Raw genomic sequence first — 101,785 nt, 5'->3', positions numbered from 1 at the left:
CCCTCTGAGCCCCCTGCCCTGTCCCTGCCCCACTGTCTATTTGGACGGCCTGTCAAGTCTGCTCTTCCGGAGTCCCGGCACCCAGCCACTGAACCCCCCAACTCACCCTGAAGGACAATTTGAAATCACACAAGAACTCAGTGAGCGCTCTGAAGCCAATGTTTCTGATTCTGTCTTGGTTCAATAATTTAACCAGAACTGCAGACACGTCTACTTCTACATTTTCCCAGAAAACCCTTCCTGAGAGTTAGAGAACCATGCGAAACCCTTTTGCATGTTAAGAAACATCATTAAAACTTAAAAAGAAGGGGTCATAAAGGTGGGAACAATGTCTTCCAATGTCACAGGGCACTACGTAACTGGCAGACCCAAGAATCATATTTCTAAGAGAATATACCTGTGTTTGATGATTCTTTACTATTTGATTAGAGCCCAGGAAGGAAGCTACACATCAAGGTGTAGATTTCTGTCAAGCAGAAAAGAGAACCCCAAAGGTTTGGGTTTATTGCCCTGTAGGACATTAACCAATTTTGTATCTAATCTAGCAATTTTATTCCAACATTTTTTAAAAATGCCTTTCTCCATGGACGACATAAACCCTGTTTCTCAAATGTTCTTGGAACCACTTTTATTTTTTTATAGGTTCCCTCATTCATTTACGAGTTGAATAAAATCTTCACGTGTTCGTTCTATATTTGTGCATGAGTTATGTTCCTAATTTTTAAAAAATTATACTTTGACTCTTGTTATAGGAAAAAATCAACCATGCCTGAGTGAGATGAGTTGAAGGTTTTCAACCAACACCCAAGCAGGTGACAGTAAACGATTGCCCCTGTAGCGGAGGGAGAGAGGAGCAACCCAACATCCAGGATCCAGGAAGGGGATTAATCTTCTGCACAAACCCCAGCGTGTGCGTACATGCAGTGCGTACGCCACCAGCTCGTTCGTTCCAGCTGGAGTTTGAAATGTGTGACCGTTTGAAACAGGGGCTGCTCTGGAGTCCCCCTTTGTTCGGACCTGCCACAAGCACAGGGTGTGTGAGCAGGGAGTGCAGCGGGGAGAGTTTCACCAAGGGGGGAAAGGCTGTCAGCAAGGGAGCAGCCCAATTGCCAGCACACAATGGACATGCTAATTGCAGATGGGCCCATCCAGTCATTAAAGCAGACCTGGCCAGCTCCCAATGACAGGTTTATTAGCCATTAGTTTAGGTGGTGTTATTTACTTAGAAATAATAACCCTCAATTTCTTTTCCCCAAATTACTTAATCCCCACTTTCAACTAATTCTGACTGGCCCTCCTCTAATTGCCTGGCTGAAGATCTAATCTGGATTTGTCCAGCAGGGAAGACAACTCTGAGAATTCATTCATCAGGGCTCTGTTTACTTTGCAGCCTCAACCCTTCCCATTACTTCATCCCAACAGACTTCATCTACTCCCCTGGAATCTCGGGGAACTTCCAGACTCCAGCAACTGTTTCAATTTCGAGAGAATGTTTGAATTTCATCTGCCTGGCATTTTAGAGCAGACACTGGGGCTCCATCAATATTTCCATGTACATTTACGACATGATCTTACTCAACTAGCAACTGTTGATCCAACGTAATAAACCGACAAAGGCAGGGTTCTAATGAGCAAGGCTGCAAAGTGGCTCCGCCAGGCTCATGGCTCCGGGTGCCGCTTCAGGGACAGACAGAAACCAGTGTTCACAGCAAGAGGACAGCGAGGGCCACCCTGGGCGAGCTCAGGTCTTCACTCATTCATTTGTTCACTCATTCATTCACGCATTATCTTTTTTTTTTAACATACAATAAACTGCATATATTTAGAGTGTACAATTTGGTATTTTTTTTTCTTATTAGAAATGTATATGTGGCAGTCCTAATCTCCCAATTCATTCCTCCCCAACTCTCCCCTCTTTCCCCGCTTGGTGTCCATATGTTTGTTCTCTACATCTGTGTCTCTATTTCTGCCTTGCAAACCGGGTGATCTGTACCATTTTTCTACAGTCCGCATATATGTGTTAATATACGATATTTGTTTTCCTCTTTCTGACTCACTTCACTCTGTATGACAGTCTCTAGGTCCATCCATGTCTCTACAAATGTCCCAGTTTCACTCCTTTTTTACAGCTGAGTAATATTCCATTGTACATATGTACCACATCTTCTTTATCCATTCATCTGTTGATGGACATTTAGGTTGCTTCCATGTCCTGGCTTTTGTAAATAGTGCTGCAATGAACATTGGAGTGCATGTGTCTTTTTGAATTATGGTGTTCTCTGGGTATATGCCCAGCAGTTGGATTGCTGGGTCATATGGTAACTCTATTTTTAGTTTTGCAAGGAACCTCCATACTGTTCTCCGTAGTGGCTGTATCAATTTACATTCCCACCAACAGTGCAAGAGCGTTCCCTTTCCTCCACACCCTCTCCAGCATTTACTGTGTGTAGATTTTCTGATGGTGCCCATTCTGACCAGTGTGAGGTGATACCTCATTGTAGTTTTGATTTGCATTTCTCTAATAATTAGTGATGTTGAGCAGCTTTTCATGTGCCTCTTGGCCATCTGTGTGTCTTCTTTGGAGAAATGCCTATTTAGGTCTTCTGCCCATTTTTTGATTGGGTTGTTTGTTTTTTGGATATTGAGCTGCATGAACTGTTTATATCATTCATGCATTATCTGATCCCTACTGCGTTCTAGCACCAGAGGACCTGGAGATGATAATAATAGTAATAATAATAATAATACCCACAAAAATAACAATGATCGTTCATTCACCTCTTACCACGTGCCAGGCACCATTCGAGGTGCTGGTATGTATTATCTCATTGAAGAGTCACAGCTGCTCCGGGAGATATAAAGCTTTAAGTTCCCAGTTGGTAGATAAGACGATGGCGGTGGAGGCAAACGGAGGCCATCTGATGCCAGAGTCCGTGCCTTTACTACCCCCACCCCCACACTATTCTGCTTCAATAGGTGAATTGCAAAAAACAAAACACACCTCCTTTTTGACCTGCAATTCTACTTCTAGGACTTTACCTATGGAAATATACAGAAAAGTCCACCAAGATACACATATAATGGTAAGGAAGGAGGGAAGGTGGGGAGGGAGGGAGACAGTCGAAGTGTCTACCATAACAGCTGGATTAAATAAATTAGGAGACTTCCCTGCGATGGAATATTAAATACTTTTGGAAAACAACGAGGCAGATTTGAGTATGGGGACTGTGGAAAGAGCCCCAGGACACATTACTGGGTGAATAAAGCAAAGTGCAGAAGAGGACTGTGTACAGTGTGAGTTTATTTTTGCTAGTAAAAAGTGGATAAATCTATCTGCTGATAGATGCATTAAAATGTTACCAAGAGTATACACAAGACATGGTTAACTTTGGGGAGAGGGATGACGGATGGGAGGGCTGAGGTTGGGGAAAGGAGAACTATTTTTCATTTTATATTTTTCGTACGGTTTGAATATTTAACCACATGCATGTATTAGTTTTTATTCAAAATTAGCTTTCTGATTTGAAATTAACTTTTTCTTAAGAGCCAGACACTGTCTGCGCCCCAAGGGGCTCGATGACAGTCTTGAAGGGGAGGTAATAATGAATCTAAGATGCACGAAGCGCACACGGCGCCCCTCCCCCCCCGCCCGCCCCCACCCCGCTCCCACCTCAGCAGCTCCTGGGCCAGAGCTGTCACAGCAGGAATTCCTTGCTTCCAAGGACAACATCGTGATGCCAGGAGCACCTTGGGCAAGTCACACATCCACAGCTTATGATCCTACCAGGCCTCCCCCAAGCCAGCGCCCAGCCCTGCACGGACAGAAAATGCAGGGATGTCCCACCCACCTGAAATGTGCCATCAGGCAACCTCAGTCCTGACCATCGGGCTGTGAGTAGCCAAAAGGTGGGCACAAAGCCTGTCCCTAGAGCCCCCTGGGCACCAGCTCTGGCAGACCGTGTCCTCACCTGCACACCGTTCCAATGAGCTCAATGGCTTGGTTTCCCAACTGCCAGAAGATTGAAAACAGCAAAATAAGAAGGGGGAGAGAGACTTCTAGAGCTAGGCAAAAGGATGTTAGGAGAAGTGACAGGTGACAGGTGAGCAGCAAGGATGGAGATGGGAAAACAATCCAATCCAGCATGAGAAGCCCGAACCTCAGCAGTCTGGGGTGGTTGGCGGAGGGCAAGCCGCCTGCTTACAGACCTCCAGGGCCTTCGCCGCTACGTGAGCGAGGTTCAGTGATGCTGGTTCACTGAGATGAATCTGGTGCGGTCATTGGAGGAGGGTGAACTTCTGTTCTCCAGCAGGATTAGGGGCATCTCTTATTTGAGAAACTGATATGACAAACCAGTATTCCGAAAGTTGGCTTGGGACCTATATAATCATAAGTAGCAGATGGAGAAAAGCCCAATTGTCCATCTCAGTCCAGGATGGGTCCTTGGAGAACCCTTGTACGGTGCATGGCAACAGAAAAGACCGCCTGGAGATTGGATTTCTGATGGAAACCCGCCACGCCTCCACTCCTGGTTACCCTACGCGTCCACCCAAGCTGGCTGGAGGGTATTGCAAATGTATTCTTGCCTCCCATTGTTTCAGAAACGTGGAGTCCCATCCCCCACCCCACCCCTGAACAGGGCTGACAGCATTCTCATCACATTTACCCACTGCCAAGCTGCCAATGCAGAACACACTTCCCAAATCTAATGGTTGGGAAAGTCTTCCTTCCTAAGAATTGGTTTATACGTAAACTAGATGATTGCTAAATGGAAAGTAGAAGGAATAAATGAATACACAGAAAGCATCAAGTTCCCTTGAGGTGACCTTCCAGATTGGGGGACATTAAATCTTTGTAAAAGGACACAGTATAGCAGGGTAGTTAGGGACAAAGGCCACCACATGGCAGTCTCAATTCAGATCCTGGGTCCACCCTTGCCGGCTGTGTGATCTTGAGAAGTTGCTTAGCCTCTCTGTGTCTGTTTTCTCATCTATACATGAAGATCTGCCTCATCAAGCTGCTGTGTGGATGAAGTGAACACATGCACATAAAGCCCTGAGCACAGGGCCCGGCACAGAGCAAACACTCAATAACGCCTCCGTAGCTCCAGAGCTCACCCGAGAGTGCAGCCAGATCAGTCTTGGACAGTGTGGCTCTGCTCTCCTCAAGCCACTGTCAGAACCTGCGATGGCGCCCCACTGCTGACCCAGCAAAGACCACACTGAAAGCTAAAAGCACAAGCCCACCCGGGGCCCAAATCCCAGCCCTGACTCCTACCCACTGTGTGACCTTGGGCCAGTGACCCAGCCTCCCTTTCCTCGCATGTTTAAGGAAGCAGGAAGGCTCCGCAACCGCTTCTCCCTGGTGGGGTGACTGTGAGTGAGGCAAGCGCCTGGCTCGAGCCCCCTCCCTGCCTACCCCCTACGCAAGCACACTGCCCTTTTGGGCCACCTGTGCCCCTACCTGTCTTCCTTTGTGCACCACAAATCACTTGAAGGGCGAAATGTGCAAGATGGAAAGTGAAGAAGGAAGCCATACTCTATATGAAGGTGCAAAGTCTCAGAACGCTTACCCACCTACCGCTGGGTGTACCCGCTGTGCAACTGAATTCATGTACGATGGTTGGAGCTCTGTTGAGCTCTATTTGCCAAGCATTCTTCTATGTGCTCTATGCACCTTGTCTCATTTAATCATCAAAACAATCCTACAAGGTAGACGTTATTATTATTGTTGCTGATATTGAGAGGATATTGAGCCTAATGGTTAAGCACACAGGTTCTGGGAGCAGACCACCGGATTCAAATCCCAGCTCTGCGCCTTCCTGGTTGTTTTGCAACCTTGGGCAAGCGTCAACCTCAGTTTCCTCATCTATAAAATGGGGCTAATGATAACACCACCTCCTTAGACTGTCTGAAAGGATTAAAGCGTCAGTACAGGTAAGGCCCTTAGAAAGGTGCTTGGCCCGAGAGTGTCCTAGCTATGCCTGTCATTCCCTGCAATAGTTAGAGGAGGCCACTGAAGCTGAGAGAGGTTAAGTAACTTGCCCGAGGTTGCACAGGCAGAGAATGGGCCGGGCGGGGCTGTGGGGGCAGGATTAGGAACCGGGCAGCCTGTGCTCTTAACCACCAAGTTCCAGGTCTAGGATGGGTTTGAAATGAAGTCAAGCATGGTGGGAGGCACCCACTGGACCTTTCTAGCTACAGGGTGAGGTCAGGGCTGGAGGACCACCTAACGTGAAGGTCCTGGACTGGGAGTCAGAACGCCCTGCACTTCCTACTGGGCCTTCGGGCAGGTCCTCACGTCTCTGAACATTCTCACCTGTGAACCCAGAGTCCCGATTCCAGGCCACCCACCTGGGAGGAGATTAGACAACGGAAGAGACGTGAGGAATGTGTATTATCGGGCTCTCTGCCTCCTTCCGTGTCTGGCTGACAGCCCATTTATTTTAAGAAATAGTCAGTAGGTACATGTAGAAGCCAAAAACCCCTCAGATCAGCTTCTGGTCTCTTGTAAAGGGAACAAGGCCCACCACGAATCCTAAACTAGTGCCTCAGCACATCCACTTCTGGTCCAGAGGGTAACAGGCTGGTGAAAGTCATGAGATCTGGGCCCAGAACCAACAGGGCCGAACCAGATGACACCCCCTCCCTCCAATTGTTTCCCCAAACCACACAGCGAGGCTGAGATTGGAAACCGCCACCGAGGGGGCCCACACAAGAGGCGGGCTGGGCAGGTGCGCTGCTTGCCAAGGAAAACCAAGCCCACCCCGCAGAGACACCTCCCAGGGTGCACGGCAAATGAATGTGCTGCAGAGAACACACATTAAATCGCGCTGCTGGCCTGCGCTGCGGGCTGCTGAAGCGCCAGCCCAGCCCTCCCCGGCCCTCCCCTCCCAGAAGCCAAGTCAGGTGCCGGGGCTTCCGAGAAGCCCAGTGCAGCTCGCGCTCTTGTTTGCAAGCCGCTGCCCGTTCTGGGATCCCGGATGCCCTGCCTCCCTCCTGGGCCATCAGGAGCCCCAGATGGGATCACAGAAGGGAGAGTGCTTCATGCAACACAGGAGGGGCCCGACTGAGCAGAGGCATCACGTGGGGACACGTGCACGCGTCAGTCGAGCCTGGGTTCAGTTTGCCAGGTATTCACCATCTCCGTGCCCACCGCTGGGGAAACTGAGGCTCAGAGGGGCTCAAAGTCCTGCCCAAGGTCCTACATGCAGCAAAGCGCAGACCTGAGATTCAATTCCCGCAGTCAGGCTGTAGGCTTCCAGGAGGCGGCAGCACTAGAACCGAGCCTCAGTGGGTAGGGCTCCTCCGGGGGATCGGGAGCAGGGCTCAGGCTGAGTCAGGGCAGGGTGGGCAGTCCTGCTGGGTCCCGTCACGCCATTGACTAAGCCTCGAGGGGCAGCGTGCTTGGGACCGGTCTGAGTTTTCTCAGGCACAGGCAGAAGTTAGGGTAAGGTAGGCAGGCAGCTGGGGTGTAAGGTAGGAGGACCAGGGTCCCAGAGGTGGTTCTGAGAGCCAGGCTGAGGAGAGAACACACATGTTGTGTGAGTAGCCTTCACACTGTCTCGAAAGCCACTTTGGAATTGGGGAGCACCAGAGCCCAAAGGACGTGAAAGGTGGACCAGGCAGGGGTTCTAGCTGTGTTCCTTGGGGCCTCCTGGGGCACTTCGGGCGCCTCTGGGATGGCCGCCCCCTCAAACACTGAACCTTGATTCTGACCATTTACATAAAGGCTTCCCAGGAAGATTTCATTTGAACAAAAGTTTTCTTGACAAAAACTAAAAAGAAAAAGCAAAAAAAAATCAGCAACAAAAACCTTAACAATTGGAAAATCGCTAATTGCCTATACTGAAGGTGAATGAAGAAGCCCCTCTGAGGGCAAGGCCTTGCCCAGAGTGCCATGCACTGTCAGGCCTGGGACCTACAACCCCCACAGCCCCCTGATCCAAACAGGGGCAGGCACTGAAGAACAAGCCAGGTTCCTGACCATTTGTATCTAAACTTGCCTCGTGAGTGTGTGTGTGTGTGTGTGTGTGTGTGTGTGTGATTTTTGTCACATCTTTGTATTTATTAAACCTGCTGGATAGGATCAGGTAGGGGAATACACACAAGAGTCAGACTTCCCAGCATTTGCCACTGGCTTCTCCCCTCTGTGCTACCAACAAATGACTGCACCTCCAGGAGCCTCGCTTTCCAAATCTGCAGAATGGGGATATACCCTTTGCCCTGCCTCCCAGGGTTCCTGGGCTTTGGAAATGGAGGAAAGAGAGACAGAGGAAATGAGAATGAGAGGGAGGAAGAAGCCAGAGCCTTCTGGTGAAAAAATGGAAATATTCAACATGCAACCCAATGTGGCACCAGCTTGAGTTTTAAAGTCCGGCGGGCCGGTGCTCGCCAACCCCGCCAACCAAGTACTATTTATGTGGTCTCAGCACGTTCCCTAATTTCTGCCACTCAGTTTCCTTGTCTACAAAATGGGATCTAATACCCATTTCACGGGGTTATTTGAGATCTGAACCAGGTCATCATGGAGCCTAGACTCCCGGCCAGTAGGCGGTCAAAGGCCTCTCCCCTCCCCTCCTGCCCAGGCCCCAGGTGCCCAGGGTCCCCCCGGTACGAGCTCCTTCTGCTCCAGCTGTCCCCACCGAAATGAACCTCACTGGGCAGGAGGAATCGGAGAATTAAAACACGCAATCAAACAGCTTCTTGACGGGAAATGCTTTAGAAATTTTCGGCTCCATTTACTTCTCAATCTAATTTTGTCCTCGGATGCACATTACGCGCGAGATGGGATCTCATGTGGTTTGCTCGCGCTCCGCACACCAGCAGGAGGCAGCCCCCGTCTCGACCGCTGCTCGAGTCTCTCCACCACCGTGAGTGGCATAATGAGGGCACCCCTGAGCAAGAAGGCCCGTCCTGGACGCCCTGGCGCCCACAGGCCGGCTTCTCCCACCAGTGTCCCTGGGTGGGCGTTGGGGGAGGTGTCACTAAGTCGCAGCCCCTCCGCATCCACAGCCAACTCGGGCCCCAGTGCAGACCCCTGTCACCACCCACACCTCATCTGTCTCCCTGCCTGGCTCCAACCTCCTCCAGGACCCCAGCCCCTCTGCAGACGGACCCTGCACACCTCACTCCCACCACCTCAGGACCAAGTCCAGACTCCTCGCTGCCCTCCACTCCAGCTCCCCACTCCCACGCCAGCCTCAAATGGCTGGCTTTCCCCCAGCCACCTCGAAACCTCAGCAAATGTTGCTGCTATGCCTTGGCAGCTCTGGGCAAACTCCACCAATGTCACCTCCTGTGGAAAACCTTCCCAGATGCCCCACCCTGCCCTGCTCAGAGCCCCTGTGCCTCTCATCAGTCCTCTCAGAGCCCCTGTGCCTGCTCTGCCTCACAGCGCTGGTCAGGCTGCCCAGGATGGATGTCCGTAGAAGACACAAGACTGAACCCTGCCAGGGCAGGAATGGTGTCCCATGCATTCATCTGTTTTCCTGTGGAGGTGGCGCGGTGCTCAGCTGGGGCCAAAGAAATGCTTACTGGTTCATTCAGTTTCATTCATTCACTCAGAAAACCTTTCCAAGCCTTGCTTCTAGGCCTGTGTCAGGTGCTGGGGATTTTGTGCCCTTAAGAACAGGAGACTTTCTCTTTGAGACCAACGGGTGATAACTTTCCATCATCCCCACAGGAGAAAAGCCACCAGCCAAAGCTCAGAGCTACCCAAGTTCTAGCAAAGGGAGGTGACTCCAGCCATCCCCGGGTCTCCTGAGGGTTGGTATTGGGCCACTGGGTCCTTGCTTCTTCCCTCTCCCTTACTTTTTAGTCCAGCTACTCAGCAAACTCATCAAATCCTGAAGAAACAGCCCCCGCCCCCATCCCCAGGCTCCTGGTCCTGCTGCCGCTTCTCACTGGGGCTTTCCTGGACTCCAGCACAGTCATTTCCCCCTCTCCTTGGGTGGTTTCTGGCCTGTGTGCAGACGTCTCTGGGTCTGAATTTAATGGAGCCTCAAGTCCTATGGAAGGGGTTGACTGTAGTTGATAAATGACTCAAAGAACAAGACCCTCCTCACTGCCAAAGCCACGGTGCTTTTCAGCCCTGCTGGCTTGGATCTCTTTGCTCGCTCCCTAATCCTTCAAATATCTTTGGCCACCTGACACCATTGAACACGATTCTTTTGTTTTGGGAATTTTCCATCTTAGGAGTTTAGGCTCCTCACGACAGAGGTCAGAAGCTTGATCTCCCAGCCTCCCTTGCAGCTCGAGCACAGGTGCCATCCTGGCTTCATCAAGTAGACACGTGTGTGTGAATCATTAATTCAGAGGCAAGTGACATGAAGAAGTAGGTGCCTGTCGAGATAGAGGTTCTACTGATGACGTCTGGTGTCCAGTGATAGCAGCGTGAGCTGAAGGCTCTGTGCCCAGAGGCCAAGGTGTGGCGTTTCCACAGGACCAGTTCTGTGGTGTTTCAGGTGTGATTCAGGTGCTCAGGTGTGGTTCAGGTGTGGTTCCTGGCTGTGAAGCCTCCAAGCCTGGTTCTGTGGGCCTCTTGAGAGTCCTAATATCTTTTCTACTTAAGCAGTCAGAGAGAATTCTGTTGTTCCCACCTCAGAGTTGTGACTGCTCTAGGCTTCAAGATGAAGTGAGTTCGTGGTCTGCTTTGTGCTTCACCAATCACCTCTTCCCAGACTTCTCATGGCTTCTCCAGCCCTTCTTGTTCTCTAGTTTCTTCCTGGAGCTCTGTTGCTCTCAAGCCTTTCTGCCTCTGCATCTCCACTAGGTGATCCATCTCCTCTGTGCCCATGAATTCCAAATCGGTATCCCCAGCCCTGACCGCTCCCCCATCACCCTCTGGGTGTTTCCACCTGGGCATCCCTGGAGCACCACTAAATATCCAAACCAACTCTTCTTCCTGTTGTCTTTGTCTCAGCTGGTGGCTCCATCACCCACCCAGTCCCCCAGACTCCAACCAGGGAAGCCATCCTTGGCTTCCGTGGCTCACCTATCCCCAGCATCTGACTATTGCCAGTTCTACCCCTCAAAATTTTTCCTCCATACTCATCTCCACTGCCTGGGTCCAGGTCCTCATCCTTTCTCTCCTGGACTTTTACAACCACCTTCGATGAGTTCAGTCTTCCGCATTATGTTCACCCTCTGTCAAGACCCCAGAGAGATTTCCTGGAAGATGCCACTCCCTACTTAAAACCCCTCAAGGCTCTCCAGCATCTGGAGGGTATGATCTCAAGTCCTCGGGAGCCTCTGTGGTCTGACCCTTCCTCATCTCCAGCTGCACAACTCACCACTCCTGGGGCTGCTGGCTCTTTCTCATCCACCCTGTGCTGTTTCTATCTCTCTCACGTGTTCCCTCTGCCTGGTATGCTCTTCCTCACCCGCCCTCCCCAGCCTGGCTAATTCCTACTCATTCCAATAAACTCTACGGTCACCTCCTGCAGGAAGCCTTCCTTGGCCACCTCTCCACACAACCTCAGGAAGGCCCAGGTGGCCCTCCTCTGCTCCTGTGACATCTACCACATCCTTCTCTCATTGTGGTTCCACCTTTTCAAAACATTATTTGACTGCTTTTGATGAGGCAGGAACCTTGCTAAGACTCTTCCGTGCGTTATCTCATTGAATTCTCATAACAGCCTTATGAGAAGAGCATTATTCTCATTTCCAGGTGAGGAAATTGAGGGTAAGAAAATTGAAGTGACCATCCCATGACCAGCAGCCAGACAGTGGTGTCTAGGATTGGAACCCAGGGCTGCCTGACGCAATGCCCCAAATTCCTAACGGTGATGCTCTGTTGCTTCATCCAGGGAGTTGCCCTCTGCATCTGCCTGATGTGGCATAACCTTGGCTGAGTTGCTTCATCACCTTGCTGAGCCTCAGTTTCCTCTTCTGCGAAATGAGACTCAAGTCTCTCCCCACTATACCCCCACCCCAAGAATGGAAGGAATATCTGAAAAATAACAGCTGTTAAAATCAGTCCATGAACCATAAAGGGTGGTGTACAGGAAAGAAGATATTAGCATACTTTTAGGATTTGGTTTTACTGAACAATTTCTCTGCTCAACTTAGAATCAAAGGCCCGCCATTTCCCCTTCTTTTAGAGGGGGGAGGCCTCCCACTTTCTTCCCTGGACCAGGTTGCCCCTGAGATTTTTAAAGTCACCATTCAGCGGTTCCCATCCCCCCTCCCAAAACACAGTTGTGACAGTCAAGCAAAGAAAGGCAAAAGGGAAAAAAATCCATAAAGGCTCGGCAACGCTGCGGCCGGTGGAATTCTCCAGCTCCTGACCACCAGTTAGTGACGTCAGGATTTATAACTGTATTAAATGGTGTGACAGGCAGCCTTGATATATCAGTTCCCCCTTCTTCCCAAATCACAGACAATAAAAGCTTTGGCAGTGAAAGTCATTCATCATCATAAAGACCTGAGACATCCCGGTCATCAATTTCACTCACATCCTTAATACACTGGAGGGAGCGCAGGAGTTGAGCACCTCGAAAAGGGGGAGGAAAAAACACGAAGGAAGATTGAACAGGAATAATTACAAAGGTCAAAGGAGGGATTCCTCTGGGGGCGGGGGGCATGGGCAGGGCCGGTCCCTGCTGGAGGTGTGATCAGCCCACAGAGAAGCTGGGCAGTCGCTGGGCGAGCTCCAGGCAGCCCAGAGACCCGGCCCTTAGACCAGGCCCTGGGAGCCTTACAGTAGAAGCCAGCTGTCATGGGCTGCAGGACCAGAGGAGGGAGGACAGGGAGCCCTACTCTGGCCTCCGTGGCTCCAGGCTGAGTTCTATGGGAGTCTTTTACTCCATCAGCCTCATTATACAAAAGAGATTTAAAGATAATAATAAAACCACAGGTATCTTTTGTAATCTATCCCCATATTGGCAGATGGCTATTCGTGACAGCTGGGGTCTTCTTTTGGGCAGCACCTTTTGAATAATTATCCAGGACTGACACTACTTGTTGTGAAAGACACCACAACACTGCCGGGCCAGCTGGGAGAGAGACACTGCTCAGAGACCCTCAGGGCACCCTCTGCCACCCCGCCCCTCCCCTGGACCCTCTGCACACCCCAAATCCAGCCACCTTGACCATGACACTTCCATCCCCGGGATCCAAGAGAGGATATACACCCCAAGGCCCTTGCCAATTTGGCGAGCCCTCCTGTCCCAGCCTGCTCTCAGGGTGAGGACCAGGCCAGCAGAGCCGGAGCACCCACCCCAGCGTCCTCCCTGCCACCCTGTAGTGGGTCCCTGCTGGCCTTGCCAAGCACCTCGGCCGAGGCTCCCAACCCCTAACTTTCCTCTCAGATGGGCAGGGCAACAGAGGATGAGAAAGCAGGAAGCTGTATTGGGTGTGGTGTGAGGAGCTGGGGGCTTTAACTGACTCGCCCTGAAGAGGACCAGGACCGAAGTGCCACACCCTCCCTATGAGCGCTTGACCAGGGGAAGAGCAAGAAAGTCTTTAAGGAGAGCAGTGAGTATTACTTTTCTTTTGCTTTCTTTCTTGAAAACAAAACAACAAAAGAGTGCTTGGGTCCAGGTTGGGAGTTACTGGACGTGCCAGGACCCCTACACTTGACAAAGAGAAGTCTGGGGAGGGGGCTGCAGGGCTTAGCGCTTTGGGGTTGCCAGGGAGTCTCCAGGTGGCCTGGCCCAGGAAGAGACATGCCAGAAGGTACGTACAGAGCACAAGTTTCCCAGAAAGAAGGAATGATAGTACCTGCTGTTGTCTGCCTGTCCATTCAGCAGCCCTTCCCTGAAGGCCTACTGTGTGCTGAGGCTGCTGAGGTCTGCCTGGGTGCAGGCTGCCCTACAGGGTGCCAGTTGTTGGAGGGTGAGTCAGCCCGATGCCCTTCAACCAGACAGCAGCCGGGATCAAGACAAGTCACATCAGACACGACCCCCATGCGTGGCCCTGATCTACGCATCAGCCTTGTTTGTGGTTTGTTCTCTAAATTGGGCTCAGCCTCACTTGGACCTCCTCTGGTCAGATCTCCTGCTTGCCCCTGACACAGCAGGTTGGTGAGAAGCAGGGTGGCACGATGGTGAGGTGTGTGGCTTCTGGAATCTGACAGTTTGTGTCTGAAACCTGTTCCACTTCTCAGAAGGTATGTGACCTTGAACAAGTTTCTGTGCCTCAGTTTTTGCATCAGTTAAGTGGGGATAATAAAACTAACTTTTTCACAGGGTCGTTTTGCAGACTAGACAAGTTAACATAGGTAAAGTGCTTAGAAGAATGCCTGTTGCCTAGTGAGTGGGAGGCAAGTGCTAGTTATCACCTCTGCTGGTGATTCTTAGCTTATTGGATCTTATGCAGGATTGAGATCAGCTCTGGGGAAAGAGGCCTCACCTTAGTTCCCACTCCAGATGCCAATCCCCCAAATAGGCTATTTGACCATTCTATCCTTGAGGTGGACATGTGCACCATCCCGGACCTGGGTTAATGGGGGCTTACAAAGGAGCTGCAGGTCCACAAAGGCAAACATTCCTCTAGGAGGGCAAGTCTGGACGGGCAGCAGGTGACCCTAAGGATTTGTGCCAAAACCAGCCTTACCAAACATTTATAGAAGACCTAGGCATGGGAGTAGAAGTTCTATAGCCTCTTGGGTAATGAAAATAAAAGCTAATAGAGATAAATTAGAGAGAGACCTTTTCTGGGCTGTGAACATTGGCAGAAAAAGAAAAGGCTGCAAACCAGTAGAAGCTAATGCGTTTGGAGAGAAATAATAATTGTGATAATATCTTGCATTCATATGTCCCTTTTGCTCATCAAAGATGTTTATGTGAGTGTGTGAAGCATGTCAATGACCTTGATAATAATAACTAACAATAGGTGGGTAGGGTTTGGGGTGATTAGTAACAACCCATCATATTAGCTTGTTCATTCATCCACCCATCCATCCACCCATCCATCCATCCATCCATCCACCCATCCATCCATCCATCCACCCATCCATCCATCCATCCACCCATCCACCCATCCATCCATCCATCCATTCAACAAATACTTCCCGAGTACCTAAAATGTTCCATGCCCCATGCTAGGCAGAAGACTTTCAGAACTTCATAGTCTAAGGATAAAGTTAGGCCAGACACAAAGAATCGTAAGTCAAGGCACAATGGGATAATAAATGGGCTGATCCAGGGTCCAGAGAGGGGATATCACTCTGACTGTGGGGTAATTGGGGAGGGCTTCCTGAAGGAGGTGGCACTTGAAAACTTGCTCCCTGGAGACATGCTCTGAAGGCACATGGACAGAGACTGGCAGGCCTACTGGTTCCTCAGTCCATCGGCAGGTGTTATGAGAGCACTTCACAGGCAAAGCTGTGCACCAGCTCACACTCACCCCCTGCTGGGGACATAGGACATGAGCACCTGGTGCAGTCAGGTCAAAAGAAAGGCTACAGCTCCTTACAGCTCATGTGCATTTCAATGAAGTCCTGCAAGGAAAGGATAGCCAGGACTATAATTCCCATTGGGCAGATGTGAAAACCGAGGTTCAGAGAGAGAAAGAGGTCCCAAAGTCACCAGGGAGTTATGGCAGAGCTGGAATGAAGATCTGTGATCCTGATCCAAGTCAGCCCATTGCTCTTCCTTTTACAGCAGACTACCGCCACTTCTGGCAAATGACAGGAGCATCCTAAGCAGAGGAACCAGCAGAAGGAAAGGCTTGGGGTCAGGACCAGGCATGGTAGAGTTGGAAGGTGATAAAAAGACAGGCCTGGATAAAGGGTTCCATCGGGCATAGGTGAGGCAGATAGATGGCAGTAGACCAGTTAGTCAAAGAAATGAGGATAGGAGAGGGGGAAGGTTCTGTTCTGGAAGGCTGAGTCTCGCACAGAGGGAGGAGCCAAGGGACGTGGGTTTCCAAGCTGTCTCACGTGGGGAGAATCTGAGTTCTTAGTCCTCCGTGTCTCCATCTACTCAATGAGGGAGTTGTGCTAATGATCTCCAAGGACCCAACAGCACCAATATTCCAGTCTCTTGACCCGAGGTACTTGGGGAGGGCACAATTGTTACAATTCTGGGGCAGATGGAGGAGACACAGTGAGGACCAGCCAGTGCTCACAGTGCTCACAGAGGTGGTATGGAGAAGTCAGGCAGAAACAGCAAAAGAGATGCTGATCCCCTCCCAGATGATGGTTCTCCCAGGGTATAAAGGGATGCGGAGCCTTCAAGGAGACCTCTACAGTGGGCACTGGGGAGGTGTGGCAGACAGAATCATGGCCCCCAAAGCCTGTGACTATGTCACCTTGCAAAGCAAAAGGGACTTTGCAGATGTAATTAAATCAAGGATTTTGAGACGTGAAGATGATCCTGGATTATCCAGGTGAGCTCAATATAATCACCAAGAGTCCTTATAAGGGGAGACAGGAGGGTCAGAGCCACAGGGAGAAGGTGTGACAACAGAAGCAGAGGTCAAAGAGGACAAAAGACAATACCCTGATTGCTCCGAAGACAGAGGAAGGGGCCAAGAGCCAGGGATCCCGGGCAGCCTCAAGAAGGTGGAAAAGGCAAGGAAATGGATTCTCCCCTAGAGACTTCAGAAGGAATGCAGCCCAGTCGACACCTTGATTTTAGGACTTCTGACCTCTAGGACTGTAAGATAATACCTCTGTGTTGTTTTAAGCCATGAAGTTCATGGTAATTTGTTACAGCAGCAACTGGAAACTAATACAGGAGGCCAGTGGAACGTCCAGAACAGGGAGTCATCAGGCCTGCTCTGCGCTGGACAGATTCCACCCCGGCGAGCTCCTTCTCCATCCTCTTGCTGTAGAGGACCCCTAAACCTGGCTTTCTGGCTCAGGCTGCTTTCCTGAGCTCCAGATGTTTAAAACAACCCTAATTTAGCACTTACCATGTTCCAGGCAGAGTTTTGAGTGCTTCTGAAATAGTAACTCATTTAATCCATGTAACAAGTTTCTATTCTCATTTTATAGATCAAACTGAGGCACATACACACACTTGCAACTGAGGTCACCTATTCATAAGTGCGATAAGAGGTGAGATCCAAAGATAGGCAGTCTGGCTCTAGAGTCTATACAAGAGATTCTGCAGTTTGATCAGCTTCCACAGACCCCAGGGGCCACCAGTCTAACTGTTCTGCAGGTGAATGTGAGAGAGCTCTGCTTGGATACCTCTGATGATGTGGAGCTTATTACCAATAGAGGCAGAGGCAGTACAGTATAGGGGTTAGGAGAAAACCAGTTCTGCTACTTACTGCTGTGTGAACTCAGGCAATTTCTTTTTAACTGTGAGTTGGAACAAAAATAGTACCTAGTTTCACAGAGTAAGGGATGAAATGCACCAAAGTACATAACAAATGCTCAATAAGCATTAGCTATCACTGTTATTATCTCCAGAGGCAGCCTATTCCAGCTCCAGAGAGCTCAAACTCTTAAAAAAGCCTTCTTTGCACTCAACTAAAGCTTGCCTCCCTGTGGCTTCCCCCAGTGAGCTCAAGCAGCCACACCTCCTCCTCCCACAGCCCTGAGCACGTGGGAGGCCGCAGCAAGATCCCCAGTGTGCTGTCTCTAAGCTGACAGCCCTGGATGCCAAGGTTCCCTGCCCGCTTCCCTTCCTGGATGCTGTCCTTCTCGGTCTGCAGCCCAGGTATCAAATACTGAGAGGGATTCACCCCTCAGCCCTGAGGTAGGCATTCTCTAGCTCATATTGCTAGAGAAGAGTTCATGATGGTTCATCCGGAACATTAGAAAGGATGAAAGTTCTGGACCTACTGAGATGTTGGGTGTCCATAAAACATGAAATAAAAATTTTTTAAAAACTGATCAACAGTATGAAGAGTAAAAACCCATTTGTAGGAAATAAGCCACATGTGTATAACCTGATATCATTCTTTGTGCATAGAAAAGGTTTTGGAAGGGCATATACCAAACCATCAACTCTGCTGATAGCAGAACAGGCTAGGAACAGGGTGAAGGGATACAGTCACATGTTTACATATATTTCCGTACCATTCGAATTTATTTTACAATGAACATGTATTACTTTGTGACCTAAAAAGGGTTAGTAAAGCTTGGGGTGTTGCAAGAGATTAGACCAAGCTTCAGAGCAGAGAAACCGAGAGTTCGTGGCTCTCCAGAGCAGCTTCCACGTGGTCTCCTCCACAAAATGTTCCCAAACTCCACAGTCAAAGAGAAGCAATAGCTCCCTCCTCCATGCCTTCAAAAGCACTTGGCTTCTCCCTGGTATTTCTCTTTCTGTTTCTCATTTGTTTTGTTTTGTTTTGCCTCGTACGTGTATTCACGTTTATCTCCCTCAGCAGATTATGCGTACATTGAGGGCAGAGACACTACAGGTGCAAGACCTGGCCTAGGCTAAGGTCTGACGTGAAGGAGGAGCTGGGTTTTGACAGAGAGGTGAGTGAGTGAATGAGAGAATGAATGAATGAGGAATGGCAACCAGTCTACTAATTGCCAGGAGCTTCAGTTTGGTGTGTTTTCTCCTGCAGATAATGGCAAGGCAGTGGAGATCTCTGACCAGGAGGACTAGCTAATGAAATCGCTATTTTAAGAAGATGGATCACAGCGGGGTTGGTTGGGAAGCTGGAGGCCCAGAGACCTGCTCGAAGGCTATTTGGAAAGGTCGGCTTCCAAGCTGCCCGCAAGTGTAAAAATCTATGAGTGCATTACCAGGACGGCCATCCAGCTTTGTTTATTTTTATCCTACAAAATACAAGGTCAGAAACGACTGGAGTACTTTCCACTGAAATTATTTTTTTTAATTGACACTGCTCTTTACACAAATATTAATTCATTTATTCAACAAATAGTTCTTGGGAACACTGTGCTGACCTGAAAGCAAATCATATTTTCCTTTGATGTGCATTTTAATTACGGAGATGCTTGAATTTCATTTGGGTTTTAAGAGGATCAGAACTCCGGCTTCTCTGAACCTTTGAGTATCATTCCAAACACTTAGATTCCAAAATTCTAGGTTTCTCTGGCATCTGTAACTGTGAGTCTATTTAACAAATACTTTAATCCCCAGCTGGATTTGCCTTGAATCTTTTCTGGAATACAAATAGCCTTGTTTTTCTGGGGAAAGTTCTGATCTTAGGAGCTAAGTTTTCTCTCTGGGTTGTGGTCCCCTGAAGCAGGCTTGGACAGTGTGACACCACTGCACCGGGCTGAAACACTGAGTTGTCACACATTCTGAAGTACCTTGCACTCAGCACTCCAGGCCCTCCCCACTGGATGGCTTAGACACTGAGCTGTTATTCAGGGAAACCTGTTCCAGGCCAGCAGCACAGTGTGAGCAAAGGCCTGGAGTCAGGGACAGGCAAGGCCAGTTGGACAGCTGGTGGTCAGCTCTTCCTGGCCTGACAGGGGGGTTTCTGTTGGGCAGGAATAGGTGTCAGAGGAGACAGGAAGGAGGGGCTGGGGCAGGTCGAAGGCTCACAAGGGCCAGCAGGCAAGGAGAGCAGGCGAAGCTGGCCGGGTGGAGTCTGGGACGACAGGAGAGTGTGGCTCATGTACAGGGATGGCTGCTTCTCAGCTCTACCTGACTGTGGCCACGTGGGAATGTGGACCCTGATGCAGTCTTCCAATTTTTGTAAAGAAGTTAGACATTTTATCCCTAAATCTCCTAGTTTTATAGGCACATTTAAATTTAACTTTTTGATAGTGATATATTAATATATACGTTTCAAACAATTAACAATGTAGATGATATTCAATAAAGTCCTCTTCCTACACCCACTTCATAGTCTCTGCCCAAACATGGTTATCGGGGATTATTCCAGAATTTTTCTGTGCCGGCGTGCACAAATACAAATACACATTCCCACTGCCCCTCCCTTCTGTACACGAAAGGTAGCATTCTGTATATACTATTCTTGCTTCTTTTCATGAATAATGTATCTCCAAGATTTTCCCAATCAGGACATAAAGCACTTCCCGGTTCTTTCCTGCAGCTGCACAGTAGTGTTTCATACAGATGAGCCCTTCTTTATTGAACAGTACCCTACTCAGAGACATTTGTGTTGTTCTCCTCTGATCTTTAAAATGTGAGCTCTGATTTTTTTTTTTTTTTAAGTATAAAAAACACTATTTGGGCTGGACCATGACGACACAGGATGCCACTGCCTGGGTCTGAGTTCACAGCACAGACTCCAGCCTGGACTTTGCCGACAGCTCCGCTCTGGCTGGCCAGTGGAAAAGGAAATCACTTCAGTGGAGAACAGCGTCAGATAAGTCCTGTTTGATGATTCTTTGCCTTTGAGATGGTGAAATCCCCATCACTAGAGGTAACCAAGTCCTAATATAGAATAGATCCCAGGGCTGGGTGATGGGTTGGGCTACCCAACCTTGAAGTTTCCACTAACTTCCAGAGTCCCTGAGACCTGATTATGGGCTGGGCCCAACTGGCAGCAGAGAAAGAACTGAAAAATGGCCTCACCCTCTCAGCATCTCATTCATTCACTCTTTCATATAGTTAAAAGTCATTTCCCAGGGCTGTATCTTCTGTCCAGGTGCCCTTTCCCAAAATCTTCCCAAGGCTTCTCCTGGTTGGGGTCTCAGATCAAATGCCACCTTTTTAGAGGGGCTCTCTTCGTCTCCTACCCCTCTTGTCACCGCCCCTAACCCTAGTTTCTCTCTACTCTCTACTCCGGTGTTCTTCTAAGCACCTGCCAGTATGAAATTACATTGCACATTTTTTTCTGTGCTCGCTGACAATCGTCTGGCTCTCCCCAGCAGGTAAGCTCAGTGAAAGGAGGGACTATCAACCAGGGCCACCGTCGTACTCCCGGCTAAGCCCCGAGAGCCAGCTTGGGACACATTAACTAGCGATGTTATGCTCCCCTTCCAACGCACACAAATTTGACAGCCCAGCATCTTCCATGGGGTTCTTAGGAAAGCTCTACGGCTCAGCGCCTGGTTACGGGGTATCGTGCTGTATCGTGTTGTAGCTTTTATTCTCATTTTTGCAGCACCTTTCAGCAGCCTGGATACGGGAGGCATTCTTCGTATTTTTGCTTTTATTTTTCATCATGATTTCACTTTGAGTGAAGAGGTATTTAGTTGGACCTGATTGAGCCTCAAAAAAGCTCATAAAAAACAGGTCAAAGGAGGTGCTCGCCACGGGGAGATGAACAAATGGTCGTTCAGAGCGGCCTGGCACCTCACCAGGCTTTTTGGTACAAGAGCCCAGGAACACACGAATAGCTACCATTCGTTAAGAGTTTACCATGTGCCAAGCACCGGGCTAAGACTGCACGGACCATGCACAAAATCCCTGCAGAAAGGCTGTGAGGGAGTGTCGTCCTGGGCCTCATTTTACAGATGGGGACTCTGGGCATGGAGGCTAGTGAGGCGCCCAAGGTCACACAGCTAGAATACGGTGAGGCTGGGCTTCCAGGCCAGGCAGTCTGGCTTTGCTGCTGATATTCTGTTATATGCTCAAAGAAGTGCCCTCTGGACATTTAAACTGGGATTTTTTTTGGTCCATCCAACCACATATTGGCAGCAGGCTGTGGAAGCCAGGGCCCTGGATGAGCCCCAGATCCAGCTCTACCTTGCTACCTCCAGACCTGGGTCTCTCCAGCTGCCAAGTGAGCAGCTGCTTGCAGGGCCCTCCCTCCCTGCCTGTCTGTGGTCAGACATTTGTCCCAAAGGAGGCTGGGAAGGGCCAACACTGGATCCCAGACCCTCCAGATCTCCTTTCCTGCCCCCACACACTTAGACGGCCCCTTAGTGGCTCTCAAACCCTCCCCCATCACTGTCTCATTATATCCTTGAAATGGCCAAAGGAGGCAGGCAGGGCAGGAATTGTCATCCCCATTTCATAGCTAGGAAAACTGAAGCTCAGAGAGGACAATCTATTTGCTGAAGGATAGGACAGTTAGGTGGCAACGTCTAGGCTTAAACCTGTTCCTCTCACTCCTGGGTCTAGTGCTCTTTCCTTCAGCCCTCAGCCATTGCTCAGATGAAAAAGGCAGAAGAGGGGAGTTCCCTAGGGGTCTAGCGGTTAGGATTCCTGGCTTTCACTGCCACGACCTGGGTTCAATCCCTGGTCGGGGAACTCAGATCCCCTGTCGTGCGGCCCCCACAAAGAAAAGGGTGGACTTTCTTTCAAGTACCAAATTTGGGGTACTGCAGCTCCAAACATCAAGCTTGGGGGATGCCAGCAAATGAGGGCTGATGGCCTTGGGGACTCATCAACATGTCTGTCTTTGTGCTTATCCACTGGCCCATGGGTGAGCTCTGTTGCTTAGAGGGGACAGTGCCCAGAGGATGCCTCAGACCCCAGGACCTGGGTCACCCACCAGGCAGGCGTTTCCCTACCAGGAGAAGCTTCCCTCAGTCTCCTCCTGCCATTCCAACGGCTGATGCAAAGAGATGGCCCTCAGGCGAAGGGGCCAGCAAGGACACAGGGCTGGGCCTGTTCCTTTGTTCTCCCAGGCAAAGGGTCAGGTGGGCACAGCCAGGGGCAAGACTGCTGGGTATTTTGCTGGCATCCACCCGCTGTCCTCCTTGGCAAGTAGGCACAATGGCTGCCCTATCAGCAGGCCTGTGGCCCAAGGACACACCTGCAGATAATTAGTCCCAATCAGGACAGGCCCGGCCTGCTGACGATGCAGGAATGGGTGGGCCACGTCACTGCTTTGCAAATGGTGAGCAGTGTCTGAACCATGGCCCTGGCTGGTAGAGCAGGGGTTTAACTTAATATTTACTGTGGCATATACGTGACGGAGAGACATCAACTCGTTCTCTAATGAGATCTTCCCTGGGAGGTTGGGGTGGAGCAGAACCGAGCCCAGCCACCTCCAAGACCCCAGGGTGGCAGTCCCGCTGAGTGCCTGCTGCACCCCAGGCCTTGTGAGGAGGGGAGGAAGGGGTGCGGCCAGAAGACTCAGCTCTTCCCTGAAGAGTTCAGAACTGTGTCAACACATCCGCGTGCACAGGTGGAATTAAATCAATGCCACGTGGGGACACGGGGGGATCCCACCCTAACGGCTGTCAGGGGCATTCCTTCAAGGTGTTCCAGCCCCTCTCAGTGGCGTCGTCAACGGCCCCCTAGAAGGTGTTTTGACAATTTGTGGGGGCTTTTATATAGTTGACAGGCATTCTTGGCTTCTGGTGGAACAGTCCCACACAAGGAAGAATCTGCCTTCACCCTCCAGTGCGGTCATGTCCTGCCCAATACTCATATAGGTGAGACATCTGCTTATAATTACTTAAGTCTAGAGTGGAACTTCATTTCCGTAAAAATGTGAACTGGCAGTTTCCATGGTCTTAATATACACTGAATTTTCTAGGAATATAACTACCGGGTAAATCCAGTAAAGCTCATACTTTGTTTTACTTGGAACTTTGCCAAGAGTTCCTCCCCTCTTGGTAAATTTCTGCTCACAGTATGTCAAACATGGTAAGTCTGTGTCCAGGATTGTTGCATTCACCCTGATTCTGTGTATGGGGCGAGCGCTGGGCTACTCCATGAAGTCTTGCAGTTTAGACACGCAGAGTATTTACTTATCAAAGTACATGGCAGTTAGTGATAAACAATTTCACTTTAGTTTCTCCTTTATCTCATAGTTAGGGCACTATTTTGATTTTCTTTGAAGTTACTTGTGGAGATAGGCTATATTTTTTATGAACTTAGTTTTAAGGAGCGTAAAGGGGCACTATAGCTATTTGTTATCCCCAGGGGACACTGGCTGGGCCTGAGCAGAGAACTCTGGCTCCAGCACAGACGACAGGGCCCCATAACGCCGGGGAAGGGGCTGGGGATCTTCTCCTGCCGAAGCCTCTGATCTACGTATGTGTGTCCATGCCTCTGTGACTGTGTCTTTTATATTTTTTTCACAGTAATGGGATCATACAAAACATATTATTCTACAAATTGTTTATTTACTTAAAAGCATATCTCGAGCATTTATTCAGGTCAGCACAGATAGCTCTACTTAATTCTTGTTAATGGTTGCAGAGTAGTTTATTGTGTGAGGGAGCCATAATTCATTTAACCAGCTCCTATTGATAAACACTGAGTTTTTTCTGTTTGTTTTTCATTACAAATAATTCCATCATTATGATACAGATTTAGGTATCACTGTGCATCTGTGTGAATACGTCTGTGAGATAGTCCTTAAAGTGCACATAAAAGTTCTGGATTAGACAGTAGGTATGTCCATTTAAAATTTTGATAGATACTGACAAATTTCTTTCCAAAAACGATTGCACTGATTAATACACCTATAACAGTGTATGGAAATATCCGTTTCTCATAACCTCTCTAACAATGGACCTCAAGAAACATTTCAATCTTTGATAAGTGAATGGATTTTATTAAAGTAGCTCATGATTATTTTAATTTGTAGTTTTAAAATTATGTCAGGTGCATATCTTTTCATATGCCATTGGACATCTGCATTTTTTCCTGTTCATTTGTCTTACCTGTTTTTTCTACTGATTTTTTCTTATTTGTTTTTGTTTGTTTTTTATGTATGTATCTTTTTAAATTTATTTATTTATTTTATTTATTTATTGGCTGCGTTGGATCTTCGTTGCTGCACACGGGCTTTCTCTAGTTGCTGTGAGTGGGGGCTACTCTTCATTGTGGTGCGCAGGTTCCTCATTGTAGTGGCTTCTCTTGTTGTGGAGCATGGACCCTAGGCGTGTGGGCTTCAATAGTTGCGGTACATGGGCTCAGTAGTTGTGGTTCACGGGCTCTAGAGCACAGGCTCAATAGTTGTGGCGCACGGGCTTAGTTGCTCCGTGGCATGTGGAATCTTCCCAGGGCAGAGCACGAACCCATGTCCCCTGCATTGGCAGGTGGATTCTTTACCACTGCACCACCTAGGAAGTCCCTGATTTGTTTTTAAAAAGCTCTTTATATATCAAGGAAATTGGCTTTTTGTCATTTGTGTTCCACTTTTTAAAAAGTTTTATTCTTTGTTTTTTGGGTGCTTTTACATACATATAAAATATTTATATTTTAAGCAGCTGTTTATATAATTTTTTCTTTGTCTTTTGCATTTGGAACAGATTTTAAAATGCTTCCCCACTCTAAGGTTATTAAAAAATTTCCCTTGTGTTGGTTTTTTTTTTTTTCAGTTTTATTATGTTTTCATTCCTCAAATTTAAAGTTCTGATCAACCTGGAATTTATTTTGATACAGCGAATGAGGTATGGATCCAACAGGCCCAGTTGTCCCAATACCATTAACTGAATGATCTGTCTTTTCTCCACTGATTTGAAATGCTATATCTATAAGCACCCACATATATTTGTATCTTTTTCTGGACTCTCTATGCTGTTCCATTTGTCTATTTACTTCACTTTCAGTAACAAATGGTTTTAATTGTTGTAGCTTTATCATAACATTTTAAAATATGCTATTTTACTAATTTCTTTATTTCAGAATTTTTCTAGCTACCCTTGAGTGTTTATTTACCCAGTATTTAGTGTCATTTTGACAAGTTTTAAAGAGTTCTGTTGGCATTTTGATTAAAAATGCTTTGAATTAATAGATTACTTCAGGGGAACTGACATCTTCATGATACTGAGTCTCCCTATCTAAGAACAAGTGGTATCTCTCCATTGATTCTTTTATGTCCCTTAGTGGAGTTTTAAAGTTAAGTTTATTCCTTAGCATTCTCTCTTTTTTTTTTTTTTTGCTGTTATTGTTAATGTCTTCCCCTATTATTTTTCTAGCTAGCTATTGTTTACTTATAAGAAAGCTAGAGGTTATACTTATAATATTATACTATTATATAAGTATCATATATTTATAATTAGAATAATTTTAATATCTCAACATTAGGCATAATTCGGTCTGAGATATTTACATTCTTTTTCTGCTCTACGATGTGACTTTAAAATAGATAGATCAAAACACAAATAAGTCTTTGGTCAAGGGTTGACCCGAAAACACAATCCACACCTAGACATGCCTTGTGCAGACTCTGGACAGCTAAACCACTCAGCTGGCTTTTAGCACCAACTTTCTAGATCAAGGGTATTCAACTCAAATTCCTTTCCAGGTTAGGCTTGTAAGATAATGAGAGAGTAGGTGGGGGGCGGGCTGTCTTGCGGGTCTGCTACCACTGAGCCCCCGCCTACCACAACCATTTGGGAATACGGCCCAGTGTGGCCAGATCTTCTGATTTTTCAAGAGAAGTCAGAGATCCACATTTAAATTTTTTAAACATTGACTCAAATTGATAAAAAGTGCCAACACTTACTGGATTATTTTCCACCTAAATAGGCTTGCGCAGATGGTACAATATGTCTTCTTGTGATCTACCTAAACCCGTGAACCCCAACCCCAATAACAAACCCTACCTCTGCAGAGCAGCCCCCTCGGGAATCTCACATTACCCTCACAAGGGTCCCGAGAGACCAGGACCATTTGGATGCATTCAAGGTGCGTCCAAAGTCACAGCAAGGAAGTGACAGCGCCAGGATTAGCCCCCAGGTTACCTGTGTGGTCGCGTGGCCCACTGTACCAGCCTGGTGTTCAATTTTCCCTCTGTTGCTCACTAGCTGTGATCTCTGGCAAGCCACTTAATTGCCCCGGCCTCACTTTCCTTATTTATGAAGTGGATGTGATATAATAGTACCCACCTCCCAGGGCTCCTCCAAGGGTAAAACCAGGGCTCCTCCGAGGGTAAAATGAGTTCACCTAGCAGCATGTCTGGTACTCCATAACTACTCAGGAAAATGACTTACTGAGTGACTTATTATTAACGAGTCCAGGCTTCTCTCTCCTCTACAACCCCCACCTACCCAATTATTTGTACTTCTTTGAAAAGAATAAAGACCCAGGAGACTGAAGGCCAGCTCCAACTCTCCCTCTTACCCCTTATATTGGGCAAGTCACTGCCCCTTCCTGAGACTTGATTTCTGCATCTGTAAAATGGGGATGCTGTCAGAGGTCTTGTCATGGACCCTCATGACCCCGGGGGGGACTCATGGGACACCTGTGATGTCAGTAAAAGTTCATTTTGAGGTTCCCCTCACCCGATCCCTGCCCCGTTACTGACACCCCCCCCCCGCATTGTAGGCTCAGCTGCCCTCCAGGCTCCTGACCCATCTCAGGTAGACAGAGGACCAAGTCATTCTTGCCTTTTAACTGATCCCCATGCGGTGCCCGGATTTGCAAACAGAGCCCCAGCTGATCCTGTCTGAGCCCCATGAGCTCCAGTCTCAGAGCTGGGCCCTCCCTGCCTCGTCCGGCTCCTTTCTTAAAGTTCTAAACTGAATCCAGCCCTGATGCAGCCACAACCCACTCACATTTCTAAGAACCCCTTGCCTCTGTCACTACTTTCTGTGTCTTGCCTACCAGCTTACAGGGATATCCTGCTACCTCAGGCTGGACTCCAAGGCTCTTGCCCAAGTGCAACACCCCCAGTCTCCCACGGTCTGTCTATTCAGTATCCAAGACTGCCTCCTGCCTGCATGATCAGACAACCTGGTAGCTGAGTCTGTATTATGGTGGCTGAGTCCATATTATCCCAGTGCTGCTGGAGCAGGGCGGGGCATCTGCCTGTCCCGCCCTCCTGGTCCAGCCCCTTCACAGCCGGGAGCCTGACGTGAGCAGCCACCATGAGAGGAGTAATAATCCCGACACTATTGGGTGCCTGTGTGTGCTAGACCAGAGTCTAAGCACCTCATATATTGACAGCATTAATCCTCACAGCAACACCGTGGGCTGGGTGCTATCACCATTTTACAGATTTAAAAACCACAGCCCAGAATTCTTATATAACTTACTCAAGAGTGCACAGCTAGTCAATGGCAAGCTCAAACCCAGCAATGTGCCTCCAGGGCCCTAACGCTTCATCTTTACACTGACAGCTAAAGCAGCTGGTCCCGAGCCTTCCAGAAAGGCAGCCTAAACCTCCTGCCCTTCTTAACTCCACCTCTGCCTGGAAATCTGAAATTCCTGGTGACAATCTGCCAGGAATCCCACTCACCCTCCAGGCTGATGCCAAGCAGGGCTGCCTTTCTCTGGAGAAAGCTAAGTCCCAGTCCTCTGAACACTCAGCCCCACCTGTAGGGGCCCTGAGATCACCCAGCCCCTCTGACACAAGGCTTCCCTGCTCCCCCCCGCCCCCCCGCCGCCCCGAGCCCATCATTCATTTGCCATTTGCTCTCCCCTGGCTTTATCAGAGCGTCTACAGCCGTGTCTCATCGAAGCCACAACTCCTGGCCCCAACAGTCCCCCCCATGACCTGTTCCAGGACCTCATAACCTCATTAAAACAAAGATGGCCAATCAAGTCCAAAAGCACCAAGAAGCCACTTTCTTCATCACACACACGTCCTCTCTCTCTCTCTGCGCCACTCACCCCCCCTGCCCCAGGTGCCCTCACCTGTCACAATGGGGTAGGACTGCGGCCCGGGCACACTGCTCCCGATGTCGGCAGGAGTGGGGCTGGTCAGGTTGGCCTTCATGTCATCCAGCCCTCCAGCCAGCGAGGCCATGGTGGAATAATCGGCAGTCTGAAAGAGAAAACAAGACAGACGTCTCAGCGTCGAGATTCCAAAGCACCCCAACCAAATGCCACCGCTGCATTCTGGGCTCAGCTAGCTAGCCCATGCCAGCGCCAAGGCTCCCAGGGGGCTCACGGACCCCCGGGACTGAGAGGGCAGATTCAGCTCAATGGAGCAAGACAGGTATCCGGAATCAGCAAGCCTCTCCAGGTGAAGAGGTGGACAAGATTCAGTGCAGCGTCACAAGAATTCAAACCTAGCTTCTTCATGCCCTGCAGGTTCTCCCGCCCAGCCCCAGCCCCAGCCCCACCAGAGACAACCATCGTCCTCAGTGCAAGGAGGGAGACATCCATAACCAAAACAAGACAGAAACAAGGCAGTCCTGTAGCCGAGAAGATGGAAAGCTTTCTGATTTCTGTGCTCTTAAACCACAGATGTAGAATCACAGAATCAAGGATTAAAGGGAATTGGACCATCACTCAATCCAAATCCATATCCTCATCTCACAGAGGAGTAAACTGAGGTCCAAGGAGAGGAGGACTTTGCTCAGGGTCAACAGGGGATGGTTCGCCATAAACTCTCACCCAAAAGCCGATATATCAAAACATATGAGTCACGGTTGGCAAGTGTCTTTGAATTCTGGAAGCATGTAAACACTGCATGCTGAAAACCATAGGGTGCATACATCTGCTTTACCAAGTCCACACCAACTATGTGCATTTGGCCCATGAGTCATGCCCCTGTCTTTAAGCCATTTCATGAAATCGGAGCTTGCTATGAGTCATTTCCTTGGCATTCAAACCACTGTCAGAATGATCTCCAGGGAAGGTTTCGAAGATGCCAACCTCAGTCTTCCCACTCAAGGACAGACTACAGCATAAACATGAGTGACAGGCCTCTTCCTCCCACACCACCCCCCAGGCCCATCTTCAGGTAAAGAAAACATTTGCAAACAACTAAGCCAAAGAATTTGGTTGTGCCAAGCTCTGGTGCAGGGCATTTCCTCTACCACCCTGGCACTGCCAATGGAAGACACATTTCTGTCTGTCTAGGGTTATGTGCTTGGCAGACAGGGACAGGGAAGCAAGCAGTCTTCTGAAAGGAGTTTGCAGCCACCCTGGGTAGGATGATGAGGACTGAGCCACTGGGAGGGAAACCAGAGGAGCCACCAGGAAAGTGGCAGGAAGAGGGGACTCAGACTCAGGCACATTCCTGGCACTTTCCTCTGAAAATGAATTAGAAAGTACTTCCAGAGCAGCTCTAATGCCAAGTGGGGTGGATGGCAGCAGTGAGTCCAGGAGGTACTGCAGGCCCAGGCACCCTGAGATGGATTCTTGTCCAGAGTTCTTGGGCTCCCTGCCCATCTCTAGCAGAGCCTGATTCTGAAACATGCAGAGAATAGCACGGACCCAAAGCCAGCCCAGCTGCGACAAGATGGCGGACAGGCCTCCTGACATCAGAAATCACTATAAAGCTGCAGTAATTAAGATAGTATGGGACTGGCACAGTCACAGATGAATAGACCAATGAAACTGAATCGAGTCCAGAAACTGATCCGTGCGTATATGGAAACTTGATATATGAGAGAGGTGATGTACAAATCAGCTGGGAAGGATGAGACTCTAATAAACACTGCAGGGTAAGCAGTTATCCACTCAGAAACAAGGGGAGAAAAAGAAATTGGATCTTTACTTTACACCAGACACAAAAATCAATTCCAGGTGGATTAGAGACCTAAATGTGAAAGACAAAGGCATCTAACATGGTCAGCTCTAGGTCCAGCCAAAAACCCTTGGGAACAAGTCCAGCCAAAAATCCTTGGGAACGAATCGTTGGAAAAGGAAATGAGTGGCCCTGGAATGCTCACACAGAGTTCCTGGTCGCTGTGGGGACAGTAGTGGGTCCTGGTCAACCTATTGCCTTTCTTCAATGGCTCCTCCTCCAGGAAGTCCTTCCTGACTACCACTCCCCAGGAAGCAGGAGTCCCAAGTGGTACCAGGACAATAAGAACCATAACCTTCACAACTGTGCCAAAGCTCACATTTATCGATCACTGACTCTGTGCCAGGAGATTTTACCTGTATTAGCCCATTTAATCTTCACAATTACCCCAATGTGGTAGGTTCTATGTTATTTCTATTTTACAGATGAAGAAACTGAGACTTCTATCATAGAGGGAAAGTGCTTACCTAATGTCACGCGGCTTCTAGGTGCCAGAGCCAGGATGCAAACCTGGGTCCATCTGACTCCAAAATCTTGACAGTTACCCTAATGATTTTCATACTGTGTCCTAACTTTTTTTTTTAATTAATTTATTTGTTTGGTTGCTTTGAGTCTTAATTGCAGCAGGCAGGCTCCTTAGTTGCAGCTCACAGGCTCCTTAGTTGTGGCTTGCTGGCTCCTTAGTTGCAGCATGTGGGCTCCTTAATTGTGGCATGCAAACTTTTAGTTGTGGCAAGCCTGTGGGGTCTAGTTCTCTGACCAGGGATTGAACCCGGGCCCCCTGCATTGGTAACACAGAGTCTTAACCACTGCACCACCAGGGAAGTCCCAGTCCTAACCCTTTAACAGGTAGGAAATCACTTTGCTAGTACCAACCTTTTAAAACAGAAAATTGAGTAGACTAGAACAGAAAATTTCTGAGTCTCACACATAGAAAGAGTAAATCCTGTTTCATTAATCTTTGTTTCCATATAAGTGGATATGTGTGTACTAGGTAGAGATGACAATATATTTCTTGCTATAGGTCACACCCAGCAGAGTCTTCATTCCATGCAGCAGGGAGTTATTGGGAAAAGGCCACTGTCTAGACTTTATCCAACTCAGAATGGGACTTAGTCGTGACATTAGGCTCCTAATTTGCTTAAAAAATTAGGAAGTAAAGCTCCCTGGAAGCTCCTCCTTTGGTGCATTGTCGTGTGCAGAGGTAGGAAGTCAGAACACCCCTGTGAGGGTTTCTGGGGCTGCAGGGTGGGGACAGTGCCTCCCACTTCCCTACGCTCCTGTGACCTAGTGGAGGCCTGAGCATAGTAGATGCTTAGAATTTACTGAACTTCTCTTGTATGCAAGATGGCACGTGAAGACCAAACACGCTCTCTGACCTTTACCCACAGCTCCCAAGAGAAAAGATATGTGGGCCCAAAGCTCTACCCAACAGGGACAAGGGCACAGAGCCATGCATTTACATGGGACAGGAAGTCGTGAGGAAAGGCGTCTTGGGCAGACTATATTTATCCTGGACCTGAGCAATCCCTGACCTGCAGGCTGAGAAGAGCTGAAGGAAGGCTCAGAGGTGAGACAGCAGTGATCCAAAAACAAGGCACATGCCAACAGTAGCAGGAGGAAGAGGTGGAGATGAAAAAGTAGACAAGCTGGGATTCAACTCTGAAGAGCTTGCACAATGAACACTTGGATGAACAAATGAATGAGTGACCCTTATCCTCAGGAGAGCCAGGCAGCATCTCAGCCAAGAGTAGCATTCCTGCAGCCCTCTCCACCCCAGTACCAGGCCTGCCCCCTTCCTAGACTCTAGGCTAGGCAGCTGGGTCTGCGAAGGAAAGCCTCTATTTCCCAAGAAAGCACAGCCAATCTGGGTTTAAGAAAATGGTGGGAAGGTGGCCAATCTTGCCTCTTAACTTATTTAACATCCAGATGGAAGGGCCTTTTTGCTATGTGATTTTGTTTTAGTCAATAAATTCAGTATCAGGGTTTGTCCAGTCACTTCAACAGTTGGGTTTGAATCACCTTTTCAATACATGAAATCTTTAACTGGTGTAGCACATGCAGTGGGAGGTCAAAAATCCAATTGCCCAACCATCAGTTGTAGCCAGGAGGTAAAGAGAACTTTCCTAAAGAGCTGGGACTCAGGGGACAGCTGGATTCATAAATCAGCTCTCACTGCTCTTTGCCATTTGTGTCTCCCACCATCACCACCTCGCAGGGCTAGCCTTGAGCCCAATCTCTTTCTTTGGTGGGATTCCACAGCTCTTGCTCTGCTCCTGTGTGAACCAGAGGATGCTGTCATTTCATTTGCTGTGAAATTATTCCCTAATTTCTCACCACTGTCTGTCCCCCTGAGCTGCCTGTGATGTGTGTATGTGTGTGTGTGTGTGTGTGTGTGTGTGTGTGTGTGTGTGTGTGTGTGTGTGTGTGCACGCACGTGGCTGTGTTGGGTCTTCATTGCTGCATGCAGGCTTTCTCTAGTTGTGGCAAGCGGGGGCTACTCTTCATTGCAGTGTGTGGGCTTCTTATTGCAGTGGCTTCTCTTGTCGTGGAGCATAGGTTCTAGGTGCATGGGCTTCAATAGTTGCAGCACACAGGCTCAGTAGTTGCAGCACATGGGCCATAGAGCCCGTGGGCTTTGGTAATTGCGGCATGTGGGCTCAGTAGTTGTGGCGCACAGGCTTAGTTGCTCCGCGGCATGTGGGATCTTTCCAGACCAGGGTTCAAACCCGTGTCCCCTGCATTGGCAGGCAGATTCTTAACCACTGCACCACCAGGGAAAGTCCACTGCCTGTGATTTTTAAGGCAACAGCATTCTCCCCAATCTCCTGAGATCCCTGGAACCTCGTTCCACCAGCAGCTCCTCAGCCACTCCAGGCACTGTCCTACCTCTACCTGGAAGGCCCATCTCATTCAGCCACTTAAACTCCTACATTGCCCACAAGACCCAGCTCAAGTGTCACTTTCTTGGTGCAGCCATTCCTGGGCCCCACATTCCTACAAATAAATCATGACTCCCTTGTCTATGTTTCCATAATTGGTGTCATTTTGCACAGAACTCTATTATCGTACTTCGCACCATGTGTAATGGCTGTTTGTCTATCTCCCTCGAGGTTGCCTTGAAAGCAAAGAGCATGGAACAGCCCTAGAGCCCCTTAAGTGCTTATTGAATGAATGACTGCATGGTCCAGCAGCAAGACATTCACCACAACATCCAAAAATTAACTGAGGAGTGTTTGAACAAGAGCTCCAAATAACATACTAACCTCCTACCTCTACCCCTCATCAAGTCAGGTGACCAGAAAACAATGTCCTTGTCTACCATGAGGGAAGTGACTTCACTGGTCTGTGACAGAAAATTAGGCATTCAACATTGATTAAGGGCAATAGAAGAAAACAGCCATACAAAGAACTTTAAAAAAAAAAAGAAAAGAAAGGAAAAAAAAAAGCTCTGGAGACATACCCATTAGAATTTTCAAATTCCATGTCAATCTCTCCTATAATTCATTACCAGAAAAAAAGTGTTTTCTCCTGATGAATAGTTAATTTGCCTCTGATTGAAGAGTAGGAACATTGGAAACTACTACATACTCCCCCTTTGCCTTGGCTGCCCGGAAGCTCAATCGAATTCAGTGCTCAATCACCACAACTACATCATTGCTGGCGCCTTGTACAATGATCTTACTCTTTCCTCTGCATAATTTCTGAACTTTCTTCAGCCTTAACTAACGTAGATGTATTTAATTATTTATCTTTCAGGACACTTCAAATCCTTTTCGAAAAATGGAGGCTGGGAGAGGTAGAAAGAATGACAGGGAAAGAAAGATGGGAGGGAAGATCAGGAGAGGGAACGAGAAGAGAGAACACATTATTGGTGCCTCTTTTCTTGGTAACAGTGGCATCTGTTTCCATATCTCATAGTTACTTGGGAAGCCAAGGGCTAAACAGTGGGGTTGTATTGGTGCACCTATGCCCTTGGGAACATAGCCCCCAATCCTCCCTCCATCAGCCCCCCAGCCACCGACAGCCACAGGCAACAGCTACGTTCCACATTGCTACTTCTCCACGCTTTTGGAGTTCTTTCTTTGGATATCATTTTGGGCTTCTGCTCCCAGACCGTCAGGGCTCCCAGGTGTTGTCCTTGACTATAACCCAGAAAGGGAAACGAACTCAGGTCAATAATTCACAGAGTGTCAGCTCCAATGCAACCAATTGGGATAAAACTTCTCTGCCTACTCACATGAAAAGATGTTCGATGTTGCTAATTATTAGAGAAATGCAAATCAAAACTACAATGAGATATTACCTCACACCAGTCAGAATGGCCATCATCAAAAATTCTACAAACAATAAATGCTGGAGAAGGTGTGGAGAGAAGGGAACTCTCCCGCACTGTTGGTGGGAATGTAAATTGATACAGCTACTATAGAGAACAGTATGAAGGTTCCTTAAAAAACTAAAAATAGAACTACCATATGATCCTGCAATCCCACTCCTGGGCATGTATCCAGAGAAAAACATGGTCCGAAAGGATATATGCACCCCAATGTTCATTGCAGCACTGTTTACAATAGCTAGGACATAGAGGAAACCTAAATGTCCATCAACAGATGAATGGATAAAGAAGATGTGGTCGCAATTATACTCCAATAAAGAGCTTAAAAAAAAGATGTGGTGCATATATACAAGGGAATAGTACTCAGCCATTGAAAAGAATGAAATGATTGCTGCCATTTGCAGCAATATGGATGGACCTAGAGATTGTCATACTCAGTGTAGTTGTCAGACAGAGAAAGACAAATACAGGTATATCGCTTATATGCAGAATCTAAAAAAAAAGGATACAAATGAACTTATTTACAAAACAGAAACAGACTCACAAACTTAGAGAATGAATTTATGGTTACCAGGGGAGAAGGGTGGGTGGGAGGGATAGACTGGGAGTTTGGGGTTGACATGTACACACTGCTATATTTAAAATGGATAACCAACGAGGACCTACAGTATAGCACAGGGAACTCTGCTCAATATTATATAACAAGCTAAATGGGAAAAGAATTTGGAAAAGAATAGATACATGTATATGCATAACGGAATCACTTTGCTATACACCTGACACTAATACAACATTGTTAATCAACTATACTCCAATATAAAACAAAAAGTTAAAAAAAAAAAAGATAGGCAATCCTCTGTCAAGCATGGTTTAGATGGGTTGGCTCCACATTTTTAGTGTTTGGATCAATTTGAAAGAAAAAAAAAACTTCTGTGCCTACTGCCATAGACTCCTGAGAGGGCTCCAGTTCAAGCCCTGCCAGGTGTGCACGCCCTCCTCTCAGATGCCATGCTCCAGAGGACAAAACATCTTGCACTCTCAAATGTCTGAGCTAGAAGGATGCTCAAGGTCATCTTTCCCAACCTGGAAAAACTGATTCAGGAGGGCAATGGACTTGCTTAGCTAATTTTTATCTGCATCGTTTACAGCTGTTGATCCCGTGGTAGAAAGAGCAGTGAACTAGAAGAAACAACACGGGGTTCCTGCCCCAGCTCTGCCTCTTTCTCACCTGTGTGACCTCAGGCAAGCCGGGTCAGCTCTCTGAGCCTCATTTTCCCTATTAATAAAATGAGATTGACGTCTAACCCCTCGCTGCCTGCCTGCCTGCCTGCCAGGGCGACTGTGAAGATCGGAAGGCTGAGAGGAATTGCACTTCGGAAACGAAGCTGCATGAAGGGTCAAGGAATTCTAGCAGGGACTCAAGGAGGCGCATGCCCCAGGAACGTGTGTGCTGCGTGTCATTTGGGTCCCTAGGAAATTACCTGGAAAAGGACTGCCTGGGGCTGCACCAAGTATTGTCTCATCAGCACGGGGCACCACTGCCATAGCATGGAGGAGAAAAGAAATACAGACACGTGAGAAGGAGGGCAGCACGAAGCAGGGCAGTGCAGGGGGACAGGCTGCAGGGCTGGCTGCCTCAGCTGGCACTGGGGCCACGAGGCTTCCCCGTCACCTGCTGAGTCCCTCCAGGCTCACCCCTGGGCCTGAGCTGGCCCTCAGGAGCTGGGCCAGAGCCAGGCCCACCACTCCCATCCTGAGGGACCAGACATCTGCCCACCTACACATCTACCCAGAGGAGGACAGAAGCTGGAGTAGGGGAGGTGTGTCCCCAAGGCCTGGCCTGATGACAGGCAGGAGTGTGGCTGAGGAAGCCCACCAGCCATGGGGATAGGAGGACAGGGTTCAAGTCTGACACAGCCAAGTTCGTGCTGTGTGGAAGCAGGCCAAGCACCTCACGTTCTCGGCTCCTTTCCTCATTTGTAACGTGGGGATATATGACCTACCTCACAGTCATGAGAAGGCACACAGGGAGTGATAAGAATGTCAAGTCGTGAGGGCAGGCCTTTTTATTCTCACTTTTTTAATCCTCAGGGCCAATATCCCAGTGAGTTTATCAACACCAATATCCCAGTGTGATTTTGCAAGATGTTACCATTGGGAGAAACTAGATAAGGGTATATAGAATCCCCCTGTATTACTGCTTAGCACTGCATGTGAATATACAATTATCTCAAAAAAAATGTTTAATTTAAAAAAAAGAGTAAAAAAACAAAAAACAACAAGGTTTTAGCATTCCATCTCCACTAAACCAGATAAAGATGAATCAAATTTGAAAAAGAAATGTTTGCTGAAAGGAGGAACTACAAGTGATGCCTGCAAAAGTACTCCAAAATCTACAAAGTGCTCCTGTCAGTATTATCTGAGGGGAAGAACTGCCAAGAATTCTGAACGGCCTCCCTCTTCCAGGAAGCTCTCCCGGATTTCCCCTGCTCTGTGTTCCTAGAACCCCAAAGTGGGCACATCCCTACCACGGCACTTCTGGCTCTGCATTGCATACTTAATTGTTCAAGGCCCTCATTCCCCAACTACAGTGTGAACTTCATGAGGATAGGGCTGTAGCTCTCTCATCTTTGTGACAGCAGCTCCTGGCCCAGTGCCCAGCTCTGAACAGATGTGACATAAACGCCTGTGGAACCAAATGAACTGGGACAGGTACCATGGCCTGGCTCTGCCAACAGCATCAGAGGTGCTTCCCAGGGTCACTGAGAGGGTAAGTGATGGCAAAGTGCTTTTATTCATCAGAAAGTACCCTAGGCATGAATGAGACATGCTCGTTTGCTTCTCTCGAACTGTGCCCCTTCCCTGGGTCAAAATGGTCTGCAGTGGAATCAAGGGGCTTCCAAGAAGAGATGTGCAAGGTTTAACTGACTCATCTCTCCCTTTTCTGTTTACAGCCTACCAGGCGCCCCTCGGCCCACCCCCAGACACACTTCCAGGTGGTGCGGGACAGCAGGGGAAGCCCCAGGGCAGAGACTGAAATCAGACATTGTGGTTTCTGTCTGGGAGAAACTTTTCCAGCAATGACTCATCCGGAGGCCCCCTTCTCTCCCCACCACGCCCCCCCCACCCCGCCCCGCCCTGCCCGGCCACATAGAGCATCTTAGTGAGCCCCAAATCTCAGGGCCCAAAGGAGTTCAAGGGTTATGGAGGCTAATCTTTAGCTGATGCACGAAACTCACTACTTCCTGAGGCGGCCGCTTGGTGGCCACACAGCTCTGGCTACAACAAAGTGCTAAGGCCTCCCCACGTTGGTCTTGAGTGTGCTCTCTGGGGCCCCCATTCCAGCTAATGGCCTCTTGGGGCCTAAGAAGCTTGCTTCCGCTTTTCTCGTCCCCTCGTCACCTGGTTAACTCATGCTGTTCTCACAGTCAATGCAGAGCTCACCACAAGCTCATTTGAAATGGAAAGTGATTTTGTAGATGATTTTTTTTAAAGTATTCATTTTCTCCCACTCCTAACCAGCAGGCTATTTGTAAGTGAATGCTCTGTGCTTGTAAACCCTCCCTGGCTCCTCACTGCCTCCAGGTAATGTTAACCCAAACCCTATAGGCCCCAGTCCAAATCCCAATCTACTTTTCCAGTTTCAACACAGATCTAACTACTTCCAAAACTCCTCGCTCTACTCCAGCCACACCGCACACACTAACTCCCGAGCGCCCCTGTCACTCCACTCCATGCCTTTGCTCGCGCTGTTTTCATCCTCACCCCAGTCCAAATCCTTGTCCTCTAAGGCCCAGTTCCAATGCCATCTCCTCCTGGATGCTTTCCATAAGTCTCTTTGGTAGAACTAAATCATTTCCTCCTCTGTATTCCCTGGGTACCATCCCCACACTTGGTTTAGGACATCTGTCCTCTGTATGTGATCCCAGTCCTTTGGCACTGCACCTGCTCTCCCTCTGAGATGAGGAGGCCCTCTGGGCATCCTGATTTGAACCTGGGTCCTACCAGGAGGCCTGGGCAGGACATATACTGAGTGAAGCTTAGTAAGGAAGAGAAGGAAGGAGCAAAGGAATCTAGGGCCCACCCTGAACCTTAAGAAATCTGCAAGAAGATCAGGGAGAGGAGGCCCTGGGCTCGGAGCATGCTGGCTCTTGTCTTCCCAAAGGCAAGAGAAGAAGTGACAAAGTTTGGAGCACAGAGCTCCACTTCTGCAGGGCCCAGAGCTGGGACTCAGCAGCCAAGGCCTCCTGAATGATAAGAAGATGAAGTGGGGGGAACTTGTGTGGAGGAGGGAGGGAAGACTCCCTGTTCGGAGAGCCTCAAGGTCTCTTCAGACTCTGCCATCCAGAGCCTGATGTAGAGAAGAGGAGGGAGATTTCCAAAAATGAAGTTCTATCTTGGAGCAGCCAGATTCCCCCAGCTTCTTCTAGGCAGTTCAGGGTGGGCCCACAGCCTGCTACAGTGGCCTCCCTGCCCACTACCTCCAAAGGGATGCAAGCCTCTGGGTCTAAAAGGGGGCATGCAAAGGGAGGTCCCCCACCCTAAAGTATGTGGAACAGGAGTGCGGTACATCCCAGGATGCTCATAGCTCACTTTCTTTAGGACTTATTTCCCAACTGCAGAAGGACAGAAAGGCTATCCTGGGGCCATAAAGAAACAAAAAGAGTTCCCGCTGTACTGCAAGATCAATAGGGTATGGGCAGGGAGGTGAGCCTGGCTGGCCCTCCCTACCACCTCTGCCCTGCTGCTACTGAGTGGCGACACGCGTGTGAGTGCACACAGACATGCACGCACTCACATATACACACTCCTCAGGCCAAAGGCCATCTCTCTTCCCCTTCTGCTCCCCATAAGAAAGAACTTTCTAACAGGCAACATTCTGAAAAGGCAAATAGGCAGCCTTGGGAGGGTGTGCCCTCTTTGTCACCAAGGTTTGCTAGAGCCAAACAAATACTGTGCAAGAGAAACACCAGCAAAAGAAGGCTGAGAGGACCAGGCCTCCGTGGCTAATTCGGACTCCAATTCAGATGACTCTACCAGCTCTCACCTAAACCCTCAGACACAGAATAAGTCAGGAGTACTTGCATTTCCTGGGTGCTTATGACATACCAGCTACTGTTCTAGGTGTCAAAATACATTTATTTAATCCTTACAATGACCCTATGGGGTATTATTACTCCCATTTTACAGATGATGAAAATGAGGCACAAGGGGCCAAAATAATGTGTCTGAATCATTCCCCAGCAGTGCGACTCCAAGTCTGAGATCCCGAACACCACCAGACACCACTGTACACCACTGTCATCAACCCCATCCTGGTACAGATAAGAAAACTGAAAATAGGGAGTGGAGTGAGCTGCTCAGGGGGCGTTAGACTCAGGTCCTGCCTGATGCCCAAGTCTGTGTTCTTCACCACAGCTCCACAGCACCTCACGCGGGGCCCAGGAGAGGGAGACCAACTGCTAGGTCAGGAGTATCTTTACAGGCTTCACGACCTCCTCGAACACCTGCCTGCTCCCGACCCTCCACCGATGACAAGGCCATTCTTCCTCCCTGAGTGCCTTTTCCCTTCCTCTCCTCCAAGCTTGTCTCTCTACCCTTTCACGTCCCAGCTCAAGAATGACCTCCAGTATGAAATGTTTCCAGGTGGGTTCAGCCAGCGATGGTATGAACTTCATTCTTTATTCTCCCCACTTAGTCTCAGAGGGCAGCCTAAATGATAAACTCAGAGGACAGCCATGCTCAGATTGATGTCGGCGTTAGCAAGTAATCTTAATATTAATGGGAAACAACAGAAATAAACGAAAACGTGACGTTGCTAGCGCTGTTAAGAGAAAAATCAGGCATCGGACTATTTGCTTTGTTTCAAGCACTGTGTTCTTTACTGGAGGCAACATTCCGGTTTTAGAAAGATGAGAAACTAAAGGAAGGAGACATTAGGCTTAGGTCTGAGCTATTATGTGTAAGCCCAAATTTTAGCTGATATAAATAACAGACAAAACTAGCACAATAACAATAGTGTTTCTGTTTATACGCCTCTTTATCAAGATTAACTTCAGAGGCTTTGTTTTTAATTACTGAAAATATGTTTGCGTTTTGCAATCATGTGTTAAAATCATGAATCTTGAGTTTTGTACCTGGAAAGAAAGCATAATAACCATTCTTTGTGCTAATACTTACAATTTATTTAAACAAGCACACCACTGGCCTTGAGACTGGACATGTAAACAAACACTTCTGAAGGCTTGGTTCAAACTTGATTTTTAACAATTCCTTTCTCTCTCTCTCTCTCTCTCTCACATACACACAGACACACACACACATTAAATTTAGCCTCCTGGTTTTATTTCCTTCACCTCTCAACCACAAATCAAACCTCAAATAATATAAAACTGCTGGCTAGAAAGAGGCTTCCCACAAATAAACAAAAGCTTTCAAGCCAAAGGCAGAGATGTTCACGTCTCCCCATCCAACCATCTCCACCTCCTCTGCCTGCTCCAACATAACAGCCTCTCTCTGCCCAACTGCCCAGGAAAACACTGAAATCTCTCATTTTCATTTTCAGGAGAGGAAGAGGTTTGATCCTCCGCATAAAAAGAAAAGTTCAGTAATAACAGTAAGCTGGGAAAACCCAGGCAGACTTTTCCCTGCCACCCATGTCAAGCTCACAAAGAGAAAAAAATCGTATCATTCGACATGGTTGGGAGAGTTTAATCCAAAGCACTGCTAATTAATATCCCCGGCTTTCCCGAAGCCAGTGCCACATACAGCTGCGAGGGCAACAAGGCTGTTCTCCCTTCAATTTTATGGGAAGAACATTTTCATTACAAAGCCTCCTCCCAGACCCTCCACTCTGGCCAGATTAGCTGAGAAGTGAGCGGGTATGTATCAGAACTCCTCTCCCCATTAAGTTTATTATTTATATCCCATTTTAAAAGTTGATTGGTACAACTCCCTGTGCACCTGGCCAGAGCCTTTCCTGCATCTTCTACTCAAGGGGAGTTTATGAATTGGTCACCAGACTGTGCCAACTTTTTGAAGTTTGCCTTGGAGAAGGAGGTGACTCTAGTGGCATTTCCTGCCTCCACCACTCCTCCCCACCCCATACCATTTTTTAAAACAAATGTTGAAGGTTCTAAATTCACTCATTTGTGAAATGTATGTGTACTTGATGGCTTAGTGTGAGCTCTGGGTGCTCCCCGAGGGACCCCCTAAAACCCTGGGGGATGTCCTCTGTGCCCCCACCCAAACCAAGCATCCCCAGCTGTTCCAGCAGAGTTGACCCATTTTTTTTAACCCCTACTGCCAGACCACGGACAGGCCTGGAGAGGCCACGTGTCTTACCATTTTATTCTGAAACCCCACGTGCTCAAAGCTGTCTCTTTCCAGCCTCCTAAAGGGACCCCAAATCCAATCTAAATGTCTGGAATTTACCTGTTTGTCTTTTATACATATAAATAGCTGCATTTCCATTCTCTCTTTGTTTCTCATTTTCATTTGGTTCTAATATCTGCATGTAAATGTCGGAAAATAGCATCTGTAATTGGAGATTATGAAGTATGGCCAGCTCCTGACAGGCTGCTAAGGAAGATGGATTATCCTCATTTTTCTGTAAATTTTGTCAATTTTGGAATTCATAAGCTATCAACACTGATCAAAATGGGACTTCACAGCTGTGTCAAAAAAAAAAAGAGAGAGAGCAAGAGAGCGCGAGCAAGCTCTGGAAGGCAGGCGGTTGTGCGCAGGGGCCAGGCGGCAGGCAGCCGTGGTGTTAGCGCAGCAGATTGGATGCCTGGTATCCTCGGCGGCCACCCTCCTCCCTGCGCCCTCCCCTCCACGGTGGCAGCTCCCTGCGCACGGGCCGCCCTGGAATTCGGGGTGGGGCTGCCTAGTCCCCTGGCTAAATCAAATAGCTAAATCACGCTACTGGAAGGCCACAAATCCTCCAAGGCACCCACTCAAACCCGAGGCTTAATTTATTGCCGGGCGCAGCCTTCCTTATTTATCCGAGGAGTCTGCAGGCTCCCTCAGCGCAGGCCTCCGAGATGTTCTACTCCTTCCAGACCATCACGGCCCACTTGAGGCAATTGTGTTGGGCTCTCTCTCTCAATTTTCCCATTACTGGGAGTAAGTACTGTTGGGACTCTGTAATAGCCCGACTGCAGCCCATATCAATAACAGATGAGGTTTAATCGTCCAACACAAAAATTATTTAGGCGCAGTAAGGACATTCAATGTCATTTGCATAATGGCATTTCTATCGCACGCACCTAACCCGTCTTGCATAAACAAGGCCTGGGGACCATAAATAATAATAAATCATGACGTCTGCACGCCTCTTGCGGTAATAGGAGCCACTCTTTGTGGAAATTATTTCAGCAGGAAATGGGCACTGTAATTTTAAAGACGTGGCGCAGGGAGGTGCAGTAAATCACGCCTGCGCACGATCTCCAGGAGCAGCCGGGGAACTGCCCTGAGCCGGCAGCGACATCCTAGGGCAACCGGAGGAGGCGAGCGGGAGTTAAAACATCCAGGGGCCTGTAGAACGCACACAGACGGCCCCACTGTCCCAGTAAACTGCAAGAGGGCAGGACACTCAGAGCCCAGCGCAGGGAGAATCGGCTTAGGACCGAAAGAAGCACCGAGGCCTCAGTTCAGAAACCGGCTTTGTTCCAGGAGAATGGAAGCTCCATGAAAGCAGCAGTTTCTGATTTTTGTCAGCTCTGTTCCCTGCTGTACCTGGAGCACTATCTGGCACCCCAGGTGCTCGGGAAATACCCTAAAGATAAGCAATGAGAGAAGATCCTGGGCTCTGGTAGTGAGTGGATGAGAAGAGCCCTGAAACAGGTTAAGGTGAGATAAACGGAGGCACAGACCAGGGGAATTAAGGCAGGAACTGACACTGAAGCTCAGGTACTGCTGATCTGTGAGTGACAAAGTGAAAATGTCCAATAAATTATAAACCGTATTGCAAGGCAGCTGCAGGGCATGAGAAAGGCACAGATGGGGGACGGCGAGCAGAGCGGCAAAGGCTGCAAGTTCAGGAGGCAGACACAGCTGAGTGAGAATCCCAGCTCCACGCATCTCAGGCTGCCTGCCTCTCCCCTCCGCGCCCCAGTTTCCTCATCTGTCCAGCGAGCGTAATAATAGTACAGGCAGCCCTCAATATCTACCAGTTCTGCATCCGTGGATACCGAGGGCCTACCGCAAGGGGCTTGAGCATCCCCCGATTTGGGTATCTGCAGGCAACCTGGAGCCAATCTCCGGAGGATACCGAGGGATGACCGTAGTTAGCTCACAGAGTTGTTCTGAGGGTTAAATGAGGTAATGTATGCAAAGTAATCAGCGCTTGATCAAGCTTTGCCATCATTATTATTGGTACAACTGTTATCATTCTTCAGGAAGCAACAGCAGGGAGTTCGAGTATAGCTCTGCCTCTTACTGGCTGTGGGCCTCAGCTACCTCTGGCCTGTCCAAGAAGAGCATAGTAAGGCGGTCCCTGCCTACCTCCCAGAACTGCTGTGACCCTCCAGTGGGGGGGTGCCGTGAAGCTCCTTGTCGGTATAAAGTGCTGTCTGCATGGGAAGGATGAACATTAACATTGCTCATGAGTGCGTGCAAAGAACGCAGGAGAGAGTTCCCTACACCTGCCCCCCTGTCATCTCCAGCCACCTCTGGCAGCACCCTGAAAAGTTCGTGCTTTCCAGAAAAGTCCTGACAGGATGCACACCAAGGCATCCACAGCGTTGCCTCTGGGAGGAGAAGAAGGGACTGAGATTGAAGCTGTTTGTTTAAGCCTTATCTGTGATGTGTTAATTTTACTGGACGAGAAGTACATACTATTTGTGTCACTGGGATTTTTAAAGCTGATGGGTGGGGTTCCATACCTCTATGCCCAGCACACCCTGGTTCTCTCTGCTGGGATACTGAACGCCACAAACATGCTGATGGAACAGCAAGAAGGGGCCAACCCAGTGATTTAACAAAAACCACATTTCTCACCCAAAGGAACTGAGAGAAACAGCATGACATCATTTCTCCATCGAGTTCGCCTTTCCAGCCCAGAAGGCCTCGGCTGTGGGCTGTGCTGTGACCACAGAATGATGTAAATCATGGGCACCCACCGTCTCTTGGGGGGTGAATGGCTCTGGCACCTGCAGTGCCACCTTCAGCTTATACATTGACTTCACCCTTGCCAAGATGAGAAAACTGCTCAGAGCCAAATAAAGTCCAGAGTTTAGTTTTTAGTATTGTACCAATGTTAGTTTCTTAACTTTGACAGATGGATCCTGGTTATATGACCTTAACAACAGGGGAAACTGGGTGAGAAGTGTGTGAGAACTTTCTGTACTATCTTTGTAACTTTTCTGTGAATTTAAAATTGCTCCACAATTAAAAGTATATGTTAGAAAAAAAAAGGAGAAGCAGCCAAATTTCACTCATAATAAGAGAAAAGCCCATTAAAACCACAATGTATCCTTTTTCTTCTGTCAGATTAGCAGTGATTCAGAGGGGTTGAACCTACACTGGGTGGGCACTTGGGGAAAACAGGTCTTCTCACTTCAGGGAGGAACCTCTTTGGAGAGCAAGGGTTCTATCTTTCAGAATTCACAATGCACACACACTGATCTAGCCATTCCACTTCTGGGAGCGTATTCTGCAGGTATAGTCTCATATGGACAAGAATGCTCACTGCAGCCTTTTTATTTGTTTGTTCGTTTGTTTGTTTGGCTGCACCATGAGTCTCGCGGGATCTTAGTTCCCCAACCACCGCCAGGGAATTCCCACTGCAGACTTTTTTGGAAAAAGAAAAGGTTGGAAGCCACCAACAGGAGGCTTGTTGAATAACTTATGATACCCCATATAATGGAACACTATGTAGCTGTTAAAAGAATGAAGCAGCACTCTATCCATATGGAACAATCACCAATAAATATTTGTTAATGGAAAAGAAAAAACAGAACAATGGGAGGGGAGGGGTGTGTGTGTGTAAACGTACACATATCTACACACATATACCTTACCCTCACCAAAGTATTGTATGTAAATCCCTAAAGAATACAGAAGAAACTGCTAAGGGGGGTTGCCTCCCAGGAGGGGAACTGGGTAGCACGGAGAAAAGGAATCAGGAGGAGCCTTACTTTTCACTGTATACATTTGATATTGTCTGAAATGTTTACCGTTTGCATATATTACCTATTAACATTTTTTGAATAAAAAAGAATGCTGGTCAGGTAAGTGGCAATGAACACATGCTGCCTGGACTTGACCAGGGCCATGGCTGTGCCCATGGGGCCGTCAGGCCCCCCATCTGTCTTAAAGGGTGCCCTGCACTCTTCTGCTTCACCTGGCCTGTCTGGCATAAGTCTCTGGGCAGCGAACTCAGCAGCTGGCGGCCAGATGCATAAATTCCTGTGCCCACCTGTGTGTCTAGAACCCTGCCCCACTCCTCAGCTCAGGGAAGGAATGAGGCTCTCCTGCATCAGACCTGCAGCTACAGACCGCGTCTGAGCTGGAAGGGATGTGGGGTATCCCCATTCATCAGTTTTCAGATGGGAAGTTGAGACCTGGTGTGGGAAAAAAAACTTGCTCCAGGGGACAACCTACTTTCAGGGAAGTAGGCTGGCCCAAATCAGAGCTCAGGTTTCAGGAAAAGCAACACTTGCAGTTGGGAGCGGGAAAGAAACAGACTTCATTTCTCTGGCTCTCAATTGCTTCATTAGCAAGACGGGAATAGGAGTGTCTATCTGCCCTTTGTATCCCAAAAGCATGGACAGGGATCAAATAAGGTCACAGGTAGGAAGGCAGTCAGTAAACTTCTGAGCACCTTACATGGACAGAATCCCCCGCTGGCGTGCTGGGTGGGCCTTGAAGAAGATCCAGGATGGGTACCTATACAAACCCCTGCTAGGCTGCAAGGGTTGTGCTTAGATGTGGACACAGCTTTTATGTTGAGCTTTGCTCCAACTCAATCAGAGAGGTACTGTCATTTTTACTCTTCCTTTGTGCAGATGCAGAAACTGAGGCACAGAAAGATGAAGTGAATTTCCCATGATCACACAATTAATAGACTTGTAACCTAGATCATTCAGCTACAAATGCTGATGTTGGAAGCAGAGCTTTTAGCAGAGACACTGCTAGCAGTAGTGCAAGCTGGCTTTTTTCCCAAGGTGCATGGGCACAGGAGCACCAGTTGCCACGAAAGGCCATGGCCAATGCACAGGGTCTCATGGCCGGTCAGCTACCTTCAGCACAACCAATTCTATCCCAGGAAGGCTGCAAAAAGTGGACCACCCACTGACCCTTCTCTCCCAGCCACCTCCTCTGCACCCAGCCCTCGGTTCCCCCTTCCCAGAGCCTGCTCTGTCTTAGCTTACTCTCCTCTAGGGCTTGCCCCATCTCAGCCAAATCCATGTATTCTTCTCCAGCTCAGACGCACCATCCCCACATCAACTGCTTCACACCCTTATCTCCCCATTCCCTGTCACATGAATAGGATCGGCTTGCCTGGTGGCTCTCCAGTCTGTCTGTAGGACGACCAAATGACAGGGACATTATCTGACATGGGTGCAGTCTGAGAGGGGAGCTCCAGCAGAGAGAGGGGGTGTGAGGTGCCCAGATCCTCCCCAGTGCTCCTAACATCCACAGGCATTAGCTCCAATTCATTTCCCATCCTTTCCTCTCATTTTAAATGGCTATGCCCAGCCTCCAGAACATGAGCCTGGAGTTTTACCACCCAACATGTCCTTTAAAATTCAGAACTTCATGGTAAGATAAAGCCAATCTTCCTCACTTACTTCAACTCTACCAAAGACAACGCTGAGGATTTGTGGATTCGTTCAACCTTCACACACACACCCACACAAAGCCACCTCCTTGCAAGCTATTTAATACCCAAAAGGTGGGGGGGACTCGAGGTGGGGGGAGTCAAGGAAGGGAGGGAATACGGGGATATGTGTATAAAAACAGATGATTGAACCTGGTGTACCCCCCAAAAAATAAAAAAAATTTAAAAAAAACAAAAAAAAACAGATGATTGAACTTGGTGTACCCCCCAAAATAATTAATTAATTAATTAATTTTAAAAAAAAGAAAAAAAAATACCCAAAAGGAAGGCCTAGGGATCTCTGTATAAGGATTCAGGGTAACATAACACTGCAAGAGAATTTTCATAATAAAATCAGAAAAGATACATGAAAGAGAGAAGAATAAACAAGTGTCCAAACAAGTGTGCCTGTTAGCGATTGTTGTATTAACTTTATTTATTTGTTCACTCATTCTTCATATCTCATCATTTTCCAGAAAAGATATAAGGCAGTTCACGATGGGGCAAAAAAATACAAGGAGGCAGGAAAAGGCAGAAAGGCAAGCAAGAGGAGAGTGTAGGATGGAACCAACACTAGTCAGCTGGAGCCACCAGTGAGCACATAAGACCTGCCCGAGTGGGCCCTGCACTGCACAGGGACCCTCGCGTAAACCTCACACAGTCCTATAAGGCAAGCACTTGTTACCCCCATTTTGTAGATGAAGAAACTGAGGCTTAGCAAGGCCAAGAAACCTGCCCAAGACCACGCAGCTAGTAGACAATGGAGTTGGGACCGAACCCAGGCACTTTGGCTCCAGAGCCCACACTCTCAAACACCACACAATTCACACCATCAAAGCCCTCAATCCACCATCAATCCACACCACATCTGGCCCTCCTCACTGCCACCTAGAGAAGAGGAACCTGGTGTGTTACTTCACAGAGTCCATGAGATGCAAACTGTCCATTACTCCCAGGTTCTCACTGCTCTAAGACGAAGAAGGGGTTCTCCCCAGACCCTCCCTAAAGAGCTGGCTGAGAAATCATGAATTCCTCCAGACTCAGGGGTGATGAACACTGGTTGTTTCTTAGGGTGTCCCTCATGCAGGTTCAGGAGTCACCCTCAAAGTGCAACTCAGTAAAAGCAACTCTAAGGGGACCATACAGGTGGTTCAGTTACTCAACTGAATGGCCCAATCTGGGAATCATTGTAGAATAAATGGAAGACTCATCCATTATATGTTCTCCAAGCAATAACCCCTAAATATTTTTTTCTCTGATCCGAACTAATAACAATGGGAAAGTTTTTGATTCTAACAAGCAGCAGGGGGAACGCTTCTCTGTGCCCACACTTCAAGGCAGACCCAGCTGGGAGCTGACACCCTCTTGTGAACACTGAGGGCCCTGGTAGGAACCTGGGGCTGAAGTCTCCGAGGTAAGCAGAGCAGCTACCTGCCGCAGGGACAGGAATCTCTTTAGAAAATTGTTTTGGGTCCACTCCAACACAGAGATAACTAGACGATGGAGACCCCAGAGTTCTCCTCCTCTTAGCACTGTCACAAGGGTTATGTCCCAGAAGATATCTGGGGTAGGTGTAGCCACTCCCATCTCTGTCATTAAAAAACAAAGGAAATAAAACTCCATTTGGACAACTAGCTTTGATCAATGCCACTTCTAATACCTTCTAGGATGAAATCTATTGCAAGATAACCAAAGCAAGTGGTTTGTTAAAAGGGATTGTTATTTACAAATCTGTTCAAACATGGGAAACAGGTCCTAAAAACAGTAACTTGTATTTTAGAATACTTGGCCTACAGCCGTTCTTTCTGGCAAATTGGATTAGCGGGTCCAATTGTTTGGGCAACTCAAGAATGAGAGAGAAGAGGCTGTCTTCAAATCCCAGCACCACTACCCACCAGCTGCGTGGCCTTGGGAAAATTACTTAGTCATTTTGTTCCTGTTTCCTCTTCTATAAAATTAAGATAAAAAAAGTCCCCACCTCACAGGGCTGCTGAAGGGATTAAATGAGTTAACTGGATAACAGAAGGGGAAACCAGGTGTTGGTGATAGGTCACAGACTCACCAGGATCTTTGGAGTTAGAGTCCATTTTAGGATATCAGGAAGTCACTGGTGAGCTGTGAGGCATCCCCAGGAGACACTTGCGACAACTTATTTACCAATAGGCGAGTTCCCAACAGAATCTGAACGCTCCACAGCCCACTTTCTGTTTCTCCGCTCCTAACCTCCCAATCCACAAAGAATAAATGATGTCAACCATTCCCAGAGCCAAAACAGGAGGGAAATGGTTACCTAAGTATCCCTTCCAAAGAGGATCAGAAGCCCAGAAAAAGATTAGTAGCAAGAGAATCTATAATGCGATCCCCAGGGAACAGATAGCACAGGAGTTCTTCCAGATTTATTCCATATGCTATAATTTAACACCCAGATGCTGTTCATAAATTGAATTAGTTGAGAACAATCTGTATAAATTAATACACCTACTCCTAAAAGAGTGTCCCACAGGGGAGCAATGTTCCCCCTCCCCACAGCTCCAGACGCAGCCCCATCAGCCCCACCAGGAATCCTCACACCCCAACATCCAAAAGTGATGAGCACTGAGTTGAAAAGACATAAAAACCACACTGTGTAACCAAACCTACTACATGTGTCATGCCAGCCAAATGTAATGTAAAAAAATTTAAACCTTGTTGTATATCAAGGATCATCCCTTCAGTTTCCTCATCTTTTAAATGAAGACTATAAACACCAAACTGGAAAGGTTTGTTATGAGAATTAAATGAGATAATACAAAGTATCGACCCATATGTACTGTCCAGATATTATATTATTATTTATATGCTATATTATATTATTACATTTTATTATATTGTAGCATCTGTGTGTGTGTGTTTTAAAATGGGCTTTTCAGAGTCATCAAACCCAGCTCTCATGTTCTGGCCACATGAAACTACTCCCCCTTCCCCAGACTATACACACACAGGACTCTGGGCTTTCACTCTTCCTCTTCTCCTCCCAGCACCTCTTACTCATCCTCCTTTCCACCCGCTTCCTGCACAACACCCCACCCCCACCCCGACTATAAGCTCTGTGGGGGTAGGATCCTTGTCTGTATCATTCAGGCATTTTCTAAGGATGTAAATAATAAGGATAAAAAACATCTATTGAGTATTCCATGTGCCAAGAGCTGTCCAAGACCTTACACACACAAGCCTCCCGTTCTGTCCTCACACTCTCTGTTTGGGGCACACCTGCAACCCCATCTACCTCTCGTGGATGGGGAAACCGAGCCTCAGTGAGGTTGGGCAACACAATCAGGATCACACAGCCAGTAGGTACAGGTGCCGGGTTCCAGAACCAGGCGAACGCCAGAGCCCTCACTCTGAACCCCCTTGCCCGTGGCCAGCATGGGTGACCAGTGCAGTGCCGCCCGAGTTCCCAGACAGGCTGGGCATGTGGGGCCGGGCAGGCATCCCCGAGAGCCCGGTCACAGGTGCTGGCAGTTCCAGCCCCTCCTGCCAGGAGGGACATTCACAAGCTCAGAAGTACCAGAGTCTGGGTTGGAATACCCTGTTCTCCCTTCGAGACAGATCTAGGGGACTGGAGAATTCCTGCCCTCTGTTGTACCAAAAGGGAAATATTAATTTGTTTGTTTGCAAGGGAAGATTCTTATAACACAACCCAGAATTAATGATTTATTACGGAGATTTCTTAGCTCCCCAGGCAGAAATTCTAAAAGTGATACAAATTGTTATTTTGATGACTTTAATAGGACTTTCCCCTCAAAGCTGGAGCTTATTTGCCTGTGTAATCCGCAGCCAGGCAAACAGTGAAAACGGGGAACGCCTGGGGAGGAGAAAGTTCCCAGCAACGCCTGAGCACATTCTGCCGCTGCGTCTGGTACGTTTCTGTGCCTCCTCTCGCACTCGCCTCCTGTCCATCCAGCCCTGGCCCCTTTCCCACCACGATGCTGTCTCTCTGCCCTGTGGAACCTCAGCTGTTACAAGCGCTCCTTGATGATGCCGATAACAACAGCAATAGAAGGAACACTGAGCCAGTGTCCATTATGCGCTGGACCCTCTGCTAAGCTCTTTTTACGTGCATCTCATTTAATCTGTACAACCAAAACGACACAAGAACTGTTATTATCCCATTATATGAGAAAACTGAGGTTAAAGTAGTGGTAAAGCCAAGTAGGTTTAAAATCGTAACTTTGGGACTTCCCTGGTGGTCCAGCGGCTAAGACTGCTTGCTCCTTATGCTGGGGGGTGGGGGGGAAGGGGGCGCGTTCGATCCCTGGTCAGGAAACTAGATCCCGCATGCTGCAACTAAAATAGCCCGAACGCAGCAACGAAGATCCCGCATGCTGCAGCTAAGACCTGGCACAACCAAATAAATAAATATTTTAAAATAAAATAGTAACTTTGCACACAAAAGAAGAAAAGCTAATGTCTGGGAAGTGATGATGACCAGTGTGCTCAATGCCAGGAATAAAGAAGAATCACACAGACTCTGGAGGTAAACCTGCAATCACTTATTACCAGAATCTCCCCAGGCTCAAAAGTAACATAACAGGTTGTGAAGTCATCAGTAGCTGCTTCAGAAGCCTGTGTTCTTAACCACAATGCTCTACCGTCTCCAGCAGCCCTGCAGTTGTAGACCCCTGACTTCCACTCCAGTGGAAAGCAAGCCTCTCCCCTCTCCCAGGCACTTTCTAGGCCAGGCAGAGGAGTCTGCACACTCACTGTTCCCCAGCACCAATCCCAGACCACTGCTCCCCCATACCACCCTGCCACACCATCTCCGCCTCAGAACCCCACAAGTCAGCACAAGCCAGTCCCTCCATACTGTTAGGGGACTGCCTGCATCCCCCCGACAGATGCCCCCTTCCTGGGGCCCTCCCATCATCATCTTGACCTGCCCTTGACCTCACTGAGCACACCTCTTTGACTCCACGGGTCTTGATCTCCATCCCCCCACCCAGCCCCCTGGATGGCCACAGGTAGGACCTTATCCTGTCATTTGGAACTGGTCCACCTCCAAGACATCACCACCTAAGTTTCTTCTGAGCACAGCCTCTAATCATCTTCCTTTCACACCCTCATCCTGATGAGCCGGCTCTTGCCAGGAACCTGAAGAAATTACAACAGGGAGATAAAGTTATCTGCCCTTTTGGTGGACTGAAATGGTAATGACATCACCAATTCCCTTACCCCGACCCTAGAATTGTCCATATCCTCTTAAAAGCACTGACACTGAGACTGGTCTATGTGATGGTCTTCAATAAATTCATTCTGTTGTGCTTAAGAGCCAAGACAGAAAAAGATTTTTTTTAAATCCACCTTTTATTCAAAATAGAAGAGAGGAAAGATAACCCCATATGTCACAGAATGCCAAAGCTCCAAGCTGGAAAGGAATCTTGTGGTCATCTCTTCCAAGCCCCTCCCCAGTGCTTGAAGACTTTCCCCAGCCTTCCTCCCAAGAGGTCACACTGCCCCAGCCAGACGCCCCCTGTGACAGGAAACCCACAGCCAATCCACATGTGCGCAGTTCTGCCTGTTTGGAAAGTTTCCTTTGACTAAGTTGAAAGCCGCCTCTCTAATTTCCACTAGGTCCTAGGTCTGCCCACTGGAGACACAAATAAGTCTGCTCTTCCTCCATGGGAACCCCTCTGAGGTTGGATACACTGTTGTGTATCCAGTGAGTTTTCCCTTCTCCAGGAAAGTTCCACTTCCTCCACAAGTGCCTCACAAGACAGGTTTAAGGGGTGGGGAAGCAGGGTGGCATAAGTGGCAGCAGGATAAATGGTGGTTCAAGGCACAGGCCTGAGGCTCTGCCTGGCTTCAGAATCTGGTTCCACATGTTTCTTCCTATGGGTCTTTGGACAAGATGTCCTCTCTCCTCTCAGTTTTCTCATCTGTAAAATGGGAATAATTCCACACCACCCACTTTATAAAGCATGGAGTAAGGAGCTACATAAAGCGTTCAGCACAGTTTCCAGACACATACCAAATGCTTAGCAAATGTTAGAGATGCAGTCCCTTCTCCAACCTGGTCACCTCCTCTGGTCATCTTCCAATTAGTCTACATCCTTCTTAAGGGGAGGCACTCACCTGGAATCCCACATCACAGATGTGGCCCAACCAACACAGAAGAGTTCACATTCACTGGCAGCCACATGACTAAGTTCACAGACAGCTAAAACCACTAGATTTTTCTCACCCGTGCTTCTGTTAATCTTCCTGTCCACCTGCCTCAGTTTTCTGAAATTTTACTTTTCTAACTAGGAAGATATTATTTATGAAACCACTGAACTATTCCTATGCCGAGGTCTATTCACTCCTACAATAGCTACAACTACTCACCCATACAGACAAGTCTAGAAACTCTTCTTTTATTAGTTAGCACTGGCTCCCTGAGACACAAATTGGGCAAGAAGTAGGAAGAGAGTCTTTCATTTCTACTTAGTGTGATTCTGTATTGTTTGAATGTTTTTGCAACACATATGTGTTACTTCTGCTTTACCAAATTGGAATCACTCTGCTGCTCTTTTTTTTCTAACTTCTTGAGTTGATCGCTTAACTCATTATTCTTTTATTCTCTATTTTAAATTAAAGCAGTTAAAGCTATGCATTTCTAAGTACCACTTTAGCTTTATTGCACAAGTTTTTATATGTAGTGCTGGTTTTTTGTTTTTGTTTTTGGTTGTTCAGTTCTAATATTTTGTAATTTCCATTAGGATTTCTTTTTTGACCTATGGATTTTTTTCAGAAAATTGATTTTGTTTTTTAACTTTCAAACATGCAGAAGTTTGAAAACCGTAATTTGCTTTGGACTATTAATTTGTAATTTTAGTACACTGCAATCAAAGAAGACAATCTATGATGTGGATTTTGGGTATTTCTGATATTCGTTTTTACAACCAGCACGTAGTCCATCTCTCTGTGTTCTTCCATGTGTGTTTGAAAAGCACATGTACTCTTGAATTGGCTTTCATTTGTCTATTTGATCAAGCTTGTCAATTTCGTTGTGCAAAACTTACAAATGTCCTTGCCAATTTTTTTGTCAGCTTGACTTATCCATTAATGAGAGGGGTATGTTAAAGTCTCCAAAAAATGTTATGGGATTTTTTTCCCTTTGTTCACTGACAATTTAAATATTTCGAGATTCTGTTGCTTAGTATATACAGGTTCAAGATTGTTATATCTTCCTATGAATTTTCTTCTTATTGAGTAATGATCCTCATTGTCTTTGAGGATACGTTGGGCCTAAATTTCATCTGAGAGTGATATTACTCTATAGTATTTTATTTAGTTTTCCTATCTCCTTACTTGTAATCTTTCAGTACCATTTTGTTTTAGGTTAATTCCTATAAACAGCATATTTCTGAGCTTTGGTTATTTTTCATATCCTCTGAATTATCTAGCAAATTCAATCTATTCATGTTTATTAGAGCTGCTCAAATACTTTTATTTATTTCTACCATCTACTACCTAATTTTGTATTTTTAGCTGGCCATGCTTTTTCCTTGTTTCTTCCTTCCTCTCCCCTGTCTTCTCTTGGACTCACTGAGTACTCTATGTATCTCTTTGCCTCTTCTGGTTTGGAAGTTACACCTTCCATTACTATGCCTTTAATGATGACCCTTAATTTTCTCATCCTCATCCTTGACATAACCAGATCTACAGTTTATCAATATATCTATCCTCCACCTGAGTAATACAAGGATCTTAGAATTTTTCATTCAGAATAGCCCACCCCCAATCTTACACATTATTATCGTCTTTTTTTACTTTGTTTTTAAATCCCCCAAACTAGTCATTATTTTTATAGTTATTTAAATTATCCTTTGTGTATCAATTATTTGGTTACCACTGCTTCTTAAATCCCATTCCTTCCTTCTGTATTTCATAGCATTCTCATAGACAACATATAGTTGGGTCTTGTGGTTTCTGGGTTTTTTCCTTAATGCATTCTGACAGTCCCTTTCTTTTAATGGGTATACTTAGACCATTAACATTGAAAGCAATTATTGTTATAGTTGGATTAATATCTACTATGTTTGTAACTGTTTTCTATTTGTTGAATTTGTTCTTTATTTCTTTTTACCTGCTTTTTTCTTCCTTCTTTGGGTTTAATTAAATATGTCATATGATTCCATTTTATCTGCTTAGCACTACTGAACTGTACACTTAAATATGGTTAAGAGGGTAATTTTTACATTATGTGTTTTTTATCACAGTTTTTAAAACATTTTGAAGTCAAAAAAAAACAGTTTAATGGTTGTCCTAGAGTTTTCAATATACATTTATAACTAATCTAAATTCACCTTCAAATAACATTGTACTACTTCAGCTGTAATACAGGTACGTTCTAACAGAGTATTCCCAATTCCCTCTTCCTGTCCCTTGTGACATTACGGTCATCAATTTCACTTATCCATATGTTATAACCATATGGATACATTATTACATTTTTTACTTTAATCAGTTTCCTTTTAGATCAATTAAAAATAGGAAAAATCAAAGAATTTTTTATCTTCATTTATTCCTTCTCTGGCTCCCCTCCTTTTTATTTTTTGTAGATCTGAGTCTGACCTATATTATTTTCCTTCTCCCTAAAGAATTTTTTTTTTAACATTTCTTGCAAGACAGGTCTATTGGTCATGAATTCACTCCATTTTTGTTTGACAGAAAGTCTTCATTTTTCCTTCAGTTGGGGGTACAATTTCCCAAGATATAGAGTTCTAGGTTGGTGGGTTTTTCCTTTCAGTGCTTTAAATATTTCACTCCACTCTCTTGCTGTTTGCATGGTTTCTGACATGAAATCCACTGTGATTCTTATCCTTGTTCCTCTTAAAGTAAGGTGGTTCCCCCCTCTCTGGCTTCTTTCAAGATTTTTCTCTGTTTTAGGTTTTCTGATATTTGAATACAATGTGTATAGGTTTAGATATTTTGGTATCTACACCTCCTGCTTGGCATTTTCTGAATTTGCCCACATTTGATTATCTGATTTAATTTTGGAGAGTTCTTGGCCATTTCTACTTCAAATATTTCTTCTTAATTCTCTCTTCTCCCTCTGGTATTCCAATTATCCACATGTTCTTCCTCTCAAAATTATCCCATAATTCTTGGATTGTGTTCTGTCCTGGTTTTTAGTTTGTGCCTCTGCTTTTTCGTCCTTTTGTTTTTTGGGGTTTTTTTTGCACTTCAATTTGGGAAGTTTCTATTGTCATGTCTTCAAGTTCACTGACTCTTTATTTGACTGTGCCCAATCTATGAGTGAACCCATCAAAGGCCTTCTTTATTTTTGTCACTGTATTTTTTTTTAATTTCTAGCATTTCTTTTCGATTCTTTCTTAGAGTTTCCATCTCTCTGCTTACATTGCCAATCTGGTCTTTCATGCTGTCTAGTTTTTCCAGTAGAGCCCTTAACATAGCAATCATAGTTATTTTAAATTCCCTACTTAGTAATTCTAAAACCTATGTTATAGTTGAGTCTGGTTTTGATACTTAGTCTCTTCAGAGTGTGTTTTTTTCTTGCCTAACTTTTTGTTGAAAGCTGGACAGGACATACTGGGTACAGAAACTGAGGTAAACAGATCTTTAGTATGAGGTTTTATGTTAATCTGGCAGATCTCAGCTGTAACTCTCTGTATTCTCCTGTCTTTCCAGATTTTGCAGTAGCTCTTTGCTACCTTAATTCTCTGATGGGTCAAGAAAAGTTGTCGTTTTTCAGTTTGCTCAGCTTTATTTCTTTTTGCGAATATGGGAGTGATGACTTCCAAGCTCTTTATATTGGGTTAGCCAAAAAAGGTTCCTTCAGTTTTTAAGTAAAAATAAAAGACACATTTTTCATTTTAACCAAGAACTGTATTGAACAACATATTCACCCTTTTGTTCCACTACCTTCTGCCATTTTTCAGGCAACTTCATAATTCCATCTTCGCAAAACTTTTAATCTTTTTGAGCAAAGACCTTTTCCAGGTGCCTTTTACAGTCTTCCAGGGAATCGAAATTTTTTCCATTAAGAGAATTTTGTAAAGACAGAAATAAATGGAAGTCCAAAGGTGAATAAGGCAGATGAATCAGAACTTCCCAGCCAAGCTGTAACAGTTTTTGCCTGGTCATCAAAGAAACATGTGGTCTTGTGTTATCCTGATGGAAGACTATGTGTTTTCTGTTGACTAATTCCGGATGCTTTTCACTGAGTGCTGCTTTCAGTTGGTCTAATTGTGGGCAGTACTTGTTGGAATTAATCGTTTGGTTTTTCAGAAGGAGCTCATAATACAGGACTCCCTTCCAATCCCACCATATATACAACATCACCTTCTCTGAATAAAGACTGGCCTTTGGTGTGGTTGGTGGTGGTTCATTTCTCTTGCCCCACAATCTCTTCCATTTCACATTATTGTACAATATCCACTTTTCATCTCCCGCCACAATTTGTTTTAAAAATGGAATGTTTTCATTACATTTAAGTAGAGAATTGCATGCAGAAAGTTTTTTTTCTCCGCTTAACTTATGTGGAACCCAAACATCCAAGCGATGAACATAACCAGGCTGGTGCAAATGATTTTCAGTGCTTGATTTGGGTACAGCTGTCTCTCGAGTGGTGTAACATTGATTGTTCTCAATTAACGTGTTGATTTGATCGCTATCAACTTCAAATGGTCTACCTGATCGTGGAGCATCATCCAGCAAGACGGCTCCAGCACAAAACTTCACAAACCACTTTTGACACGTGTGATCAGTCCCAGCACCTTCTCCATACACTGCACATATCATTTTTTGTGTTTCAATTGCATTTTTACCTTTCTGGATATAATAAAGCATGATATGCCCAAAATATTGCTTTTTCCCTTCCATCTTCAATATTAAATGGCTACACAAAAATTCACCAATCTTTATGTTTTTTTTTAATGCACACTGATATGACAGCTGTCACAATACAATCTAACAAAATTTTTGTTTCAAATGAAGTTAAAGACGGCTAAGAGCTACTAGAGCCGTCTTATGGAAAAAACTGAATGAATTTTTGGCCAATGCAATACATCAGTGCCAAAGCTGGAAGTCTCTCATATCTGTTACTGAAGTACATTGTTTAGCAGCTCAACAAGAGTGTGTGAGTGGTAAACTCTCTCATTGTCTGAAAACGTTTTATTCCTTCACTGTTAGATGATCATTTATCTGAAGATAGGTCAATTGTTATTATCTCTTGTCATTTGAAGATATTTTCTATTGTCTTCTGACTTCTACTGACTCTTTAAAAAGTGTCCTGTCAATCTTAAAGTTATAGTTTCTCTCTGGTTGCTTTTAATTTTCTCTTTGTCACTGATGTTCTTCAATTTTACTATAGTTTTGCCTAGATGTGCATTAATTTTTATTTAACTTGCATGGGATTTAGTATGCTTCTTCAATCTAATGACACATCTTGCAACAGTCCTGTTCTATAAATTCCTTAGCTGTTATTTTTTCAAATCATGCCTTACCTCTATTTTCTCTATTTTTCCAGAGTAACTATTAGATGTATATTGGACCTTCTCATGAAATATTGTTTTATCTCTTACCCTCTCTTTCATATTTCCAAACTCTTTAGATTTCTATGCTGCATTCCTGACAATGTCCTCAGCTCTGTCTCCCAAATCACTAATTTTCTATTCAGCTGTGTCTTACCCTGGTATTTAAACCATCAATTGAACTTTTAATTTTGATAACTAAATTTTTTATTTCCAGAAAATTTATTTGGTTCTAATCTGCTTATTCTTTTTTCACGGTGTTTTGTTCTTTTGTAATGTCTCTAGTTCTTTTTTCATCTCTTTAGTCATTTTATTGTCTCTTTCAGATTGCCTGTTATTTTAGGTTCTTGGAGTACTAATTTTCCTGGTTATATCTCCTAACTTGCTCTTCTGTGGTTTGCAACTTTTTAATTGTGCACTCATCTTCAGTAGTTAACATTTACTCTACAGGTACGTTGTATGTAATGGACTGTGGAAGTATCCGGGTGAGAACTTTTCATGTGCTTCTGCTCAGCATCTCAAGAATTTCACTGATATGAGCCCAGTTTTTACATTAATTTCTCTTCTTGGGTTTCTTGTGAATAATATAAAGTGAGATACAACACCTGTATGCGCCACAGTTGGATTTCAACTTCTCATGGGAAACTTTGGTTCTCCCCTGAGTCCCATGCAGAATCAAGATTCCTGGCTGTTTCCCTTATTTCATAGAAAATATGGTCCTTCCAGGTATCAAGTTTTTAGCAAGAGTTTCAGTTCCAGCTCCCATATTACACAGATCTAAGGCTATATCTTCTGTCTTAACACAACCATCAAAACTCCAGCCCCTGTTCACTAGGAACAATATCCAGGACCAGTATGTGTATGTGTGTGTGTATATACACATATATACATTCAATAGTTCAGACCTTGTTATCAGAAGCAGAAATCTATGTTCTGGTTTGGTTTTTTTTTTTTTTTTTTTTTTTTTTTGTAATTTACAAAATAATGTTTGCATTTTTTAAAAGAGCTGGGTGAACAGCCAAATTCCTTAAGCCAAACTTGCAGTGCACTCTCAAGACAAACAAGCAGTAGGACTGGAATTACCTATTCTTTTATCTTTGTTGTCTTTATTGCAAATATTGGTTAGCATTGTTTAGGGGGAAATATCTCTACCCAAGTCATTTTTCACATAGTACCTTTGGCTGCATCTATTGCTATTACTTTATGCCACACAGCACAGCACAGGTGGTCAATGTCACTGACATGGCACATCTGTAAAAATTTCTTGGATGAATGAGTGAATAAATGAATGAAAGAACAACCGAGCAAGGTGCAGGCAGCTCTTTGACAACTCACTTGTAATCTTTAAACCCCACATACACAGAATTTGCCTGTCATCTAAAAGAGACAGGAAGAAAAAACTATAAACAAGTCAAAATAAAAATAAGAGGAGAATTCTCAATTTGTTTTCTCTCTCACAGAATGTTAGAGCTAGAATGGATCTCAAGGATGACCCAGTCTAATCCCCCACCCCAAATGCAGAAACCATGACCCAGAGAGAAGTGACTAGCCCAAGAGTCATTATGAAAACCCAGGGATGCATCCCATGCTTTTACACTATGGCAACTTGCTCAGTGTTCCTGCAAACATTCTCCAGTCTTGCAAAACAGGTGTGATTTTTCTTGGGCAAAAAATTGGGCATCTTCAGGCAATATCCTCAGAGCAGAGACTACCCTGGTAGCTCAGTGGTTGAGAATCCACCTGCCAATGCAGAGGACATGGGTTCGACCCCTGGTCTGGGAAGGTCCCACATGCCAGAGAGCAACTAAGCCCATGCACCACAACTACTGAGCCCGCATGCTGCAACTACTGAAGCCTGTGTGCCTAGAGCCCTTGGTCTGCAACAAGAGAAGCCACTGCAATGAGAAGCCCACGCAACGCAATGAAGAGTAGCCCCTGCTCACCACAACTAGAGAAAGCCTGTGCGCAGCAATGAAGACCCAACACAGCAAAAAAAAAAAGATCCTCAGAGCAAAGCTGAGATCCTACATAGTCCATGTAATTTCACCCTTGGGTCACTTTGAGATGATGGCAGTAGAAGGATAAGGGACAGTATGGTGGTGTAGAGGCACCCAGCCTCTAGAGATCTAGGGAGCAAGAATTCCAGCAAGTTAGTTGTTATTATCTCATTTCAAAGGCAAGAGGATATCAAGTGAAATCTTGCTTAAGCATCTCAGTGTTCCAGGACTCTATCCCCTTTCACGCTGGGGAGAATTGGGTAGAGAATTCTTGCCCTTCTCCTGCTACTACGACTCTCTCCACCCTCCTATAGCTCCTCCCATGGGCACTGCCATGGACTGGAGAGAAGGGCAGCCCCAAACAGGGCAGACAACCACTCCCAGGGATACAGTGACATTGTCTGCAACTTGGCAGTAGCCTACCAACCAACACTCCAAGTCTCCTCACAGCAGCCAGATAATCTTCTAATCCATATTGGATTAGAGCCTGCTATTCCTTGGTTTAAAATCTTGCAGTGGCTTCTCCTTACTTTCACGGTAAAACCCAAGGCCCTGGCCCTGGTCCACAAGTCCCCTCACAGCCGGTCCCCACCACCTCACTACCTGTACCGCATGCTGCTTTCTTCCTCCCATGCTTACCCACAGGATATCTTTTGGTTAATTTCCAGCCTCAGCTCTTCATTCAGGCTGTTCCCTCTGCCTGGGATACTGTTTCCATCATCCTTACCTATCTTGCGCTCAAAGGCACCATCCTCAGATAGACATTCCTGAAATCCCATTTAAATGAGGTCCCAGAAAGAGAAAAACAAATACCGTATGCTAACTCATATATATGGAATTTAAAAAAATGGTACTGATGAACCCAGTGACAGGGCAAGGATAAAGATGCAGATGCAGAGAATGGACTTGAGGACACGGGGTTGACGGCAGGGGGGGTGGAGGGGGCAAAGGGGAAGCTGGAAGGAAGTGAGAGAGTAGCATAGACATATAACACTACCTACTGTAAAATAGATAGCTAGTGGGAAGTTGCTGTATAACAAAGGGAGATCAACTTGATGATGGGTGATGCCTTAGAGGGCCAGGACAGGAAGGGTAGGAGCGAGTTGTGGGAGGGAGGGGATATGGGGATATATGTATAAATACAGCTGATTCACTTTGGTGTATCTCAAAAACTGGTACAAGAGTGTAAAGCAATTATATTCCAATAAAGAGCTTAAAAAAAAATGAGGTCCCACTCTTTACTCTCAGCACACCCTGATCTATCTCTTCACAGCACCCATCATGCTCTGTAATTACTTGTAATGATACACTGTTTTTACTGCACGAATATTTTGTTAAAATCTGTCTCCATTGCTACTGGGTAAATTCTTGAACCACATCCGTCTTCGTTGGTGCTGTGTCCCCAGCACGTTACACAGTACTCAGCACAGAGCAGGTGCTCCATAAATATTTACTGAATAAAATCAATCACTTGAGATATCTACACCTGCAGAGGTCAGGGAGCCGACTCCAGAGGACTGTCTACACCCACAAAAAGCAGGGAGCAGGGGATGCGGCGGTCTTACTCTCCACATCATTTGGGGCATGTCACTTTAATCTCTCTCTGCCTCAGTTTCCTCATCCACCACATGAAGATTATGCTGCATATACTCTGCCTCATAGGGTCGCTGTGAGAAAGAGTGCTATGTGAGAGGTTACTGGGGGCTGCTAATTAGTCACTCCTTTATCTTCAACTGGGCCTCACACTCTGCCAGCCCCTCTGTGGGCAGGGGCACCTGCTGGCAGGACACAGGTCTGTTTCATCCTCCTCTCCACTCCACCCCCTCAGGGTCTGGCCCTGAACTCCCGGGCAGAGGATGCCGGGTACTGTGTGTGGGCAGTGAGGCTGGCAGCAGCCCCTGGTGTCCAGACGTCTGGCCCTGGTGTCTTCACCAGAAACTCCAGCCCTGCTCTAGGCCCTGGAGGAACTGGATTCATCACTGGCCTCCCAAGACCTTGCAGCCTCCAGCCCTGCACCGCTCCGAGCCATGGCCCCTGTGCCCCAGGCCTCTCTGCCTACCCTGGTGAGGATCCCTGGCAGGAAACTGCCCTTCAGTGTCCCCACCGTGTTGCAGCGTAAAAGGTGTTCTGCTTTTGTTGCCTCCCCTATCTTTTCCCCTCTTCCTATCAGGCCTTCTCACTCTGCTTACCGTAGAATCATTCTTTCAGGTTGGAAGGACCTTGACTTTTAGCTAATCAAGCCCTGTGTGGATTCTTTTTTTTTTTCAATTTTTATTGGCCTCTAGTTGATTTACAATGTTGTGTTAGTTTCAGGTGTACAGCGAAGTGATTCAGTTATACATATACTTATATCCACTCTTTTTCAGATTCTTTTCCCATATAGGTCATTACAAAGTATTGAGTAGAGTTCCCTGTGCTATTCAGCAGGTCATTATTAGTTATCTATTTTATACATAGCAGTGTGTATATGTCCACCCCAATCCCCCACCTCTGTGAATTCTTAAAGTTCTAAAACAGCATATGTGAAAAAGGATAGAGGGAAGCTCCAGTGACGGGAAGCTCACTACTTCACAAAGAGTCCCACTCCACTGTGAGAAAGCTTGGGCTATTAGAAAGTTCTCTTATCCTGTCTCCTTTCCTGCTCACACCCCCAAGTCTTCCTTTCTTCAAACCAAACAGCCCCAATATCTCCAGTCATCACTCCTAGGAAAGACTTTTAATCACCTCTTCTGAACAAACTCTATTTTGTCTGCAGTGGAGGAGCCTGGCCCTGAGCACAGCCCCGTGAGGGGAGGGGCAGAGTGAGAGGAGCACAGCCAGCTCCGAGTAGAAGGGGACAGTCACTACCCTGACTTCGGGTCATACCTCCAGAGACCATGCCGGTTTGCAGCCCCAGCACTTCCTAATTCATGCTCAGCTCCGAGGGTGAGTAGACTGGACCCCCAGATTGTGTCTCTAGGACACTGTCCGCCTAGAAGAATCAGTTGGCAGCCTGATTGTGCTACAACTGCGGGTAACCCAGTGGCTACTAGCCTAGACTGGAGCTGGGGACCTGGCTTCCAGCTTGGCTCCACACTTACCATGTCCCTGTGACTAAGTCATTGCACTGATCTCACCAAGTCTCGGCTGTCCCATCTACACAATGGGGATAATGGGAGTTTTGTGACTTTATAATGAGATGGGGCCAGGAGGGTTCTCCTCAGAACAGAGCCAGGCCCATGGTAAGCAATGAATACACAGTCGCTACAACAGTTACTACAGTCATGATTAGAACCTGCTGCATTTATGAGCTCAGGCAAGAGGCAAGTCGGTAGGGGCTAAGTGGGTCAGCGAAGGCCTCCTGGGGCAGGCAGGACTCCTGCCAGGCCTGGACAGCATAGATCGAGAAACAGATTGGAAGAATGTTTCATTAAGGGAAACGGAGCAGAAGTTTGGAGTGAGAACAACAACATCAAGAAAGTAATAATAATAACTGCAGTCCCCACCACCCTGCACATTCAGAGCCACCCCCGGGAGGCCCGTGCTCACACGCACACACGCACACACGCACACACGCACACGCCTGCGCCCGCCCACGTGAGGCAGTGCGGGGTCAGGCCCGTCGGCAGCCAGAGCACCCTGCAAGCAAGCAGAGGGCCGTGGGGGTGGCGAAGGGTCGTGGTGAAGGTGGAGAGCTGGGGTTGAGGCTCTGAGCGGTGGGAAAGCACGAGGAGCTATTGGCTGAGCACGGGCATCAGGAGGAGAAAGCCAACGGTGCGGCAGGGACAGGGCAAGAGGCAGGACTACTGAAGGTTGCTTCCCGGAGAGCAGGCTCGTCCAGGCCACAGGCTCAGGGCTCTTCAGGGCACACTGTCCCCAGTGCAAAGCCAAGCCTCCTCCCAGCCACACTCCAGCCCTCTGGTGTTTGGGGCCCTCCTGCCTCTCCAGCCCGTTGTCCTTGACTTTCACTCAGCCCCTATTCCAACCACCTAGACAGGCCTGCAGTTCCAAAACCTGCACTCCTCCATGCCTTCATCCGCACCGTTTCTTCTGCCTAGAATGCCCTCTCCAACAAGCCTACCTTCTCCATAGAGCTGGATTCTGCCCATCCCTCAAGGCACAGCATGAATGACACCTCCTCCAGGAAGCCTTCCCCCATTTGTAGCCTGGCACACTGTCTCCTCACTCCCTTCTCTCCCTATCCCCTCTCCTGGAGCTCCCTGAAGAAAGAAAGCATGTCCACCACCTCATCTTTTTCCCCACAGTCCCCAATCCTTTTTCTGACTCAGGGAGGGTACAAGCCATCTCTGATGACCACGTTCAGTCATGTTCAGAAACACAAACTAGCCCTTTCCCAGGAGGAGGACACCCACAAGAGTAGACAGTGCTCAGCCCCAGGCCCACCAGCCTGGAGAAATGCCACCGTTCAGAGGGCAAAGCTGCTTATGAGAGCAGGAGGCATTTCTGGTGGCTTCCCTGTTAGACAAGGGACAGGACTTCTCCCGGTTTAACCCCCCATGACCTTTGAACTTCCTGGGAGGTCAGCAGCACGTCCCCCTTCCCCAGCTGTCTTTCTGTCTCTGGCCCGATGGGAGGGAGGGCCCTGGGCCTGTTCCATTTTGCTCCCGTATTGATCTGTTGGCAGCAATGGGCTGGATAATTAGCCAGGAATTAGGGTTTCTATTACAGCCAGGAGGCTGCTCCAGCTGATTTATCACCTGAATAATTTACTGTGATTGAAAGGAAATTAAAATGAACTCCATTTGACAACTGTGAGCTTTTATGGGCTTTAGTGAAGGCTCAAAAGCCAGATTAATAGCCTAGTGTTGGTTAATAGTCTGCCGAGAGTAAATACGGCAGGCTGTGCTCGGTGGCAGCCCTCCTGCCGCGGCCGGAGGAGGGACCAGCTCCCGCCAAGAGCGCAGCACCCACGACAGCATCAATGCGACTTTTACTGAAACAGATTCCACTGTTCGAAACACGCGCACATAGACCACCCGCCGTTGTTTCCTTTTTTTTTTCTCTCTTCTCCTCCAAAGTGATTTTTACCCACTCCACATGGAGGGAAAACAGAATTGCTTTTTCAATAACCATTTTGAAAAGGAAGTGTTTCATTGCCCCAGGAGTGTGTATACATTAACCCCTTCCACCCAGGGACAAAGTTTTACTAAGTTCCCACCCACCCAGAGCAGATCTTGGCAGGCAGGAAAAGCAGTCAGGTGAGGGTGGGCTTTAAGCTCACGGAAGTGACAGGTGGGGCCCCCACTTGGCCCTGAGGGGGAATGTTCTTCCCCTGGACAGTAAGGGAGTGTGATTAAGGAGGATTTGACCACCCAAGCCTATGGCAAGAATCTGAGGGTTCTAGGATGGCCAGCGGACTCTGGCTGCAAAAGGCCAGTTCTGAAAACCAGCCAGTCGGAAAACTGGCTGCTGGAATTGTTCGGGGACACAGAGGCCCATGTAACCGTCTTGCACAAGATAGACAAAAGATCTTGAGGTCAGATTCCAGCTCTGCAGCCTCGACAAGTCCCAGAAGCCCTTTGGGCCTGAAAATGGGGCGAACAGCCTGGAAAAAAAATGTTCCAGTCTGTAAAGTGGGGCTCCCAAATCTTGCTTCACCTGTGTAGTGGCCATTTACGTGGAGAGTCTGATGAAAGGATGGACGTGAAAGATCTTTGAAAACTGCAGAGGACCATGCATAGGTGAGGAAGGTAACTGCCGCTGTTGCTAGGCTGTTGTTGTGCTGTTGGTGTCAAAATCACAATTACTACTGTCCCAGATATGGAAACTGAGGTCCAGAGAAAAGGTGACCTGCCCAGCAGGGCAGAAGCTGGACGCCAGTGGACATGAGGGGCTCAAGGAACCCGTACCCTTGACGCGCATCCCTTCCCAGCCTGTGGCCCCTTGCTTGGCTGACATTTGTCCAAAGTGATTGGGAGTGGGGAGCCAGGGTATGTCATTCATAGTCCAGTGCCTGTGTGTGTACCCGGCAGCCGCGTGGCCTCACCTCCCATCTCTCCTCATTATGGCCCATTACAGGGAGGTGAAGCAGATTAACCAGAAAGCACTGAGCCAGTCCTTATCCTGCCGGCAGGCCCTGCCTTAGAGCCCACACAGACAGAGACAGGCCCGCAGCGTGTCCGCAGCATTCTGAAGGACACTGCACGGCCAGACGGCTAGGAACAGAGTCTATGATTCAGGTCTCCTTTCCCGAGGCCCATTTCTACATGGGCCTATCGACCTCTCCCCCAGCATCGCCTCCTCCATAGCATCTGCCCTGTGCTCCCAGCAGAGGCGACCTCTCCACTCATCAGGGTCCGCAGAGCCTTCTCCCGCGCCTTGCAGGTTCTGAATCCACGTCACATGGCCCCTGTGAAGCTGGGGGCTGAGCTGATGCCTGATTCAGCCCGCCCTCCCTCCCCTGGGTGCCAGCACTATGCCCGGCTCACAGTCAGCATGTAAGAAATACACGGGATAAATAAGCTATGAGTGTCTGAGCAAGGGAGTGGATGGGTACTGGGATGGGTTCCTCTCAAATATGAAGCCCTATAGTCTGCTCAGGCTTCCAGGGCCTTCCACACTGAATGAACTATGATTAGATTCTGAGTTTCCATGAGAATCACATGAAACACAGAAGCACAGTCCTTGACACCTAATGCCTGAATTAAGTAAACAAGGGCTTAATAGAAATGCCAGAGGTTTTGTGCAGAGGTATGGCCCTCACTCGCTGGATAACCTCAGGCAAACCCTATCTTTTCTCTGAGCCTCTAAAAAATGAGGGGGTTGATAGCTTGTTTCTTTAGTCTCTGCTGGCTCTAAAATTCTGTAATATTGTCAAAAGTTAGCAGATAACTTTTTTCCCAGATTCTGGAGGGAAATGTAGGCCTCATCCAAGGAAAGTTCCAGGTTGAGTCCCTTTTCTTTCTCCTCCTGGGTCAGATGGAGTGTGGCTTTGGCCATGTCTCCGAAGGGTTCTGAGTGGGAGAGGCTGCCCATGACGGAAACAGACTCTTCTCCCTGAAGTCCAGGACCTAGAGTGTGTGAGATCAGCTCTGACCAGCACATATGACTATGTCATTCCCAGAGGAGGTGTCACTCGACTTGCAGGAGAAAGACTGAAATCCTGAGCACAGTCTACGAGACCAGGCCCAGCTCCCCAGCATCTCCTCGCACCCTCCCCAGCCCATTCCCTGAAGCCCAGCCACATCTTCTTTCCATTCTTCACTCCTGCCACACTCCCTCCGACCTCAGGGCCTTTGCACTCACTATTCCCTCTGCCAGGCACCTTCTCCCTGCCACATCCCTTCAGGTCTCAGCATAAGCCATTATGGCCTCCAGGCTGGCTCAGCATCTGCTTTATGCCTTTAGAGAACCTCAGACATCCCCTCCTTGGTGCCTAACACATCTGTCATCCATTCCCCTTTGAGTAATCATTCTTTATTGTGATTCTTCCACACATCTGTAGGCTCCCTGAGGGCAGGTCCAAGCCTGTCTTGTTCACTCGTGTATCTAGTGACTGGCTCCATGCCTTGCACATAATAAACACTCATCGGTGTTCATTAAGTGAATACATGACTTGCTGGGTGGCCTTAGGCAAGTTTCTTTGCCTCTCTGGGCCTCAGTTTCCCCACTTGAAAACAAAGTATCTGTGAGAGCCCTCATCGGAACTACACAGAGACAGCCAGACTGTCCATAGGATGGCGGCCCCTGAGGCCTTGCTCACTCCTCCTCATCCAAGGTCCCCTCCGAATCCTATTCTCTCCATGGTAGCCTGTGCAGCCATATAGTTTTGAGTGGCTCTTTGGGAAAACTTCAGAAGCATCATCTGATTAGCCTGTAGAGGAAGCGCGGCAGGCCAGTCCTCCCCACCAGGACCAGCCAGCAAGTGCTGGGGAACGTCACTGCTCACAGGCCTCTGGGACTCACCCACCAAATGGGAGCTCTCAACAGGTAGGAGCCAAGTCGAAGCCCCCCATGCCTGCGAGGTACCCAGCCCAAGGCCTGTTACCGATGGAGCACTGGGAAACAGTCTCCTGAATCAAAGCTGCTACTGGGGGGACCTTATCCAGGCCCCGAGATCCTCTGGGCAGAGCCTTTCTGGTCCCATCTCTGCAGCCACAGGCGGTGACTTCTTCTCGGCCCAGGTTAGAGCAGGGGCTGCTCAGCAAGGGGTCCTCCTGCTTCCTTCCCTCTCTTGCAAATGACCCAGCTGCGAGTTTGTCCAGTAAGACTCTTCCTCATTTACAGACTCTTGGATTCAGTTCTAAAAGCACGACAGGACAATGTGACGAGAGGGCTGACGGTGGGGGACACACCGTTGCCATCATAACCTGGTTTACGGCCACCGGGTGCTTACGTATTTCCACCTGCACCCTGACTGACAGGATAATCACCCAAGACCACCTCAGGTGGCCCAGAAGACCGCTACACCACCCTGTGCGAAGAGCCCTGCGAAAGGACACCACCACCCAGCAATGGCGGAGCAGCCAAACATGGCACACGCCCCGCCAGCTGGAGAGACGAGGCACCAGGGCAAGAAATCGCAGAGCCCCAGACACATCCTCCAGTCCTCGTGGGATGCTACACTGGCCAGGTTTGGCCGAGAACAAAAAGCCTGGCTCTGAATAGAAGCCGGCGCTCTCACCCACACCCCACTGGATGCCTTCGGGCGGGCCACCCAGGCCTGTGTGCGGGTGGCGGGTGCGGGGGGCAGCGAGTCGAGGGCATACCTGCTCGGGCTTGATGGGCTCCGCAGTGGTGAAGATGTCCGAGTAGTGCTGCCTCTCAAACACGCGGTCCAGCACCTCCAGCTGCTGCTGCGTGAACAGGTCTCCCCGCATCTGCTTCCGGAGGAAATCTCTGCCCGGCAGTGAGTGCCCATTCGGCACAGGAGACTCCTGGATACCTTTGATGAGCATAAGAGAGGAGGGATGAGTGCAGGTCGTGCAAGCTGCTGGGGAAGACAGATCAGACCCTGGATTAGGAAGAGGTCCTGAGAGACCCACGAGCCCAGCTCCTTCCCTGACGAGAGAGGAAACAGACAGGGGCTCAGACAGGGGGGTCTTTGGCCAAGGTCGCCCCGCTGCTTAGGCCAGAGCCAGCTTCCCACAGCCAAATGCCAGGCCCTGCATGAAGCACGCGTCGTGGCGTCTAATCCTCACAACGAACCCAGTGAAGATGGTATTATTTCCCCCATTTTGCAGATGAAAACAGAGAGAGATTAACTGATTCGTCTGAGGATTGGAGTTCAGATTGACTCAGAGGCTTAATCACCAGGGACCACTGCCTCTCCTGCACTGAAGATCCCCTTGGAGGTAGAGCTTTGTCCCAGAGCTGATGCCCTTACCCAGGACATTTGCCACCACATGATGTGACCAGCCAACAAAACACTCTGCTAGGAAGGCTGTAGGGAAACAGATGCTCTCATACACTTCTGATGGGAACCTATTGGTCACATACCTGTGATGGACAATTTGATAAAATCTATCAAGATCACAAATGCAAGTTTCCTTTGACAGAGCAATTGCACCTCTGGGAATTTATTTTACAGTCAGACTCACACATATGGGAAGTGCTATATGTACAAGGTTCTAGTAGCAAAAGACTGGAAACAACCCAAGAGTTTATTTTTAGGAGCCGGTTAAGTAAGTTATGGTATGCTCACACAGTAGAATACTGTACGGCAGCAAAAAGGAAAGAGGACTCCCTCTGTGAATTGATATGGAAAGATCTGCAAGATACATTGTTAAATGAAAAATAAATAAACAAGATGCAGCACAGCACATATAATATGCAATCTTTTGTGTAAAAAAGGAAGAAAATAAGACTTTACATGCATCGTGTGTATACATACACACAGACATATGTGTGTGCATATATATATACACATGGAGGCAAAGAGAAGGGAGACTTTTCATAGCATGCTTGTTTTGTTTTGTTATAGAACTTTAAATGTACTGCCTATTCAAAAATGTAAATTACTAAGAAAGTACAGGATTAAATTCTCCATGGGTTCTGTATTATTAGCTCGTCACACTGTAACAGTCCCTGGTGATGATGCCAACATTTCAAAGAAAATATTGCAAGTTATCAACTAAAAATTAAATGGGTTGAAATATCTTTTGTGAGCTTTGGGCTTGAACCATTCAAAATAAGAGAAAACAAGGAGAATGAAAGATTCCAGCGAGGACATGGCCTCCAGGGCCATCATTCCCCAGGGCCCTCCGGGACCGAGTTGCTCTTGCAGGGTTGCCCAGAGACGCTGCTGGAAGCCAGGCCCAGAGGTGAGGCCTCTGCCTTTGCCATTGGGAAGCCCTGGGGGGAACCAGCATGTGTCAGATCTCTCCCTGGCAGGTGCTGTTACACAAAGCCTTAACCGATCCCCCTCCCAACCCCCACCCTGCCAGCCCACTGCTGCCCTAGACTTCCATCATGTAAAAACCCCAGCCGTGGGGCTTCCCTGGTGGCAAAGGGCTTAAAAGTCCACCTGCCAATGCAGAAGACACGGGTTCAATTCCTGGTCCAGGAAGATCCCACATGCCACAGAGAAACTAAGCCCATGTGCTACAACTACTGAGCCTGCGCTCTAGAGCCCATGAGCCACAACTACTGAATTCCACACGCCTAGAGCCCATGCTCCGCAACAAGAGAAGCCACTGCACTGAGAAGCCTGTGCATTGCAAGGAAGAGTAGCCCCTGCTCACTGCAACTAGAGAAAGCCTGTGCACAGCCACGAAGATCCAACACAGCCAATAAATAAATACATTTTTAAAGAACCCACCCACATGAGGAAGGAAGCCAAACCAAGGAGCAAGAAGCAGTGGGATACTGTGTTCCTGAAATACTGCCCCAAGTTGGTGTTTCGCCAGCTGTCCTATCTGGGGGCGACTGCAACACAGGCTCTGACATTTGAATAAAGACACCAGCTTTGGGTGTTCACGTGAGTGCTGGCCTTTCAGAGTCCTCCATGGAAGCTGACAGTTCAGAGCACCCCAACATCCTCTACAGGAAGGGTCTTCAGAGGCGGCTCAGGATGCCCCTGGGAAAATGGATCCCAGATCAGTTTTGACCCAAGAGAATACCTAAGCTGGGCTGTAGACTGAATGACCAGACACCCCAACATGTGGGCCAAGGAGGGAGCAGGTCTCTCTGACTGATGTCCCCCAGCCTAAAGCCTGAGGCTGTCCTCCGGAAGCCTGTGACACTGGCCTTCCACGAGAGAGGTCCCTGCTCCTGCCCACGGGATATCATCCTCAGAGCCCCCTCTTCATCACGGCCTATCCCCATGGGGATCATCCCACAAGGCCACCAAGACTAGCAGGATGTAGGAGACCACGGCCCAGCCTGTGTCTGACCAGCAGTGCTCCCCTATTGGCTGGCATCCGCCAAACGGCCCTTGTGTGCACAGGTGCACGCAGGTGTGTGCGCGGGTGCACACACGCGGGAAGAAGGCTCAGTTGGCTCCTCCTCAGCTATTGCTCTGGCCAGTCATCCTGGCCCCAGTCACTCCTGCCAAAACTTGACTTTGGCCTGCATCCCCAGGGCTCCCACCAAGTTTCTCCTTATCAGAGAGCCCACATCCACTTTTAAGAGACTTCTCCCTGCCCACCAACTTCACTTATGTTCCCCAGCCCCTGTCCTACCAGCCAGGCCTTAATAAAGGTTCCTTCCTGTCTGCCAGCTCCTGCCAAGACCTGGCCCTGCTGAGCCCCGTTGGGCAGCGCCTACCTCCTCCCTCCCACTCGGGCTGCCCTATCAGATATGCCCCGTCTCTGCCTCTGGAGGAGGCCTCTCCCTGGCAGCCAGCCGGTCCTCCCGCAGATGTCCTCTTCCACGGGCTTCACAGGCTGGGCTGTGCACAGCTCAGAGCTCTGGAAAGGCAGAGCTTCACCTCTACTGAGGAAGCTCAGAGAGGGTGGCTCGGCTGGGGGCTCCTGCTGGCAAGGTCACTGTCTGGTCACCAAGTAGGGCCTGGCACAGAGATAAGGCCCAGGGCACACGCTGACTCAAGCACCTGCCCGGGGGGTCCTCGGAGGCCCAGTCGCCCGGGACACCACACGTTCTCCAGCACAGGCAGCCTCGCCAGGGCCTGCGCTGAGCTTTCCAGACAGAAGGCTCGCCTATCCAGCCCTGGCCTTCTGAGTCAGCCACGGCACCATGGGTTAAGCCTGCAGGAGTGTCCAGGCTGTCTTGGTGACACAGACACTCAGAGTGGAGGACTGCAAGCTGGGAAGAGCCACTTCTCCAGGCGTTCAGCCCGATCCTGACCCCCCTGGCTGCTCCCGCCCACCTGCACCTGGCCCTGCTTTCTCTCTTCAGGAGGGAGGTGACATCTACCTGCCACTTTGCACAGATGCTGAAAGTCTGTCATTTCTTTACGAAGGTCTGGGGCACTCCTAAATATACAATCATTTATTCATTCATTTAACAGATATTGATAGAGAGTCTACTCTGCACCAGGTAACATTAAAAAAACAAAAAACAGAGGATACACTGATGACCCTCTTTCTAAGAGAGGAAGGGCAGCCCACTTTAGTCAAGTACTCACACAAACAGATGATTACAAACTGGGATTACTAAGTAGGAAAAGTGCCTTGAAATATAGTCATACGACCACATGTAATGACCGCACGGGGAGGAGCCAAGGAAGCCGTCCACAGGGGGGTCATGCTTGAACTGAGAGTAGAGGACAAGATGTCAGCAGGGAAAAGTGGGGGATGGGATGGGAGGGTGTGCCAGGCAGAGGAGGAGATGAAAGGAACAGAGGGAGTGGGAGGAAGAGACCTCAGGAGACTCTGGAGAGGCAGGCAGGGTCAGGCCCGGCAGCCACGGAGGCCACAGAAGCCACAGAGATCATCTGAGCCTCGCTGGGGGAGGAGTGGGGAGACGTGGAGGGGGGCTGTGGAAGCAATCACCCCCCACCCTCCACATCACCCTCAGTCCCAGAGCCTGAATCACTAGTTCCTGTAGATCAGGCTGTGCTTCCTAAACCCTGCTCCCAAGATTTGGAAAGATTAGGAATGGACAAGATGGATTTTGCATTTGTGCACATTTGAAGGTGATGCGTGGAGTCAGTCTGTTGGCCACAAGTGATCTGCTGAGCCCATATGGAAGGTAAATCACTCCTCATTGGCGTGTGCCCTGTTGCCAGGACACACACTAACCATGCATATGTGTGCTGCCTCCTCCAGGATGTCTTCCTTCATGCCCCAGTCACTTCTCCATCTGACCACTTTCTCCCTCATTTTAGGAGTCAGACCCCTGGCCCCTTCACTCTCACATAGCACTATTAGCTACCTTGGGAAGAAACACCACATTTAATCCACCTCTGTCTCCTCCACAGAGAATATCTGCGGAATAAATGAACAAATTAGTAATACCACCTTCACACCTTCACTTTGCAGGTCTGGTCGGCAAATGTCACAGTCCCTCCATCTGACCTCATTCATTTATTCATTCATGTGTTCATCCCTCCCTCAACCAACCTTAGGGAGAAGGCGCTGGCCTGACGCCGGGCGTCCAGTGGCGAGCGAAAGCTGGCCCAGCCCTGTGCTCAAGGAGTCATAGCCAGCGGGAGAAGAAAGTGTTAACTGGAAAATAATCAGACCAGTAAAGGTGCAAGTGTCAACCAAGACAAATACTCTTGACAAAAAGGCAGGTGGTTCTCAGAGGCCAGGGACACGGCTGAGCCATCTCTGGTCACCACAGCGGGTGAGCATGAGAGAAACAAACAGATTATATGCAAAGAGACGGCTACAGAAGGCAACACCAGCAAAATCACCCCCTGCACGAGGACAGGGCTGAAGCTCCAGGCCTCCAGTGGATGCTTCCCATAGCGTTTCTCATCTGCAAAGATGCTGTCTGACTTCACTGGAGAATGTGGTCTTGGAGGCAGGCTCCAGAAGCACTCGGACCCATTTTATTCCAGGGAGAAAAATCTGAACTCGCAATGTGAATGGTATGCTTAAATATACGGACAGACACGGGTAAAAGTACAAAGGTATACAGGGGGCATGGTATCTTTAAATCTTTTTTTCTATTCCAAATCAAATAATATGTAATAGACCCAGTGCTGGGCTTAGTCAACCATGGCTCGTAGAATTAACATTCTGGAAGCTAGCTTCAGGGGAGCAAGGGGCAGGAAGCCCCGTCTCGGGGAGCAAAGAAATGCTGGCTTTAAATTTCAGGTTAAACCAATGTTATTCACAACCCGGCTTTGAAGCTAAAAGCTTTACACAATCGGGTCTGGTCACGCCAAGAGAGAGGAAGCAAAATAGCCTCAGATTCCCATCTGTCAAGAGAAAGCTGTCTCTTGTGTGTCTTAAAAGATCATAAACCCATTGCGTTTTCTTCAGAGCACAGCAGATTCAGGGGTTTTGCATTTTTCTTGGAGGGTTCTGGTTTGTTTCTTTTAAAATCGTCATGTACTTTATGTCTGCAGATGCTCCCTGGGAGAAAAAAAAAGTAAAAACAAACAGGAATCTCCATAATTCCTCTTGGCATCATGGCCTTTGTGATGCAGCCCCACCGGAGGCCCAGGAGCCCAAGAAAGGAGTCTGGAGCTACTGGGTCAGCCTCTGGCCTCTCTCGGAGTCCCATTTCCCTGCAGAGCCCAGCCCAAGCCAGAGCCTCCTTTATCCTCACAGTTGCTCCTCAGTATGGCAGGGCAGTGGCAGGGCCCAGTGGGAAAAGGGTTGGGAGCCAGCAGACCTGGGTTCTAGCCCCAGCTCTGCCCTTACTTGCTGTGTGAACCCAGACAAGTTCCTCTGCCTCTCTGGGTCTCAGGTGTGCCATCAATAAACTAAGGAGGCTGAGTTAGTCATTTCTAACCATTTTCTCCTCCAAAATCCACCTAGATTTTGTCTCCTAAATGGTATTAAATGAGCAGTTATCTATTTTTCCATTTTGGTTGTTTGTGCAGTCTTTTGGGGACCACCCCCCGCCAAATATTCATTCTACACCTGAACGATGGCCAAACTACCTAGTGGACCCCATTCTCTTTGCTAATATTGAGTTTAAGAATGGACGTGTGGGGGGTGCTCTCTGGAGGGGAGGCTTCTAGGAGGAAGTCAGAGAGGAGAAATCTTTTTTTTCTTCACCAGGCTACGTTTGCCCATAATCTTTTTGAATTTGTGAAAATAACTCTCAGATCCCACCATTACCGCCTTTATGCACTACCGTGTGCCCCACCCTTACCCCAGGCTCTGAGGTCCCCTCCCAGTCTGGTCGGCAGTGCTCCAAGGAGGCTGACTTCCAGCCTGGTTGCTGCTTCTGGACTCTGGCACCCACCATGCTCACAGCTCTGCATCCCCCAAGAGGCAGGGCTCTGCTCTCCTCTCCTCTCCTCTCCTCTCCTCTCCTCTCCTCTCCTCTCCTCTCCTCTCCTCAAGACAGAGCCAGGTCTTGGTGGGTCATCTGCCACGAAAGTCTAGAGCCAGGGTGGCTGGGAACACTGAACTGGTATGACCTGGGGCATTTCCAGCTTGGGTCAAGTGAGTCCAGGGAGTTTGGGGTTGGTTTCCCCAGATGGGGAGATAGCAACTGTGGCTGTCATAGCTAATTCTTAAATTTTTATTTCTTTTTTGTTTATTTATTTATTTTTGCCACACCACGTGGCTTGCAGAACCTTAGTTCCCTGACCAGGGATCGAACCCAGGCCCCAGCAGTGAAAGCGCTGAGTCCTAACCACTGGACTTGGTGGCCAGGGAATTCCCTGTTGTAGTGAATTCTTAAAGCAATCCATAAAGCAGAAACCAACCAAATTCAGACCAGGCTAACTTGCGGCTTTAAGGAATTGTTTCAGGTGTAATGGAAGCTTGCTGAGGGCAGCAGGGGCTCCAGAATCTGTCCATGACTAGGGGGTGCTAGGCATGACTGTAGGTTACAAAAGGGGGGTGAGGGTGCACAGGGCACGTGTTCTGGGGCTCCATCAGCACATGCCCTGCACTCACTGAGGGAACATCATCTGTCTCTAGCTAAGAATGAAGGGGCGCTGACGGAGACGCTGCAGACACAGGCTCTCCAAGCCCCCGATCTCACGCTGGCTGGAGCACTGCTCCGTCCAAGGCACTGAACCCAGTTACTTTTGCATCTTTAAATTTCATTGATCCTCAGAACATCTGAGTGAGGTGCGTATCCTTACCCCATTTTACAGATAAGAAAACTGAGGCTCAGAGAGGTTGAGTAACTGAAGTCACCCAACTGGGATTTGTACCTCAGTCTCTCGTCTGCAGATCCAGTGCTCCCTCCACGTCCCTCCCCAGGTCAGCTACTAGGGCTTTAGTTTCCTCACCTGTAAACTGGGAACTACGGTAAGCAGGACCATCTCTGGGGCTTTTATGAGGATTAAAAGAGATAATCCCTATGACACCCTTAGCATGAGGTTAATGTCCAAACAACATAAGCTATTGTCATCATCACTCTCACCAGGAAAGTCCTTCCAAGCTGCCCTAGGACAAAACCCAAGCCTCCCAGGCCTCCACGAACTGCCCCTCCAGTCACCCCCCAACACCATCCCAGCACACTACGCCTTATTCCCCAACTGTCCCTGATGCCACTCCTTGATGCCACTGTTCATTCTGTTTCCTCTGCTGACTCACCCTTTGCCCCTGCCCATCAAAGGCTCAGCCTAAAGGCCTCCGTCTCTCTGAAGCCCAAAGGCTAAACTAATCTCCCTGTCTTCTGGGTCCCCTCAGCCAGTTGCATGGGCCATCGCTATTATCCCGGATTTCGCCCCTCACAACCCACCCTGTGAGGTCCATCCTCTTGGAATCTCCCTTTGATTGCTGAGGAAAATGGCAGAGAGAGTAACTTGTTCAAGGTCACAGCAAGGTCATATGGCAGAGCACTTGCACACCTTTTAACACATCTCAGAGTGAAGCTGAGCACCGTGATGGATATGGTACAGCACCCTGTGGAGGTCTGAATCCTCACTCTGTCTCTTACAAGCCTCTTACCTGAGAAGCTTCTTTAATCTCTAATCCTCAGTTTTCTCATCCATAAAATGGGACAATATAGAATGATATGTGGGACTGATGAAAGAATTGAATGAGGATATATGTAAAATGCTTAGCATAGTACCTGGCACATAGTAAGTGCTCAATAAATGCGAGCTGTTTCTAGGATTATTCCAGTCATATCTTGTTTTATTGAGCTTTGCAGATAATTTCATTTTTTACAAATTGAAGGTTTCTGGCAACCCTGCATCAAACAAGTCTATTGTTGCCATTTTTTCAATAGCATTTGCTCACTTCGTGTCTCTGTGTCACATTTGGGTAATTCTCGCCATAGTGCAAACCCTCTACCAGCAAAAAAATTATGACTTGCTAAAGGCTTAGATGATGGTTACTATTTTCAGCAATACTCACCATTTTTTTAATTAAAAAATTAAGGTATGTATAACATTTTTTAGACATAGTGCTATTGCAGACGTGTAAACATAACTTTTATATGCACTGGGAAACCAAAAAATGTGTGCAACTCCATTGATTGTGATAGTTGATTTATTGCAGTGGTGTAGAACCAAACCTGAAATTTCTCCAAGGTATGCCTGTATTTATTTCCTTCCCTGCTAAGAGTATAAGCTCTCTGAGGACAGAGACCACGTCCGGCTCACCTCAAGCAAGGGAGATGCTAATCAATGTTTGTTGACATTGAATGAGTGACCTGGTGAGACCTGAGGGGTTGCAGACTTGAATGGTTCAGGGGAACTCAGTAACAGGACAGTGTCCAGCATCATCAGAGAACTCGGGAGAAGATGTTTGGGAATGACCTCCATTATATCAGTGATTCGGAGGAGGAAAGAGTGAACCAACTAAGAGTTTACGTTTTATGTTCTAGGAAAGATCTGAGGCCATTCATAAAATTTTAAACCAGAGGATGATTAACTACCAAAACTCAGTTGAGCTCTAAGGTTCCTGGCGACACACACCAAGAGGAAAACACAGCAAGTCGCATAGTGCTCAGAGTCCAACAACAAAATACCATTAATTCTTCCACTCAAAATAATTCACAGAGCTTCTATTCCTTGCACCGTGTTTTGAACGCATAGGGTGACTCAGAGATGACTAACAACACACAGGTGGGTCCTGGAGAGGGAAAGAGCAGAGCCAGACGTCAGATAAGGTGAGGGGACAAGGCGCTGGGATACGACGAGAGGGTTCCAGGCGCAAACCATAGGCTTCAGTCGGCAACATTTCTAGAGCATCTACTAAGAGCCAGGCCCTGTGCTGGGGATCAGGGTGACAGGGCTGGAAAGGTCCCATGGCAGCCCAGAACCAAAATCAATGTTTTGGGTGATTTTATAAATGCCATCCTAAACCGGAGCTGAACACTGAGAAAAATCAGAGCGGCATGGGGGAAAATTCCATTGGAACGACCATCATTCAGCCATTAGTTTCACTCAATCTTTCTTCTCCGAGAAGGAAAACGCGAAATTGTAAAATTGCCAAATACGTTCAGGTTCAACCAGAGTGAATCTGATTGTGCCGTGTGTTACCCAATGAGTCATAGGCTGTCAGTGCGGGAAGGATCCCAAAGGACTGATGATTCCACACTCAGAAATGGCAAAGGGATTTGTTTGGGGCCAGAAGGCAGGTCCCAGGTGAGCTGAGCCTAGGAAGACATGAGGCCCCGATTCCTGTTCCAAGCCTCACAGATGCATTCATTCCTAAGCAACGTGCACCAAACTCCCGCTGAGTGTCTGGCCCTGCACTTGGCACCTGAGCTACAGAGGTAAGTCCTAACTCCTGCCTTCAAGTGGGGGACACAGACGAGTGAAAAATTCCAATGCAGTAAGGTAAGCCGGGAGCCCTGAGAGCCAAAGGCAGAGGCAAATCTGAGAAGCAGAGGCAGCCCTGGGAGTCAAACAGTAGGTAGCCAATCCTCATACAGAGCTTATTCTGTGCCAGGCACTATTCTAAGCACCTTATGGATTTAATCCTCACAACAACCCAGTGATGTCAAGCCTGTTATTGCCCCCCCCATCTTACAGATGAGAAAACTGAGGCACGGGGAGGTTAAGCACCTTGCCCAAGGTCACACAGCTAGGAGATGGAGGAGCTGGGATCCAAACCCAAGCAGTCTGGCTCAGAATCTGCTCCCAACTCTATAATAAACCACTCCACGTAATCCAGACTGGGAGCAGGGGTGATCCAGAAAGGCCCCCTGGAAAAGATGAAGCCCAAGTTTTAGGGATGAGTAGGAAGGAGTTAGCCAAAGAAAGGGGCAGGGAAAAGAAGTGCATTCCAATCAGAGGGCACAGCACATGCAAAGGCCTGGAGACGTGAAAAAGCCTGATGCACCACGGAATGGCTATAATTCAGCAGGCTTAGAGGGCAGGAACAGGGGGAAGAGGGGAGAGCAAAGAGTGCAAGGCTCTTTCCTCCCCATTTAGCAGCTTGGTACTATTATCCATTATCCAGAGCCTAATATATACTCTGATGTACAAACAGTACAAATACATTATTGAAGCTCTCAAGGTGTTGGTATGAAGAGATGGGATTTCTTTGTGTTTAAATGAATAAAGATGACCTCAAAGAATAGGCAGGAAGGAAGTAATACCTTGTGCATTTCCACAGGATAAGTCTGTTCTCTCTAATCCGTACTGTCCAAGTCCATTACCTTGTACAGTAGTACCTAATTACTCTACCTTACAGAGAGATAGGCACACTAATTAGGAAAGATGTTAACTACCATAGTGAAAATATTCCAAAGCAAATGAAATATTACTAGGAGCAAAAGGGTGATTTGTTTCTGTGAATTGTGCTTTCAGATGAGATCAAAGAACGCTAAAGGCTTCGTTTTAATTATACCTGGAAGGATTTCTCATGCAAGCATCCCTTTTTCGGCTTTCATGCACACAGAGGTCTGTCTCCCATCCCCCACTGTGTAGAAATAAATAAATAAAAGGGTTTAAAAATCATATTTACTCTGATATCTTTGCATTACCCCCGTTTGAGTTTTTAAATTACTGTATTTTTTTCCAAGGACGATATAACTAAAAAGAAGGTTCATATTTTGAAGTGTATCTGTCTGATCATTGCACAAATGTTTTCAGAAGAAATCACTATATTTCTCCAAGATGGGTATGGGTTTTGTCATAGATCAAAGTGAGAGGGAGGAAAAAAAGATAAATCATCAGAGATCCAAAAATACTTTTCATTTGGAGAAGATATCAGGCCATTTCAATGGGGCTGATGGAGTCCCTGTTCTGTCTCCATTACCCGAGGCAGGCAGCCCCAGCCAAGAGCCAACTACCGAGATTATATTCCCCATAAGATGGTCCCCGATATATATATATATGTGTGATCTTCAACCTCTATTGATTGACCAATTTCACAAGCAAAGACTGGTGAAATGAAGCTGAAATGAACATCATGCTTTAACTCATTGAACCTATCAGGCCTGAGTTAATCTCACTGTCCACTGTCTCTGATAGAATTCAATTGATCAATCATGTTTCGGTGATAGTACCATTTCACTGGCTTATTGCTTCTTCATTTCAGAGCTTGACCTGTTAGATATACTTGGACTGGCTCGACTCCTCTTGGATACACAGAGATCAGCCTCTGTCTGCCAATGTGTGTCATCTCCTGTCCCAGCTGAAAAGAACTCGAGAGGCTTTTGTGTAAATCTGTGGTGTGTTTTTCCACCAGACACACACATCACTGGTGGATTTATGATGGCGTGGAACTGAACAAGCACACATTATAGAAGAGGCTCTTCACTCTGCGTGCAAGCACCATCATTCCCTTTTACATAGCTAAACTGATGTGCTTGGGCCTTGTACCCGGTGGGGGCATGTTCTTAGATCGGCCAGTGTGTGCACTCAGACAGAGGAAGGCCAGACAGCAATTCTAATAACAATCGCCACTCCTCAAGTATACATCGATGCTGACCTTTCACATTCATCAGCTTCTCTGATTCTCACCAGAACCTCAGGAGGTGGGCAAGAGATTATCATTCCTATTTACAGGCAAGAAAATGGGCTCAGAGAGGGGGAAGGGGCTTGCCCAAGGCCACACAGCAGAGCTATCAGGCCAGCTGAGCCTGAGAGCCCTGGCGTCTCAGCTCCCGAGTGCCTCTTACCCCACGGAGGCCGACCTCCAGGCAATTTCAGAACTGCCGAGTCACTCTGGGTACAGCACTCTGTCCCTGACTATGTGGACGAAGGAAACATCCTCGAAATTTGATTCAGAAGGGTTTCCCTGGTGGCGCAGTGGTTGGGAGTCCACCTGCCAATGCGGGGGATGTGGGTTCAAGCCCTGGTCCGGGAGGATCCCATGTGCTGCGGAGCAGCTGAGCCCGGGCACCATGGCTGTGGAACCTGTGCTCTAGAGCCCGCGAGCTGCAACTGCTGAGGCCCGCACGCCTGGAGCCCATGCCCCGCAGAGGGAGAGCCCACAGAAACGAGGAGCCTGTGCACCACAGCGAAGAGTGGCCCTCGCTCTCCACAACTAGAGAAAGCCCATGAGCAGCAACAAAGACCCAGTGCAGCCAATAAATAAATAAATAAATTTATTTTTTTAAAAATGAGGTTCAGAGAATTTTAGAGCTTACAGTGGATTCTAAGATCAGCCGCAGCGTCTTCTATAGCTTAGAAACTGAGACCAGAGGCCAGTAAACAGTTTTCCAGAGTCACCAAGACACTCAGCAGCCCAATCAGGACTCAAACCTGGATCCCAAACCCTTGGCCTAGGATTCTTCATGCATTCTCTCAATGCCTCCCCTGATTCACGCCAAGCCAATGAGCTCTTACCAACAGAGAACTTCATTCTCCTCTCTCAACATGGCCCAATGTGCTGCTTTGGTTCCTTTGTGGCATTTAATTTAATTTTCCCAACTGCAAGCCAAGATGTGCTTTGGGAAATCAGGGGACGGGGCTCCACCCGGCTGTCTGCCTGGGGGTGGTGGCTCTTGGAGCCACAAGGCTGAGCCCAGCATGCGGGTCTCTGGAGGAGGCCGGGGCAATGACAGTTTGCAAATAAGCCTTGCATCTGCTTAGAGCTGGCAGAGTCTGCAAACACACTAATGGACTTTCCTCTGCCCACAGGGAGCTGCGGAGAAGCAATCAATAAAGTAGGTGCCTCTGGGGGGAGCCATTGCTGAGGCCAGAGATGGGGCTGAGATGAAGAGCTTGTTGAGGGTGGGGGGAAGGGTTTCTGGGCCTCCAACTGCAGCATGTTGCCCCCTCTGTACACCTTCCAATAACCCCAGTCCCTACATGCCACGTCCCCCAGTCTGTGTTCCAAAGAGTTGGGCCCTTGTCTGATTATATGAATACACTTACAATTCAGTCCAGACACAGAACGGTCATGGGGTGGCAGGGCTCATGTGGCTGCTGTGGCCACAAAGCAGAGACCCCCCTGGAAGGGGATGAGAAGAGGCCCAGAGACCAGATGGAGGCCCTTGCCCAGGAGAGTGTGCATGGCAGGAATGGCTACCCAGATTCAGAGGCAGGTTCAGGAGATGAAGAGGGAAAGCCGGCTAGAGTTAGAGACTCACTGGTAGTGGAGGACAGGACGCACCTCTGAACTCCCCTGTTAGACATTCTGGGCTGCCACCCACGGATGCCCCATCTCACTGAGAGCAAAATCCACAGTGGGTCACGGCTTACAAGGCCTACTGTATCTGGGTACCCTGCCCTGCAGCCCCACCTACCTGACCTGCCCTCCCCCCACTCTGCTCCCACTTACTCTGCTCCGGCCACACCGGCCTCCTTGCTGTCCCTCAGTCATGCCGCCACACCCCTACCTCACTCAGACCTTGGCATGTGCTGTTGCCTCTCTCTGGAACATCCCTCCCCTAATATCTGTTTGGCTCCCTCCTCCCTCCCCTAGGGCAGGGGTCCCCAACCCCAGGGTCGCGGGCTAGTACCCGTCCACGACCTGTCAGGAACCCGGCGGCACAGCAGGAGGTGAGTGGCAGGCAAGCTAGCAAAGCTTCACCTGCTGCTCCCCATTGCTCCCCATCACTCGCATTACCACCTGAACCATCCCCCCACCACGCCCCTGTCTGTGGAAAAACTGTCTTGCATGAAACCAACCCCTGGTGCCAAAAAGGTTGGGGACCGCTGCCCTAGAGTCTCTGCTCAAATGACATCTCATCATTTTGACCACCCTTCACAAACCAGCATATATCCTACCCCCGGCCCCACTTCATTCTCTATCTCCTTACCCAGTTTTGCTGTCCTCCAGAACACGTAACAGCATGTTGTTTATTTTCCTTTTTTTTTTTTTTTTGACCACCCCTTGCGGCTTGAGGAATCTTGGTTCCCCAACCAGGGACTGAACCCGTGCCCTCAGCAGTGAAAACGTGGAGTCCTAACCACTGGATGCCAGAGAATTCCCTATTTTCCTTATCTCTTTATTCTCTCCTCCCTCATTAGAATGTCACTCACGAGGGCAGAGGTTTTTGTTTGTCTTGTTCATTGCTGCGTCCCCACCACCTAGAATAATACCTGGCGCGTAGCAGGCACACAATAAACACTTGTGGAGTGATTAGTTAAAAGTGGACATTTCATTGAAATTCAAAAAAAAAAAAAACACCCACAGGTACAAAGAAGACAGCCACAGCCACTCCTTGATGACCCCCTGTCGTGAAAGAGTGCTCCCTCCCTCCCTGGGGGCATCTGATGAGGCTCCTTTCCATGCTTGCCCTGGGGCTTGGGAGACAGAACTCCCTCAGGGAAAAGAAAGGGGGCCACCAGGCCTTGCCCACCACAGTGCCCAGCTCTGAGTCAGGAGCCAGTAAATGGATGAATGACTCTCTAAGGGGGAGGCCCGGCCTTGGAAGAGTTTAAATGACAAAGATGGTAGCATACCAGGCACCAGCTCTGGCTCTGCCACTTGCCAGCTGTGTGACCTTACACAGCTCATCTCATCTGTGCAATGGGGTCAATAAATTCTGCCAGGCATGCAGCGCTGGGTCAGAGCAAGCAAGCCAGGGGCACCCCAAATGAGACAGTGTCATCTGCATGCAAACATCTCGTGTCAGCTGATGAGGACAGGGAGCAAGGACAGGAAAGGGGGAGCCATTTGCCTAATTAAAAAGGACAAGGTGTGTACAGAGAGGAGCACCTGGCTAAGCTGCATCCCTTGGTTCAAGCATTCACTCATCTTTTGCAGGTGCTCCAACCCCTAGCATAGCCATATAAGGGGAGCCCATTCCCTCGCAGGGGGACAAAGCCTTCACACGGAGTTAGGATTCAAGCATGGGAAAGTACCCTAAGAGGGCCCTGAAGAGCAGGCAGTGGGGACCAAGAGACAGAATCTATCTGGTGTTGGGGGTCAGTGAGAGGGGTCAGGAAAGGAGGAAACAGCCGGCATTTGAGCCAGGATTTGGACTTGTGGCATGAGAGAGGACGCAGAGGGCATCCCAGGCAGAGATAAATGTGGGTGGAGCTCTCACCAACTGTTCCCTGGGAGCCTGGCACCTATGGAGGAGGCCCAGATACACATCGGGCCATGCTTCTCTGTCTCCCCAGCACAGGGTCTTGCACACAAAATGCACGATATATGCAGATTTTCCTTTTTCAAAGAGTCACAGAACTTCCCAAAGGAAGAGACCCCAAAGAGAAACTCATTTGCTGCAGTGGATCTCAACAAGAGTGATCAGATCAGAGGAGATTTTGGAAATCTGTGAGTTACTGTTGTTTGTGGAGCAGTTGTTGCATTTAGTGGTTGGAGCCAGGGTGCTCCCCAGTCCAGTCCAGCCCAGTGAAGGATTACCCTGCATCCCACACTTCTTTGGAATGATACATCATATATTCAAGTTGGTGAAAACTCTCCTTATAAATATCTGAGCCATGAACCTAACTCTATTTTACTTATATACACAAACTTCGTATTTTAATTTACACTGAATTTTCCAGGAATACAACCATCACATACATCGAGGGAAGATTATGCTTTGTTTTGGTTGGAATTTTATCAAGACATGTTCACAATTTCAGAAAATCAGTTTGCTGATGGCAATACCACCAGAGGTATTTGTATTGCCAGAGAACACAGCTGTCCACATTTGTAGCTGCCACATTCATGGTGATTCTACACGTAAGTGCAAGCAACTGACTACTTTATTATGTCTTCTCGTGTAGTCAGGGCTGAGCATTTACATAATGAAATACATCATTTAATTATGATTTTATTTTTCTTTCCCCTTTTTGTTATAATTGGGGCATTATATTGATTTTTAAATTATGTGTTTAGGTAGGTTATATTTTCTCTAATTTCATTTTAGGATAGCAAAGGCAGCACTACAAAATACTTGTTTTAAAGAGGGGAGATTGAGTTGACAGGATTTAAACTCACTGTATACAATTTCCAAGGCTCCTTCAGCTCTGCCAATTAGGACTATCTCCTATTAAGGACTATCTCCTATTAGAGTCTATCATCCTAATCTGTCTTTCTGAAAAAGGGATATCTCCAGGGAGAGAAAGGGTTCTCCAGACCCCTCTGAGGAACAGGAAGACAGGTGCCAAAATTAACTATAAAATAAATGTACTTCCTCAGGCATGACTAGTAAGAGCTTGTTCCTAAAAGACAACACTGGATTCCCTGTCTCCTTTTTAGCAACCTAATTCCAGGTACAATAATCCAGCTAGGACAGAGTCAAGATGGGACCAGGTTTCTGCAGCAGCTTCCCCCTCCTGCCGGGTCTTCTCTTAGCCATCTGCATCAAGGCAGAGAACAAAAAGCCAGGGGAAGAAAAGACATCTTGACAAATCAGTGTTCCTGCTGCCCTTCAAACATGCAGAATGAGCTTTGGAGCTTGGAGAGCAAGGAAGGTGGGACGAAGACCAGGTGAGGTGTAAGAGCAGGGGAGGAGCTGCAGGGGGATTATGTGCTACCTCTGCCATTAACAGTGATTAAGTGCACAGGCTCTGAAACCAGACTGCTGGGGTTTGAATCCCAGCCCTGCAACTTACTAGCTGCATGGCCCTAGACTGATTATTTAACCTCTCATCTTTTCCATCTGCCAAAGGGCAACAGTAATAGTACCTACACTTCTTAAGGCTGGTGTTGCGCATGGTGCCTATCACACAGTGAGTGCTTCAGTCTCAATGTCAGCTGCGCTGGTTACACTGCAAGACTGGGCTGGGAGCTGAGAAGTGGGTCCTGGTTCCCTCTCCCCTGTGGACCACCCACACTCAACTGGTTCTCGGAGACCATCAATTCCAACTCCCCCATTTTACAGACGAGGACACTGAGGCCAAGAGAGGGGATAAAGATGCACAGAGCTCACACAGCAAACTAGTGTTAGATTCCCAACCTAGACTCCTTCCACAACATCGTGCTGCTTCTTTAACACACTAAGCATCAGTTTGTACATTTGTGAATAAGAGTGGCTGTCACAGGGTGGCACCAGGGATCACTGAATGCAATGACGGGTGAAAGTCCTCAGCAAGCCGTTATTAAGCCTGTGCCAACTCAAGGAACTCAGGCCATTACTCAGCACACAGTAGGCGCCTGACACATATTTATCATATGCCTAGCACGTGGCCAGTAAGGTCCCCAAGGTCAAGGGCCTTTCATATCAGAGTACCTGACACATGGTTGATTCTCAGTAAATATTGGTTGAGTGAATGAATGAATGAATGAATGAATGATAGAGTGCCTGAAAAGAGAGAACTAGAAAGGGAGGTGGGGTGGGGGGAGGAAAAGGAACCCTTTGGTTCTCTAACTAGAGGGAAAGCAAGAGATTGAGAAGATGGAAGAAATGCATCCCCTTATCCACTCCTTCCACATCTGTGCTCTGTGCCAGTCCCCAAGCTGAGCACTGAGGGAGCAAATGGGATGAATCGGAAGTGGCCCCTGCCTTGGAACTCATCAGCAGATGCAGGAGGCAGAAGAAGGCTGCAGGGGCTCAGAGGCAGCCGTGTGGCTGGCAACCTTCTCTGTGGGGACAAGGAGGGCTTCTTGTGGGAGAGGCCATGCCACAAAGAATGGGGATGCAGACAGAGGACAAAGATGGAAGGAAGGCCCTCTCTCCAGAGCAGAGGGCACGGAGACAGCATCATCACATGCGGTGGGCCGAAATGCAGCCCTGAATTTGTCAAACCATGCCCCGAGAGGCAGGGACGCCTTTGTGCCTTTTTATACTTTTCCACTGGAGCAAAAGACAAAAACCGATGTCGGGGCATCACTCAGCAAGACCAGAAATCCCTTTACACCCAGAGGCAGAGGGAAGAAGAGGCCGCAGGGACACCAGGAGGACGGGCCAGTCCAACAAGGGAGGCAAGGAATTTATGAACCCCCAGCCCAATTCTGGACTGCGTTCCAGGGGGAGAGCGGTGCGCCTCATCCACCCCAGCACCTCGGTCCAAGGCGGCCCGGCAGCCCGGCCTCTCCTCCGCCGGCTCGGGGCGGGGCGCGGGGGTGGGGTGCGGCGCCCAGCGTCCCTCGAGCTCCTGACACTCGCTGGGCCGGTCCCCCGCCGCCGGGGCCCCTCGCCTCGGCGCGCATCATCTGCTCCGCTGCCCAGCTCCCGGCTGCCGCCGCGCCCGCGCTCCCCGGGGCCCGGAAAGCTGGCATCCGTTGTTACCATAACAAACTCAATTGTTCTCAGCAGGGCCCCAGCAAATAAAGTCATTCATTACGGGCCTCTCCCGGCCGCCGTGGGCTGCGCGGCAGTCAGCGGGCCGCCCGCCGCCCCCTCGCGGGCCGAGACACGCGCCAGCGCGGGTACCTGCCGGGGCCGGGCCCGCGGCCGCCACGCTGGGCCCGCGGCCCCGCCGAGGCCGCGCCGGCGGGGGGAGCGCCGGCCGCGGATTAGTTTTATCTCGGCACGTCAATTGACTTATACTGATTGGCTTCCTGCCGCCAAATGTCAATTAAATTGCAAATGCTTGGCGGAGGCCGGGCGGGCCGCCTCCTGGCCGAGGGCGCCGCGCGCCGCGCTCTGACGCGGTTGGATTTGTTTCTCCTGCCACCCCGCGCAGGCGAAGCGCGAGGCCCTCCTGGAAGAGGCCGGCCTCCCGTTCCAGGCCGCCGGGGCGCCCCGGGAGCCGAGCGGAGGAGCGGGGTCTGGCCTCTCCCTCTCCCCAGGGCCCTCGGCCTCTTTATTCGCTGGGCGGCACGGCGCAATCCCTGAAAATTCCTCAGAGATCCCGGCAGGGGACTCCTGGTGCGACCTTGAGCAAATCTCCTTCCCCGCCCGGCTCGGGCCTGGCTTTCTTCGCCGGCCGAGGGGGCTTGAAGGAGATGGCGGCGCGGGGCCTGCGTTCGGGTGCGCGGAGAGAGCAGGGTCCGCAGAACCACAGGCGTTCACTGGGCGCCGACTCGGTGCCAAGTCCTGCATGGGCACGGGCTAATCTCAACAGCCCTCTGAGGGAGGCATTAGTAGCCTGCTTTCCCAGGCAAGAGAACTGAGGCACAGGTTAGGGAAGTGGCCAGCTGGGTTTCAGAATGGGCAGCCAGACTTCAGAAGCCTGTGGCTTCGTGATTGTGCGCTGTACTCACAGGGGAGGCACCGTGAAGAAATAAGAAAGGGAAAGGGACAGGGCACTAACCTAGACCTGGGCACCTGCCACTGCCAAGAACAGTTGTTCTTACCAGTTGTTTTACCTCCATATGGAATTCCCACAGTAACTGTATGACCTAAGGATTAGAGTCCCCGTTTTGCAGATGGGTAAATCCGTCCTTGGAGAAGTTAAGGAATTTGTCCAAGGTCACATAGCAGGCGCTTGAAATGAACTACAGCGACACTCATACCTGCATAGAGCCTGACAGCTTATAAAGCACTTCCTCACACATTGCTCCTTCCTAAGTTGGTACAAGACTTTGAGGAAGGGATTCTGCTCTCTCTTTGCCAATAAGGAAACCCAGGCCCAGCATGGCTTGCCCAAGATCACCAGCACTCAAATCCAAGGCCCTGTGATTCCCAGTCCTGTGCTCCAAGCCCTACCTCAAAGAGACCTAGAGCAAAAATGACTCAGGCACAGGTCCCGCTCACCCCGTCTCCCCATTCTGTGGGGAGATACAGAGGGGTACACAAGTCATAACTGGAGTCAAGCTGGAAAGTGCTTCGGGTCATGGGAAGAGCCGGAAAGGGGGCTCCCAAGAAAGAAGGCATTTTCAGGAAGGACCATACATTAGGCCCCCAAAGAGATTTGGCAGGTTTTCCTCCACTGTCTCCCATAAAACCTCCCCCTTTGCTGCTTCTGTCTACCTCCTTAAAGCTCTGTCTTGGGAGAGAGGTAATCAGGTTCTTAACTGATAAAATGTGCCAGCGTTTAAAAGATACAAACCTGACCAATCGTTCTTTTCAGAAAAGACATGTTAGTGGAACAAAAGCACCATTCAGAAGTGCTGGGTGGCGTTTGTGTCTCAGACAGAAAGGAAACGCAGAGAGAGAAGATGGAGGAGGAGGGAGGGGGGAACAGCAGGGAGGAAGGAGCAGGCAGGATCTGGAGATGGAAGGGTTGTTCGGGCTCATTGCATCCAAATCGAAGACCCAGAGGGCAGGGTCCTGACTGAGATCATACAGCAAGATAGTGGGAAACTGGAGCCAGGAACCCAGGCCTCTCCACCTTGAGACAGGCTCATCCTGCCTCTGCAAACTGCCCGCAGCTACAACTGAAATTGTTCGTTTCTGAAACAAAGTGGAGCTAAAATTCTGCCAATGTAAATTCTGATGCGTAAATTCTTCTGACCCTAGCCTGAATAATCCTATCATTAGACTTGGCAATATAAATAAAATAATCATTTAAAAAAGAGAGACAGATGGGAATTCCCTGGTGTCCAATAGTTAGGACTCGGCACTTTCACTGTCGTGGCCTGGGTTTGATCCCTGGTTGGGGAACTAAGATCCCACAGACTGCAAGGCACGGAAAAAAAAAAAAAAAAAAAAGAAGGAAAGACAAAGAGAAAACAAAAGAGCTGGGAATTTAGAACGTTCTCAACAAGATCTTCTTGAGGAATCTGGATTCAGGGTAAAAACTCTGCTCTGATGATAAAAATAATAATAGCTGATATTCTTAAAATTTGCCATGTGTCAGAGCTGATCAAAATATTATAGATAACGTTTTTTAATTACCAGGAATTGCAGGGATTATTATCCCCTTTTGAGAGATGAGGAAACTGAAGCACAAAGAAGTTCAGGCCCTTTTCAAAGCTCACACAGCTAGTAGGTGGCAGGGCTGGGCTCAAACTCCAGTCCACCCACTGTGCTACGTTGCTGTGGTGTAAAGTCCACGGGTGATCAGCCAACTGCACTTGAAGGTGACCAACTGGAACATGTGACAGGGAAGCGTGCACAGCAGTGTTTGGGGAAGCCTCAGAAATGGCTGAGTACCTGAATGAGGAAGTGGGCTCTGCGCATAAAAGGTGGGCACGAAGGCCCCTATTGGAGAGAGCTGAGGACATTCCCACTGATGTCTTCCTGTGCGACACTCTGTGAGAGACAGACCAGGGTGGCAGGTAAGGCTACTCTGGAGCCAGCTGTCCAGGGGCCAGTCCCAATAGTGCCACTGTGGAGCTGTGTGACCTTGGGCAATTTCCTGGATCTCTCTGAAACTCTGTAAAATGGGGATGGTAAGAGTTTCACCTAGTACAGTGGTGGTGAGTATTAAATGCATGAATAGTTTAAAATATATATGGCAAACACTCGATAAGTCACAGTTCCCATTTGAGGCTGTGATCTATATACACCTGGAGCATATGCTCAGGTAAGGCAGGCAGAACAAGGGCTCTAGGCACCAGCACGCAGAGCTGTGCATGCATGTGTGTGTGTGCATGCATGTGTGTGCATGTGTGTGTGCATGTGTGTGTGTGCATGCGTGTGTGTGTGTTCAGACCATGGGAGAGCCTCTCCCCCTCTAGAATGGTTGTCATGAAATCCTTTCTGTGGAGCCACACAGCAGCGCTAGAGGATGGAGATGCTGGAGTCAGGCAGGAGTGAAAAGAAGAAGCCTTTGGAAGAAGGAAGGAGGCTCTGGGTTCTACTCAGCAGCCTGCACCCACTGACTAAATGGGCTCCCAGCTCCTGTGACATCCAGTCCCTATTCAGTACATATTTGTTACCAAGAACCAGCCCTGTACTGGGCACTGGGCCACAACGGTGACCACTACTGACACTGTTCCTTCCCCCACGGGGCTCACAGTCTCCAGGGAAGACAGATGAGTGACAAATGCGATATTTTTGTCAACAGGCACGTTCCATGTGCTGCAGGTGGGGCCAGAGGAGCTGGCAGGAGTGAGCCTTGAGGAAGCCTTCCCTTTTAGGAAGTGACACGAGCTGCATCCTGAAGTTGTGGAACATCAGCTGGGCAAATGGTGGAGTGGAAAAGGGGGCCAGTTTCCAGGTGGTGGGAACAGCATTATCATAAAAGGCATCTTTACAGAGCACGTATCATGCACCGGGGTCCTCCAGGGCACTTTGTGTGCATTACCTCATTCAATCCATGTAACAACCCAATCATAGCACAGTGGATGTCCCTGTTTTACAAAGAGGGAAACCGAGGTCAAATAACTTGCCCAAAGTCACACAAGTAGGTATTGGTGGAATCGGCTCCAGAACCCTTGTTGCCTGACTCTACAACCCATGCATGTAACCCTTAGGCTGCAAGCAGGAAAGAACAAGTGGTGTTCAAGGGATGCAAAGAGGTTTGGTACAACTGGGGTGAGCATGAAAAGATGAGGGTGGAAAGGGACGAGGCTCGTGAGATGGGCACGAGTCTGACCACAGAAGGCCTAGCAGCCTTGTTAAGAAGTTTGGATGATTTCTGAGAATAATGGGCAGATTTGAAGGGTGAAAGCCCTTCAGGTGAGTCACTGATCAGAACTGTATTTCAAAAGTGCCCCTTGGGCTACTATGTGGAAAGTGGACTGTTCGGAGAAGTCAGTGACATTGGAGGTGGGGACCCACTAGGAGGCTACAGCAATAGTCCAAAGGAGAGGGGAGGGTGCTTGGACCAAGGCAGTAGCAATGGGGACCAAGAGAAAGGAGCAGATTCATGAGATAGTTAGGACAGAGATGCAGTGACCTTGAGAAAACACCTGCCATAAGCTTTGATTTGTGGTCACAGGCAGAGGCACAAACTTTCTGAGCTGTGAGGATGGTGGAAGGCCTGCTTCTGGCTAACTTAAGTTGCCTGGAAAAATAATAAATAGCAACCCCTCCCTCTCCTACAGCACCAAAAGAGATTTCAAAGCATTTTCCAATCTGCTATTTTATATAACAGACTGTGAGGGAGATGTCACTGTAATCCCTGCAGATGGGAAGTGAGCTGCCCAAGGTCACACAGCCCCAGAGAAAGACCCTGAATTTAACCCCAACTCCAGTGCTCTCTCTGCACACCACAGAATGTCAGAGTCCAAAAGATCCCTTAAATCATCTGTTCAAATCTCCACATTTTAGCACAAGGAAATCAAGACTCAGAGAACAGTGACTTGCCCAAGGTCACACAGCCAGCAAGTAAAGGCTTAGAATAGAACTGAGAGGATTCAACTCCCAAAAAGGCTTGTATCAAGACATCTGTGCTGTGGAGGTGAAGAAGGACAGGTTTGATCCCCAATAGCAATGGCCCAGGCTCCCCCGCCCCGACTAAATGCTGACAGAGAAGTGAGACTCAGGCAAATGGTCAGCCTACCTGGGCACTGCTGCCCCCCACCGAGTTACAAGCATACCAAGCTCAGAAATGGTCAGTACATACTGTCCTGTCACCCCTCTTGTTCCTAACCCTGGACAGCAACTAAGCTGTCTTGGGTCGATGGTGCCACCTGGTGGCTGGTGCTGGGAAGTGTCTGACCCCCCTTGTCACTTTTTATCATCCTCTTTTCTAGTCTCTCTCGAAGGGCCATGCCTTTCTCCATTTCCTCTCATAGCTCAGTTCATCTCACTACAAGCTCATCTCCTCTAGCATTTTTCAATTCTACCTAAATGACCTTAGGAAATTCTCTTTTTCTTCCTCTCCTCCATTTTAGTCTATCAGTCCAAGGAAGGACTGATACAAATGATAAACTTGTACCAATGAAAATGAAAACTGGAAATTTCAAAGTGAAATTACACACACACACACACACACACACACACACACACAGAGAGAGAGAGAGAGAAATGTGACCAACCACTGGTATTCTGGAAAAACTCAGAAGCCCCAATGGAATCACTGGGGGCTTCTTTCAACTGCCTTTCACACCTGCTTTTCCTCAAAGGCCAGATGTCAAGATAAACCCTAAACCTACTTTATTCATTTTGTTTTGTTTCATTCCGCACCAACATTATTTGCTGGGGTTTTCCCCACTAAAACTATGCCCAGGGTGGGGGTCTCACAAGCCTGCCCTGAACGACTGCAGAGCTGAGCTGGGATGGGGAGAGATGGCTAGGTCCACAAACACCCACTCCCCATGCTCTTAGGGAGCACTAGGAAGCTGTTGTTGGCCCTAAAGGAGGCCTGCTGGACGGAGATCAGACCTCAAACCCTGCAGATATTCTGCTGGAAGTGAAAGGAGCCTCTATAGCTGTGCCGTTCTGTGGAAGTTCAAGCTTGGGAGAGGACTCAGAAGCCTTGCACACCCTAACGTGCTAGAGGACGGGCCCAGTGTCTTGTCACTCCTCCCCAGCTCAAAGGCCTGCCATGGTTCCCACCACCTTCAGGAAAAAAGAACAGGAGAAACTGATGGCACCTTTCTTCTAACAAGAACCACTTAACTGCTTTCCCTCTCTGTGCAAGAGACAAGCAAGCTCAGAGCCGGCAGCAGCCTGAAGCAGAGGTTCTCAAAGTCTAGTCCAGGGACCCCTTGAGCGATCCCCAGGACACTTTCGAGGGGTCTGTGAGGTCAAAGCTATTTTCATAACAATACAAGGTTGTTAATTGGCCTTCTTCACCCTGTATATGCTTTTCCAAGTATACAATGGAGTTTTCCAGAGGTTCTAGGATGTGTGATATCACAGCAGATTGGATACAGAAGCAGATATGAGAATACAGCTGTCTTCTATTAAGCCAGACACTAAAGAGATTTGCAAAATCATAAAACAATGTCACTCTAAATGTTTTGGCTTGGAAAATATAGTTCTTTGTTATTTCAAACTACATATTATTTATGTTACTTATTACTGCTATTTTTAATCAATAAATAAATATTTTAAGATTTTGTCCATTTTAATTAACCCACATAAATTCAAAGGCTCCTCGGGGTCCTTGATCATTTTTAAGAGTTTAAAAGGGTTCCAAGACTGAAAGTTTGAGAACCACCCGTTTAAAATAACGCCAAAAGGACTCGAAATGGGACCAGGAGAAGCTCAGAATCTTGGTACCAAAGAGAATCTTGATCCCATGTTTTAGATGAGGAAACTGAGGCCCAGAGAGAGAAAGGGATTTCCCCAGGGTCACCATAAGTCAGTCACAGACTGAGGACTGGAACCCAGAGCCCCAGGCTCCCTCCCCTGGGCTCCTTCCCCTGCCTCACGAGCCTCTCCCAGCTGGAGCACTGCAGGGTCCCAAACTGCAGATTCTGCAGCCAAGGATTAACCATATTCCAAAGGCAGAGAGAAAGGACCACGGGGCTCTCTGCCCTACAGGGCACCAGGGCATGGGGGTAGGGAAGAAGACCAAGTCCACTCCCCCTTGATCTCGAGACAGCCCTGGCAGGGGGCCTGCCCACCATGGATAAGACCATCTCCTCTGCCGTCCCCTCAACTGCTGACCCGCAGCTCTCCTTCGGTTGACCCCAGAGCCGACTCACTCTGCGGCCCCTGCGCTTTACATCCCCCAGGGCTCTCTGGGACACCGGTGCACAGTCCCGTGGGAAAAGCTGGTGGGGGAGGGGTGGAGGAAGCCTGGGTGAAGCAGGTGTGCAAACAAGGGTGGGGGGAGGGTGTTCAGTGGTATTGGCTCTCATGAGGGCGCTCACTCACTGAATCAAAGTGAAACTCGGGGACCTAGGGGCTAGGAGGAACCGAAACCTAACCCCCCACCCAAGGGACAGACCCTAGGCACCAGGGAAAGGCCCAAGGAGCCCCTCTGACTGACCACCTGGCCTCAGGTCCCCTGCTTTACCAAGGAAGCCTCGGACATTTGTCCGCCTGGGCTCGGCTGAGGTGCCAACGACTGCAAGGCTGGAAGGAGGAAGAGCAGCCAGCCAGCCTGGGAACTGAATGACCCCAATCTCACTGTCCTTCTGGGCCGCCAAGGGGTGGGGCTGCTTGGCCCCACCCTACTGCCTCCCCTGCCTCACCCACCTCCGGCCTGAGACCCTAACTACCCAATGCCCTGACCACACACACACACCCACACACACAGCCACATCCAGCTCGGTCAGGGCCCTGCCTCCCATAAGCTCTACCTGCCACAGGCTGGACTCAACCAGACTTGCTCTTCAGAGTCCATGCTAGGACTCCAGAAGCTCAAAGGCATTCAGGTAGAGAAAAAGAGAACACAGACGCCGTGAGCAAGGTGAGTAGGGGGCAGTCTGAGCACCATGGGCCCGGCAGGCCCAGGTGATTGCTGCCGTGTAGGAAAGCCCTCCCAGTGTCGCCAGATCTGATTTCTTTTTCCGGGAAAGGCTAGACATCCATATGGGAAGTCTCCTTATTTTTAAATGTTGGTAACTAACTCAAAATCATTTTAAATACAGGACAAGCCAAGTAAAGCATGACTAGAAGGCTGGCAACTGGGTTCTAAGTGATGCCTTCCAAGCAAGCATGTTGGTCCGGGCCCCTGCCCAGACAAAAAGAGAACTCGAGGAAGGGCCCCCTGCATGGCCAGCCTGAGGGTACATTCAGGGGACACCTGGTGAAGGGCACGGAGGGGACCTGCCCTGCTGAAGCCCCAGGAGAGACCAAGACAAAGTGGTGGTCATTTCCTTCTCTCTCTGCAGCGTCTGTCAGGTGTCCAGAGCTCCATGCTGACCTGGGATGAATCTGAGGGCCTCAGCCAGTTGTGAGGGGCCAATGGCCCAACTTTGAAAATCCCCCAGTGAGTGGACTGGCTCTGGAAACCAGGCCAGGTCAACAGACCGGCCTCCAGGACAGCACTCCAGGTGGAAGGCTTTGCCTGATAATGGCCCAGAGACAGGGGAGCTCAGAGACGGTGTGGGGACCAGAAGCACAGAAGGGGTGGGGAGGAGGAACAGGAGGCCAGGGAGGGAAGGTCAGGGCTCACTGTCAAGAGTGGAGCTCCAGGGGTGATAGGCTGATGGGGTCAGGTCAGGGTTACTGATGGCTTTCAACAGTGGGGGTAGCAGAAGGGCCGAGGAGAATGGAGGGGAGGAGGGGAGGTGAGAAACTGAGATCTGGCCCATCATATGGCAGTAGGATACCAGGGAATGTTCTGAGGAATCCATTCTGTCCCTCTAGGTTTTCTGGGTTTTTTCCATGTGACCAGGTCAGACCCCTTCTCTTCTCCAAGCCTGTTTTCCCATCTGAATAATGACTAGGAGACACATCCCAGATGCTCTCCAAGGCTCTTCGAGCTCCAAGACAAGGGCTGGTGAAAACCAAGCTGGTGACCCCAAATCCCTAGAGGCCCAGCCCTCCCAGGTCCAAGTGGTCTGCCTTCTGCCCTCCATCCTGGCGGTCTCCACCACCTTGTGTACCCAAGGCCTCACTTCATGGAAAACTGAGGCTTGACCCTTTTATTCTTCCATCAAGGAGCTGAAGGTCCTGAAGGAAAAGGAAGCAAAGGAAAGCAAGTGGCCCTTCCCTTTGCAGCTGACACCTGGGGGCGCTGTTGTTCAGTCTTGGCGCCCAGAGCAGCGGGCTGTTACAAACAGGAAGTCGGTGGGGGGCAGATCCGCCAGTTTTAGCTGCCAAAGAGAACTACCGCTGCAGCCTGCTTGCCCTCAGCCTGTGCCCGGCCTCACACCCTCAAGCCCCAGTCTCCCTCAGAGGCCATTTATTAAATACTTAACGACCTCCAGGCCCTGGAGCTAAACCCTTTGCCAGTATGACTTCATTTTATCCTCACAATAACACACAAAACTTGTGCCCCCTCTGCTTTCCAGATGGCAAAATGCAGGCTCCGAGAGATTAAGTAACTTGCCAAAGATTTCACCACACAAGAGTCCCCGAACCAGCTGGTCCCCAGGGCCTGTGAGCCTGGGTCCTCACCTCAACACCTCTCCTTATGTGGGGGTCTCCTGAGATCACTGATCTCTGGAATGGTGGTGCCACAAGGGTGCCTACAGCTTCCTCAGGAATCCTGACCTCTCCACGCATCCTGTTCCCTGCTGGGACACCTGGGAGGAGCCTCTGCATCTTCTGCTCCAGCCGGCTGCCTTCGGCCCTGGGCCCGGGAGCAGCAGACAGCGTCTGACTGTCAGTGAAAGAAGAGTGTCCTAAGAGAGGAAGGCCAGGGCCTGCCCAAGGTCAGAGCATCCCTGGGGTCCTGCGTGGTCTGTGAACTTCTGAAACCCCTTCCCTCCCTGAGATGGCCTGCTGGGCAGGGCTGAGCTGAGGCTCCCGGCCTGGGAGAAGGAGAGAGGGGAGCTGGTAAGAGAGAAAGCGAGAGCTAATATAAGAAAAGAGAGAGTGGATGAGTGTAGGGGCACATGAGAGAGAGAGAGAGAGAGGAGAGTGAATATGAGAAAAAGAAAGAGTGAGAGCTGAAACAGAGGACAGAAGCAGACACAGAGGAAGTCTTGATAAACAGGACATACATAGAGGCAGAGAGCACTGGATGAGATGTACCCCCAAACAAAAGACACAGGGACAGACACAAAGACAGAGAGGAGACAGGCACCTCCAGAAAGAGGAATGGATGTAGTCATGACAGGACCCCCCCCGCTAAATGCCCTCAAACTTCCCCATGAGGGTCTTGCTGGACTTGGCATCTTTTGAAAAGGACAGGCCCCTTCCTATGCCCTCTGCATAGGCAGAGGGCAGTCCAGCGCCCAGAAATCCCACCTGCAATGTACCCTCCCCTCCACTGCCCCAAAAGAAGCTTCTGGCCCCCACAGTCCGCACTGGTGCTGGATTGGCGGCTTTCTGAGCTAGTGAAAGGGATTCGCACCCGGCTGACCTCCGTGTGTTCAGGGCCTTTCAAACTGGGGGGATGAGGGGAGGGGGAGGTCGAGGGGACCTGAATGGGGGCCCTGGAGACAGCGGAAGGAGGCCCCACCGGAGATCAAAGGCCCAGAAAGGAACAGAGGGTCTGGGCTGCCCTTTCACCCACAGCTGCTATTCACGGCTCTGCCAAGTCCAGCCCCGCCACCGCCTCCTCTGGGCCTTCCTGCCCCGGGCTCTGTGCCCCCAGCCCGGCAGGATTCTTTAGGCCCATGCCCCAGCTTCCTCCACGGAAGCTCTCAGGACAGCCCAACCAAGAGAGGAAGCAGCATCTCACGGCTGGGCGGCACCCCAGCCTGACTCTCAGCCATCCACCAGCCTCCCGAGCTCTCTCTGCACCAGGCCCTGTGCCAAGGGGTTAGAAACATAGGTCATGTGGCCCCGCCCAGTCAAGCCCACGTGATGACGGACTCAGAGTCAGGCAGCAGGAGGGAAAACAAGTAGGCAGAACCACTTCCAGATGCCAGGCAGTCACAGAAGCACTTGTCACCCAGATTGTAACAGGCCTCAAAAGTCATGGAGTCCAAACCAGAATGCCTTCTTTGGCTCTTCTGCCCCTCACCCCTGCTCATACCTCCAATGAAGGGGAGCTCACTACCTTTCCAAGCTAATGCTTCTAACCTTAGCCCAGTCTGGGTGTTGTCTGAAAGCTGTTCCTTGCACTAGCCATGACCTGCCTCCCTGTAGCTTCCTTTAACCAGCCCCAGCTCTGCCCTCAGAGGTTCCATGCACCTTATCTGCTGCCTCAGCCGCAGAACCGTTCATCTGATTTGGACACAGTGGCCACACCCCCAAGGCTGGTCCTGGTGGCAAATGTCCCAGGGAGAATCCTAGAATTTCTAGACTAAAAGGGCCCTTGGCAATCCACTGGTCTTACAGTGTTCTACCTTGCTTGTTTTTGCTACAAAACTCTTTACTCAAATAGAGCTTTCCACGGAAGCCAAAAATACCAACAGAAACACTCCTGGTTGAGGAGACTAGAGACTCCCCCACACACACACCCTCCTCACTAATTGTGAACCCTCCGCAGGCACGTGACCAATCTAGTCCATCAAAGAGCATTTATTGAGCACCTACTATGTGCCAGGCACTTATATTCAAGCCATGTTATCCAATACAGTGGCCACTGGGCACATGTGGCTATTGAGCCCTTGAAATGTGGCTAGGGCAACTGAGGAACTCAAATTTTCATTTTATTTGACTTTAATTCATTTAAGTTTAAAAACAAGCCATGTAAGATACTTTTCCCTTCGTAAAGTGCCACTTCCTATGAGAAGTGCCACTTCCCAGATCCTTTTGGTCAATGTCGGCCCTTCCCTGCCCTGCCCTCCCACTCTGGTGTCATCCTCCCATCACAGTATCATCCCACACACTGCCCGTCAGAGGGACTTTGGGTTGCCAGTCTCACCCACCGGCCTACAAGGTCTAGAGGGCAGGTCCTCTGTGATGGAACTTTCCTACCACCCACCCCTGCACTGAGCCCTGGGCAGGAGCATGGTACCAGGAAATGCCCACAGGGTAAAACCCACGTCCAAGTGGGAAATGACCGTGAACCAGAGCTGAGCAAGCAACTCTACCCTGCGGAGCCTCAGTCGCCTCATCTGAAAAATGGGGATGGGGACCGTCAACCGTCTTCCTCCTGGCCCTCTATTACCTCTCTTGCCCCATGGTCCTTGCCTCAGGCTGCTGAGGGCTCCCGAGGAAAACGGTGCCATGGTCTGCAGCCTCAATGGGCCAGAATCCAGCGCACCAGCATTTCCCCTGTGTTTCCCCAGTGGCTGGTTCTTACTTTCCTGCCACACTCTTGGCAGCATCCAACCTGCTGACCATGCCCTTCTGCTTGAAACCCTCCTCACACCATCCCCAGGCTCTGCCCAGCTCCAGGCTGTTCCACCTTCAAGGCCTCTCATGGAGGGGGCTGAGGAGCAGCAGGTGGCCAGACAATGCCAGGGGGCTGAGGCCTCAGGGGCTCTCTCCACCCCTTCCCACCCACCCCACCCCCTGGCCATACCAGCTCTGTGGCTTTGCCAACATCACGGGGCTCCCTGGAGCCTTGGTTTCCCCCCTATAAAAAGGGGGTGGCAATCTCTGCCTCTTCAGCTCCTCCTGAAGCCAATGCAAGGATGCAGGGAGCTATAGCGGGAGGCTGGGACAGGGCACTAGGAAGCACCACACTGTACTGCTTCCAGGTGGTTTGCTGATGTCAGCAAGGGCTCTTCTGCCCACCGCTCTGCCCAACCATATCCACTCTCAGTGATGCAGGATGAGGAGCGGGAGGGGACTCTGCTTGTTGCTTGGGTCTCTCAATCTTCCTAATCCTATAAACTTTCAGGACCATCAAATCATTCTCCCTTAGCCCCAGACCACAGACTGGATCACCTCCCAAGTCTTTCTGGGGATCAGGGCTCAATCATAAATTCCAAAACTGAAAGGATCTCAAAGATCATCCAATTCTGCATCTGATTCTTGATAATCTTATACAGCAGCCCAGCAAATGGCCACTTCGGCTCTACTAACATACCCCCAATGACAGGGCACTCACTACTTCCCAAGGCAGCCCCCTTTTACCCTAGACCACTTTCATATTTACAAAGTTATTTTTTACCCTGAGCTGAAATCTATTCTGCATCTGCCACACACTGGCCTTTGAGGCCACACAGCAAAGTCTCATTCCTCTTGCCTTCCATGTCAGCCCTCCAAATATTTGAAGGCAACAATCCAGTCCTGCTCATTCTCCTCTTCTTGGTACCAAAACATCCCAAGAGCCTTGAGATATTCTCCAAAGACGTCTCTATCCAGGTTATACCCATCTGGACACATCCCAATTTGTCACTGTCCCTCTCAAAGATCAGTACCGCAAATGGGCCACAGCCTTCAGGAAGGATCTGCCCAGCACAGAGCAGTCTAGATGAACAACACCCACATCCTGACCACTCCACACCTC

General features: G+C 48.6%; 1 protein-coding gene across 1 annotated transcript; it reads right to left on the bottom strand.

Moving 5' to 3' along the window:
- Window positions 1-28,340: 28,340 nt before the first annotated feature.
- On the bottom strand, window positions 28,341-88,370 carry LOC130843197 (paired box protein Pax-2-A-like; the record flags this gene model as incomplete). Its single annotated transcript, XM_057719746.1, has 4 exons — window positions 88,153-88,370; window positions 69,567-69,858; window positions 36,001-36,057; window positions 28,341-28,470 (listed from the first exon to the last, which is right to left on the bottom strand). Coding segments are annotated over exons 1-4 (697 nt in total), but the record flags the coding sequence as incomplete, so codon positions are not given.
- Window positions 88,371-101,785: the final 13,415 nt, after the last annotated feature.

This window comes from Hippopotamus amphibius, unplaced genomic scaffold (assembly GCF_030028045.1).
Source record: "Hippopotamus amphibius kiboko isolate mHipAmp2 unplaced genomic scaffold, mHipAmp2.hap2 scaffold_248, whole genome shotgun sequence".
NCBI classification, from domain to species: Eukaryota; Metazoa; Chordata; class Mammalia; order Artiodactyla; family Hippopotamidae; genus Hippopotamus; species Hippopotamus amphibius.
Note: the sequence above shows the minus strand (reverse complement) of the source record. Positions and strands in the feature narration are given on the sequence as shown.